The sequence below is a fragment of the Polypterus senegalus genome, chromosome 9, assembly GCF_016835505.1.
Source record: "Polypterus senegalus isolate Bchr_013 chromosome 9, ASM1683550v1, whole genome shotgun sequence".
In the NCBI taxonomy this organism is placed as follows: domain Eukaryota; kingdom Metazoa; phylum Chordata; class Cladistia; order Polypteriformes; family Polypteridae; genus Polypterus; species Polypterus senegalus.
The window spans coordinates 9,176,824-9,285,563 of NC_053162.1; the positions used below are offsets into that span (position 1 = coordinate 9,176,824).

General features: G+C 41.9%; 2 protein-coding genes and 1 non-coding gene across 6 annotated transcripts; 1 reads left to right on the plus strand and 2 right to left on the minus strand.

The window, feature by feature from the left end:
- Positions 1 to 18,309: 18,309 nt before the first annotated feature.
- Positions 18,310 to 28,184, plus strand: rpl35 (ribosomal protein L35). The gene is made up of 4 exons (XM_039762689.1): positions 18,310 to 18,398; positions 21,307 to 21,443; positions 22,707 to 22,788; positions 27,992 to 28,184. Exons 1-4 carry the CDS (start codon positions 18,396 to 18,398, stop codon positions 28,139 to 28,141), a joined length of 372 nt encoding a protein of 123 aa, XP_039618623.1. The 5' UTR covers positions 18,310 to 18,395; the 3' UTR covers positions 28,142 to 28,184.
- Positions 28,185 to 40,021: 11,837 nt separating this feature from the next.
- On the minus strand, positions 40,022 to 89,269 carry wdr38 (WD repeat domain 38). Of its 4 annotated transcripts, none has more exons than XM_039762437.1 (9): positions 89,033 to 89,269; positions 83,806 to 83,926; positions 67,978 to 68,094; positions 65,832 to 65,929; positions 58,735 to 58,815; positions 58,063 to 58,185; positions 49,440 to 49,589; positions 42,726 to 42,773; positions 40,022 to 40,258 (listed from the first exon to the last, which is right to left on the minus strand). In XM_039762437.1, exons 1-9 carry the CDS (start codon positions 89,087 to 89,089, stop codon positions 40,151 to 40,153), a joined length of 903 nt encoding a protein of 300 aa, XP_039618371.1. In that variant the 5' UTR covers positions 89,090 to 89,269; the 3' UTR covers positions 40,022 to 40,150. The 4 variants fall into 4 exon arrangements, with proteins under 4 accessions (XP_039618371.1, XP_039618372.1, XP_039618373.1 ...); XM_039762438.1 differs by having other exon boundaries at positions 40,022 to 40,255; positions 89,033 to 89,268; XM_039762439.1 differs by lacking the exon at positions 42,726 to 42,773 and having other exon boundaries at positions 40,022 to 40,255.
- On the minus strand, positions 82,123 to 82,285 carry LOC120536105. Its single transcript, XR_005635015.1, has one exon. It is a non-coding gene; the product is annotated as a U1 spliceosomal RNA (small nuclear RNA).
- Positions 89,270 to 108,740: the final 19,471 nt, after the last annotated feature.

Consider the following 108,740-nt stretch of genomic DNA (forward strand, 5'->3'; position numbering starts at 1 on the left):
AGTTGCAGGTGGTTCTCCCTGCCCCACAAGACAAAGTCCTCCACAAATTTCCTGTACTCAGACTTCTCTCCATCATTCATTCAGCCTATGATGGAAGAGTTATTTGAGAATTTCTGTAGGTGGCAAGCGCTGGTATTGTGCTGGAGGTCCATCATGTACAAGGTAAACAGGAAAGGGACACAGAACAGGTGGTCCAGTATTACACTCCACGATTTCTGACTCACAGTCCCTGAGCCTCACACACCACTCTTTGTTGGTCAGGGAGTCCGTGATCCAGGGGATTATGTATAGCCTTGAGCTTTTTCCCTAGTTGATAAAGCACAATGATGTTAAACCCACTGGAAAAACTGACTGTGGTGTCAGCCTTGTCCAAGTGGGAGTAGGCTCTGTGGAGAATGAAGATCAGAGCCACACCTATATATGTCTGATAGGCAAACTGCAGAGGATCAAGATGTTCTGAAAGCAGAGGTTTGAGATGTTTCAGAACCAGTCGCTCAAAGGTCTTCATGATGTGTGAAATAAGAGCAACTGGTCTGTAGTCCTTTGAGTCACTGAAATGCCCTTTCTTTGGCACTGGCACTAATATTCATCTGATTATTTTTTACTTTTTTTCCAAATGGCGTCTACTTTTCTTTGCTGTTATTTTACACTAGCTGTGTAAGCCTGTACTGTAAAAAGCCTGGGTTCCTAGAAACCATGGATTCTGGAACTTCAATCAATCAATAGCACTGGTTGTGCATTAGCGGCTAAGCTAGGTTCTCTTTCCTTGGCGGTTTCATTTTGCCAACGTGCTCGCCTCCGTTGTCTATCAGCGGCTAAGCGTGTTTCTCTCTCCTCTGAGGTTTCGTTTTACCGATGTGCTTGCCTCACTTGTGAATTAGTGGCTAACTGAGTTTCTCTTTTCTCGGAGGTTTCACTTTGGTGACATAATGGATTTCTTGGACCTTCATGCTGTAGCCTCACCCTTCTGGGCCTGACAGACAGACACACACACTTCCATGCATAGATATTTATATATGAATATCTCTCTCTACTGAGAGAGATCCACGTCATGATGAAGAGCATACATAAGAGCTTCATTGTACTTTATACACTTAACAATAAATCTGAAATGAACTGAATTGTATATTTAATAAAAGACTTGCCCTGTGGTGAGCTGGAGCCCTACCCGGGGTTTGTTTCCTGCCTTGTGCCCTGTGTTGGCAGGCATTGGCTCCAGCAGACCCCTGTGACCCTGTAGTTAGGATATAGCGGGTTGGATAATGGATGGATGGATGGATGGATGGATGGACTTAGGTTTTCATAAGCGCCAAGCCAACTGCACATCACACTTTCCATGGAGTATCGTGTGCACGCACGATAACAAAAAAAAAAAAAACTCTGAAAATGAAAACAGCAGTGGCTAATAGAGCAGACCAAAGCACCACAAACCAGTTATTGAATTTTTTTTATACGACAAGCGACTCTTGCTGAGGATATGGTAATAAAGGAAGTGAAGACAATATTTTTGAATGAGTAAACCAGGGGTACCCACACTTTTTTGGCTTGTGAGCTACTTTTAAAATGACCAGGTCAAAATGATCTACAGTACCGACATAAAAAATTATATATAAATATATATACTGAGTATCAGAGGAGGGTAGTAACTCAGCTGCAAGAGTCCTTACTTGAACCAGCAGCAGCAAGCACATCACACCCATCCTGCTCCGTCTTCACTGGCTCCCTGTGTCTTACAGAATTGAATATAAAATCCTACTAATAACCTACAGAGTTTTAAATAACCTCGCGCCAAGCTACATCAGTGACCTTCTCCATCACTATGTGCCTGCCTGCCCACTAAGGTCCTCTGATTCTGGTAATCTTGTTGTGCCCCACACTAACCTTCACTCCATGGGTGACAGCAGGGCCTTCAGCTGTATAGCGAGTGCCCAGTCTCTGGAATGACCTACCGAAATTAATCAGATCAGCTGACTCCATGAATTCTTTTAAAAAACAACTCAAAACTCATCTGTTCAGGAAGGCTTTTAGCTCTACTTGACTTTATTACCCTTCTCTCAGTTTACTTCCATGTCAAGATGCTAATGTAACCTGTGTGTGTGTGTTGGACCATCAATTATGTTGTCTGTTGGGCTTTTTTTTTCTCTAAATTCACTGTCATAATCTATATATATATATATAATTCACTAAGGCATGACACCCATGAAAAGCACGCCGGAAGGGGCGTGGATTCACTAAGCCACCAACAAGTAAGACACCTATGGCGCACGCAGGAAGGAGCCACGCCCACCAACTCCAAGACCATTGGATACGACGACAACTCGCAGAGCTACGCCCACCAACTCAGACGCGTCGACACAGAAAAAACGGCGTCATTTATATTCGTCTGTCGTAGAGGCCACATGCACCTCCAAGCCACGTTGACTGTTCATAGAGACATGTTTCTCGCGGAGGTGAATCGCCATATGCGGCGTGTAAAACAGTTTGCGAGGGGTATCCCATGGGATCCTTAAAATATTCCTTTACAACTGAGGTTAAAACACAATGAAGTAAGCAGTCTTTAAAAACCGACTTTTTGGTTACGACGCATGATCGCCTGCACCATAGCAAACTGTTTTACACGCTACATACAGCAATTCGCATCCGCGACAAACATGCGTCTTCTTCACTCACAATTATATGTTGCTCTCTCCAGAATTCCATCTTTTCATTCACTTTCTGTTGTATCCTCAAGCCCTCCCTTTTTAGACAACTGTGTCTTTCTAGAAGTGTTCAACCATCAATAAATAATTATGTGGCGTTTGTTATGCCGCGGGTTCACTATTGTGTTGTATTTTGCTCTCTCCAGAGTTCCATCTTTTCATTCACTTACTGTTGTATTCTCACACCAACCCGTTTTAGACATCCGTGTCTTTCCAGAAGTGTTTAGCATTCAATAAATAATTATGCATGAGATTGAGCGTGTGTCTACCCGGCGCAGACAAGCGTGGGTAAGCCGTTGAACCCCATTCAGGTTGCAAACCGTGGAATTCTCACTAAGTGCAACTCATACGCTCCCACTGATTACGTCCCTACCCTTTGTGCACACCCCCCTACCACCTCGCTACTACCGTGGTCGGGTGTCTTGGTGGATTATAAATAGAAAAGCAGCCAAAACCGCACAGAGCAATGAAACGTCTACGTGAGTCACAGGTGCATCTGGACTGTACAAAGACGACAACGACTGAAGTGACGAGATGGAGGTGGGCACATGAGCAGGCAGTGCATACTGAACGAGAAATCAGCACAGTAGCATGACGGAAGGAGCGGAATGGACGTCCTTCTCCTCTCCTCCCGTTCCACCCTCCGTGCCTGAGCGCCGTCCACCCCCATCTGTCCGTCTGGCAGCAGAAGGCGCAATGCCGGTCCGCCAGTTTTCAGTCACGAACGATTGTGCGTTAGTTCATTCCGTGCATTGTTACCATGTTGCTTTTCTTGCTGATTTATCACATTACCGATTTTTCAAATGTTAATTTTCTCCCTGTGCTTAAAAATCATTACTAAACTGGCCCGATTATGCGGCGTATGGTACGCGGCGGGTTTGCTAGTCTTCTTTATTTATTTATCTGGTTTGTACAATGCTATACACTGTATACACTACCGTTCTTTCTTATATTCTGTGTCTTGAGCATGGGAAAGGAGCTATATAAATAAAATGTATTATTATTATTATTATTATTATTTTATTATTACATTTACTTGAATAACATTTTTAAAAAATTGTACTTCTAAGAGTAGTTTTACTGCACCATACTTTTTACTTTTACTTGAGTACATTTGTGAAGAAGAAACGCTACTCTTACTCCGCTACATTGGGCAACACTCAACTCGTTACTTTTTTTCCATTAGATAAAGTCTGACAGACAATTTTCACTGTGCTCTGTGTAGCGGATGCTATCAATTCGCGCACACGCCTTCCATTGCGTCTCCAGCTCTGACGTGAAGTTTTGGATGTTCCCCAAATCAAGGCGCTGCAGCTTTGAGGACAGATGTTGCATTTTTCATTTGAAAGCATTAACTGAGCTAATCGTATTGACCATGATTTTCTCTTTTGCTTGCAGCTGTAAATTAAGCTCATTCAACATGTTGGTCAGATCGGAAAAAAAATGCCAAGTCTAGCAGCCATTGATCGTTATTAAGTTGCTTGTATTCTGCATTTTTAATGACGAGGAGAAACTCCTTTTTCTCCGGCCAGGGGTCTTGAAATCTCAGCAGGAATTTCTCCCCAGCCATCTGTCTCACTGAAGGCATCTTTTATTATCTCTCCATCTTGGAAGGACTTCTTATGCTTAATGATCGAGTGACTCACCCGGAACGATACTTCGGTGTGTCAGCCTTTGCTTTTGAATTCACCCGAGTGAAAAATGACTGCGATTTTAGTTCCCTCTCCTTTCTCTTTCTCAGATCGCTTTTTCGGAAGGAAGTCAGTTTCGTAGTTTTTATGAACAGTTCGAAAGTGCCTTTCCACATTTTCCTTCTTTGGAACAGCAATGATAGATTGACAGATCAGACAAACGCACTTCGATTGTGACATTGTCCATCTATCCAATTCCACATCCAGCCCATAAACAACACATTTTTTTTTAAATCCCTTCTTTAGTTGATATAAATTTGAAGGCTAACTAGATCACTTAGATAGCTAGAGTTTTGCAGTAGCTCGCTCGTTTGATTGTGCGTGCAGGATGACCAGTGTGTTAGAAGTAAAGAGATCTTAGACTGGCTGCCCTGTATGTCAGTCAAGTGGCAAATGCCATGGGGAGGACTAACATTTAAAAAAAACATTTATGAATGCAACGCGATCTACCTGCACTTCCTTTCCGATCTACCGGTCGATTGCGATTGACGCATTGGGCACCCCTGGAGTAAACTCACTGATAAGAATCAATTCATTAATACACAGGATGAACGTGCAGACTCTATGCAGACTCTGGTGCTGTGAGGCAGGAATGGCAGCTCTGCACTACCCTTCTGTCTACCTTAAAATATCTGTGCTAAACATATTGAGTTGCAACTTGATTAAACTTAGGTGAATTGGTGTTACCAAAATGCCCCTAGTGTGCATTGTCGAAGAAAATTATAAACAGACACCCCCCACTGGAATGCCCCAATTTAAGCAATAAAACACAGGCAGGACAAAGTGTCAATCATTATTGTTTATCTAAATCTTGCAAGAGGCAACAAGTTCATATCTTATTAGCAACATGTTGCAAAGAAAAAAGTATCCTCTGCGCTGTATTTATACAATTCATTGATTAGGCCACTACTCAAAAATTCATTACATAATCAGAAAACTTTTAACATGATTGGTTACACATAGTTGCTAATAGGACATGACAAACATTGATACCTTAAATGAGCACAATTTAACCCCATCCATTAGGTTGATTGATAGTCCTGTCAGCTTAGGGCAGCGATTCTCAACCTTTTTCTCCTTGTGAACCCCTTCAAAAAACTGGAATAAATTGGCAAACCCCCTGTGTAGTCATTACGATAGGTTTATCCTTGTATCTTGGATGTTTTGTTTCAATGTGTCTACGAAGAAGTGATGGTTTTAAACTGCTGTTGGTCAGGACTTCATTACAAATTACACAAAGCGGTTTAGGTTCTGACTCATCCCCGTTAAAATAAAAACCCATTTGTAAATAGTCGCTGTCATATTTTCGTTTCTTCTCTTTTGTCTTTCTATGTTCGCTTAATTTTTCCTTACTTTCAGTCCGGAGAGACGGTAGCTCACTACAACTTTCAGTATCGTCACCCTGTGTTGGTACCAAATCAGGGACTGAAGTAGAAGATGAAGCACTTGATTGCTCGTCCAGCTTTTTGTCAGACTTGATAAAACTACCTGTTTTTAACGATCGATCCTTAATAAAATTACGGAGTAATAATTTTTCACTTTCATGTTCGACATGCGCATGTTTAACTCTTTGAGGGCTGAAAATTTTTTTGCAGGAAACGCTGTTTTCTGAAAAGCTCACAAAGCAAAGGTTTCACATGTAAATGAACATAAAATGTCTGCTGCTGTCGGCTCCTGTTCAGCGTCTCTGGTGGTTGTGTACGGGCAGCACGATGGCTGGTAGGAATCCGTGGCGGGCCGGCTGCCTGGCCTGTCTTCGCGCGGCAGTGCTACGCAATCTGTTTTGTACCTCTTGCCATCATAAGTGGCGGTCCTCCCAGGTGAACGTTACCGTTGGCGCATTGGCTACACAAGCGTATTCAGCACCACGATCAGCTCGGGACCAATCAGCTGAAGCCGGTACCTCACTTTCGTTTTCAATCTCCATCTTCAGATCACTTGCATCAAAATAGGAGTCTGGGAAGTCAGAGTCCAATTTGGCGATAATACGCAAAACGTCGTCCACGGACTGTTTTGCTTTGTGCATTCGCTTTGGTCTCTCATCAGATGTTGATGTCATTTTAGAGGTTGTTTGCTCTTCGCTACTCACGAAGGCGCAGGGAATAGAGGTCAAATTAATGAAGCTAACTTTCCTTCTAGCAAACAGAGTTGAACTAAAACATAACAGCGAGTTTTGTCGTCGTTTACATCCTCTACCGCCGAATTTCAACAAAAGTCAACATCAGCCCTGAAAGAGTTAAGTAAAAAGTCTTTATCGTAATTTATTTACACACACTATGCACTAACAATTTATCTTATTAACTCTTTCAGGGCTGATGTTGACTTTTGTCAAAAGGAGGCGGTGTCGACGGTAATCAACTGTAAACTGTGACAAAACCAACTGTTATGTTTTAGTTGGACTCTTGTTGCTAGAAGGAAAGTTAGCTTCGTTGGTTTGACCGGGATTTCCTGCGCTTGTGTGAGTAGCAAGACGCAAAGAATGGCAAAAGTTGCACTGATATCCGGCGAGAGATCAAAGCGAATCTGTAAATCAATATTGTAGCGACCCGTGGTCGAGTCTTGAAGATTTTCAAGCCGATTTCGCCATGCACCTCTTCCAAGCTGTCGGCTAGCGGATTGCCAGCATTAGGCACGCAGCTGTACCCAGCTCTTTAAGTACGAGCCGTGTCCCATACACCGCACGACTACGAGCGTCTCGGCAGCACGCAGCTGTACCCAGCTTCTTAAGTAACGAGCACTCGTGTCCCATACACCGCACGACTCCGAGTGTCTCGGCATTAATTGCTTAGATGAAATCTTAGCAATGAATAACAGCTCTGTCCTGTTGTATCTCTTTATTCACAGATAGCCAGAAAGCAAAGCTCAAATTCATCCGCTTAACCACTGTCAAGGTCAACAACAAAACGACATTTCTTAACGGCGGTATCTATTTACATTTTTACAACCCCGACGGCGATATCCCAACCCACCCCACCGGGCTCGCACAAACACATATAACATTTACAACAGGAAAGACAATTACGAACTTAGTTAATCTTTACACACAATAACTTTCACATAAATTTCCCATAAATTCCCCACAACTATTTTACATAATTTACCCACAAGGCGTCACTCCGCCAGCTCGGACTGCCGGGTTGCTACACAGCCCCCAAGAGGGTTAGTGTCCCCACAACCCTAATTTTCACAAACAAAGTCTGATAAATGTCCTGGCCGGGCGGCGGACACGTTTGGGCCTGCCTGAGTCTTTATCACCCGTGCCAGGCTCAGTCCTGAGACTGTCAAGGTCTGTCTCGGCACCGAGGGTGGATGTTGGAGAGTTGCTTTGGTCCTCAAGTCTTTCTGGTGCTGGGGCCAATGGGTGGTATGGTGCCAAACGGTCTTTATGCAGCACCACCCGTCTGCCATGTCCAGGCATTCAGACTCGGAAAACCACGTCCGAAATTGCATTCAAAATTTCTCCAGGTCCCTGCCAATGGTGCGTCAGTTTTGGGGACAACCCCCGTTTCCTCTGGGGGCAAAACACCCACACTTTGTCCCCTTGCTTCAGGGTTGGACCATGCGCCCGAGTGTCATATGCCCGCTTCTGGCGGGCTCCAGCTCCCTCTAGGCCTCTCTGGCCAGTTGGTGTACAGTGTCCAGTCGCTCTTTCAATCGCCGGAGATAGTCCGCTTCGTGGACCGCCAGCAAGCTCAGGCTCAGGGGCGAGCCAAACACCAAGTCCACCGGCGCGATCTCCCTTCCGAACATCAGCCCCGCCGGTGTACACTGACTCGATTCCTGAACAGCCGTCCTATACGCCCACAAGACCAGAGGCAAATGTTGATCCCAGTCTCTCTGGTGTTGACTAGTGAGGATCGCAAGTTGGGCAGCCAAGGTGCGGTTAAACCGCTCGACCAGTCCATCGCTTTGCAGGTGAAGGGGGGTGGTCCGGGTCTTCTTCACCCCCATCCGCTGACACACCTCTTTAAACAACCGGCTCTCAAAGTTCCGCCCCTGGTCGCTGTGCAGTTCATTCGCACCAATCGAGTGAACATTTCGTCCAGCAGTTTTGAGCGGCTGTGGAGGCACTTTGATCTGGAATGGCGTATGCTCCGCCATTTGGTAAAATAGTCCATCGCCACTAAAACAAAACGATTTCCGGCCTCTGTGGTAGGGAAAGGACCCAGCACATCTACCCCAATCCTCTCCATGGGAGCCCCGACGAGATACTGTTGTAGTGGCGCGTGAGAGCGTTGACCAGGTCCTTTCTGCGCCGTGCAAACGTCACAGCAGTGGACGTGCATCTCCGCATCTTGTCGACATCCGGGCCAATAGAATCGCTGCCGCAGCCGACGCACTGTCTTTGCATTTCCAAAGTGCCCAGATCCAGCTGCTCCATGGACCCAATGGAGGACCATTGTCGTAAAGCCTGGGAACCAGAAGTTGCAAACGGTCAGTACCTCCCTTGGTGCCTGCCATCTTCTGTAAATCACACCATCGTGCAACTCCAGGCTGCCCCACTGCGAATGTAACAACTTGAGTTCCGGCCCCTGGGAAGATATGGTTTGCCAATCGGGCATTCCTGGGACTCCAGCCAACCCCTGACCTTCCCAGCACTTGGTCGTCTGGTTTGTAGCTGCCTTATCTGGTCGATGGTGAATGGTTCTCCTGCCCCATCAGTGTCCTCTAGCCCGGCTGCTGCTGACGAGGGTCCCATACCCCTTTCTTCTTGCCGGCTGCAATATCGGCAGTCATCGAGGACGCATGGCCGCCTGGAGAGGGCATCAGCATTTGCATGCTGCCGCCCTGGTCGATGTTGCACCTCGAAATCATACTCCTGAAGTATTTCTATCCACCTTGCCACCTGGCCCTCAGGTTGCCGGAAGTTTAACAGCCATGTAAGGCTAGCATGGTCAGTTCGAATCGTGAACTTAGTGCCCAAAAGGTAAGGCTTGAAGTGTCGCACTGCCAAGATCACTGCCAATAGTTCCCGCCGGGTAACACAGTAGTTTTTCTCCGCCGACTGAGGCTGCAACTATAGTAGGCCACCACTCTTTCTCCGGTCTCCCCTTTTGGGAGAGTACTGCGCTGACCCCCACATTACTGGCGTCCGTGTCCAAAATAAAGGGTTGGTTGGGGTCAGGGTATGCCAGGACAGGTGCACTGGTAAGAGCAGCTTTGAGTTGTTGGAAGGCATCGGCGCAGTCCTCCGTCCACTCGAACTGTTGGCCCTTACTCGTTAGCTGGTGCAAGGGGTTAGCAATAGTTGCAAAGTTTTTCACGAATCTTCGTAGTATGAGGCTAAGCCCAGAAAGCTCCGCAGCTCGGTGACGTTGGCTGGTGGGGCCAGTTGCTCACGGCAGTCACCTTTGTTGGGTCGGTAGCCACTCCACTTCGCTAACCACATGTCCCAGAAACTGAGTCTGTTGGGAGAGGAGGTTACATTTTGCGGGTTCAACCGCAACCCGGCGCTACTAATGGCCGTCAAGACTTCCCGTAAGTTGTGGATAGCCTGATCAAAGTCTCTGGCATGGATTAACAAATCGTCCAGATAGACCACACACCGGTTCGGGAATGTCTTTCAGCACCCTCTCCATCAGTCTTTCAAAAGTGGCGGTCGTTACACAGCCCAAACGGCATCACTTTGAATTGCCACAACCCTTGCCCTATGGTGAATGCGGTTTTGTGTCGGTCCTCTGGTGCTAGTTCCACTTGCCAATACCCACTGCGCAAGTCCAAGGTGCTGAACCAGCAGGATCCAGTCACATAATCCAGTGCATCATCGATGCGTGGCAGTGGGTACGAGTCTTTTCGAGTGACTTCGCTTAACCTTCGAAAGTCCACACAGGGGCGCCAACCCCCCGTTTTCTTCCGTACCATGACCATTGGTGCAGCCCAGGGGCTGTCCAAGGCTCAATGACGCCGTTGGCTGCCATCTCACAAATCATTTCCTCGGCAGCTTGACGCTTCGCAAGAGGCAATCGGTGGGGGCGCAAACGAATGGGAGCGGCATGGCCAGGGTCTATGTGATGTTTCACTAAATTCGTTCTAGTACAGTCCTCCTCTCGAGCCGCAAAACGTCCACATAGTCTCTCAAAAGTTGTTGAAGTTGCCCTGCTGTGTCGCGCTCAGATGTTCCCCACTTCGACGGCCCAATTCCTCTACAGCGCGACGGTCTCAGCTGATGGGTGGTCGCGTGAGGAAGACCGCTGGGAAGCACTGGTCTGAGCTGCAACATTCTCCTGAGGATCCCCTTGAGCCTCTGCATCTCCTGAGCAACGATCGGGAGCCGTGAGCCGCGGATTCAGGCAAATCCAAGCCAGCAGCCCTTCCAGGACGGTTCCGCCCGTTTGGAGCGCACAGTCTCATTACTTAAGCAAAGGACGGCCCTAGAGACATCAACACATGCTCCCCAGCGGCCAACAAGTCCAACCCGATAATGCACGGATCTTTTATATCTGCAAGCCAGAATTCGTGGTTGGTCTGGCTCGTCCCTACCATCACAGATAACAGTTTCTTTTCGGGCATTACTGTCCGCTCACCCGTAACCGCGTAGTTCGCTATGTGTGGGGTCCAGCCCTCGGAAGAAGACTAGCTGTTTCGGCAACACTCCTTTTCTCAGCAAACAAATAGTGGACCCCGTGTCCACTAAGGCACTGCATGGCCATCCATCAATAGTGCAGTCCAGGTATAGTCCAGTGGAAAATCCACAGCCCAACTTTGAAGCAGTCTTTGTTGAGGGGTGCTGAAAAACGGAGCGAGGGCCCCCTCACGGCCTCACCCCGATGTCGTTTCCCTGCGGTGATGCTGTACGAGGTAACGGACTTGGGGCGGGGCAATCCCTGGCAAAGTGTCCTGGCTCTCCACATCGAAAACAACAGTCCACTCGTTGTCTCTGTCGGGGGGTGGATGTTGATTGGGCGCGGCTGACCTCCACTACCTCAGACAGGTCCCCTTCCACCCTTCGTTCAACGGCTCTGGTTAATCGACTCGGTCGTGGTGTTCGTTTTGCCGGTGACTCCGCCTGTAGTACGTCTTCGACCCGCTCAGCCTCTCTCATTGCCTCGCTCAAATCTCGGGGTGATGATAGACAGACATGCTGGCGAAGACGTTCTGGTGTGAGGCCCGCAGGAAAGCATGAAGTCCGAGTTCTTCCCTCACTGTTGTCGAAGGTAGGATAACCTTTTCGTGTCAATACCCTGACGCCAGCGGCAAAGGCTCCTATACTCTCACCCTCATGCCGACGTCGGCTAGTCAGCTTGTCTCTGTTGCATTCTGCTGAAGTTCTTTGTCCAAAGCGACTGGTGAGAGCAGCTGTGAGAGCCTGAAGATCACGACACTCTTCTGATGTCAGATCAATGAGTACCTGTAGTGCGGGACCCTCCAAGGCAAGGGCCAAGTGTGTCGCAGCTTCTTCGCGGTTCCACTCATTGTGTATCGCGGCCAGGTCCACTTGTGCAAGGTAGGGTTCTAAGGACGTCAATCCGTTGTATCGCGGCAGCTTAGCAGGTGACCGAGAGAGAGGACCGCCGACTGGTAACCTGGGGTATCGCGGTGGCTGCCGACGACCCACTCTGGCCGTGCTTGGACGATCGCAACACTGTCCGGGGAACACTGGCACCATCAGGTCGGTCTGCCTCTTTTCTCCGCACAGCTCCGCTGATCAGGCGCTTTAACGTAACGCTGTTCTCTAAGATGGCACGCTCTACTTCTTCAAGACTCTGTTCCATGACGGCGTCTTCTAAACAGCCTGGTCTCCCACTTCTGACACCAATGTAGCGACCCGTGGTCGAGTCTTGAAGATTTTCAAGCCGATTTCGCCATGCACCTCTTCCAAGCTGTCGGCTAGCGGATTGCCAGCATTAGGCACGCAGCTGTACCCAGCTCTTTAAGTACGAGCCGTGTCCCATACACCGCACGACTATGAGCGTCTCGGCAGCACGCAGCTGTACCCAGCTTCTTAAGTAACGAGCACTCGTGTCCCATACACCGCACGACTCCGAGTGTCTCGGCATTAATTGCTTAGATGAAATCTTAGCAATGAATAACAGCTCTGTCCTGTTGTATCTCTTTATTCACAGATAGCCAGAAAGCAAAGCTCAAATTCATCCGCTTAACCACTGTCAAGGTCAACAACAAAACGACATTTCTTAACGGCGGTATCTATTTACATTTTACAACCCCGGACGGCGATATCCCAACCCACCCCACCGGGCTGCGCACAAACACATATAACATTTACAACAGGAAAGACAATTACGAACTTAGTTAATCTTTACACACAATAACTTTCACATAAATTTCCCATAAATTCCCCACAACTATTTTACATAATTTACCCACAAGGCGTCACTCCGCCAGCGCGGACTGCCGGGTTGCTACAATATTGTAGCGACCCGTGGTGGAGTCTTTAAAGATTTTAGAGCCGAACTCTGCCGTGCACCTCTCCCAAGCTGTCGGCTAGCGGATTGCCAGCGTTATGCACGCAGCTGCACCCAGCTCTTTAGATAACGAGCACTCGTGTCCCATACACCGCACGACTCCGAGTGTCTCGGCAATAATTGCTTAGATAGAATCTTAGCAATGATACAGCTCTGTCCTGTTGTATCTTTTTATTAACAGATAGCCAGTAAAACAAAGCTTAAAAATCATTGTATAGCCATTGTCAAGGTCATTTACAGAGCCATCTTTCTCATTTATGGTGACTATTTACAACAACAACAACCCCGGACGGCGATAACCCAACCCACCCCACTGATTGAGCACAAACACGTACAACAATTACAACAAGAAAGACAATTAGGTTATTAAGTTAATTTCGACACAACAATAAGCTTTACATAAATTACCCATAAATTCCCCACAAACTATTTACATAAATTACCCATACGGCGTCATTCCGCCAGCGCTTGCTGCCAGGTCGTTACAATATACTCTGTGGTCGACATTTTGCTTATTATCTCTGAACTGGACTATGACTTGTCAGACTCCGATTTTGACACAAGTGATCGAAAACGAATGTGAGGTGGTTCCAGCTTCAGCTGATTGGTCCCCAGCTATTCATGGTGCTGAACAGGTTCATGTAGCTGACACGCATATGGCAATGTTCACCAGGAGGACTGCCACTTAACAATGATAAGAGGTAGAAACCAGACTGTAATGTAATGCACTGCGACTGTGACCGCTGCTGCTGCCCTAGCCACACGAAAACAGCCTGGCAGCAAGCTTGACGCACATTCTGGGCAAACTGGCAGCCACAGCATGCAGCAACAGATGTTTTATGTTGATTTCTGTTTGAAACCATTGCTTTTCAGAAACTATGTTTTTTGGAAAGAAGATTCAGCCCTCAAAGAGTTAAAATCACTCGTGGTTCTTAAGTGCCTCATATGATTCAATTCGACTCTACTCTCCCTTGTCTGATTGCGGCATTTTTATATCGGCAGACGTTATTCTCGTTCTCTCGAGTGCATTCGGGGTTTTCGGTTAGCTGAATTGGAAGTTTCTGGATCATACGAGAATGTACACGCATCGCCAGCGGCGTAGTGTCTCATCGCGTTACGGATTGTTACGTGTTGCGACTCGACAATTTTACGAAATCTTCCGTCGTAATGCGTAAGGGACAGAGGTTATATTCATGAATTTGACATTTAATTGACTTGTTGACCCATTTTTATTATTGTATTATTAATAGTACCGTGAATATATTTGCCTACATTTAATATTCTGTTATATTTTTTACCTTTGGGATTTAAAGTTCCACCATTACAATATTTTTTTCGCGCACCCCTTTTATAAAGAATGCAAACCACCGGTTGGGAATCACTGGCTTAGGGTGTAAGTGACTTTTTTAGTGTATTATTTTTTTCTTATTTTATGAGACGTGAGTTTCCTTGCAGGTTTATTCTGTTTTGAATGAAAAGGACAAAGATCTCATTTTTTTATGATCCAGCTGGGTACAAAAACAGGAAACTTAGTACTAAGCAAAAGTATAGAAAAATTATTATGCCTTTACACTATGTGATAAGGCGCTATATAGGCGCCTGACCCGACACAGACTGACAACGGAACGCACATGTACAAACCAAAGAAAAAAATGTATTTTTCTTCTTCACCATGTGGGAAACGCCTTTCCCGTTTCCCACAGGTGCAACACAGTCCCACAAGCACACAAAAGCAAAACAGAAAGCACAACTAAAGTTTCTTCCTCCACTCCTCCCAGGCAGCTTCGTCCTACTCCTCCTCCCGACTCTGGCACCTAGAGTAGTGGCTGCAGGCCCCTCTTATAGAAAGTGCTCCAGGTGCTCGTTGACCTACTTCAGGCTGCATTTCCGGGTGTGGCTGCATCACAGCCCACACAGGCTCAGGAAGCCGTGCAGCACCCCCTGGTGGTGGCCACAGAGCCCAACAAGGATGAGCTCTGGTGTTCCACAATTGTGGCCTTGACGCAACTCAGGGGGGCTACCACCAAGTTTTCCGGGGGACGTAGTGTGCATCCCATGGCTGCTCCCCTGGATCCTGTGTCAAAGAGGCGTTCCGGCCGGGCACGTGCCCTGGCCATCCCACAACTATTTCCAGGATTCCTTGTTGTTAATTTAAGTGAGTTAATGTTCATGATGGATTGACGTGTGGGAAACAAAGATATTGAAATTAAACTAATTAAAATGCAGCACAATTCCATTTACAAAGTAAAAGTGCCACACATGTAGAAATATAGTATACTTAAAAAAAAAGTTTATTTTCTATTATGTTAAAATCCATTGAGGCAATCCTTGAGCGACTTTGGGCTATACAAGAAATAATTATTGTTATTGTTGTTATGCTTATTATTTTGTCTTTTTTAAAGTACGTGTGTTCCTTGTTTTTTGTGGGTGAAGCCTGGGAGCAGGGCCACCTTGACAGCACAACTCCTGAATCCTCCATATGGCTATTTAGGCCTGTTGAGAAGGCTCAGAAGCAGGAGATCACTTCATTTACTGTGGAGTTCTGTGAGTATTACTATTTCCATTTGGATTTACTGTTTTTGTGAAATTCTTTCCTTTTTTTAGGTGCATTTGCATATAATATTTGTAGCGTCCATTGTGAAAGCCCAGATCTGCCTGTCTGTCCGCATTAAACAACTCAACCCCGACGCCCGTCGACCAATTTGGTTGCGATGTATGAAATTTGTCGAGACAGTTTAATTTCTTTTCAGTTACCTTGGACAGATCACATTTTAAAATTTCAAATTAAAAAAATTTGGTCCATCTAAAAAAGGAGAAATGTTTTGTGTAACTTCAACTAGGAATTAGTTTGCTGTTTCAATTTTAACTTGAGAGTGGTTGTCTGAACTTGAATATTTTGTATATTTTCCTCTTTTGCTTATCTGACATCCCCTCAGATACCCAACAGTATTGATTTCTGTGCAAGCCCTAATCGTGAAATGTCACTGATTTCCACGCTATGCGCCATGCTAAGGAGATGTGGTCGCTCCTCCAAAACCCCCTCTTAAACGATGATACATTGGGATACATACATTTTTTTTTACCTCCTCTTTGCTGATTCAGCTGTTGGCTTGCTGCTGCTGTACTGCGTGATCTGCATGTCACGCAGCACTTTGAACGTTTAAAAGCCTGTACAACAGCTGTCCTTTTGTTTCACTGCCTTGTTTCGCGGGACGATAAAGTGTCTCCAAGAAAATCACGTCTCATCTCCTTCCAAGCCTTCCAAGATTTTGTTTTATAATAGAGAGATATATAAGATCAAATGAATTGAGCAATATTATTTGCAGATTATTATTGTAAAGAACAGACGTTATCACCCTGCAGCTACAAAAAGTTTGAACTAATGAACAACATAGGAAAGGCGCAGTTGCCCTAACTAACATAAACATAGGACGGGTTTAAAAATGGACTGTAGTTTTGGGAGGTAGGGGGCTTCATGTGCCTTAGACCCAACATCTCTGGTGCCCAGATTGACACGAACAATCGCAGCAAGCCCTGATCCTCCTGCCCATCATGTGCCATTTGTATTCCTGTTATAAAATAAATCAGCTCCTTTCCACGTTCTTACTTATTTGTATCATTTTAATGAATTATTTTGTTTTACTCAATATTAATAACTAGATGGGGGTCTTATTTCAGTTCCTTTCTCCTTTCATAGGTTAATATTGATACTGATTTTATGCTAGTATTGGTCATTTAGATATTGTTCAAGTTCTAGTCAGTGGATACTACTCTATTGGGTATACATTCAAAAATGTTATCTATACTAATAAAAGGCAAAGCCCTCACTGACTGACTCACTGACTGACTGACTCACTCACTCACTCACTTATCACTAATTCTCCAACTTCCCGTGTAGGTAGAAGGCTGAAATTTGGCAGGCTCATTCCTTACAGCTTACTTACAAAAGTTAAGCAGGTTTCTTTTCGAAATTCTACGTGTAACGGTCATAACTGGAACCTACTTATACATACATATATACGGCCATAGCCTGATGATGGTCAGGGATAGACTAGACCAGTGCTTCTCAAATAGTGGGGCGCGCGTGGCTCCGTCAAGGGGGGCGCGTTTGACCTCGGGGGACATGCTTTTTTATTTTTCTTTTAAATTTTTTTTGAATTTAGAATGCACTTTAAATCTTTTCTGTTACATTTAATAAAGCTATTCTTTGTTGTAAATTGGTCCATATTTCTTTCTTTTTTTATTCTCTTATACGTTAATAAGGATACAGTGTTATGCAGAGGTGTACTTATAACAATTTTATAGACAAATGATACTATTTATAGTCGCGCGGGGGCGCGAGATGTTTTCTTCTTCCTAGAGGGGGCATGACAGAAAATAATTGAGAAGCACTGGACTAGACAAACACGCAATGTAACTTGAACACAACACATCCTCCAAATACGAACCTGATTGAAAGAAATAATGATAATCAAATCCTTGATGACAGCAACACTCATAACAGTCACAAAACAAGTACATTGACAGTCATGTTACATTATTTTTAAAATGTTTCCTTTTCTTTAACATAACTTCTTTAACACACTACTTCTCCACTGCGAAGCGTGGGTATTTGGCTAGTTTTTAATAAAATCGAACAATTAGTCACAGATCCTCCAGCACTAACACACATGCCACTGTCACATCACTCGAATTGCAGTCTGCTGTGAATAAAAGCCATTGGCGCCACCACAAGCCTCTTTGGCCTCCATTTTTAACTCCATTGTAAAAATCGCATATTTAATGTCAGCTACTAACACATAGAACTGCGTTCTATTATCGTTATTACTTTTGAATGCAACTCATTGTTACAAAACTATTGTGTAAACAAAAATGTAATTAACTGACTCTTGGATGAATTAAATAAAAATGTGAAATGCTCCAACTTACATATCAGTCGCCGGACACACATTTTCTAACTTGATTGTTTTTTTTTTTGTAAAGTTTTAAAGTGATCAGTGTACGTGTATTTGTAAAATGGTAGCATTTTCTACTTTTATCGAGGAAATTAACAAATCTTTATGAAAATGTAAATATTAACGTTATCTTTATAATCTTCTTTCTAAACGTTTTATTATTTTTTATTTTAATTTCAATTGTTATTTATTTTGTAATATTTCTGCTATGGTGTCCAGCTTGTGTATCGTGATGTGCTTAATTTTGACTGACCTGTACAGAGCTATTTCAAAATACAGTACTATCATTATCATAACAAATCACATTCCCATTAAAAATGGTCAGTATCAGAAATTACGATGCATAAAATACTTGTGTCAGCATCAATTTTAAAAATACTAATATCGTCCATCCCTAGATAACCGTACAATTCAGTTTTTCCACCTTTCCCCGTTCGCTCACTGGAAAAGTCCAGCCGGGCACACTTCACCAATAGACAGAAGAACGGAAAATGAGAACCTGTCCTGGACGAATGGATCATTCCATTCCCCCCCTCTCAAACATGCGCATGTTGGATCGCTCCACGACCCGGTAGAGTTTCCCTCTGACCCTTCGCATTCCCTTTCCTGTGGCAGCCGAGTGCGAAAATGGTGAGCTTTTATGCTTTTCGGCTGTAATCCGTTGCAATCCTTTTTATTTACAGTTTGTTTGCGATATCTGAGCATTCATACACTTTCCCCCTTCTACAATAAGTGGAAATTGAATGTTATAACTGTGTTCCGAACCTGAATATAATACTTTATACGTGTTTTTCTATTTTCGGGGGAGGAGGGGTGTAATAGTGGCTGCCGAGTATCTCTGGTTTGCGAAATTGTGAGCACAGTTGGAAAAATGCACTTGTTATTTTGCGCTCGTTCTCCTGATCATCTTTTGCATTAACATTAGTCTGAAAATGAGTTAAATGAAGGAAGTTGAGATTCTGAAGTTCTTTTGTCTGTCTAGTTTTGTTTGGTAACAAACACGTTGCAATGTGCAGTTTAAAAAATCCGACACTGAACTAACCAAACAATGTGTTTCAACACATGATACATTTAAAAATAGTTTTGCATTCATTCCAACTCTGTAACCTGACTTGATGAATTTAATTTAGCTTATTCATACGGGATTTAGGATTATTTTAAGATCTTCCGGGTCTTGGCCCCGTTCACCAAAACGCCAGTCTGTTTGTCCAAGTTAAACTGATAGACGACAATGTTGAGATTTTAAGGCAAACAGGTAGTGCCTGCGTAGAAAATGTTGGTAAGGAAGAAACCTGGTCAAAACCGAGTGTGTTAAAGTGGGGGAAAAAACACATTTCAGAAAGCTTTACACTGTAAAAAATGATTTGTTGGACGTGCTCTAAAATTATGGCAACATATACTTAAGGCAATGTCAGTGGAGTATATTCAGCTACTTGTGTATTTAAGTATGTCAGTTTGTCTTGGAAAAAGCTAAAAAAAATAACATTGAAGAAATTATAAAATGGAATCCTCTTTCCGTTTATATTGATTTGTCCTAATTTAAAATAAAGATGTAGTTTTAACACATTAATCTTGCCATTACTCTTCAAAAATGTTATTTTTTTTTGCTTAATTTTCAATGTCAAGTTTGTCTGTGTTTATGTAATAAAAAACAGCAATCTATGTAGGCATATTGAGTGGGATTAGTATTCACCTAGCCATTTCCACCATGCCAACACGAACAGTTAATGAGGGAAATTTCCCCCATTTATTTTGAGCATTTTGTGTAACCTTGATGTGTAAAATTGTTGTACATGAGGCAAAGAAAAAATGCTTTTCTGATATAGGATGGACAATACATTTGCCTGAGCATTAAAAAAAAAAAACAAAACAAACTATTGTATATCATTGTCTACAAAGTCTTTTGTTTCTGTTCAAGTGTACAAAGGTGTGGGGATTCCATGGCCACAGTGCAACAAAAGGGGTGGATATTTAAACAATTATAGGAAAGTCAACTGCATAAAACTGATTTATTTTAAATTCAATCTGCTTAATTCAGCTATGTAAAGTGAAAATGGGGTCCCCATGTTTCGAGTGATTAATAAGTGCCCATTTCCAGTATCATTTACTTAAAATAGGTCAGTAAAGGCGGCAGTACTTGAGGCTGATTATGCTTCAGATAAAGGAAAGTAGTTTAATGGGTTTGTTTCAGCAATATTGTGAAGACGTGACGCCCAAGTGACTAGAAAAAGCTTTCATACTATAGCTTTAATATTAGTAATATTCAGTGGTAATATTGAATGTTATATTAACTTAAACTGGATAGAAAGAAAAACCCAGTTAGTTTTTTTTGGGGTGACAGAAATACGGGTGGTAGATACATATGGCTATTGATAAGTCTTATTTCAAATTTGTTTACTCAACTTGAAATTTGATTGTTTTGCAGTTAATCTCTTAATTTGTATTTTGTATACCTATAAAATGTGGCCCGGGCCAGAGTTGCATTGGAGATTATTGAGCAATTGGAGTGCCATTGATTTGACTTTTTTGCCTGTAGCACACCATGGAAAGTCTTCTGATGGAGTGCTTTATATTCTTTCATGTACTGTTGGTATTGAGTTGATCCTCCTGGCTGCCGGTTGTCCTCTTTTAGATAGTATTTTATTTTTCCCAAGGAAAAGTTTACAGCAAACAATAAGAACTCACGTCCTCAAATATATACCAGAATTACTAAAAAGAGGAAAACTTCTGACTTCTCTAAAGGTTGTCTTTTAAAGCTTTTCCCAGCATAAAATCCACCCTACGTGGATATAACCAAAACTACGTTATTTAAGTCTTTTGGAATAATTTTGGTCACATCACATTCATATTTGATTCATTTGGCTGTTTTTCCAGTCAGAGAAACTTGTAGTCACTTGTAGCAGCCTTCTCTGACACATTTTGTTTTTTAAGTTGGATTAGTATGGACAGAGTATAGGAGTGTATTGGTGAATTTAGCATCTTGGTGCCTTGGGTAAGTGTCTGCCAAATAATAAGCAGTTGTAAATTCTACAACAAGTATTTGGGTGTCCAAGTCAGTGACAACATGGACTGGACTCTTACTACAGAGGAAGTATATAAGAAAGGGCAAGGCAGACTCACCCCCCAGAAGACCACTCTTCTTTAATTTGGGTAGTGGGCATCTTTTGAATGTTCCACAACTCTGTGATGCCCTATCTTGCATAATCCAGTTTAGTTTAAGGTGCCGTCTTCTTGCTCCATTATTTGCTTGTTTGATTTTGTGTTTTATATTTGATAATGTGTGTGATGTGATTTAGTCTCTTGTGTTTGCAATTTCTACTATGCCAAAAGTTAGTTTTTTGAAAGACTCCAGAAAGGCGTTTTAGATAGAACATGACTTTACTCTGTGTACCCACCCTTGTGGTGTTGTAGTTTGCTTGCACTGCAGTGCCTCTTTATAAAATGCTGCTTACATCTGTGGCATCCAGCAACAAAACCAAATGTGAACCTTTCTCTTTTCAAATTTAAAGAACTGTCCCTTTTGTCATTTCTGGTTCAGGCAAAGATTAAGGCACGAGATTTGCGTGGTAAGAAGAAGGAGGAACTGCTGAAGCAGCTTGATGACTTGAAGATAGAGTTGTCTCAACTCCGTGTCGCCAAGGTGACTGGTGGAGCTGCATCCAAGCTTTCTAAAATGTAAGTACAAATGCACATTTAATGAGCGTTGGATTATTGTAATTATAAACATTTTAGATTACCTATAGACAATGGATACAGTGTTATTGATTTAATGAGGATGTTCCGTTGTACTTCACTTTACTTAATTTCATTCCCCAGCAAAATCAGTTGCTGTCTGTATTCAGTTTGCATATTCTCTCCAAGTGTGCTTGAGTGCTTTCTCTTGTTGTGATGGCCGTTCCAGTTCACCAAAGTGATTTAAATCATTATCTTGCTGATTTATTATATCATTTAAAAACCTTAATTTAAGTACTCCTCGCAGTATCATTTCCTCCATTTTTCCATCCAGGCTATATCGCAAAAAAAAAAAAAGTTAATAAAAAAAGGAAACAAATTTTGTGATAAATGTTTCATGGTGTGCAATGAAAAGACTGAATAAAACATGGCTGCATATACAGTATATACTGAGCTGAACAGTTTTCCTGATTATTTGAGATATCTAGAACAGTCAGGTAGGAAGCATTGGAACAGCTTACTGAACCATTTAGTATTTTATTTGATCGTTTCTCCTGTACAGTCATTTTATTTTGATTGATTCACTATTTATTCCTATGTCGGTTCAGAAGAAAAGGATAATTGGTCATACATAACTTATTGACTGTTTACATTTAATTGAAAATGCAATTGATTATGTTTGAATTAATTAAGAAGAACACTTTAGTTCACCATCTCTACTAGTTTCTGGGCTATTAGTTAACTAATGTGTTCGCCTGCCCATTGTCATCCCGTCTAGTACAGCTCTGCAAAGTCTTATTTGCTGCTTTCCTCATTTAAATTTTAGTAAGCAGAATGCTGAAGGACATACCCAGCTTGTAACATAAGGCATTTTAAGCCACAATGTACAAAATCTATCTATCTATCTATCTATCTATCTATCTATCTATCTATCTATCTATCTATCTATCTATCTATCTATCTATCTGAATCAGACGAATGAACTTTAAAAAAAAAAAATGTGTTTAGAATATATGAATAACTATTCGAGTAACTTTTTTGTGGTTCAAATATCTTTCTCGCCTGTTCTGGCATTTCTAAAACTTTGAGTAAAAAAAAAAAAAAAACTTTGAGTAGAAATGTGCAGCCTCTCTTAATGCAGAAAACCTGAACTTGTTTGATTTTATGACTTGAGGAAATTAGTTTTATCCTTTTGTTCTTATGCGATGAAGTGTTTCTTTACCTCTTGCATTATTTAAAATGTACTTTTTTTTTTTTCTTCTTCAGCCGTGTTGTTCGCAAGTCAATTGCCCGTGTTCTGACTGTCATTAACCAGACACAGAAAGAGAATCTGAGGAAGTTCTACAAAGTAAGTAGAAATATGATGTCTGTTTCCTACAACATGGACCCTGTTTATACTCGTTAACCTGACAATTTTCAATTAGTTTACTGTCCACTTAAGTGTGTTAAATTAGTAAATAAGTAGCAGGACCATTTTGAATTGTGCGGTTTTCTTTTTTTTGTTTATCTGTTTTGATGGTTCACAAAATGTCTTGCTGCTAAGATGCTGTAAATAGAGCACTGAACACTTAACATGATAAATAGCCTCAGAACAGTTTATTTGGATTGGTGGAGCATGATTGCTGAAATTTCAATTCATAATTCTCTAAGTGAGGTATTTGGATTAATTTTGCTTTTTATATTGAGTAAAGCGAAGTGTGTGATGTGAAACCATAACTTTGCAGGCATTGTTCTGTATGAACTATGTCTGGTACAGCGTGAATTAGGGCTGTTGCATTCATATTTGAAATTTATGTAAATAGTAAGAGATGATTAGTACAAAACTGATTGCTTTTATCTCAGGTTGCTTTTTTGTATGTAACTTGAATAGATAAAGGATTATCAGTCATTCTGGTGTCCTGTCAAGGGTTTGTTCCTGCCTTGTGCGTAATGCTAGCTGGGATACGCTCCAGCTCCCCAGGGTGACCCCGGTCTGGATTAATTGGGTTAGAAAATGACATGTCATCGGTCACTGCATTGTTCTACAAACATGTAGTTGTATTTGCCCAGAATTACTTCTAAAATCTGGTACTTGTAAAATCTTGTGATTATTTTTGTTGAAACTGACGCAAAAGGACTTGACAGAGCTAGTAAAAGTACATTCTGAAGATAAGCATATTTAATCTTAGAACATTTCAGGGGCATCAGCAGTCAAGATCATTTATTTTATAAACTTGTGAAGATTGGACAAATCTTGATATACTTGAAGCACATTGATTGAGCAAAATCATTCATGTTGAAAGTTCAGCAGTGCCTAAGAGGTGTAATTCTATTAAAAACTACAAAGTTGAAATTTTCACTCCATTTTTATATGAGATATAGAGCTATTGTATACGGAGGGAAAGTCCAAATAAAAGATTCTTTGAGCACATTACAAGCATAGGATTTCGACCCATGTGTCTGGAAGTGTATACCAGACAGTAGTTTTATATTTGTTACAAATATGATGCACTAAGATTGACAGTTGTGCACAGTCCTGGTTTTGGGGAGCTGTAATTATCTATCAGAAGACAAATATTAAGAAAACTGTTATTGACACTTTAGAATGCTTCAAGGTGCATTTAATAAAGAGAAATTTAAAGACACAAGTAACTATGTGGCAGTACACCCAAAATAGTGAGAAATCAAGGTGTGCCCCTGCTAATGTTCATTAGCCTTCACTGGAAACAATACCAAAGCTTTGCAGATGTTTGAAAAATCCAGTTCTTTTAAGATAGAGGCAGTACGTGTCCAACTTTTTTGTTAAGTACTTGTAAAGAAATACCTATCAAGCAGAATTTTTATCAGACAAGATGCATGTGTCCTATTTAAGAAAATAGTAACCGTGGTGTGAAACAGATGGTAGCTCAGCACTTAAGAATGCTTTATATGAATCAAGTATTGTATGTAATAGATGAACTTTTTTTTGCAAAGTGCTTGTACAATCTTTATGGGAACAAAAAAAATCAGCAGTTTTAGAAATGTCAGGCATGATAGAATGGGGGCGATAATAAGCCATAGAATTACATAAAGGTGTTTCATTAATTGTTAAGTATCATAAAGTAAGAAATTGATTGGAGAGAAAGTAAAGTAGTGGCCCTCCAGGAACTCTGTTTAAGACCCCAAGCTTTACCTCTCACTGTTGTTTGACTGCCAGTTAATGAAGGGTTGTGAATTTTAAAAATCAAAGTCAAGTAAAATTAAGGCATAAGAAACTCCATTAGCACTAGTAATTGGCTACTAGTTACAAAAGTAGCCAGGTGAAAAAGATGTAGCCCCATCTTGGATCTGAGCAGGGTGTGAAAAAAAGTTCTAATAACAACTCCCTAACAGCTGGCCAGATATCCACAGATACCTTTGTTCCGTCATAATAAAAGACAATAAGAAATAGAATATTTATTTAAAAAGTGCAGTTTTGGCTCATTGAAAAAGTCTTGTAGTCCTGCTGTAGAGGTAGCCCTGCTTCCCAGCTTGTACCCATGATCATTTCTTTTCTAACAAAAACTTGATATTCAGTTGGCCTTTTTTTTTTTTTTAATTAGAGGTTAAGAATTTATCAGATGGTCACATTCAAATGACTTTTAGTCTCAGCCTATGATTGTGCCCTATCGTATGTCAAAGTTTTTGGGTTTTTTTTTTTCCTTTGTGTGGCAGCAGTGTAGTGAATGTTTAACTAAAAATGTCAGGTTTCATGTTGTAGAGGGGTTTATTTGGTCTGCTTAAGCCGATGTCACATTATATCACTTGTAGTCGTGGGGTATGTCAAAGTATCCCACTGCAGTTGCTGATTGCACTGCTGGACCATGACAGTTTAAATGACGGAAAATTGCTGCCCGTGTTACATTTAGTGATCATGTGCCTACTGTCATGCCGCCTCTTTTTTGGACAGCCAATAGCGTGTTGCTTGACAGAGCTGGTGCTCTGTAAAAGGTTAAGAGGCGAGGCAGGTTCAGCAGCATTCTCGGCCCTTTTATTATTTTTTCCATTCTGTCAAGGTGTCTAAAAATGAGACATCATACAGACAAGCTTCTGTTTCGTTTGTGATGTCCAGAGGCCCGCCATGCTTCCTGATGGGGGCAGCACAGTAGCAATGCTGAGTTCAATTGCAGTCTCAAAGTTCTGTTTTAAAACAAAATGGGTGACATCAAAGATAAGTCTCCTCTTTTCAAGGTTGTAAACAATATTCCTTGTCACTAATTGGTGGATGACTCTCCTGCACACACAGCCCATCAGTAAGAATAAAGACAGCATCAAATCTTTGATTTTATCGTAGTGAGTTGCTGTGTATTAGGTGATCTGGAACACGTGGGGACTGAAAATTGCTAATGTGACACAGGTAATAGCTGGACTAAAATGTGAACATTGCAACGATTCTTAGGTATTAATAAACTGTTTATCTGAAATAAACAGTAACCTTTGACCTCGATAGCCTAACAAAGTGGCCTTGCCTGGATAATGTACAGGAAACCATATAAAAATACTGGTTTGTTTAATGGGGACAAGCAATGTGAATCCTGCCGTTAAAAATGCAGCACTGTTATTGTGCATTGCACTGTGGCGATTAACCTTTAGCTGTTTAGAAAAGTGTATGTAACCGAAGTCTGCAAATGCGCTAGAGATTTGGCCAAAGGCTGGGAGGCATAGTGAAGCTGGGCCAATTGCTAGAGGAGGTGCCCCTTAATATTGCTCATCCAGCTGTATTTACTGTCAGTAGGTGGTATCTTACACCACAGTGTGTTATTTAATTTACAATTTAAGCCCCCTTTAATAGACGCCAGTTGCATCATCTTAGCTTGTCTTGGGCAGTCGTGCTGCACTCCTGTGGTGCGACATCTCCTGTGTCTCCATCAGACTGGCATTTGACTCGCCCCAAACACAAATCAAAACGGTATGATTGCTGTCTCAAATTGTAGGGACAGGCTTTTGTGTTTGAGAGCCGACAACCTAGGAGTACTCGCTTATAGTGCAGCTGGAAGGAACAGCGTGCATTTTACACCACACAAAGAAAGCATAGGCAAGACTGACTTGTGTTTGTCGTATTAAAACAGAATGGAAACGTGCTGTGGGTTTGGTGTGGTAAGTCTACAGCTGATCTTGCCGCACCTGGAAAGCATTTGTATAGGCAGCCCCGCTGTCAAGGCACCATGTTCATTGGCTGTCAAAATATAAGAAGCAAACTTGAAACGGAGTTGAAAAGTCCTCACGTGTGAGATTTCTAGTTGGGTAACGACCTTTACAAGGCACAGAGATGTCGAGCAGCTGCAGTCGTATGACGTGCCCTCTGAGTAGAAATGCTGCCGTATTAAGGCGCATCCTGAATTGTTTTTACATGTTGTCCATTGACCTTTTGTTGTCCCTCTAACAAATTTAGTGAGAAGCAGGATAAGAACTGAGGAAGCATGTAAACACAGCTGTCTGTATGAGGCACTCCGCCATGCTGAGATTTCTTTTTAGATGATAACACACTGCCCTAAAATTCCATAGTTGTTTCCTTTCTCGCTACCCTGAATTTGACCTCTCCAAACTGAATTTCATATTTAAATGCTCAGTCCTGACCTTAACGTGCAGATTTAAATTGGCCACATTGCCTTCATCAATAATTGGCATCCACAGTTCATGTCAATCTGCACTTAGTTTCACTGCACTAAGTCTGCAGCGAGATCTCGAGAGACGTGAACTGCTTTACTGCGCAGATCCTTCCCTCTTCCCTGCAAGGAGCAATCTGTGCTTTACAAAGATAGAATGGTGGGCTTGTCGTTATGGAGATGCTGCAGCGTCTTGTCGTGACTGGAACGAAACCCTCCATTAAACCTGGAGATGAGTCAGACTGAGCCATTCTGTAAATTGACATGTGACTGGAGATAGTCGTCTGAACCTTTATAACCCATCTGATGAGAGTGTGCAGTAACTTGACGTTTCTGGCTTTTCTCACTTCGGTTTGATGACCTTCAAAGTGTTTGTTTTATTATTTGGCTGTATTCCCTACTAGAGCTCACTAACACCATTGCCGAGAACGGCCTGGGTGACTCCTCGCCTACCCTGAAGAGTGGTTAGCTGGCATCACTGTATACCTCAACTCTCAGGCCTTTGCTTTGCCCACGTGTTTGCTACCTTGTACCACTCTGTGGCATTGCAGGATTCTTCAGTTAACGCGTTGTCGGTGAACACCGACTGGTCCGGAGTGATTGGCACCAGCAGTCATGTAGCCGCAGTTCCTCAAAGCCGCCTCCTCGGGTCCATTCACTGATCTCTTCTGGGGTTAAGAAATAAACTTGGCATAGCACTGATCACATTTCAGTAGATTCAGTGTGAAGAGCTTCCTGCTAAAGTAACTCCTCCTGAGCAGTTTGCAGGCCGATGGCTTTTTATTAAACCTGCTGCTCAGATGGCACATCATGTCGCTCTTTAATTAAGAGAAATGCTGAAATTTCACTTTTAAAAAAAACAAAAACAAACTAGAAATAGTTAAATATGTGAGAATTCTAGATTTAGTATTTCAGTGGGCTTTAATGTTTTCTGTTCCTTTATTTTAGGGTAAGAAATATAAGCCATTGGACCTTAGGCCTAAGAAGACCCGTGCCATGCGTCGCAGGCTTACCAAGTACGAAGCCGGCTTAAGGACCAGGAAGCAGCAGAGAAAAGAGCGACTGTACTCGATTCGCAAGTTTGCTGTCAAGGCATAATTTTGTTATGTGTACTGAATAAATTTAAAGGAAAAAAACTTCATTTGTGGTGTTCTTGTTTAGGACCTTTTTATGAGCTGAAATGAGCTTTATGGCAATTTAAAGAGTTTCGCAATTTTTCAGTGCTGGTGTGAATGGAGTATCTTGCACTTTAATAAAATTGACGTTTCACTGTTAGTTGGTACTGTAAATGTCTTTGTCTGTTGAGTGCTTCCAACACCGGCAGTTCTTCACCTCCACCCCATCACGGTAGGACGACACTTTACATAAGACACAGAAAGCCGTTTGCTCACTTGGGACTTCGGTTCATTGAGCATCTCAAACTGCCGGACTTTGTATTGTCTTGTCTTGTTTATCGTTGATCTTTTTGTTTTTGGTTTTTTATAAGATTTTTTTTCTATATTAGTTATTGTGTTTGGGGAAAACCAAATGGGATTTGCATGTGTGGCGATACTTCAGAATCGGTTCACTTTATTTGCCAGTTACACTAATGTGTATTAGGAATTTGTCTTGACAGGAAATCCCCTAAGGGACATTTAGGTGTTCTAGCAGCTCACAGCAAAATTAAAGCAAGTACATTTAAATTAAATAACTAAAACACACCATAAAATACCAAAAATAGTGGCGTATTACCAATCCAGAGCGATAAACACAGTGCAGTGTTCACAGTATTATAATATGTGAGATGAATGTGGTACATAGGGTGACCAATAACCACAGAAAGTGTCTGGTGATGGATAAAGTACCAGTGGTGGTTAAAGCATCTATCTATTATATAGTGCCTTTCATATCTATCTATCTATCTATCTATCTATCTATCTATCTATCTATCGATCGTCTGATGTCCCATAGTGTGGGTCCAAACATACAAAGAGAACATGAAATATAAGAAGGTAAAATATGATGCAGCATACAAGGGCAATACAAAAAATAGAGATTCCAGGCAGTCTAGTGAGCAGGTGTACATAGATGTGGAGTAGAAGCTCAGACCTAATTAGCTAAAATAACTGGACGTGGAAAAACTGTTTCGGTCGACATATTGCTTTAATTTTCACTGCACAAAGATGTTTGCTGGATGGACGTCGTCTTAACCAGGGCATCTCCTGTTCTGTCGGATCAGCAATGATTTCCTTACCCCGGACTCGCAGAGGATTTCAGTGTGTGGTAAGTTACAGCCTACGATCATCTCACAGGCTTTGATGATGAGCTGCAGATCGGCCTGATCCTGAACAGAGGCAGCACCAAACCAGACAGCTGTAGATACGAGGTCAGAATGAACTCGATGGCCCAGTAGAACTGGACCAATATTACATGTGGGAGATTGAATTTCCTCAGCTGATGCAAAAAGAACAATGTTCGGAGGGCTTTCTTAGTAATGTATGTGATGTTATTTTCCCACTTAAGGTTTTGTGACGGCACAGTAAACAGAAACGAGTGATTCTGTCATCGTAACAGCTGCTCCATTTATAGCAAGTGATAGGTGAGCAGGTGACTCCTGAAATCTATGATCATCTCCTCTTGAGTTTTTTTTTGAATGTGATGGCTGCACCACCGTGTCAGATGTTCCACCTCTTGCCTGTATATGGACTCGTCATTGTTTGAAATGAGGCCTATCAGTGTGAGATGTCAACTGCAAATTTGAGCAGTTCAACAGACGGCTCACTGGCAGGGCTGTTGATCTTCAGGCCTGGAGGGCCGCAGTGGTTGCAGGTTTTCATTCAATCCCTTTTCCTAATCAGTGACGAGTTTTCACTGCTAATTAAGTTCTTCCCTTCATTTTAAAAGCCCTGCTTTAAGGATGCTGTCCTCTGAATTAATTCTTTTCTCCTTTAAATGAAAGCCAAACAGAAATGAGATATCAAACAAGCCAACAGATGACCAGCTAAATTGGGGCTTCAAACTCCAACCAATTTCACTCCAACTTCTTAATGAGAAGCCGATTCTTGCTGTTAATTAAACTCATTATTTAATTCCATGGCTTGTTGCTGCTTTGATTCTGCCACAGCAGACATTTCTAAAACTGTTGATGTTCTGTTTTTCAAAGAACACCATCAAAATGTTTTGGTGAGCTGAGAGATCAACCTTACTGTATTTTCAGATATTGTGTGATGAGCTGGTCATGTGGTGGCGTGTTTTGTGTCTCATTATTGTTTGGCTAAGGGGCCTGAGTCAAGTTAATTAAAACTAAGGCAAAATAAATTAATTGGCAGCAAAAACTGGTCACTAAATAAGAAGATGGTTAGAATGAAAACCTGCAGCCACTGCGGCCCTCCAGGACTGGAGTTTGACACCCGTGCACTAGAGCGTCTTCCCAGTAAGCCTGCTCCTCAGACTGGCGCCCTTCTCACCTCCCGTCCCGTTTTATACTTTGCTGTCTTTGAAGACAACGATCACCGCGGGCCTCGTCTGCTTTTACTCCTCACCCTTCCTCTTTTGATTACGTCACCAAAGCCAGACTGACCAATCAGATTCCTCTTAAGGGTCTGGACAGACAGACCTGGCTTTTGTAGTAGAAAGATGTACGCCCTGTTCATTATCAGTTTATTTGTGCCACAGTTCTACGTGTCATTCAGTGTGTTAATCTGTGAGTGGGGTCCCCGAAATAAAACAAAACGTATTGCTGTTCTAGGACCGTGAGGAATCTGAGCGTCTTTTGAACACCACAATAAAAATGTTCAGCTCTGGGTGCAGTGCTCCCCTCATGGACCCCGTGATCATCAGAGGTGACTGTGCAGAGGGTACAGACCTATAAATACCTGGGAGTGCAGCTGGATGATAAATTGGACTGGACTGCCAATACTGATGATCTGTGCAAGAGAGGACAGAGACAACTATACTTCATTAGAAGGTTGGCGTCCTTCAACATCTGTAATAAGATGCTGCAGATGTTCTACCAGACGGTTGTGGCGAGTGCTCTCTTCTACACGGTGGTGTGCTGGGGGGGCAGCATAAAGGAGAGGGACGCCTCACGCCTGGACAAACTGGTGAGGAAGGCAGGCTCTATTGTAGGCACAGAGCTGGCTAGTTTGACATCCGTGGCAGAGCGACAGGCGCTGAGCAGACTCCTGTCAATCATGGAGAATCCACTGCATCCACTGAACAGGATCATCTCCAGACAGAGGAGCAGCTTCAGCGACAGACTGCTGTCACCATCCTGCTCCACTGACAGACTGAGGAGACCCCACACTATGTGACTCTTCAACTCCACCTGGGGGGGTAAACGTTAACATTATACAAAGTTATTGTCTGTTATACCTTCATTGTTATCACTCTTTAATTTAATATTGTTCTTTATCAGTATGCTGCTGCTGGAGTATGGGAATTTCCCCTTGGGATTAATAAAGTATCTGTCTATCTATCTTATATAGTGCCTTTCATATCTATCTATCTATCTATCTATCTATCTATCTATCTATCTATCTACAGTGGTGTGAAAAACTATTTGCCCCCTTCCTGATTTCTTATTCTTTTGCATGTTTGTCACACAAAATGTTTCTGATCATCAAACACATGTAACCATTAGTCAAATATAACACAAGTAAACACAAAATGCAGTTTTTAAATGATGGTTTTTATTATTTAGGGAGAAAAAAAAAAATCCAAACCTACATGGCCCTGTGTGAAAAAGTAATTGCCCCTTGTTCAAAAATCACCTAACTGTGGTGTATCACACCCGAGTTCAATTTGCGTAGCCACCCCCAGGCCTGATTACTGCCACACCTTTTCAATCAAGAAATCACTTCAATAGGAGCTGCCTGACACAGAGAAGTAGACCAAAAGCACCTCAAAAGCTAGACATCATGCCAAGATCCAAAGAAATTCAGGAACAAATGAGAACAGAAGTAATTGAGATCTATCAGTCTGGTAAAGGTTACAAAGCCATTTCTAAAGCTTTGGGACTCCAGCGAACCACAGTGAGAGCCATTATCCACAAATGGCAAAAACATGGAACAGTGGTGAACCTTCCCAGGAGTAGCCGGCCGACCAAAATTACCCCAAGAGCACAGAGACGACTCATCCGAGAGGTCACAAAAGACCCCAGGACAACGTCTAAAGAACTGCAGGCCTCACTTGCCTCAATTAAGGTCAGTGTTCACGACTCCACCATAAGAAAGAGACTGGGCAAAAATGGCCTGCATGGCAGATTTCAAGACGCAAACCACTGTTAAGCTAAAAGAACATTAGGGCTCGTCTCAATTTTACTAAGAATCATCTCAATGATTGCCAAGACTTTTGGGAAAATACCTTGTGGACTGATGAGACAAAAGTTGAACTTTTTGGAAGGCAAATGTCCGTTACATCTGGCATAAAAGGAACACAGCATTTCAGAAAAAGAACATCATACCAACAGTAAAATATGGTGGTGGTAGTGTGATGGTCTGGGGTTGTTTTGCTGCTTCAGGACCTGGAAGGCTTGCTGTGATAGATGGAACCATGAATTCTATTGTCTACCAAAAAATCCTGAAGGAGAATGTCCGGCCATCTGTTCGTCAACTCAAGCTGAAGCGATCTTGGGTGCTGCAACAGGACAATGACCCAAAACACACCAGCAAATCCACCTCTGAATGGCTGAAGAAAAACAAAATGAAGACTTTGGAGTGGCCTAGTCAAAGTCCTGACCTGAATCCAATTGAGATGCTATGGCATGACCTTAAAAAGGCGGCTCATGCTAGAAAACCCTCAAATAAAGCTGAATTACAACAATTCTGCAAAGATGAGTGGGCCAAAATTCCTCCAGAGCGCTGTAAAAGACTCATTGCAAGTTATCGCAAACGCTTGACTGCAGTTATTGCTGCTAAGGGTGGCCCAACCAGTTATTAGGTTCAGGGGGCAATTACTTTTTCACACAGGGCCATGTAGGTTTGGATTTTTGTTTCTCCCTAAATAATAAAAACCATCATTTAAAAACTGCATTTTGTGTTTACTTGTGTTATATTTGACTAATGGTTAAATGTGTTTGATGATCAGAAACATTTTGTGTGACAAACATGCAAAAGAATAAGAAATCAGGAAGGGGGCAAATAGTTTTTCACACCACTGTACATATCTATCTATCTTAAGCAAGCTGCTGTTTCCCAGTTTCAATGTTTTTGGGGTCGATTTAGAATTTATAAAATGAAGTTTGGGAAATGTATATTAGAATGTACCGTGTTTATGTGAAGTATGGCACACGGAGATATCTTATTGTTTTTTTAACCTTTTCATCATCGCCCTGGTTTTCACTGGGCGTTCCGGTTATTTAATCCGTTATTTACTGAAGCGCGCCTCAGTGGGTGTGATGCCTCTCAGCGTTCGTGGTGTTTGCTCAGGTGTCTGTGCCGCCATTAAGGGAGCAAATGAAAAACGACAAACGTTCTAAGCCTTTAAAGGCATAGCAAATATATTTCCAAATTCTTACAAACGTAAAAGTTGCACTGCTGTGCTTTTCCAAATGAAGAGTAAAAAGAAGAAGAAGAAAACCAGCAGCTAATTAGAGGAGATCAGTTCAGCGGTAAAATGGCTCAACACCACTTGTAAAACTGCTAGGGAACAAAAACCTGCACCGGGACTGAAGAATGGGAGAGGGGGGGGCGCCAGGCCCACCGCCATCACTGTGTCCCACCCCTTAATCATTTGGAGAAGTGCTGCAGTTGTCATTTTCTTTTCATTCTCACTCAGACTTGTCATTGTCATTGTGCCTGAGGCTGACAATCCGTATGAGCCTGGCAGATGCGCGTCCATGTCCCCTGGTTGGTGTCTCGCTGATGTCACCGACTTATCGTGTGTTACTGCGGGATGAGGCGGGTCACATAACACCCTCGGAATGTGGCGGAAACGCGTTAGGAAATCCACATGACATAAATGTATAAGGAGTCCGCTGCCGAGGTGCTAAAACAAAGCAGAGGGGTTTCTGTTTCCGCGAACAAAAGAAGAGGTGGTACGTTTTAGGTTAGACTAAAATGATTAAGCACAGGAGGAAATTCAAACGTATACCGCAGCAGAAACATACAAATAATACAAGAATGCAGACGCACAAAACAAATAATAGAAACAATCGAGCAATAAATGAATATTGTACAGACAGTACAAAATGAGCTCATTCGGGAAAGCACCCGACTGAGAAAGACCATCAGAGACGCTTCTTAGCACAGCGTGGTGGAATGAGCCTGTGGCTAAAAGAGCTCAGAGACAGCGCCACCTGCTGGGGATTTTTCATGATTGCATCCAATTTTCATACCATCCATCCTCTTTTACCCAACAGCTTTCAGGGTGTCCAGGGTTCACAGTGAGATGGCGCAGGCTTTCTTGATGAGTTTACTCGGGTGTTGTGCTTCTCTTGAGCTCAGGTTGATTATTCCCCACCACACTGGCTCCTACAGTATGTACTGGCAGAACATTTCTAAGCAGCTTGCTGCAGACATCAGAAGACTCGAGTCTCCTTAGCAACTCCATTCTGCTTTGGCCCCTTCTTGTGCTGTCAGACCAGTCCAGTTTGTTCTGCACCACTTCCACTTCTTCCCCCGAAAGGTGTCCGGTCTCAAAAGGCTCCTTGGCACACCTCAAGTCCACCAGCAGTTCTTTCGTGTTGCTGAGGTTGAGCTGCAGGTTGTTGTTCCTGCACCACAAGACAAAGTCCTCCATGACTTTCCTGTACTGCCATGTTGTCTCCATTATCAATGCAGCCCAAAAAATGAAAATGTCTGTAGGTGTCAAGAGCTGGTATTGTGCTGGAAGTCTCAGGAAGGAGGACAGAACAGTACTCCGAGGGGCTCCAGTATTACACACCACCATTTCTGACCCAATTTGCAAGAATTACCAACAGGTAATCTTGCCTTAAAACACAAATTTGGGCTTCTCCTAGGTGAACTTTTTATGCCGTTTCATAATCTGGCTCTTTTTCCTCCATGCACCCTTATAATCCATCAGTTCAGCAGATTTGTAAATGTACCTTAATAAAAGGATAACTGTCTGTGTTTCCAACCAGTTGTTATGTCTGTCACTCCAACAGAAGGTGCATCACAGACATTTGTAGTAATGAAATTCATTGCATTCGTCACTCCAACAGATGACGCATCACAAACAGTAACACTGATTTTTACAAATTCCATGCTAAATGCCCAATAACAGATACATATGCATTGCATTTGTTATTCCAACAAATGGCACATCACAAACATTTGTAGTAATACAATTCATTACATTTTTCATTCCAACAGATGGTGCATCACAAACATTAACACTGCTTATGCAAATCCTATACCAAATGATATATAACATAGACATATGCATTGCAATTGTCTTTCCAACAGATGGCGCATCCCAAACATTTGTAATAATAAAATACAATGCATTTATTTCTCTTTCCAACAGATGGTGCAGTACAAACATTAACACTGCTACACCAATCCCATACCAACTGGCATATAACAGACCTATGCATTGCATTTGTCTTTCCAACAGATGGCACATCCCAATCATTTGTAGTAATAAAATACAATGCATTTCTCTTTCCAACAGATGGCACATCACAAGCATTGTCCCTGCTACACAAATCCAGTACCAAATGGCATAAAACAGTTATATGCATTGCATATATCTTTCCAACAAATGGCACATCACAAACATTTGTAGTAATACAATTCATTACATTTTTCATTCCAACAGGTGGTGCATCACAAACATTAACACTGCTTATGTAAATCCTATACCAAATGATATATAACATAGACATATGCATTGCAATTGTCTTTCCAACAGATGGCGCATCCCAAACATTTGTAATAATAAAATACAATGCATTTATTTCTCTTTCCAACAGATGGTGCAGTACAAACATTAACACTGCTACACCAATCCCATACCAACTGGCATATAACAGACCTATGCATTGCATTTCTCTTTCCAACAGATGGCACATCACAAGCATTGTCCCTGCTACACAAATCCAGTACCAAATGGCATAAAACAGTTATATGCCTTGCATATATCTTTCCAACAGATGGTGCATCCCAAATATTCGTAGTAAGAAAATGCATTGCATTTGTCATTCCAACAAATGGCACATCACAAGCAAAACTTTTGTACCTGCACGTGTCTGTTTATTTGCTTGCTAAAAATAACCAACTCTATTAAACGGGGTTTGACAGCTGACTCCCGATCATTTTCTCTGTTGAACCCGTGTCTTTTTACAACACATCTTTTTCATTGAGGTTACTGAAATACATTGACACCCTTAATATAATCAAAAAATCAATGAAACTGAAGTTTAATGATTACCTTTAAACATTTGCCCAGTACTCCCATTTACATATCCTTGCTAACATATGCAAATAATGCAATATATCTAACCAATCAATTCGTGATCTCTGAGAGATTTTCCAGTGAGAGTCGGGCTGTGGAGAACTTTTTAAGCCTGGCAAGAGCGAATGTCATAGATGGCGTTGAACAACAGAACACGATATTTGCCACATTGTAACACATTTTTTAATGTAAGCTCATTATGGAGATGATTATAGTTTGGATGAAATCAGCCTTCAGCAATGCAGTCAAGAGCTGCGGCCCTGCTGCTGTTTTGATCATTTCATTTTATTTTGCTTATTATTATTAGCGATGTGGTGGCCTATGGTTTTTTGCCAAACCATGTTTTTCAAAAGAATTAAAAATACAAACCTGCTCCTAAAGCAAATAAAGAAACAATGATGTTTCTTGTTAAGAGAACCTCTGAGAAGCTGAGGATGGTGCGTCCACATTTGGAAGACCACCCGTAGGTCGCCAGATGTTAAGACCAAACTTCTCTAGAATGTAAAAAATAATAGAAAAGAAGATAATCAGGTTAATGGGAACTGGACAGTTGCCTCAAGTCCAAGGGTTTGTAAGTCAGAGTTGGTATTGTTTATTGCCCCCCCACCATCCCAAAGTTTGCCACCCTATGTTCCTGGTTCCCCTAAAATGGTAGAGCTGGCCCGGCAAAGGCTGCATTATTGGATGATTCTAAACTTGTTCTGTATGTGCCAGTGTGCCCTGAGCAGGTTGGTTCCCGTTGATGAAGTAACCTCTTTCTTTCTGACAGTTCTTTATTGGTATAACTAATCTCACACATGCGTGTTACAGGACCACCTTACATTCTCTAGTCAAGGTATAGCCGTGGACAAAAGTTTTGAGAATGACACAAACATGAATTATCACAGAGTTTGCTGCCTCCATTTTCATGATGGCAATCTGAATCGACTCCAGAATGTTCCAAAGAGGGATCAGATGAATTGCAGTTAATTGCAAACTCCCACTTTGATTTTAAAATGAACTTCATCCCAAAAAAAACATTTCCATTGCTTTTGTGAAGGCTTCATTGCGCCCAAGAAGGTCCTGCTAGCACCAGGAGTGTCTCCTAAAGTTGGTTGAGTTGTGGGTACCACCAGTGCAGAGCTGGCTCAGGAATGGCTGGGCAGCAGGCAGGTGTGAGTGAGGTGAAGACTTTTGGAGGATGGCCTGGTGGGTGTCAAGAAGGGCAGTAAAGAAGCCAAGAAAAACCTCAGGAACAGACTGATATTCAGCAGAAGGGACAGGGATTGGACTGCTGGGGTTATTTTCCCTGATGAATCCCCTTTCCGATTGTTTGGGGCATCTGGAAAAAAGTAAAGGTGAGTGGCACTGCCATCAGTCCTGTGTCAGGCCAACAGTAAAGCATCCTGAGACCATTCATGTCAGCCAAGGCAGTGGGCTCACTCACTCACACAGCCATGAATAGAGAATGGGACCAAAACATCCTCCGAGAGCAGCTTCTCCCAACCATCCAAGAACAGCTTGGTGACCAACAATGAACAATCCAGCATGATGGAGCACCAGGCCATAAGCCAAAGGTGAGAATTAACTGGCTCGGGGAACAAAACATCGACATTTGGGGTCCATGACCAGGAAACTCCCCATTGAGAACTTGTGGTCAATCCTCAAGAGGCGGTGGGTGGACAAACAAAAACCCACCAATTCTGACAAACTCCAAGCATTGATTATACAAGAATGGGCAGCCATCAGTCAGGATTGGGCCCGGAAGTTGATGGACAGCCTATCAGGGTGAATTGCAGAGGTCTTGAAAAAGAAAGAAGGGCCAACACTGCAAATATGGAGGCTTTGCATAAACTTCATGCCATTGTCAATAAAAGCCTTTGAAAGTAACTCATGAAATGCTTGTAATTCTACTTCAGAACACCATAGAAACATCTGATGAAAAAGATCTAAAAACACCGAAGCAGCAAACTTTATGAAAACCAATACTTGGGTCATTCTCAAAAGGTTTGGCCACGACTGTACCGGGGTGACCAGAACTGCACACAACACTCCAGGTGTGGTCTCTCAGATGTTGACACCTCATGGTCTGTATTGGGAGACCCCAATAACGCAAAAAAGATGTCTAAAGACGCTTCAACCTAATTGAAATTCCTGCATCTCAAAAGCTCCAAGTGGCTACAAGAAGCTCAAGTTGAGAAGCAGCTTCATCACAGGGCACGTCCTTTCTCATGGACACAGACTGTCATGCAGTCCAGGGCCATTTGGGTAGTCTGTCATAATGCGCAGATTATTGGAGTGTGAAAAGCAACACCTGGGTCATTCTCCAAACTTTTGGCCACGACTGTGCTGTATGTAATATCCCACCCGGACGAGAGGGGGCACTATCACTAACACTGTCGTCTCCTTCTTTCTTCACAGTGCTGAGAAACCACCCGGCGGGGTCAGCTGACTCTGCCCCTTATGGTGCAGCCGCTATAAAACTCCAGGCCCGTCCCAAGGATGGAGGCAGTGGCGTAGCGTAGCCCCGGGCGGCACTTTTAGGGGGCGACAAAGAATTACTGTATATTCTAGTCTTTTAAATTGAAATACCTAAATAAGGGGGCGGCTGACACCCACGCTACGCCACTGGATGGAGGTGTCATTTCTGACTTGAGCGAACCACAGGATGGAGCTCCGCTAAAACTTCTGACCTTGGCTAAGCAGCCCAACATTACTTGTTTTTTGTGCTTTGTATCCTGCACTACGGGAGTTTCATGCCAAAGAGCGTTATTTTCTCTTTATTTCTTTTGTGTCCTTGGATATTAAACGGGGCAAACCGAGTGGCATCCCATGTTTTCTTGCTGCGTGACACTCTCACCACCTTACAGCTAATGTGTGGTGGGGGTATTGGTGCAAAAATGGCTGCCATCACATCATCCGGGTGGGTGCTGCCCATTAGTGGTGGTTAAAGTGGCCCCCTACTCGCAGAAGCGCTTTGAGTAGTGATAAAGGCACTATATCAATGTAAAGAATTATTATTAGTATTATTATAACTCTACCTAAACAGTGACCGTGCCAAGATTTGACCCCTAAATTCCCACGTATCACAGATGTGTGTGTCAGGTTAACTGGTGACACTTACATTCTCTTTGATCAGATTCATGTTGAAGAATATGAATTGTAGATTTGGAGAAGTATCATGGGGCGGCACGGTGACGCAGTGGTAGCGCTGCTGCCTCGCAGTTAGGAGAGTTAGGTTCACTTCCCGGGTCCTCCCTGCGTGGAGTTTGCATGTTCTCCCCGTGTCTGCGTGGGTTTCCTCCGGGTGCTCCGGTTTCCTCCCACAGTCCAAAGACATGCAGGTTAGGTGGATTGGTGATTCTAAATTGGCCCTAGTGTGTGCTTGGTGTGTGGGTGTGTTTGTGTGTGTCCTGCGGTGGGTTGGCACCCTGCCCAGGATTGATTCCTGCCTTGTGCCCTGTGTTGGTTGGGATTGGCTCCAGCAGAACCCCGTGACCCTGTGTTTGGATTCAGCGGGTTAGATAATGGATGGATGGATGGAAGTATCATGTTAACAGATGTGGGGCATATTCTTTAAGTTCTGTAATTAGTATCATAAAACGCAATTCAAAATATAGCAGAAAATAAGAAGCGGAATATTAACTTGATAAGTTGCAAGCTATTAGAGCAGAATTATCGGTGAGCAAAAAGGCACCAACTGCAAATGTTCTCTTGACTCAGTGAGGACAGGTCTGAGTGGTCGACGGCCTACTGCTGCTCAGCATCGTCCGCTTTACTGATTTCGTCCACCATGCCTGTGGTGAGAAGAGCTCCTTGAGGAGAAAATATGCATCCTTGTGCCATATCCATTTTCTGCTGAAACAAAAGAAAACATTTCAACATTTAGTGTTTGTTACGGAATATCGCTTAAGGAAATATCAGGTCTAATGGGGTCACGTCACTTTTCCTATACTCTCTTCACTCTCATTGGCTCTAAGGTCCACATTTACGTCAATCAAGCACACTAAAGCAAAATAATTATACCACCAATAAACATTAAAACCATTTCAAGGTGAAGGGAATAACATCAATTATCCCATTCCAATGGCACCTGTCATGGGCTAGGATGTGTTAGGCAGCAAGTGAACGGGCACCTCCTGAAGGTGATGTGCCTGAAGCAGGAATGCTCCGAATCTGACTTAAAGATCTGTTTCTCCTCCTCATTCATTGGTCAAGAATCTTGTCTTCAATTCAAACACACAGCATTATGGGAATGACATCTTACCTGTTTACATTCAATGCAGAGTTTTCAGTAAGTAACTACTAATAACACTTTACCAAAAAACGCACTCATATTGCATGTTTGATAAAGGATATCAGACATGTGGATGAAGTGACATGAGTTACATGCATTTTTTTTTCCTTTTTTCCTTGGATGTTTTCCATAAGGTTTTGTCATTGTCCAGGACTGGTCACCTATTGATCCTATGTATGAGAATAATCTTTCTTATGTCCTTCGCCCATGAAAACATGACATTAAAACATTTTCTTCGCCACCACTACAAAGTACATGGGGTAAGTAACATCTTTAGAAAATATAATTTTTCATTGGGCGGAGTACGTTTTTAAGTCTTAAAAGAGACTTTTTTTTTATTTTCTTGCTTTATAGTCATTTCAGGGTGTGTTCAGGCCAAAGTGTGTGTATATATGCATTTACTTACCGATCTAACCATTTATGTGTTTATTTATTTAACAAGTTCTTATAAAAAGTCAACTTTCCCCCTGGGGACAAATAAAGTTATATCTAACTATCCGATATACAATGTCTTTTGTATGTATCTGTCTAATACATAGTGCCTTCGTATCCATCTATCCAGTATATAGCACCTTACTACCTATCTAATAAATAGCGCCTTTCTATCTGTCTAATACACTGTATATAGTGCCATTCATATCTATCTATTTGTTGAATATATAGTGCCTTTCTATCTATCTATCTATCCATCCATCCAGTATATAGCACCTTTCTATTTCTCTGTCTCTCTATCCATCCAGTATATATTACCTTTCTATCTAGCTAATACATTGTATATAGTGTCATTCATATCTATCAATTTATTGAATATATAGCACCTTTCTATCAATCCAGTATATAGCACATTTCTATCTATCTAATATAGAGAGGCTTTCTATCTATCTATCTATCTATTACACACTGCCATTCATATATATCTATTTGTTGAATATATAGTGCCTTTCTATCTATCTGTCCATCCATCCATCCATACAGTGTACAGCACCTTTCTATCTATCTGTGTCTAAATCTATCTATCTATTCAGTATATAACGCCTTTCTATCTGCCTATCTAATATAGAGTGCATTTCTATCTGTCTATTTAATATAAAGTAAGCTGCCATTTCTATCTATCTAATACACTGTATATAGTGCCATTCATATCTATCCATTTATTGAATGTATAGCACCTTTCTATCTATCTATCTATCTATCTATCTATCTATCTATCTATCTATCTATCTATCTATCTATCTATCTAGTATATAGTGCCTTTCATATCTATGTCCCATAAAAGTATTATTTGTTAAAGCTGGTGTTGGGGGGGTTCTCTCTTATAATTTAAATTATTCGTTTTCAAGATTTTAGTTATTTTATAACTTAAATGTAAAAGTAAAATACAAACTGACTATTTTGTCACATATTTTCAACGTAGGTAACATTGTAATTACACTTACAATTTACATGTGTTGGTTATGAAGCTTATATAGGAGAGGCCCATTCAAAAACTGGCACTCTTTTTTAAATTTTTCATTTTTGTGTTTTAGATCCATTGAAGAAGCACAAAGTCATCCCTTAAATTTGTTATTGTCTCTTTTTTTTGTGTGTTTCAAGAAATGGCATTGTGAAAAGAAAACACAAAATCCTTCTTGTCGTTTCAGTTTTTAAAAACTAACCTAAACTGACCATCCTAGCTGGTGCTGTTATTATGCCACCAGCAAATGCTGCTAAGTATTAACTCTCAACACCATATTTAGGAAGGTGATGATCTGACAGATGAGGCTGCCTAGCAGAATATTGTATGTCTACTGATCTCTTTAACACTGCATGGGCTAACCCTGCTGCTATGAACTCCATCTACACTAATCTAAAGGCTCATTTAACAAGCCAACAATAGGGAAAGAATGGAGAGTGTGTAACCCATTTCTGTTCTTCAAAAATTGATGCAAAGTACTTTCTGAAACTTTTAAATGTTATACATTCATCTGAAAAGTAGCTATGCACAGATACACACTGAAGAGCAACAGAAAATGCAGTCTCTAAAAGTACCTGTAAAGTCTTCAGACAATTCCCATTTTCCATGTCCCATAAAAATACCTGAAATCACAGCAAAATATAACCTGTTAAGTAATATTCTATATTTATGTCTGGAGAGCTCATATTAACTACCAGAGTTAACAAAGTAGATGAACATTGACAAAGGTGAGATAATGCAGTAAAAAACCTTCTATCAGCATTACGGGCAAAAAACCCCCAAAAAACTACATCCCTCTGATGGCAAAACTCAACTCTCCATAAGGCACTTGAAGTAAAACATATTGTAAACAACAGCAAGCTTAGAGTTTCACAATCATTTGGAATTGAACTGCACAAGGCATGAATTATAATGCTGCACCCAAAGTATTGTTCTATTGATGCTAAAATGTTGACTTTGACATTACAGACCTCAGTACTGGGACCCAAATGGTTCATAAGCAAATGACAGAGAACTCCAAAATCTCCTCTGTTACTCCAGCCTCCCTTGACATTGCACTGGTCTACACACTGACTCCCTCTTGATAGCTGGGAAGCCCCGAATGCTTCAAAAGAATAAGACTGGGCCACGTGAAGTCAAGATGGTGTTGAAATGGGGTGGCCCTGTGAAATACACAATTCTGTGAAGCAATGGGCGTGAGGGAGTCACCTGGAAGGTTGCGATCAGGTCAAAGTAATAAGAGGAGGTGTCCCCTGTGAAGATCTGATTGTGTCAAAGCCTGTAGTTTCATTCCATAAAGTCAACAAAATGGATGTTTTTCCATAACTGTAATAGTGAGTGTCAAGAGAATGGAGGATGCAGAAGAAAGCTGACATTTGCTTTTGGAACTGGAAGTCCCAAAATGGCGGTACCATACCATTTTAACATTTGTACAGATGTACATAGACTGTAAATAAATATCTGAACATATATATATATATATATATATATATATACACACACATATATACATATACATACATTTATATACACACATACACAAACATATACTGTATCTATATATATCTCTTAAGGGAAGGACTGGGGGAAATGGCTTTTGAAGGGTGATATCTCCACGAAACTGCTATTTGGCTGCCCCCCTGGGGTGTAACGGCCCCTCAGGGCTATATGGGACTTGGTATTGGTCTGCTTAGTCCTGTTGGGTTCCAGGGATACACATACACATATAAATATATATATTATATATACACATATATATACACATATATATATACATATATATACACATTGATATTGGTGTATCAGACCATTTTCTTCTACTTTTTAATATAGAAATAATGATAAAAAACACTCATGAGAAGCATATTGTTAAAAAACGCTTCTTTGATTCGCAGCAGCTTTAAAACTTACAAACATTTTAAGCAATCAGTCCGTTTATAGTGCCAGCTATAATAGCGAGGATAATGTAAATAGTAAGGTGGAAAGATTTAATTCTAAAGTAAGAGCTGCTGTTGACATAGTTGCACCTGAAAAGACAGTGAAAAAATCTTCTAGCATTGTATACCATGGAAGACCCAAAGAGTGTCTGATTTAAAGAGAACATGCCGTAGAGCTGAGCGTCAATGGAGGAAGAGTAAACTTACTATCCACCACAAAATATTAAAAGTCAAAATAACAGAATACAATAACACTGTCCGTCTTGAGAGACGCTGCTATTTCTCCAAGATTATAAATAACAATGCTAGTAATCCCAGAGTCTTATTTTCAACAATTGATCGCCTACTAAACCCAGGTAGCTCAAAGGAATGCCTCCTAAGTGCTTCCAGTGAAACCTGTGAGGCTGTCGCTGTATTTTCAATCAAAAATTAATGATATTAGAAATAACATAGTATATCCCTCCAACACTAAGGATCCTCCTAAACCCCAGCATCCTGTTATAAACAAATTAAACTCTTTCACTAGGATAGATTTACCTGATTTAAAGAAAATAATCTCTCAATTAAAACCCTCCACCTGCGTCCTTGACCCGATACCAACAAGGTTTTTCAAAGAAGTATCAGGCGTGCTAATTGATAATGTTCTGGACATAGTAAATTCGTCACTAGATACTGGGGTCTTCCCAGACTGTCTTAAGACTGCTGTAGTTAAACCCCTACTTAAGAAACATAATCTCGACCCCTCAGCTCTTGAAAATTTTAGACCCATCTCTAACCTGCCTTTCTTAAGTAAAGTTCTGGAGAAGGCAGTCATTATGCAGTTAAATGACCACCTAAATAAACATGCTATTCTTGATAAATTTCAGTCGGGTTTTAGAACAAATCACAGCACAGAAACTGCACTTGTTAAAGTAGTAAATGACTTGCGGGTAAATGCAGACAGAGGCCATTTATCTGTTCTCATCCTCTTAGATCTGAGTGCTGCATTTGACACCATTGATCACAACATTCTTAGAAATCGCCTTAGTCAATGGGTGGGCCTCTCTGGCAGTCTTAAATTGTTTTGAACCCTACCTGCAGGGAGAAAATTTTTGTTAGTTGTGGGAATTACAACTCGAGACACATGATATCCGATATGGTGTTCCACAAGGCTCTATCCTGGGTCCGCTGTTATTCTCAATCTACATGCTTCCGTTAGGTCAGATTATCTCAGGGCACAACGTGAGCTACCACAGCTATGCTGATGACACACAGCTGTACTTATCAATAGCACCTGATGACCCGATTCTATTGATTCACTAACAGAATGTCTGACTTGTATCTCAGAATGGATGAATAGTAATTTTCTCAAGTTAAATAAAGAGAAAACTGAAATTTTAGTGATCAGCAATAATGGATACAATGAGGCTATTAGAAATAAACTGGATACATTAGGATTAAAAGTCAAGACGGAGGTAAAAAGCTTAGGGGTGATTGTTGACTGTAATCTGAATTTTAAATCACATATTAATCAGATCATTAGGACAGCATTTTTCACTTAAGAAACATAAGTAAAGTTAGACCTCTTATATCACTGAAAGATGCTGAGAAATTAGTTCACGCGTTTGTTTTCAGTCGACTAGATTACTGTAATGCACTCCTCTCAGGACTACCCAAAAAAGACATAAATCACTTGCAACTAGTGCAGAATGCAGCTGCTAGAATCCTAACTAGGAAAAGAAAATCGAACACATTTCTCCAGTTTTGATGTCACTACACTGGTTACCTGTGTCATTCAGGATTGACTTTAAAATTCTGCTTATGGTTTATAAAACCTTAAATAATCTCACCTCATCTTATATATCGGAATGTCTGACACCTTATATTCCAAATCGTAACCTCAGATCCTCAAATGAGTGTCTCCTTAGAATTCCAAGAACAAAACTTAAAAGAAGTGGTGAGGCGGCCTTCTGCTGCTATGCACCTAAAATCTGGAATAGCCTGCCAATAGGAATTCACCAGGCTGATACAGTAGAGCACTTTAAAACACTGCTGAAAACACATTACTTTAACATGGCCTTTTATAACTTCAATTTAATCTTAATTTAACTTAATCCTGATACTCTATATGTTCAATCTCCTCAAAATAACTATTCATGGTGGCTCTAAAATCGGTACTGACCCCTACTCTCTTTTCTGTTTCTTTTTCAAAGCTTCATGATGCTCCAACAATGATGGACGGATTAAAAGGCAGAAGTCTACGTGACCATCATCATCATCAAGCCCTTCCGTGAGAATCCTAAATCCAAAGAGGACTGTTTCATTTATGTTAGGTAGAATGCCCAGAGGGGACTGGGTGGTCTCATGGTCTGGAATCCCTACAGATTTTATTTTTTCTCCAGCCGCCTGGAGTTTTTGTTTTTCTGTCCCCTGGCCATTGAACCTTACTCTTATCCGATGTTAATGTTGATTTATTTTGTTTTATAATTGTGTCTTTCATTTTTCTATTCTTTAATATGTAAAGAACTTTGAGCTACTGTTTGTATGAAAATGTGCTATATAAATAAATGTTGTTGTTGTTGTTGATATATACACATATATACATATATATATACACATATATATATACATACATATATACATATATACAGTATACACATATATATACATATATACTGTATATATATATATATATATATATATATATTATTTATATATATATTGTCACATACGTGCACATAAGAGGTAGCTAAAGGGCTTGAGTAAGGGCAATTCTAAATCAGACTAGGATGTGGAAGAGTGCACTGACTCTTTTTCTCCTTTTCCTGCAGACTATTCATGGGAGATTCCACCTGGCCATCTTGACGTCATGTCCGACCTCCTTGAGCCTATGGTTGAAGACCCTTATGAGCCCAACCCCTTTGACCTCACTTACTGTCTTCCCCTTTAAAAGCCTCCACCTTTTCCCTATTCCCTCAGTTCTGTTTTGGACTCGGTTTTGTGCACAGCAGTGCTATCATTTACGTCAATTTGCAGCCAGGAAACCAAATATATGGGTGGCTGCACCAAACCTTGCTATGGCTCTTTGTGGAGTTTGTGACTATATATATATATATATATATATATATATATATATATATTGTGGACGCTGGCCCGGACACACACAGACGGACATTGTTATTCACCCAACACATGTTTATTTATATACAATATTTACAAAGTTTTACTTTAGTGCACTTCCCAGTGCCTCCTGCACCGTTCCCCCAACTGTCCAAGCCACACAGTTCTTGTGCCTTTCTCCTGGCCACCTCCAATCCTCTCTCCAGCTCTGTCCACTTCCACCCGACATCCACCATCGACTGAAGGGAGGCAGCCCCTTAAATAGGAACCCGGATGGGCTCCAGCTGCTTCCCGGCATTCCTCCTTAGCCACGCCCCAGTGTGGCGGAAGTGCCAGTTGCGCACCCGGAAGCCGTCCGGGTGTCCCCTGTTGTCTTCCCCCCAGCACTTCCTGGTGTGGCGGAAGTGCTGGGCTCCCGGGATATGGCCACGGGTCCCTACAGGGCTGGGCTTCCAAGCCCTTTCCCCGAGGCCCCCAACATAACCAGGGCGGACGCCCCCTCGCGGTCTGGAGGAGGCGCAAGCCCTCCGGTCCTCCTGGGCGTCCCAGCTGCCACTATATATATATATATATATATATATATATATATATATATATATATATATATATATACACACACATATATATATATACTCAGCAAAAAAAGAAACGTCCTCTGACTTTCAACTATTTTCAACACCATAAGACATAAACTAAAAATGTTTCACAATGTGTCCCTGAATGAAGGGAGGCTCAAAATCAAAAGTACCAGTCAGTATGTGGTGTGGCCACGAGCTGCTTGAAGTACTGCAGTGCATCTCCTCCTCATGGACTGGACCAGATTTGTCAGTTCTTGCTGTGAGATGTTACCCCACTCTTCCACCAAGGCACCTGCAAGTTCCTGGACATTTCTGGGGGGAATGGCCCTAGCCCTCACCCTGCGATCCAACTTTTTGCCACTCCTGTCTGGTCCAGCGAAGGTGGGTTTGTGCCCATAGGCGGCGTTGTTGCTGGTGATGTCTGGTAAGGAGCTGCCTTACAACAGGCCTACAAGCCCTCAGTCCAGCCTCTCTCAGCCTATTGCGGACAGTCTGAGCACTGATGGAGGGATTGTGTGTTCCTGGTGTGACTCGGGCAGTTGTTGTGGCCATCCTGTACCTGTCACGCAGTTGTGATATTCGGATGTACCGATCCTGTGCAGGTGTTGTTACACGTGGTATTCCACTGCGAGGATGATCAGCTGTCCTTCCTGTCTCCCTGTAGCGCTGTCTTAGGCGTCTCACAGTGCGGACATGGCAATTTATTCAGCAGTCCTCATGCCTCCCTGCAGCATGCCTAATGCACGTTCACGCAGATGAGCAGGGACCCTGGGCATCTTTCTTTGGGTGTTTTTCACAGTTGGTAGACAAGTCTCTTTAGTGTCCTGCGTTTTTAGAACTGTGACCTTAAATGGCAACTTTCTGTAAGCTGTTAAGGCCTTAACGACCATTCCACAGGTGCATGTTAATTAATTGATTATGGTTAATTGAACATGCATGGAAAACATTGTTTAAACCCTTTACAATGAAGATCTGTAAAGTTATTTGGATTTTTAAAACATTATTATTGAAATACACAGTCCTGAAAAAGGGACGTTTCTTTTTTTGCTGAGTATATATACCTGTATGTAATATATATATATATATATCTATATATATATATATATATATATATATATTATATATATACACTGTGGATAAATCAGCCCTAGACACACACAGGCACAGAGACACAAGTGCAAAATATACCCTTTTATTTTCGTTTAGCACACAATGCCCTCAACTCTCAAGATCAATCTTCTTCTGGCAGCACTCAGTAAAGAGTGCGATACAAAAGTTAAGTTGGATTTTACTGTAATTATTTTCAATGTAATTTATAATACAGCCTACAGTGCATGCTCCGAACCTCTCTCTCTAAATTTAAATCTCTCAATGAGAAGAAGTAAGTTTTTTGCTGATGATTAACAAAATATTTTTATGCACATGGAAGATATTTTTTCTTTTTTGTTTTTACAGTCTTTATGTTTCAAGTGATGGTAATGCCGTACAGAGTAAAAAAGGACCAATTTTTGGTTTTGATTTGGGAGTAGTAACAGATGTTAAATGGCACAACATTAATACACATTAAATATGGATGCTGTTTTTTCAAAACACTTTAACCTGATTATTTTCATTTTTTGGTACACACTTAAATAGACTGGACAAAGTATTGGACATCTTCACAGTAATGACATACCGGGTCATAATCTCCAGCTGAAGCCAGCAACATTCCATCTCTTGAGAAAGCCAGGCTCCTCACCCACCCGGTGTGACACTCTAATAAGAATATGATGGCTCCTTTGTGGGGATTCCAGACTCTAACTGTTCGGTCCCAGGACCCAGATGCCTTTAAATGAAAATATGTATTATCATTTTCATACTAGTTAGTTACATGATAATTGGACCTTAACTGCTTAACTCAATATTTGACAATAGAAAATGTAAAAATACACAGAATAATGTCCAACAAAAATTTTGAAAAGTCAAATAAAAACACAGCTGGCAAAGAAACTGAATATTGGAAGGTCCTGAACATGAGCAAAAAATGTTATGTGTGCACAAAAGGATGCTGCTATGGGGTGGTGAAACACTATACCTGTAGGTGAGTTATCGGCGGGCACCAGAAGATGACAAAAAAGCACACGTAGTACTAGCAAGCAATAACTTGTGATCAGGTGGCACTCTGTTGCCCATTAGATAGGGCAACTGGCACAAAAATGCTTTAGGGCACCTGTGCTGAAAATAACACAGTTGTCTTCATCTCATATTTATTGGGGGCCTGCCAGAGGGTAGAGAATATCTCTGAATTACAAATGTACTTCTAAGAATGGTGTGAATTATTCTCCCATGGAGACTAATAACAGCTGTCTGCTATGGGCTGAGTTTGGAACATGGATGTAATTTAGAGCAGGGGTCGCCAACTCCGGTCCTGGAGGACCTCTGTGGCTGCAGGTTTTTTTTACAGGGGTCATCACGTGGCACTCTGAGTCTGCGGCTACTCAGAAAACTGTGCTGCACTGTATGTTCTGACACCTTTCTCTCATGGCCAGAATTAAGTTTTTCAGCTATCTGTGGGATTGGATCAGATAGCAGCCTTCACTTCCCATAACATGATCAAATTTCAATTATTATAGCTCATTCTTAGTGAAGCACTAGGACTTCTAAGTGCTAGAAGTTCTCGCACCGGGCCTGACCGGGCCCCATGCAGCAAAAAGAAGCTGTGACAGACAACGCCCTTGTCCACCTCAGGTACCAGTCCAGACACTGGATAAAAGTCCAAGAGTTCTTTATTGAATAACAATAAACGTGCACAAAGCACCTTCCACTCGACACTATTCATAAACTAAATCAACACAATGAAAATACTCTCTCCTCCTCGCCCAGTTACACTTCGCCCCTCTACCTCCCAGCTCAACTCAGTCTCGGGGCTTTTTTTCAACCCGGGAGCACGTTGTTCCTTCCTGTCACGTGATCGTGCCCACGAGCCCCCCTGGTGGCCCCCAAGGTGTCCAGCAGGGCTGTGTATAAACACTACATAGTCCATGAGGCCCTGCTGGAACTCGGGGCACGATCATGCTGTCGGGAGAGCTCCTCCTGGCGGCCTGGGGGTGAGGGCCGGAGCTTGAAGCCGGCCATCCACCACAAAGCCTTCTCCCTTGAAAACATTATGAAAACTATGTTTATTTAACATGGGACAAGAAATTGAACCCTCGAGTCAAACGACCTTGAAAAGGGCTTCAGCATGAGAGCGATGCTGCGCTCCCTGTACCTACCTCAGTCCCTTATGCGCAGTGACCATGTTAAGGGTCATTTGTCCAACCTTGGTGGTGCAGTGAGGTGTTTTTCTGAGACAGAGTTAAAAAAAACTACATTTCTCAGATAGCGAAACTCAACTCTTCATAAGGCACTTGAAGTAATACATATTGCAAATAACAGCAAGCTTGGAGTTTTACTGTCATTTGGAGTTTAACTGTACAAGATAAAAAGTACAATGGTGCACCCAAAATAGTGTTGTATCGGTACAAAAATGTTGACTTTGATATTTCAGATCTCAGTACTGGGACCAAAATGGTTATTCTCCCCTCGCACTCCAGCCTCCCTCAACATTGCACTGCTCTACACACTGCTTCTCTCTTGATCGATGGTAAGTCCTGAACGCTTCGAAACAATAAGCGTGGGCCTGTGAAATACAGATTCTGTGAAGCTATGGGGGTTAGCGGGACACCTGGAAGGTCTCGATCATATTAAAGTCAGTCACGTGCAGTGGGGTTCATGGCTGGTGAGGCACCAACTCATTCGGAGTCAGATTTACAAATATATGAACCCAAAAGAGTAGCTTATTCACTATTCAACTGGCACATGGACTACTGGTTATGTTTCATATCTCATCAACATTCTTTACACACACATAGACAGGTAAGGCGCATATTTGGCTAAGAAAGAACGTTACATTGATAGTGGCGAGAGAGAGAGAGACAGAGCGCATTTGCTCCTCACCCTCCATGTGTTCTAAATTTGCCGTTGCAATTCCACGATTCATACTCAGTCAATACAAATGAAAGAACAGAGCAGTGTACAAAAAAAAGTTTACTATCTCTCATGTTCTTTTTCTAGCTAGTCCAGTTAGGTAAATTGGAGAAATATGTTGTCTGTGTAGCCCGAGTCAATCTGGGTTATATTATAATTCTTGCATGTAGAGGAGTTTGGTCGGGGTTCTTGACCTTTCACACGTGAGCTTTATAAGCACACTGAACCGACTGAACACGGAAATTGAAGACCGCAGTGTTCATCTTCAAGACCTTCAAAACCGATTTTCATTTCTTCTGGATTTGCATTCAGCCACAATTGAAGACGAAAAAGAAAGAGAGAGATTAAAAAAAGGAACGGTCAGCCTTTGCAGATTATTATAATAATGATGTGACAGCAATTCAATTAAATGACGAAAACATGGACTTTGTGATGCTCCTTTCAAGCTGGGGGCGAATACAGTTCTCCCTGATCCTAAGGATGCTCTCCATTAGTTAGTACAGTTTGGAAGGGAAGTCTTTCCCACAATTTGCATTGTGTACAGATTACTGCTTACCAAGTTGAGAAAGATTATTTTCAAAAATTGAAATGAATAAAAAACTCATCTGAGATCTTCCACGTCACAAGAGCATCTAACCAACCTGGCTTTAATCAGCCTTGAAAAAGAACGTAAAAAATGAAGTAGTACAATTGTTTTCTGAGAGGAGATCTAATTTGAGGAAACAAACTTAAACAAATATTTAATTTGAATAAAGTGTTTATTTCTTATTTAATATTCCTTTCTCTATCATATTCATGTGCCTTTTTACCATTCACTTTGACAGCATCTCACCTTAGGGGGCATACAATGAAGGAGTTTGCCCCGGGCATCTGCTAGCCTCTGCATGCCACTGAAAGAACTGCCATTTTGGAGATGCTCTGGACCAGTCATCTAAAACATCACAATTTGCTTCTGGTCAAGGTAGCTCAGATCCTTACGCTTGCTCATGTTTCCTGCTTCCAACACAACACCTTCAAGAACTGACTGTTCACTTGCTGCATAATATATGCCACCCCTTGACAGGTGCCATTGTAAAGTAATAATAAATGGTATTCATTTTGCCTGGCAGTGCTTTTAATGTCGGGGATGACTGTCGTATGTATAAATAGATAGAGGAGGCGGAGTGACAGGGGGTAGAGAAAGAGAAAGAGTAGAGAGGGAGAAAGAGAAAGGGGGAGAGAGAGAGAGTGAGATAGAGGGGAGGGAGAGAAAGGGGGGAATGAGAGAGGGCGAGAAAGAGAGAGAGAGACAGAGAGAGAGGGGGAGTGAGGGGGAGGAACAGAGAGAGATAGAGGGAGAGAGAGAGAATGAGAGAAAGCGGGAGAGAGAGAGAGTGCTATCAAGAGCTGTTTGGATGAGGTGGGCAAACGTGGCAGCTTCACCACCAGAGAAGGCGAGAAACTGCATATCATTGCCCATAAGGCCAGCTGTCTATTAGATTTCCCTTCATTTCATTCTGATATTTTTATAAGCTCCCTTAGCTCAACCTTCTCTTACTTTTTGATAAATAAACAACTATTTTCACCATATATGACCATTTTATTCATTTTATTTCAGGGTAGGACTGTTCCCTTTCTCAATATACACCTAAATGGTGCCCCAAAATAGGCATACAAATGTAAGATTTTATTAAAACAGTAGGTTGCAGTTAAACTTTAAAAAATGTACAAAGTACTCATCAGTACAATTGTATCATGGGTATGGTGGCACTGTGGTAGTGCTGCTGCCTCGCAGTAAGGAGTCCAGGGTTTGCATCCTGGGTCCTCCCTGTGTGGAGTTAGCATGTTCTCCCAGTGTCTGTGTGGGTTTTCTCCAGGTGCTCCGGTTTCCTCCCACGGTCCAAAGACATGCAGGTTCGGTAAACTGTCGATCCTAAATTGGCCCTGACTGCAAAACGTATGTGTCTTCGCCCTGTAAACCTTATAAAGGAGTTTATACCTGGCTTGCGCAAAGTGCTAACTGGGATAGACTTGAGCACCCACTGTGTCCTGTTCAGGACTAAGCAGGTTAGAAAATAACTGCCTGACTGACCATTGTATCATAATGAGCAAGCAGTGGCATAAATCCTACAGTAATGCTTGTGGTAGTACAGAGGAACTGGCAGTGTAAATATCACATCCTACATGCAGACGTTCTTGTTTTTTTTTTTCTAGCTTACACAACATTCTTTAGATTTCATTACAAGTAAAAGCCAATAGCATGGAGACCAAGTTTAGAATGGGAAGCATTCTTAGGGAAAACATGCTGCCAATAATAAGACAGAGAAAAAAATGTCAGGAAGTGTTTTGGCAAGGTGTCCAAAAAGTCAAGCCACCCACTGGATGTCACGCAGCGGTTTACTTTCAGTTGTGATTCTGCATCACTTTTTAAATTTTGCAGTCTCTTTGGTGATCTCAGATGCAAATGTCATACTTGAGGAGTGACTCTTTCAGCAGTTGCTATGTCACACTACACTCCAGGACATGACTGTACTTTAGAGTGTTTTGAAGTGAAAACTGATATGGGAGCTCTGTTATACCAATGATCTTGTTCCACTGTAATACAGGGCTATTCAAAATGAAAGAGCAGATTTCAAAAATTGATTTCAAACAAACGGTATAAGACAGAAACACATTCTGCACATCACTGGAGAGAGGAAAGTTCAAAGTTTAAAAGCCCGCCTAAAAGTTCTAGTGAATGCCACCGAGTGCTGTTTCTCGTTTATAGTATAGTAGCATTTTCACTTGGAGGTCCGGTGTTACCTGAACAGCACCATTCCAGGATGATGGATTGGAAGAGGGGAACAACACGATCCTGTACATCGTCTATGGCCTCCCAGGTCTCCAGATCTTACTCCCTGCGATTTTGATCTATGGGTGTATATTAAAGAAAGAGTGTTTGTTCCACCTATGCCTTCTAATGTTCAAGATTTGTGACACTGAATTGAGGATGCTGTGGATTCAGTATCTAGGGACCAGTTGACTCGTGTGTGGCAAGAAATGGTCTCTTGTTTTGATGTTTGTCACGCTACACATGATGCTCATGTTGAGTGCATGGCATGAAACCTCAAGAACCATAGGACCAAACTTCTATCCAGTGATGTGCAGAATGGGTTTCTGTCTTATACGGTTTGTTTCAAATAAATGTTTGAAATCTGCTCTTTCATTTTGAATAGCCGTGTACTTTGCTACACCTGCACATTAAAATAACCTTCAAATATTCCATATTTGTGATATTAATTGATATTTGTGATGCAGCTTTAGGAGAAGGAGGAGGAGGAGGACCACTCTGACTGGTCACTGATAACTGTCTTTCTCTGCTGATTGTCCAGGTATGAGTCAGCAGATGTGTTTGCTTGAGTGTACCCCAGTGAACTATTTAAATACTTTAAAGGGATGGATCCTGCTTTGTGTGTGTTAATTATGAACTACTGTAACAGGTGATCTTTCCTTGGGCTGTGTTGGCCTTTCAGTTTTGTCCCTAACTATACTTCCAACTTGGCACCCCGTCCCCATCCTATCCACCCATGGAGAGGACAAAAGGCAGCCATCTTAACCATTCACATCGAAGGAGAACTCGGTTGTTTCAGGTGATTAATTGGGCTTCTTACTGCAAGTGTTAACAGGACAGTTTCATTTTAGTCCCTCTAAAACAGGCTCCAATTTTTTTGTGACACGGTAACTAAAAAAATATGAAAAATAAATGTTCATATTGGCCTGCTTTTAAAATAAATAATGTAGATGTTAATTATATTAATTATTGACTTTTTTTGTATACTAGAGTTGAGCTTTGGAAATTTTGATCTGATATAAAGTCATATTTATTAAATAAAACAAAACGTGTGATATCAAAATAAAAATAAAATGAGGGTTGCAGATACAACATTTCTACTATTTAGCCTTCATAAGTAGCCTAAATGACAGGATTGCTGGTTATGTCATAATGGTCCAAAGAACCCAATCTTGCAAAGCCCTTGTGATGAGACAATGACAAAATATATATATATATATATATATATATATATATATATATATATATATATATATATATATATATATATATATATACTGCTCAAAAAAATATATGAGCACTTTTTAATGAGAGTATAACATCAGGTCAGTGACACTTGTGGGCTATTGATCTGGTCAGTTAAGTAGCAGAGGGGCTTGTTCATCAGTTTTAGCTGCTTTGGTGCACTAGAGGGGCAACACTGAGACGACCCCCAAAACAAGAATGAATGGTTTAGCAGCTGGAGGGAAGCCACTGACATTTTTCCCTTCTCATCTCTTTTTTCACTCGTTTTGCATTTGGCTAAGGTCAGTGTCACTACTGGTAGCATGAGACGACAGCTGGACCCTGCAGAACTGGCACAGGTAATACAACTTTTCCATGAGGGCACATCAATACGTGGCATTGCCAGAAGGTTTACTGTGTCTCCCAGCACAGTCTCAAGGGCATGGCAGAGATTCCAGGAGACAGACAGGCAGTTTCTCTAGGAGAGCTGGACAGGGCCCCTCGTGGAAGGTCCTTAACCGATCAGCAGGACCCACTGGTATCTGCTCCTTTGGGCAAAGATGAACAGGTTGAGCACTGGCAGAGCCTACCAAATGACCTCCAGCAGGCAGGCCACTGGTGTGAATGTCTCTGACCAAACAATCTGAAACAGACTTCATGAAGGTGGCCCAAAGGCCTGATGTTCCCTAGTGGGCCCTGTGCTCACTGCCCGCCCGGCACCGTGGAGCTTGACTGGCATTCGCCATAGAATACCAGAATTTGCATGTCCACCACTGGTGCCCTGTGCTTTTTACAGATGACAGCACATGTGACAGACATGAAAGGATGTGGAGAAGCCATGGAGAACGTTATGCTGCCTGTAACATCGTTCAGCATGACCAGTTTGGTGGTGGGTCAGTGATGGTATATCTGGGGAGGCTTATCCATGGAGGGACACACAGACCTCTACAGGCTAGACAACGGCACCTTGACTGCCATTAGCTATCGGGATGAAATCCTTGGACCCATTGTCAGACCCTATGCTGGTGCAGTGGGTCCTGGGGTCCTCCTGGTGCACGACAATGCCCGGCCTCATGTGGCGAGAGGATGAAGACATTGATACCACTGACTGGCCCCACGCTCACTCGCCTGACCTCAATCCAATAGAACACCTCTTGGTGGGACATTATGTTTCGGTCCATCCGACACCTCAGCCTGTCCAGGAGCTCAGTGATGCCCTGGTCCAGATCTGGGAGGAGATTACCCAGGGCACCCTCCATCGTCTCATTAGAACATTGTCAGGCATGCATACAAGCACATGGGTGGGGGGCATACAAACTACTGAGTACGATTTGTAGTTGCTGCAATGACATTTCAGCCAAATGGACTCGCCTGGCTGCCTGACGCATCATTTTTTTCCCTTTGATTTTCGGGGTGTCTTTGAATTCAGCCCTCTGTAGGTTGATCATTTTCATTTCCTTCAAATGATATGGCAGCCATCCTTTCATTCCTAACACATTAACCAGTCCATATCAGTATAGATAAAATTCATTTGTTAGATATATGGTAAATATATGATGTCAGCTAATACACACGTCTATATCATTTGTATGTTGAATCAAAAAAATTTGGATGTGACCATCAGTAGTCTTTGCACTTACTAACTTACTAACCTATAACATTTCAGCAATCATTTACAGCTCTGATGCTGATCTTTCTGATCATAAAATAGGTGCTTATGATAGCAACTGACACGAAGAATTTACAATTAATTATAGAATTACAGTATTTGAGGGTTCCTTTAGAGGGCATCTTTCTCTTAAACCAATTTGGCTCAAAAACTAATCAGCACATCATCATCTCATAACAGTCTTAAGTTTCGAGTTTGGTGATTTTCTGTCCAGCCGTTTTAGCTCTAGACTGTCCTCAAGAAGTACACACTAAGACACAAAGTCACACACACACACTCATCATCGAGATATCAATATTTTCAGTATCAGGGGAAATTAAACTGTCGAAATCTGTCGGAAACAGGAGACTGGAATTTTTGACAAATCTAAAGCTTTCTCTGCTCCCCCATAGACGGCAGGTTATGGTGTGGAAGGGCACAAAGCAAAAATACTTCAGAAGGAAAGACATATTTCCAAACTTCATGTATAAAAGGCAAAACCCCATTTTCATGAGAACTAAAATATCTTGTCACAGATTTAACTTATTCATGCTAGAAGTGTATTAAATTATGAACCTGCTTAGGCATTTCTCACTTCCTTCACTCACTTACCAGCAAGCCTGTTGTTGAGAAGCAAACACAGCTGACGTTGCCTGTGTGTCCACTTAATGTTTTTTCTTTCTCTTCCGCTTCATAATTCCACACTTTAATTGTATAGTCCCAGGATCCGGTTGCCTGTAATTCATTGAAATTCAAATTTATACAGAATTATGAGTTAAAGACAGTGTTTATCTTTTAATAATCACAATTAATAACTATGGAAGAGCTATTTTAAAAAAATGAATGGCTGGAGCAGGACACAATGGTTCTTTTTTACTCTGTAGGTAAAACCTGAACCGGAAATATCGCTGAACAAAAAAATGGGGTCTTAATTAAAAACCTTGTCCGATGCCACTCAGAAAAGAAATGATAGAGTTTGTAATAGTAAGGTATAACTGAACCTACAAGAAATGTTAACTTTACTATAAATAAATATAACAGGCTGACTGTCAAATCCTGTTTAGAGTTTACAGTTTAGGTGCACTGAGTAATTCAGCACCCTTTCAAGAAAGTGACATTCATAACTATAAAGAGATGTGATTTTTTGCTGTTATCTAACAGTTTACATGTGTTTCTTTTTTGAGAAGTGCTATTGTGAGTTATATTTTTCAAAAAATAACAGAAATGCATAAAAGCAACTTTACTTGTAATAAAATAAAAACAATCATGCAGTTCAGTACCTACCAGATACTGTGAGTTTACTGAAAATGAGCTGCTCTGAATTGCACTTTGATGTCCAGAAAATATTCGAATAACTGTCCCATTCTGTAAGGAAAATAAATGAGGCATATGGCTGAATCACACATCTATGAGAGTATCTTTAATACCTTCAAAAAGTTGTGGACACTAGCTATGTTAAGATTCAGTTAGAGATTATTCTGTAACTATCTCTCGTATTGTATGTGTTGTAAACTAGGAGTTCCAAAGCACAAGAGTCCAAAAAAATTCCAAAAATGCCCACTGGCAGAGGGTGAGAATTTGCCATAAAGCCCCAGCTGGTAATGACAGCAAACACAGGATCTTAGTAAAATAAAAATTTAAATCATAAAAAATGCTCTGCCTCACTATAAAGCTCCGAAGAGCAGAAAAGACCTAAAGGAGCTGGCAGCAAGGCAATCTAAGGTGAACAAAATCCCAATAAACGTACCCAAAAACAAAGTCAAAAACTAGCAGAGGTTCATAAATCCAGTAAACACTAAAGCAGAAGCATAGAAAGAGCACAATAACTCACCAGCTCCTTAGCACATTCAAAATGAACTGACAAGAACTATGGGTGACCCTCCAGATATGGAGGGCGGAGTGAAGCTCCTGGTGGTGATTGACAGGTTGCCCCACCCCTTGGAGGGAACGCCCACAAAACACAAGACACATAACAAAGACAACTCATACACTTAGAAATCAAACAATACCCCAAACTAACAAAATGCATAAGTAATATTGAATCTCGAATATAATTCACACTATTAACTATACAAAAGAATCAAACATTAACAGAGATGATTTGAACTCCAGCCATTGGAGGAACCCTGTCCGAAATATAACAGTATGGATGAAGCTGCCACTGGGAGTCACTCCCACTGTGCACACAAACTTGCTTGCTGTTCAAAGAAAGCAACCATATGAGCCAGTCAACAACAACAACAGTTATTTCTATAGCACAGTTTCATACAAATTATGGCGCTCAAAGTGCTTTACAAGATGAAGAAAGAAAAAAGAAAAATATAAAAATAAAATTAGGGAATATTAATTAACAAAGAATAAAGTAAGGTCCGATGGCCAGGAAGGGCAGAAAAAACAAAACAAAGCAAAACTCCAAAGGGCTGGAGAAAAAAAAAACCAAAAAACTGGAGGTTCTGAGGCCAGGAGACCATCCAGCCCCCACTAGGCATTCTACCTAACATAAATGATCTCAATCAGTCCTCATGGTTTTCAGGCTTCACTTGGAAGAACTAGATGATGACAAAGTAGACAGAACTCCTGCCAGCACATGGGACAAATCGGAATTTTAATTGAGGGGGTTCTTTTGCAGAGAAGGCTCACTCTACATGTGCTATATTGCATATCATGCTCTTACCTGCCAGCATTCCAACTAGACCCAATTTGTTCAACTCGTGAATTCTCATTTGTGTTATGAGAGCCAGGTCCCATTCCAGAATCAACCCTAGGTATCACATGTACAGTATACACAAACAGGGTTGAGTAGTTAATTCCTACCTATGAATTGCTCTTTACAAATGAAGAACGTTAGATGACATCACATTTTCTATTTAAAAGAAGGAAAGCTCCTTTGATTTTTTTGTGCGTGCATCTTATCAGTAGTCTGTGAGGATTCTATTTTTTGATTCCTCTGTTGCATTCAGTACCATCCAGCCATCCCTGTTAAGGGGTCCGCTCAGAAATATGCAGGTGGATGAGCCTGTGGTGTCCTGGATGATGGACTATCTGTTGGGCAGACCGCAGTTTGTGAGGCTCAAGGACTGTGAGGGCACCACTGGAGCAGCACAAGGAACAGGCCTGTCTGCTTTACTCTTCACTCCATACAACTCACATCTCTCTATTATAATAAAAAAATCTTGGAGAGAGACGAGACGTGACTAACTCAGAGAGACACTTTCACATTCCGCATGACGAGACTTTGTGCCAAGAGATTTAACCACGCCCGGGGCTGGAAATGAAAGACAAAGAGTAGATGACAAAGTAGAATGTCGTAAAGAATTCAAAAGCTGCGCGATACACATGCAGAACAGGTTAGAGATAATGAAAGTACTAAAATTTGAAAGTCTCAAAAAAATGATAGTAAAGATCGCATTAGCGCAAACAAACGGAAATTATTACTAGGTGGAACAGCAAAAAGAGATTGAATATATTATTTGGATTTAAACTTTAAGTCGTAAACTTGTAGATCGTCTAATTCGTGTTGCCATCAATAAATAGTAGTGTTTTCCTAATGAAGAGGCGTATCCGTGAGAATTAAAAGATTTGTTGTTTGGTGAAAGTGAAATCCCGCAAGAGAAAATTTCAAGCCCCACGAGACAAGACCTTATGCAAAGAGATATGGAAAAGTCCTGCCCACAACCACACACATGGTTCAATCATTTCTCATTTGTGTGAATGCTATTGTCAGTCACAGTTCATGTAGACAGAAAGAAACTATATTCACTCATGGGCAGTTATACGTTGTGAATCACGATGCAATTCCAAACAGGGAACCAAAATTCAACGAGATATTGACGAAAAGGTAATTGCGAAAAGAGATTAAATATATGGACATTAGTGATATGACAGAAGTATGTAGATATTGTTCAGCTTTAACCTAAGTCAGAGACTTGTAGATCGTCTAATTCATGTTGCCATCAGGGAAAAGTAGTGTTTCTTCCCAATGAAGAGGCGTATCTGCGAGAATTAAAAGATTTGTTGTTCAGTGAAAGTGAAATCCACATACGTGAGTGGCAGAGATGGTGCGTAGCACAGGCAGTGGGGTTTGCGAGTGAAGCCCCCTAGTCTCTACATATATAAAATCCAACGTCTGTCTGTCTGTTTGTCCATTTTTCACGAGAGAACTACTTCACGGATTTAGATTGGCTTTTTTTGTATAATTTGCTTGAACATTCCAGTTTTGCAACCTCTCTCATTGCGCTAAGTATCATAGTTCACTTGCGGTACTGATATATTTGCGCGAGTCTGAGATAGATGCAGCGGGCTGAGGGGAGGGAGGGCAGATTTCTTTTTTCATTTGAATCTTATTGCTTAAAAGGAGCAATTAAAAATTGAAATACAACTGTTTAAGCCTAAAATCTATATATATATAATTCACTAAGGCAAGACACCCATGGAAAACATGCTGGAAGGGGCGTGGATTCACTAAGCTGCCGACAAGTAAGACACCTATGGCGCACACAGGGAGGAGCCACGCCCACCAACTCCAAGACCATTGGATACGACGACAACTCGCAGAGCCATGCCCACGAATTTGGACGGGACGACACAGAAAGAACAGCGTCATTTATATTCGTCTGTTGTGGAGGCCTCATGTACCTCTGAGCCACCTTGACTGTTCATAGAGGCATGTTTCTCGTGGAGGTGAGTCGCCATATGCAGCGTGTGAAACGGTTTGCGAGGGGTATCTCATGGAATCCTTAAAACAATCGTTTACAACTGAGGTTAAAACACAATGAAGTAAGCAGTCTTTAAAAAACGACTTTTTGGTTAAGACGCACGACCTCGTGCACCATAGCAAACTGTTTTACACGCTACATACAGCAATTCGCATCCGCGACAAACATGCGTCTTCTTCACTCACGGACAATTATATGTTGCTCTCTCCAGAGTTCCATCTTTTCATTCACTTTCTGTTCTATCCTCAAACCCTCCCTTTTTAGACAACTGTGTCTTTCCAGCAGTGTTCAACCATCAATAAATAATTATGCGGTGTTTGTTATGCCGCGGGTTCACTATTGTGTTGTATTTTGCTTTCTCCAGAGTTCCATCTTTTCATTCACTTACTGTTGTATTCTCACACCAACCCGTTTTAGACAACCGTGTCTTTCCAGAAGTGTTTAGCATTCAATAAATAATTATGCATGAGATTGATCGTGTGTCTACCCGGCGCAGAGAGGCATGGGTAAGCCATTGAACCCCATTTGGGCTGCAAACCGTGGAATTCCCACTAAGTGCGACTCATACGCTCCCACTGTTTTCGTCCCTATTCTTTGTACACACCCCCTTCCCACCTCGCTACTACCGTGGTTGGGTGTCTTGGTGGATTATATATAGAAAAGCAGCCAACGACTCAAGTGATGAGTTGGAGGTGGGCACATGAGCGGGCAGTGCATACTGAACGAGAAATGAGCAGACTAGCATGACAGAGAGAGCTGAATGGACGTCCTTCTCTCCTCCCGTTCCACACTCCGCAACTGAATGCCGTGCACCCCCATCCCTCCGTCTGGCAGGAGAAGGCGTGAAGGCGGTCCGCCAGTTTTCAGTCACGGACGATTGTGTGTTGGTTTGTTCCGTGCATTATTACAAAGTTGCTTTTCTTGCTGATTTATTACATTTCCGATTTTTCAAATGTTAATTTTCTCCCTGTGCTTAAAAATCATTAAAAAGCCGGCCTGATTATGCGGCGTATGGTACGCCGCGGGTTGGCTAGTAAGAAATAAAGGTTCAACATCCAAAACGAGTGACACAATAAAAATGAAGCAGAAGTGTCACATAAGCAATAAGGACTTCTTATTAAGCAATTGGGTTGGAACAAAAACCTGCAGCCACTGCGGCCCTCCAGGAATGACTTTGCCCACCCCTGACTTAAAGGATTTAGATCGGGCTTTTTTCTAGAATTTGCTTGAACATTCCGGTTGATTTTGCAACTTCTCTCATCGCGCTAAGAATCATAGTTCGCTTGCAGGAGAGATATATTCACGCTAATCCGAGACAGAGGCTGTGGGCAGAGGGGAAGGGGGAAGTGTAACGTCAGGAGTGGGGAGCCAGGCAGGGCCCTCCTCGCTGTCCTGTTTCACTGCTATGTGGACGAAGCCACGGGGGATGGCCAGTTATAAATATAAAAAAGGTAATTTCTCTTGTAGAAATTCTTAGATGATTCTGCAGCTATGGGGTGTACTGATAAGGGGGATGACACAAAGGAGAGGAGTCTGGTGGAGAACTTTGATTCTCGGTGCAAAAAGAACTGTCTGCAACTTCACATCATCAAAACCAATGAACTGCTTATTGAGTTTTGCTGCCTCTATGTCTGGTCATTATTCAGAGAGTGGATGTGAAGGTTGGTGCACTCCTACAAGTACTTGGGGTCCACATCAATGACAGGTTAGATTGGTCTCAGAACACAGGGGAGCTATAGAAGAAAGGACAGAGCAGGCTTCTACGCCTTGGTGTATTGGACTGGTAACATCACTTCAATAGATGCACTAACAAGCTAATTAAAAGGGCAGGCTCAGTTATGGGATGCACTCCGGACCCCCTGGAGGTCGTAGCAAAGAAAGAATTAAAACAAAACTGATTGCCATTATGAACAATGCTGCAAATCCTCTCTCTGACACACTCACATCGAGGACTTTCAACCAATGAATTCTTCAGCAGATGTGCATCAAGAAACACTACAGGGGCTCCTTTATATCAACAACTTTACACCTAAAAGTGACTGTGACAACCAAGTCAGATATTTTCTTTCTGTTTACAATTCTCTTCCTTTTTAGTCATTATTTATCTTTTCTTTCTTTTACAATTTTCTTCCCTTTTATCCATTCTGGTGTGTGTTCAGAACATAATGTGTGAGTTGTGATGGGTGGCCGGGATGACCCTATGATGGAAGGAATGGGGAAGAGGACATATCCAGGGCAATACCTCCCCTGGAACACGAGAGGGCAACCCCCCTGGATTACATCGGACAACAGGTTTAAAGTTTAAAAGATTAACACTGCTGGACATTTGATCTCTTTAAGGGGAGACGTAGGGGTGGCCAGCACGGTCACCAGATTTAAGCCCATGGGATTTTTTCTTTTGGGGATACCTAAAGGAAAAGTTTTTCAAACATTGTCCTTAACCTCTTGAGGGTGTGAAGGAAAGTATCAGACAGGAAGTCGATGCCATTCTGCCTGAGATGACCTGGAGAACTTCTGGGAACGTTTTCAGTAATGTATTGCCAACGGCGGTGCCATTTGTCTGATATGATTTTGAAAACCCATTAAAACAAAACTGTTCTTTCTATGTACTTTTCAGAAATATATATGTTACCGGCAAAGTTTGAAATCCGGCATTGTACAGAATGCCTAAAACTAGCCAGCAAAGTATGAAACACATCTCCGATTCGTTTCGAATATCAAGTAGCAAGGCACGTGACTTTTAACGTGTGCCTCAGGCATAGAATTTGTCCTTTGCGTTTTGTTTGGGACTGTCATATTACGCAATTTTACTTAAATTTGTTCAACAAAAAAATTTGTTTTTTTTACTGTGCTCCATGAAGGTGATTCATGCAATATATTGGCAGTTGTAATGAGTGTGACAGAGGATGGTTTCTAGCGACTTGGAACTTCTGAAGGAATTTTAAAACAAGTATATGTGAGATCACAATTCACTTTATGCCCTAAGAACTTGCTTAGAATTGAACATATTCCTGACCATGAAATTCCTCTCCGGCAGCTGCAATTGCTCAGTCCAGTGGAAGCGGCCAAGGATTCGTCAAATGTATGTATAAAACAAAGTAGCAAAATATGAAATGTCTTTGCGTGAAAAATGTAATGAAATGTAATTCAAAATGTCATTCAAGCCTACCATGTTGCAACAAGTAGGTTAATTATAATTTCTTATTTTTTATATGAAAATTTTGTTTCCCTTAATAAGAAAGGCATAAATTTTGTACAGCTTTCATTTTTCTTTACGTATTTTGAATACATTTTTTTTAACGGCACTCTCATTATTTTTTCAGAATAACATTTGTATTTTTGAGGAATGCACGTCATTTATATAATAGCCTTATCAGGACCTTTTTTCATATTTTGCCTAAATAGCATTTGTCATTCTATAGAATGCCTAGGGAAAGTGTGTAGTAATTCTCATATTTCATACATTGCCTAAAAATGCCGGGCATTATATACAATGCCTAGGTATTCTATAGAATGCCGGCTTTTCATATATTGCCGGTAACATATACAATTTGTTTTTAGAAAGCTTCATTCATTTGTAATCAAAATGTGGGAGATCTTTATGCCTCACTGTGTACAAAGACAGCTGATATATTTCTGTAGTGATAAATGTAACTTAGCCCGTACTTGTGTGTCCCATAGGATAGCACGTTTATCCCAGCCTCCAGAGAGGATGTGTTTGGAATCTGGGCTGAAACAGACAGTCTCCACACCTCTCTGATGACCTAGGAGGAAGAGCAAAAGAAAATGAACAAATAGCCCAAAAGACTTTGCATTGAAACTGACAGCAAAATAAGGAAGTTTGATTTTGATCTTCAAAAGCTTAGGTTCAGGTAAGCTGAAACTTACATGTGTATATTTTGATAAACCCCCCTATTCGCTTTGCTCGCCAACACCGGATGGGCGCTACGCGCTAGCCATTTCACGGATCTGCCACTCGCGTTTTGGGAAGCGGATGTACAATTTAAACAGATTGTTATTTTCATGGCAATTTTTACATATGCATAATACACCTAACTATTTTACATTACAGCGAGTAATTAACCATAGTAAAAAATAGTAAAACATAATAAATTGAAAGAAAATTATGCTTCATGTTGTGTTAGAGGTATTCACTGAGTTATATGTTTGCGTTCCGTTTGGTTTTGAAATTAACACGCAAATACTTTTTAAACTTACACTTTTACTGTACAACTTCAGTAAAAACAATTTTTTGAATTAATTATCGTCAGTATCACATTGAATTTTGATTCTGTGTTTGGACTTACATCGTGACAATGCAACGTATAACTGCCCATGAGTGAATATCGCTTCTTTCTCTCTAATAAATAAACCGACTTTTTCAAATGTTTTGTCAGAGCAAAAGCTATTTTAATGGGAAACTGTAAACGTTTTAATACGAATGGCACATCAAGATCTCCTTTGGTGTCTAATGTTATCTGCGGAAGAAGTACTATATTATCTTTCTTGTCGCCTGTTAAAATTTTACATGTTAGAATTGTTCGACCAAAACTAATCTTATCCTATTGCGTAGCCCATCACTCAGACATAAATTACGCAATAACATTACGATACATCCTTCTTTCAACAGTAATTCGACCACTGGAAGACCGGACAGTGTTAATGGTTGTAGATTGTAGATGCCACACGGGCTGGACGGGCATCCCAGCCAGGAGAGGGAACAGATCTGGAAGGAAGGACCGGAAGGGGTGGACATACAGCTCATTAAAAAGAGAAAAAGTTGCTGGAGGTTTTTTATTCCCCCAACACACTAGATGGCAGCAGCCCTGGAGGTTGGTGCATAGTAGGAAGCCAGCAGGGCATGCTGGGATATGTACTCCGGCACAGCAGCCCTGCTGGGGTCACTGGGTGTCACGAGAGGGTGCTGTAGGGAGACAAGCTCCCTATTATGGACTTCAATGCGACCCGGAAGTACTTTCATCGGGCAGTCACCCTGGCACTGGAAGTACTCCCAAGTCTGTAATAAAAGAGATCACATTCCCTTATTCGAACAAGTCAGAGCTGGGAGGTAGTGGAGCAACAACTGAGTGGAGGAGGGCAGTGCGATAGGGAGAAAAAGAGATCTATTGTGAGAGAGACCCATATTTGCTTGTGCTTATGTCACATTTGGAAATAGTTAAAATGAAATCCTTTGATTATTAGAACCCAGGACTGTACAAGTGTATTTGTGTTAGGGTTTGGGGCTCACTGATGCCCTGGGTTTATCACAACTGGCATAGTCGGCAGGATTTTCTGCCCATCTGTTTAAATTTAGTTGTGATACTTTACTTTATTGGACAGCTTATTATTAAATGGGGTTGTGACCATGTTGGCACCCCAAATTTTGCAGTTCCTCAGTGAGTTTCATATTTCACAACTGGAATAAGCAGGCTTGAAAAAAAGAACATTTTGTGAGCATACATTAAATTTAGATTTTATTGCCCTAGTTTTTTCCATAAAAGTAACAATAGCTTGGGAGAGAATTATGTCAAAATAATACAAGAAACAGGACAAATGAGAGGAGACCTTTCAGTCCATCAAGTATGTTGGTTTAGCTAATAGGTCAGTGGTCCCAATATCTTATCGAAATACATTTTAAAAATTGTCAAGGTTTCCACTAAATGATTTCGGCAGTCTGTTCCAGATTTTCTCGACTCTTTGTGTTAAGAATTGTTTCTCGGTTTCAGTCATAAATGCATGTCCCCTTAATTTACACTGGTGTTCTCTCGAGTACCCATGTAGCCTAATTAGTGTGTAGTTTTACAAGACTGACCTTGGAGCAAATGGAGACACTCTGCTGTTGCTGTTCGCCACACCCTCACTGTGCAGTCATGAGAGCCACTGGCAAAGATGGCATCGTCAGGAGAAAAACAACAGGTTTTCACTGGACCTATGAAATAAATTAACAATCACTGTCTGGGCACAGTCTGACATCTGAAATGTCTTTTTACAAAAAGTGCACTAAAAATAACTTCACAGTGTATTTACTGTTTATGCAATCAATTCTCAAAACATAAAATGAAATTTTTCTTTTTTAACAACAGTCCAGGTTTTGCCTCCTAAGTTTCTGAAGAATGGCTTCACTGTTAACCTTCTGTCATGAATTTACTTAGAAAATTTGAAATGAGAATAGAAAAAAATATATATCTGTTTAAAAAGTGAAGTCAATCTAATGTCTGCTGTTTTTTTCAAAGTGAATCTATCAGTTAACCTTTTTGCTGGAAAGCTCTGTTGGGGTCTGTCTTCTATAGTTCCATAATATACATCTTAAATATAAACGTCTACACGTGGAAGAGTGTGTGTATGTCTGTCTGTCCGTCCAGCCCAGGTGGCGGTGGAGTGGGGGTAAGGGCTCTTCATCCCACCACCTGGGGAAAGTGGTGGGGGTGTCATCATCACGGACAGCCTGACTGTTGGTAGGAAAGGAGTGGTTGTGATAACCTCATCTTCACGTTACATCTCATTCATTTCACGTTGCATGCATCGTGTCAACAAAACACTCTGTGCTCTAATATTTTATAAGTTTTTCTCCATATAGTCCTTTTCAGTTTTCTTTTGTTTTATGTGTTTTCATTTTACTCTGATGTATATGCATTTTATTTTCCCCTTTTGTGTCTTTAAATTTTTCTCCTTCATCTTTGATTAGATTTAAATCATGTCAAGGCGGCCCCAAGTTAACAAGTCGGAAGAAGAAAGAAGTGCGAGGCTACAGTACGAAGCTGAATGAAAGTGACTCTGTCACCAAAGTGAAACCGCCAAGAAAAGACAAACTTGCTTAGCCGCTAATACACAAGAGAGGCGAGGACATCAGCAAAACGAAACCTCAGAGGAGAGAGAAACTCACTTAGCTGCTGATAGAAAAGGGAGGAGAGCACATCGACAAAACAAAACCTCTGAGGAGAGAGAAACTCGCTTAGCTGCTGATAGACAACGAAGGCGAGCACATCGGCAAAACAAAATCACTGAGGAAAGAGAACCTTTCTTAGTCACTAATACAAAGTGAGGCGAGCACATCGGCAAAATAAAACTTCGGAAGAGAGAGAAACTCGCTTAGCTGCTGATAGAAAAGGGAGGAGAGGAAATTGAAACTGTCTTAGCTACTGATAGAAAAGGGAGGAGAGCATGTCGGCAAAATGAAACCTCCAAGGAGAGAGAAACTCGCTCAGCTGCTAATAGACAACAGAGGTGAGCACGTCGGCAAAACGAAACCTCCGAGGAGAAACTTGCTTAGCTGCTCATAGAAAAGGGAGGAGAGCATGTCGGCAAAACGAAACCTCTGAGGAAAGAGAAACTCACTTCGCTGCTGATAGACAACAGAGGCAAGCATGTCAGCAAAACAAAATCACTGAGGACACAGAACCTTGCTTAGTCGCTAATACACAAGTGAGGCGAGCACATCGGCAAAATGAAACATCAGAAGAGAGAGAAACTCGCTTAGCTGCTGATAGAAAAGGGAGAACAGCACGTCAGCAAAACGAATCCTCCTAGGAGAGAGATGCCCAGAGTAGTTCCTTTCAATTACCTGACATCTCTGCATTCCAATTTTTTTTTCCTGATAATTTCAATAGTTTCTAGGAGTCCCGGCTTTTTACAGCATGGGCTTACACAGCTAGTTAGTTTATAAAGAGCACTTTGGCTCTGTCTTTTAAAATATGGTCTTAACCTTTAGCCAAGAACTGTCTCCAACGATGCAACCTTTAGTTGAAAATATGCATTGCAGTTCTGCCATTTATCAAACAGCTCTCGCTTGATTCTTAGGTTCAACTATACAGAGGCTAGCACCTGATCTTAACATTTTACTAAGAATCTAACTTGGCCAAAAGTGTCAGGCTGCACATCTCCGGCAGCAGACCCCTCTACAGGGCCCTATGACATCATTCAGGGGGGTCTACGACTGGAGGTGGAAGCGACACATGTTTGAAAGGTCTGCTTTGTGTTTGAAGTGAAAGTGAAGTGCATGTCCAACACCCTCACATCATATATACATAAAGTTTACTTAACTGATACATTTACATTGACCTACAAGTCACAACTTTATCCTACAGCATGTATTTCAACTACTTTGTGTCTAATTGCATTTTTATTATTCTAGTTGTAGAGCTACCAGTTTAAGTTACTCTCTTTATACTCTATTGGTGGTCCTAATCATGGCTGTCAAGGCTATGTGTGTGTCCTTAGATGGCTGAGTAAGTCAGTCCTCGAGCCACAGATCTCGGGTCAGCGAGGACATAGGATTAAATTTGGGAGTAGCTTTCATAAATTTGCCTTCTCCTCCACCCTCTTTGTTTCAAATTGAAGTGTGTGATAAAGTGAGGTCCGTGGCTGATTGTCTTTTTAAATAAATAATCGCCACACTCACGACTTTAAGGAGGGGGTGTGGCAGCATGGTAGGAGCTGTCCACGGGCACGATGCGGGCGTTTCTGCAGTTAAGTGTACAGGTGCGGAGTTGCCCGTGGCCATAATTGATGGTGGAAGCTGCTAATCGCCACACCTGTGCCACGTACCCATATAAAAAGGAGAAACTTGAGTGCGGAAAAGGGGAGGAAAAAAAAGAGAGAGAGAGAGACTGAAGTTAAAGAGAGAAGAAGGCAGAAGGTACTAAGAACCTGTGTGGGAGTGAGAGAACAAAACAGAGAGCCGCTTCGATGGAGATTGCAGGCAGTTTGAAGGACAGCCCCGGAAAACATTGTTTTGCCAACATTCAGGGGTAGTAAGAAGCGGTCGCTCCAGCTGAGCGGTTCAGAGGAGCTGGAGTGACCAGAGGCGTGGACAACTTGCTGTGTAAGGCCGAGAGGGCAGCAGGAGTCGAGGAGGGTTGGGAGGGAGAGCCCCAGTGTGAGCACCCTTGTCGCTGGGGACCCGAGTCTTGGTCTGGTGAGGGAGCCGTACATCGCCAGGGGACGGAAGGCAACCGGACCAAAGGAAATAGGGCGACTCCCCTGTTGCGAGGCCCTTCTGGGAGAAGCAGGTGAGCCACCAGTTAAAAGGAGAAGGCACCCATTTTTTTAAAAGAGACAGCATCCCAACCTGTTGATTTTAAGTATTTATTGGATTTTTAACTTCCACTTTTCACCTCGTTATAAGGATTACTTATTTATGGATGTTTGGAAGTTTTGGACACTGTTTGGTTTTTGTTTTTAATACAAGCACTTGCACTTTGCACCTTCCCCTTGCTCCATGTGTGATTTGTCCTCATCTGGCAGCTCATTCGGTTACGTTATCGACGGTGTCCGGTTCAAGAGGCTCCAGAGTGGGAAGAAGGCTCATTGTAGCAGGACCTGCACCATCACAAAGTGCTTCTCGATGACTCCTCCATGATCAGAGAGGGTGTTCTATATGAAGGGTCTCCCAGCTTGTAATGTGGCCTTTTAGCATCTTGAAGCTGCTACTTCTGAGCACAATGTATTCTCTGACCTTGGCACAGCTGGGAGTTGAAGACTTGTCTGAAGATTCACAAGGGGGTTTTAGCTTTAATCACAGCCATTTTTTCCATGGTGAGGACTCTGAAATTGGTACAGCAGTTGTCAGATCAGAATAAAACACTACTAAAATAAAAAGCCGAATTTACTCAGTAAATTTATGTGCATCTATTTTCAACAAGTCTGAAGGCCTCGGAAAATCACTGTTGAACATTTATTCTAATACTTGGCTTTTCAACAGAGCTGCCAAGAAGTGCACTGACCAGAACGAAAAAAGTATTAAATTTGACCCAGCCATCTGTCAATTTCATAAGCCACAAGACAGAATAAATGTCAGCTTACTGGCTGAAGTATTTATTCAGTTTAACTCAGACCTGAAATTAAGTTCTAAAGCAGACTTGATGACTTCAAGTCACCCACTAATTACAACAAAAAAGTTATCTTGTTGACACACTGGTTAATGCTGCTGCTTCACAACTCCAAGACTAAGATTTAATCATGGCCCGGTCACTTTCTTGAGCTGCGTCTAAATTGACTATTTTTTTTCCTTGGGTAGTCTACAACGGGGGTTCTCAAAATCGGTACCTGGGGGCCCACTGTGGCTTCAGGTTTTTGCTTCAACCAGATTCATAATCAGTGACAACTGATAACATAGATCTTAATTAATTAGCTGGTATTTTTTTTCTCTTCTCTTATTCTATACTAGCTGTACCCCATGGCTTCGCCCACGTAGTAATGAAACAGGACAAACGTTAAAAATCAATAGACGTTGGCACTGTATCCGATTGTGTTCAGTTCTGATGGGAGAGTGTCCCCCTTCTATGTTAATTAATGTTGACTTATTTTATTTTCTTACTGTGTCTCTTATTTTTCTATTCTTCATTATGTAAAGCACTTTGAGCTACATTTTTTTGTATGAAAATGTGCTATATAAATAAATGTTGTTGTTGTTGTTGATGTGGGGAGAAAAGCACATGGCCATGATATTTCTGGCAATCAGCAGCTACCCTCTAAAACACATGTAGCTCTGATCTCTCTCTTAAAAATGTCAAACGTTACTCGTGTAGATGATAATGTCTGTTGAACAAACAGGTATCGCTAGCTAAGTGGAGGCGAGGTGCACTCCAACATGTGGCGATACGCAGACCAACTCGAGCAGAGACTGGCGAGTGAATGAGGATGGCCACGCCCTCCCTGCTCTCGGCCCGCAGCCACTCTGTTGGATTTGCATTAATACTCTGGTAGTTAGCGCGATGAGAGAAGTCGCAAAATCAACCGGAAAGTTCAGTTTGAGAAAACAACCGGATCTAAATCCGTTAAGTAATTCTCTTGTGAAAAGCGGACAGACATACAGACAGAACACGCTTGAACCACGGAATTTTTAAAACTGTTTCTTAGTGAGCACCTATGGGCCAAGGATAATCTACATTACAAATTTCAAGTCCCAAGTCCTCGTGGTTCGGGAGATTTTGTGATGCGCGAGTCAGTGGTATTTGGCTTTTATATTTTATATATATATATATATATATATATATATATATATATATATATATATATATATATATATGTATATTGTGGAGGATTGCCGGCTTTCCATGCCGGTCTGCACCCCCAGGCCGCCAGGAGGAGCTCTCCCGACAGCAGGATCGTGCCCCGAGGTCCAGCAGGGCCTTATGGACCTTGTAGTGTATATACAGACCTGCTGGATACCTTGGGGGCCACCAGGAGTCGCTGTGGGGGGGCTTATGGGCTCTTTTGAGCCCTATGACCCGGGAGTACGTCATGGTCACGTGATAGGAAGGAATGACGTGCTCCCAGGTTGAAGAAAAGGACTGTTTGCCCTGACCCGGAAGGAATAAGGAACTATGGACTGTTGGGACAGGAACACCTCTGGGTCAGGGGCTATAAAAGGACGGTGCCTCAGTCCAGACACTGAGCTGAGCTGGGAGGTAGAGGAGCAAGTGTCTGGGCGAGGAGGAGAGTTTGTTTAAAAGAGTATTGTTATTGTTTATTGTATTTAATATATGAGTAGTGTGGAGGGTGCTTGGTGCACTGTGAAAGAAAATAAAAAGGTCGTGGACTTTTACCTGGTGTCTGGAGTTGTACCTGAGGGTTCAAGGGTGCACTACTGCCCCCTACTGCCACAATATATAAAATGTTAATTTGGGTCTTGATCTTTGTTTGTCCGCGAATGAATTAGAAGAAGCACTAGATGGCAGTAGAGAGACAGCTAAAACATAGGCATTGCATTAAGAATCTCCTCCAGGCTTATACTACTGAAGACTGTAGTACGCCAGTCACACCTCAAAACACAGACATTCAAACTAAACAAATTGTTGTGCTTTAAATTAACTAAAGAGATCTTCATTTAGATCTTGATCTTTGTCCGCGAATTCCACGCATGCGTAGACCACCTTCCAGTTTAGTACGTTTTCTGTCCCCCCTGGCCATTGGACCATACTCTTATTCGATGTTAATTATTGTTGATTTATTTTGTTTTTCTTATTGTGTCTTTTATTTTTCTATTCTTTATTATGTAAAGCACTTTGAGCTACTGTTTGTATGAAAATGTGCTATATAAATAAATGCTGTTGTTGTTGTTACTCACGGATGTCAACAATGTGCCAGAATAATGAAAGGGGTGGTGGACGGTGTTACGCTGATTACCTCCTGAAGCCTGGTTAGAGAATGAGATTTCCGAAGATAAAGGTACGTGTCTACATAACATATGAATGAAAGAAAGACAGTGGGTAAAATGAATGACTACGTAACAGCACGTTCCAGAAACTATTATTGTTACATTGTATCCGGCGAGTGCTGCGCGTCTCACAGTTGTACCGTGGCTTGCTCACATGTCAGTGAAGTGATCTCTATTTATGCTTTAAAGAGCCTGGATACCTCTGTGTCCCCCTTTTATAACCATTGCTCCGTGTATATTGCCTCACTCTTTGGATTGCCACAAAGCAACCTGCGAGATTGGAGAAAGGTTGAGAAGACATCGATAGAGTCCTGAAAACGAGACGAACTGTGAACGGACAGAAACAGAAATGCTCCTACACCACCACATAATTACGATTTGGACAGTGATTCCGAGTGGGCCGTTCCTATCGAATCAATATCCAAGGGTTTTCTTTTTTAATTTTGTTTCCCTAAAAAATCATAATGCTGTGCGACGAAGGGCCCAGTTCACGACTGGCAGCCATGTTTAAACAGGTAGCCCTTCACAGGCAACTTTAACACGCGCAACGTAGTTGGGCGCACATGGCTAGTATATATATATATATTAAGAAAGCACAGAGGCATGATTTTACATTTATAAGACTTTTAGAAAAAGTTCTGCTTTTGCTATAGATTTAAATGCTTAACTCTCTTTTGCTGATTTCCTTCAATTTTGCCCATTCTCTGTGCAGCTTTCCTCCTTTGTTGTACTTTAATAATGACAATTGAAAAGGAGCACAGCAGACACCCAGGCAAACAACACTGAATATTCAAAGGCTGCAACTACTTTAGCGTTAGGTCCACTAATTAGTAAAAAATGGATTAATTAAACAATTAGAACACCTCGAAAAACAGAATGGACTTCAAGATGAAAATATTAAAAAGAAAAAAAAAACATTATTCCCATATAACTGCTTAGTACATTTTAAAATATCCTCTTTAATAAAACCCCTGTGTGCATCCAGGTGTCCGTGTGTGTGTGTCTTCTGGTGAAGTGCGCATGCGCGGGGCCACAAGGCTCGTGTTCAGTCTTTAACTGTGCATTCCCTGTGTGTGCAGAGAGAGAGAGAGAGACACACACAGGTGCGTGCGCACGAGAGACAGACAGACAGACAGACAGACACGCAGGCCCGCCCGAGAGACAGACACACCCACACACACACACACACACACAGGCAGGCCCGCACGAGAGACTCACACACACATACAGAGACAGGTCCGCATGGGGGTCAGACACACACACACACACAGGCGCACGCGTGCATTGTTGCAATGTTACTTTTCTTGGTTGTTTATTAGATTATGGATTTTTCAAATGTTAATTTTTTCCCCTGTGCTTAAAACTCATTAAAAAAAAGGTGTTTTTTAGCGAGCGGGTCATAAGGCTATAGTGTAAACCCTTGCAGTGTTAGTTTTCTCTGTTGTTCAAGGTTTTTTTAGTGTTAGTCAATGTTTTTACATTTAGTTTACTATTACTATGTGCATTCAATGGTATAATTATATTTATGCTTAAAATCTTAAAAAATATATATATTTACATACAGTTCATATGATCTGGAACGGATTAATTGTATTTACATACAATCCTATGGTGGAAATTACTTTGGTTCCACTGTATTACTGTCTGACAAAATTACAGGCATTTTACAAAAATACAAACCATTATTACTGAGAGAGAAAATAAAAGGCACACAATACAGTGACGCATATAGGTCCCTTGCCATTTAATATAGACTGTTCATACAAATGTTTATGCACTACTGTTCTAGCGCCCGTTACTGTAACGGGCTTAATGTCTAGTATATATATACTCAGCAAAAAAAGAAACGTCCCTTTTTCAGGACTTTGTATTTCAACAATAATGTTTTAAAAATCCAAATAACTTTACAGATCTTCATTGTAAAGGGTTTAAACAATGTTTTCCATGCATGTTCAATTAACCATAATCAATTAATTAACATTCACCTGTGGAATGGTCGTTAAGGCCTTAACAGCTTACAGAAAGTTGCCATTTAAGGTCACAGTTCTAAAAACGCAGGACACTAAAGAGACTTGTCTACCGACTGTGAAAAACACCCAAAGAAAGATGCCCAGGGTCCCTGCTCATCTGCGTGAACGTGCATTAGGCATGCTGCAGGGAGGCATGAGGACTGCTGAATAAATTGCCATGTCCGCACTGTGAGACGCCTAAGACAGCGCTACAGGGAGACAGGAAGGACAGCTGATCATCCTCGCAGTGGAAGACCACGTGTAACAACACCTGCACAGGATCGGTACATCCGAATATCACACCTGCGTGACAGGTACAGGATGGCCACAACAACTGCCCGAGTCACACCAGGAACACACAATCCCTCCATCAGTGCTCAGACTGTCCACAATAGGCTGAGAGAGGCTGGACTGAGGGCTTGTAGGCCTGTTGTAAGGCAGGTCCTTACCAGACATCACCAGCAACAACGCCGCCTATGGGCACAAACCCACCTTCGCTGGACCAGACAGGAGTGGCAAAAAGTGCTCTTCACTGATGAGTCACGGTTTTGTCTCACCAGGGGTGATGGACGGATTCGTGTTTATCGTCGAAGGAATGCGCGTTACACCGAGGCCTGTACCCTGGAGCGGGATCGATTTGGATCGATGGCTAGGGCCATTCCCCCCAGAAATGTCCAGAAACTTGCAGGTGCCTTGGTGGAAGAGTGGGGTAACATCTCACAGCAAGAACTGACAAATCTGGTCCAGTCCATGAGGAGGAGATGCGCTGCAGTACTTCAAGCAGCTGGTGGCCACACCACATACTGACTGGTACTTTTGATTTTGAGCCTCCCTTCATTCAGGGACACATTGTGAAACATTTTTAGTTTATGTCTTATGGTGTTGACTCTTTTAGTGTTCATACAAATATTTACACATTAAGTTTACTGAAAGTAAAAACAGTTGAAAGTCAGAGGACGTTTCTTTTTTTGCTGAGTATATATATATATATATTTTTTACCAAACTTAGTTTTCTAATTTCTATATTGTTCCCAAAACAGAATTCGAGAAATAAGCAGGGCTCCAAATAAAAACAGAAGCTGGTTGGAACAAAAACCTGCTGCCGACCAGGACCGACGTTGAGAGCCCCTGGTCTACAGGACGGTAGTGAGACCAGCTGTGTTATATGGGCTGGAGACAGAGCTGGAGGTGGCAGAGTTAAAGATGCTAAGATCTGCATTGGGTGTGACAAGGATGGACAGGATTAGAAATGAGGACATTAGAGGGTCAGCTCAAGTTGGACGGTTGGGAGACAAAGTTTGCGTTGGTTTGGACATGTGCAGAGGAGAGACGTTGGCCATATTGAGAGAAGGGTACTAAGGATAGAGCTGCCAGGTAAGAGGAAGAGATCAAGGCCTAAGAGAAGGTTTATGGATGTGGTGAGAGAGAACATGCAGGTGATGGGTGTGACAGAACAAGATGTAGAGGACAGGAAGATATGGAAGAAGATGATCCGCTGTCGCAAGTGGCAACCCCTAATGGACATCAAACACATGTATATTTAAGTGTGCATGTGGCAGAGTGGGACCTGATCCATGCTTGGTTCCTACCTTGTGCCTGACATGGTTGGGAATACATACAGCTCTTCTGAACTGGTTTAAATGAGTCTGGGAAACTGATGGATGGCTCATCTCTGGCTGTCTGCTGAAAGCAACGGAATCTGGGCACAAGACCCGTCCACTGCCTGGTTGTGTAGCACATAACCACACATCCAATTTAACTGAAGGGATTTTATTTTTTGGTTTATTGTCTATTCAGGAACCTAAATCAAGACACAAATGAAGCATGTGGTATAACCTGTATACCTAATATGCACATCCTTGGGGATTTGGGAGAATGCACAGACAGAGAGAACATTCATACTCCACACAACAAGCATTACAATAACAGTTCAACCTTTATTTACATAGACAGATATTTCTGCTAATCAATCCACAATACTTTGCTTTCCTGTCTATTTTAAACAAATCTTATGTGTACTCATTATGTAATCAGTAATTTGTAAAGGTTTTATTTGCATTTCACCTGAGAACTTGCCACGGTGCTCTGTGTCTTCATTCATACAAAAATAAACTCACAACCTCTTGCTGGCACTGACCCAATGAATTTTATCTCATTTCATTTCTCTTTTAGGTAGTTTGCATTTCCTTCTAAGGAGCGATCGCTTTAGCCGTACTGGAATGGTGACCATGTGAGTGAGACAGGCGTGCCCTTTTTATAGGCTCCCATGCCTATATGCAATATAAACTGCTCAAAAAAAATTAAAGGACCACTTTGAAAACACATCAGATCTCAATGGGGAAAAATATCCTGCTGGCTCTCTCTACTGCTATGGACTGATATGGTAATGTATTAGGAACGAAAGGATGAAAATGAAAATGATCAACCTACAGAGGGCTGAACTCAAAGACGCCATGAAAATCAAAGGGAAAAAATAATGCAGCAGACAGGCAGGCGAGTCCATTTTGACGAAATTTCATTGCAGCAACTCCAAATTGTATGCCCTCTACCCCACGTGCATGTATGTAGGCCTGACAATGTCCTAATGAGACAACGGATGATGTCCTGGGGATCTCCACCCAGATCTAGACCAGGACATCACTGAGCTCCTGGACAGGCTTAGGTGTCAGATGGACCGAAACGTAATGTCCCACCCAGGGGTGCTCTATTGGATTGAGGTCAGACATCAATTCCTTCATCCTCTCGCCATCATGAAGCCGGGCACTGTCGTGCACCAGGAGGAGCCCAGGAGCCACTGCACCAGCATAGGGTCTGACAATGGGTCCAAGGATTTGGGATAATGTCAGTCAAGGTACCATTGTCTAGCCTGTAGAGGTCTGTGTGTCCCTCCATGGATATGCCTCGCCAGACCATCACTGACCCACCAACAAACCGGTCATGCTGAATGATGTTACAGGCAGCATAACGTTCTCCACGGCTTCTCCAGACCCTCTCACGTCTGTCACATGTGCTCAGGGTGAACCTGCTCTCATCTGTGAAAAGCACAGGGCGCCAACGGTGGACCTGCCAATTCTGGTATTCTATGCCAATCAAGCTCCACAGTGCCAGGCAGTGAGCACAGGGCCCACTAGAGGATGTCAGGCCCACAGGCCACCTTCATGAAGTCTGTTTCTGATTGTTTGGTCAGAGACATTCACACCAGTGGCCTGCCTGCTGGAGGTCATTTTGTAGGCTCTGCCAGTGCTCATCCTGTTACTCCTTGCCCAAAGGAGCAGATACCGGTGGGTCCTGCTGATGGGTTAAGGACCTTCTACGAGGGGCCCTGTCCAGCTCTCCTAGAGTAACTGCCTGTCTGTCTCCTGGAATCTCTGCCAAGTCCTTGAGACTGTGCTGGAGACACAAAAAACCTTCTGGCAATTGCACGTGGTATTGATGTGCCTGCCATCCTGGAGAATTTGGACTACCTGTGCCAGCTCTGTAGGGTCCAGGTATCGCCTCATGCTACCAGTAGTGACACTGACTGTAGCCAAATGCAAAACTACTGACAAAAAAGATGAGGAGGGAAAAATGTCAGTGGCCTCCACCTGTTAAACCATTCATTTCTGTTTTGGGGGTCATCTTATTGTTGCCCCTCTAGTGCTGAAACTGATTAACAAGCCCTTCTGCTACCTAACTGACCAGATCAATAGCCCAGAAGTTTCATTGACTTGATGCTATGCTCGGATTCAAAAGTGGTCTTTTCATTTTTTTGAGAAGTATATATATACTATACTGTATATATATATATATATATATATATATATAGTATTTAAAAATGAGGAAAAGCAGAACAGTTGAGACTTTGTAGGGCATTGAAGAGCTTGATAGACAACACCATTTACATCACCTTTTGAGACGGATCAAGTTTAGCTGCATCTTAATAAGCCCATTACAGTTTATAGTGCAAAAGAAACTGTCAGTTCAGAGGTAAGGACTGAACTAACAATTCTGTGGTTTACTGTCAAGTATCCTGCTCAACTTGGGGTCACACCACTCAAATAACATTGCGATCCTCACCTTTCTGTTACAGACTGCTGAATTTCCCACTTGGGACAAATAAAATATTATCTGTCATTGGAGTCATGCCCCCCACACCTTGTGAAAGCTCAGCATTTGTCCTCAAGCCTTTAAAAAGAAATTAGATTAGATTCACTCAAAAAAGGCCCCGAATATTCTGTTGTAACTCCTATTAGAAAGAAACAATCTGAACCAAGAAAATCCAATCTATACCTTGACGTACTGTAGGTGTAATCGATTGCATAACATGCGATGCTGGAAGTGGTTTCTGTTTTCTGCCAGACACATTTTGACGCAATGCTCCATGTTCCTGAACGTATCAGCAAGCATCTTGGGGAGAATAGCAGCAATTTCACGTTGGATGTTTTCCTCCAAAGCTTCCATAATGCAAGGCTTGTTCCGATAGACTTTTCCTTTGAGTAGACCCCAAAGGAAGAGGTCTGGTGGTGTTAGATCTGGTGACCATGGTGGCCAAAGCCCATTTGAAATTACCCTGTTGCCAAATAAAGACTTTCTACCATGCTCCTTGCCGATGTGTGACATGTTGATCCATCTTGCTGGAAGCAACCTTCCGTTAACTCACAATCATCCAGTTGATTCTGACATCCCTTAAATGAATTGGTGACAGAATAGGTTTGCACCGTTGTTTTGACCTACTCTAGACTTTTGTTTTTATATTCTAATTTGGTGTTTATCTTAATTGAGTCCTGCCCTAATTAACCACTTAAGTGGCTTATTAATTAACTCACCTGGGTTATGGGTGGGGTGTAGGTTTATAAATTAAGCTTTGGGTTTTGAGAGAGAGAGAGAGAGAGAGAGAGAGAGTGTGAGTGTGTGTGTGTGTGTGTGTGTGTGTGTGTGTGTGTGTGTGTGTGTGTGTGTGTGTGTGCGGCGTGCGTGTGCGTGTGCGAGCAAGCGCGAGCGTGAGTGTGAGTGAGTAGAAGGACAGAGCAAGGTATGGAGAGTTAGGGTTGGATGGTCTGGCTTTGGGTTTTTGGTTGCTTATTAAAGAAATGTAATTGTTAGCTAGTCATCTAAGTAATAAATGCAGATAGTCTGTATTTAGCTGTAAACTTTGTGAAGTCAGACAGCTATGTTAGTGTGGCTCTCCTGCCTTGCTTGTTTTGTGTATTTTTTCCATATTTTGTGTGTTGTGTTTTTTTGACAATAAATGGAGTCTGTTTTTATTTAGTTGGTTTAGTTTTATTTGTGTTTTGTCTCTCTCACTCTCTCTCTCACTTGTGTGCGGCCTAGTTATATATCCCTAGACTTTTTGGTAGGCCGTAACAGCCGTGAACATGCGCTGCTCAATACTGTACACCACCATCCTAATGAGAAGTCCAGTGACTGAGTGAAGGGGTACAGGTGGTATGCACCCAGAAGTTGCAAACGTTACCTCATCGCTCCGACGCAGGGGCATCCAGGCTTGTTTGAAGCTCCATATACTAAGGAGCACATTGCACCTTGTTTCGTTCAGATTGCTTCATCTTAGTGAGAGGTTATTACAGAATATTCGGGGTCTCTTTCGAGTGACTCTCCCTGTATTATTTACACTTTAAAAGATTTTAGGTTGTCGTCCCTGCATAAAGTGTAGTGCTGTGGTGCTCTAAAGGTATGCCATATAAAGTTCCATACCCACGCTTCCTCCAAAATGTTGAAGAGGTACCCTAAATAAGCAAATGTTGTTCTTCACAGATTGGTACATAAATAATAATAATAATATTTAATAATGAATCAGGGGAGAGCGCAAATGCAGTCCCCCACTACCACAAATCATGCAGTTGAGTTTCCCGCATTTGGGGAAATTGCAGGGTCAGCACAACCGGAGTGCAATGGATGAGCCTCACCCTGGGAGAACCACCTTAGTGATCATGGTATCTCCCCTGCCAGGTAAGATATCTATTATAAAATACAGTGGGTATGGAAAGTATTCAGACCCCCTTCAATTTTTCACTCTTTGTTATATTGCAGCCATTTGCTAAAATCATTTAAATTATTTTTTCCCTCATTAATGTACACACAGCACCCCATATTGACAGACAAAAAAAAAAGAATTTTTGAAATTGTTGCAGATTTATTAAAAAAGAAAAACTGAACTATCACATGGTCCTAAGTATTCAGACCCTTTGCTCAGTATTTAGTAGAAGCCCCCTTTTGAGCTAATACAGCCAGGAGTCTTCTTGGGAAAGATGCACCAAGTTTTTCACACCTGGATTTGGGGATCCTCTGCCATTCCTCCTTGCAGATCCTCTCCAGTTCTGTCAGGTTGGATGGTAAACGTTGGTGGACAGCCATTTTTAGGTCTCTCCAGAGATGCTCAATTGGGTTTAAGTCAGAACTCTGTCTTGGTCTCATCAGACCAGAGAATCTTATTTCTCACCATCTCAGAGTCCTTCAGGTGTCTTTTAGCAAACTCCAAGATAGAACTTTTTGGCCTTAATTCTAAGTATGTGTGGAGACAACCAGGCACTGCTCATCACTTGTCCAATACAGTCCCCACAGTGAAGCATGGCGGTGGCAGCATCATGCTGTGGGGGTGTTTTTCAGCTGCAGGGACAGGACGACTGGTTGCAATCGAGGGATTGATGAATGCGGCCAAGTACAGGGATATCCTGGACAAAAACCTTCTCCAGAGTGCTAAGGACCTCAGACTGGGCCGAAGGTTTACCTTCCAACAAGACAATGACCCTAAGCACACATCTAAAATAACGAAGGAGTGGCTTCACAACAATTCTGTGACTGTTCTTGAATGGCCCAGCCAGAGCCCTGACTTAAACCCAATTGAGCATCTCTGGAGAGACCTAAAAATGGCTGTCCACCAACGTTTACCATCCAACCTGACAGAACTGGAGAGGATCTGCAAGGAGGAATGGCAGAGGATCCCCAAATCTTCTTTCCCAAGAAGACTCCTGGCTGTATTAGCTCAAAAGGGGGCTTCTACTAAATACTGAGCAAAGGGTCTGAATACTTAGGACCAGGTGATATTTCAGTTGTTCTTTTTTAATACATCTGCAACAATTTCAAAAATTCTTTTTTTGTCTGTCAATATGGGGTGCTGTGTGTACATTAATGAGGGAGAAAATTAATTTAAATGATTTTAGCAAATGGCTGCAATATAACAAAGAGTGAAAAATTGAAGGGGGTCTGAATACTTTCCGTACCCACTGTATACTTATTTAACTTACTGCCTACTGTCACTCTGTACTTTGGGTAAGTGGCCCACCTAAACAGGCCAGGAATGAGTATATCTGGATGTGTGTAGGCATATAGCTTAAAATGGATTGGTGTCTCATCTATGGTTGGTCCTTGCACCTACTGCTGACAGAGAGAGGCTCCAATTCCTAGCAAACCAACATTTTGAAAACAGAATGATGGACTATTTCCAGGGGAAAAGGCTAAAAGAAGATGGCTCTCAAACCTGTGTGTCCAGATGCTTTGGTCAAGAGTTCACCAGAGATGACACTCCACACAAACAAACGACAGTCATCGGAGCAGGTGAGCAGAATCTGACAGTCAGATGAGAAGACACAACAGTTGATCTGTGGGAGGGAGAGAGACATAGAGAAACAAGAAACTATAAGACACGACCATCAAACGTCTTCACAAATACATATCGGATGGCACAAAATTTCTTACAGTTAAATGAAAATACAACAGAGGTTATTATTTTTGGTCCTACCACTTCTTGGCAGCATTGATTCATAATAACACTAAGGTATCATCTTCGAGTCGTCACTAAGTTTTGAAAAACAAATCTCCACGGTAGTAAAGTCCAGTTTTTACCAAGTAAAGTAAAATCCTTTCTTTCACAGAAGGATTTAGAAACAAGTGCACAGGCCTGCATTTGTATATAAAATGATAGGCCTGTCGGGCATCAGTGCTACTTAAATATTTGGAAACAGTCATTCATGCCTTTATTACATCTCGCCTAGATTATTGTAATCTACATATACTGTATAAAAGCCAAATTCCACTGACTCACTCGTCACGAACTCTCCCGAACCATGAGGACTTGGGACTTGAAATTTGGAATGTAGGTTACCCTTGGCCCATATGTGCTCGCTAAGAAAGGTTTTAAACATTTTGTGGTCCAAGCATGAAATTTCTTATAGTTTTTTAGAGCTATTCACTCAATTTCTTTCTAAAATAAATTTCTTTAAAGTAAATTAAAAATACTTTCGTTGTTCTGAAGAATACAAGTTTTGTTTTGATATTTTCCAGTTTCCACAAAGTGTTTATAATTAGCCATTTATTATTCTTTTAAAAATAATTTAGTTAGGTTATTCCAAGGTATATTAATAAAGCCAATTTATTATTTTTTGGAGGATTTTGATTTTCATACTTTTTTATTTTATTCTTTTTCAAACTTTCTTAATGAATTCTTCTATTAAGTTTATACCTCTTTAAATAAACCCATAAAAACTATTGACCGAGGATTCAAGGATTTTTATTGATGAAGTAACAGTCCCTCACCGCGTGGTGTGGATGAGCAGAGACGGCGCGTGCCTGTTCTCCTCGCTGGCCTACCTTATGCATGGCCCGCTTCTCTGGCCGCTCAAATGTGGGTTGACATTGTTAGCCACGTCTCTAATAACTGGAGGAGGCTCAAGTTGTACACCATGACGCGGACCGGCAACCCCTACCGCACCAAGCCTCAGTTCTTCTCTGAAATGTACAGACCCACAACCTATGACTGTTTAAGTCTTCAATACTTCAAAACAGCTTATGTTTGAGTCAACCATTTCAAGAAATAATTAGTAACCGATTTTGTTTCGTTTATGTGCTAAATCTTGTCTTATGACCTTTACAGGACATATACTGTCACTCTGTATATTTTAGAACAGATTTTTCCTGTTTCTATCCCATAGCGAAGCACAGGTATTCAGCTAGTTCCTTATATGTGGGTCTGCCAAATTCTGCTCTGTCGTGCCTTCAGCTGGTTCAAAACACTGCAGCTAGATTCTTAATAGGGTGAGAAAAAAGGATCATATCTCCCCCATTTTAGCCTCTATCTCCACTTGGTGCCGGTGAGGTGTCACATTGGTTTTAAAACTGTGTTGTTTGCTTTCAAAGCCTTACATGGTCTCACTCCAAAATACATCTGCGGCCCCCTTCACCCTTATGTGGCACTAAGAGCATTGAGGTCATCTGGATGACTACTCCTTGTTGCTCCAAGATCTTGTCTGAAGTCGAGGGGAGACCGAGCTTTCTCAGTTGTTGCTCCTTGGCTTTGGAATGACCTGCCTTTTCAAATCAGGTCCTCATCCTCTATTGAGGTTTTTAAAAGATGGCCTAAGACCTACTTGTTTTCCTCCGCCTTTCACTGTACATAGTCAGATTGTGGTGGCTGTTACAATTGGTTGTTTTATTAATGTGCTTCTGCACGATTATTTGCCTTGTGTTTATTTTAATGCTTCTTTGTACAGCACTTTGGTGCAACTTCTGTTGTTTTAAATGTGCTTTTGTAAATAAATAATCACATCTAATCTAATCTAAAAATGTTGTAGATGGATCCTATCCATTCATCCATTATCCAACCCGCTACATCCTAACTACAGGGTCACGGGGGTCTGCTGGAGCCAATCCCAGCCAACACAAGGCGCAAGGCAGGAAATAAACCCCGGGCAGGGCGCCAACCCACCCCAGGGCACACACACACACACACACCAAGCACACATTAGGGACAATTTAGAATCGCCAGTGCACCTAACCTGCATGTCTTTGGACTGTGGGAGGAAACCCACACAGACACGGGGAGAACATACAAACTCCATGCAGGGAGGACCCGGGAAGCGAACCCAGGTTTCCTAACTGTGTGGCAGGAGCGCTACCCACTGTGCCACCGTGCCGCCCCTATCCTATCATATTTTATTGAAAGGTTTCCTCTCACAGTCCAACATTAATTTTATTTTAATTTTTTTTATTACTATTTAATTTAATATTGTTTCTTTGTATCAGTATACTGCTGCTGGATTATGTGAATTTCTTGGGATTAATAAAGTATCTATCTATCTAAAGACAGGCCAGTAAGGTGATTTGGCATTCCTGATTCATCCCTTGTGTGTTTATGTCTTCACCCTGCGATAGCCAGGGATTATTGCATCCTTGCACCTTACAGTGGTGTGAAAAACTATTTGACCCCTTCCTGATTTCTTATTCTTTTGCATGTTTGTCACACAAAATGTTTCTGATCATCAAACACATTTAACCATTAGTCAAATATAACACAAGTAAACACAAAATGCAGTTTTTAAATGATGTTTTTTTATTATTTAGGGAGAAAAAAAAATCCAAACCTACATGGTCCTGTGTGAAAAAGTAATTGCCCCCTGAACCTAATGACTGGTTGGGCCACCCTCAGCAGCAATAACTGCAATCAAGCGTTTGCGATAACTTGCAATGAGTCTTTTACAGCGCTCTGGAGGAATTTTGAATTTTATTGTTGTAAATCAGCTTTATTTGAGGGTTTTCTAGCATGAACCGCCTTTTTAAGGTCATGCCATAGCATCTCAATTGGATTCAGGTCAGGACTTTGACTAGGCCACTCCAAAGTCTTCATTTTGTTTTTCTTCAGCCATTCAGCGGTGGATTTGCTGGTGTGTTTTGGGTCATTGTCCTGTTGCAGCACCCAAGATCGCTTCAGCTTGAGTTGACGAACAGATGGCCGGACGAACAGATGGCCGGAATTTTTTGATAGACAGCAGAATTCATGGTTCCATCTATCACAGCAAGCCTTCCAGGTCCTGAAGCAGCAAAACAACCCCAGACCATCACACTACCACCACCATATTTTACTGTTGGTATGATGTTCTTTTTCTGAAATGCTGTTTTCCTTTTACGCCAGATGTAACGGGACATTTGCCTTCCAAAAAGTTCAACTTTTGTCTCATCGGTCCACAAGGTATTTTCCCAAAAGTCTTGGCAATCATTGAGATGTTTCTTAGCAAAATTCAGACGAGCCCTAATGTTCTTTTGCTTAACAGTGGTTTGCGTCTTGGAAATCTGCCATGCAGGCCGTTTTTGCCCAGTCTCTTTCTTATGGTGGAGTCATGAACACTGACCTTAATTGAGGCAAGTGAGGCCTGCAGTTCTTTAGACGTTGTCCTGGGGTCTTTTGTGACCTTTCGGATGAGTCGTCTCTGCGCTCTTGGGGTAATTTTGGTCGGCTGGCCACTCCTGGGAAGGTTCACCACTGTTCCATGTTTTTGCCATTTGTGGATAATGGCTCTCACTGTGGTTCGCTGGAGTCCCAAAGCTTTAGAAATGGCTTTATAACCTTTACCAGACTGATAGATCTCAATTACTTCTGTTCTCATTTGTTCCTGAATTTCTTTGGATCTTGGCATGATGTCTAGCTTTTGAGGTGCTTTTGGTCTACTTCTCTGTGTCAGGCAGCTCCTATTTAAGTGATTTCTTGATTGAAACAGGTGTGGCAGTAATCAGGCCTGGGGTGGCTACGGAAATTGAACTCAGGTGTGATACACCACAGTTAGGTGATTTTTTAACAAGGGGGCAATTACTTTTTCACACAGGGCCATGTAGGTTTGGATTTTTTTCCTCCCTAAATAATAAAAACCATCATTTAAAAACTGCATTTTGTGTTTACTTGTGTTATATTTGACTAATGGTTAAATGTGTTTGATGATCAGAAACATTTTGTGTGACAAACATGCAAAAGAATAAGAAATCAGGAAGGGGGCAAATAGTTTTTCACACCACTGTATGCTTTCTCCAGCATTGCCCACAGCCCTTGCTCAGGATAAAGCGGGTTTAGATGATGGATATTTTTGGCCAAAGATAAAACTATATTTTATTCTTTTTTTTTTTTTTTTTATAAAATATCCAAAATTGGCATTAGTTTATAATTGGGAAGCAATTTCTGGAGATAATTAACATTGGAAAAATCTAGACAAACACTGGCTTTTCAGCCCAACAAAGCTTACCAGTCCTATCCACTTAATTCTTACAAAATAAAATCAAATCAAGTTTTGAAAGTTCCTAAAGTCGGACCGTCAACCACACTACTTGGTAAATATATACCATGTGTCTGAGGCTCACTGTGTGAAAACAAAACTTCCTAATGGGTCACATAATCCCAGGAGATTTGGGATGTTTATTTCTGGAGTGTGTAGAAAAAATACACAAAGCAACAAGGAGAAGCTGCAAAGTTTGCACAGACCAGCATTTGTATATAAAATGATAGGCCTGTCGGCATCAGTGTTACTAAAATATTTAAACATTATATATGTATTTTTAGTGACCCAGCTAAGGTGTAACTCCAAGTAAATCAGTTATACCACAAACTTCTCGCACCACTTCCTATTCTTCTTAATGGATTTAGGATGAAATAACCTTTTTTATCTTATAATAAAAATCTTAACAAAACATAACCACCTGCAAGCTATTTCAAGTAAGCGTCTCTTCAGGTGTCCGTACGACGGAATAACACACAGTGTGAGCGTATTTATATTCACCTGGAGGGGACAGCTGCCCGTGCACCACATGCCAAACTCTGTCAAAAGTTTGTTTGAAATGAGATCCGGTCTCTTACAGATTGATCAAACCTGCACGCACACACCCAACTCCAACGCAGGGTTAGGAGGTCAATCCCGAGCCCCGCATTCCCGTCCGGACGGGTCACTTACCTCGCCCTTGTGCCTTGAGAAGTGCTTTACGGCCGTTTTGTGGTAATCTGCCTTCATCGCGGTGGCGGGGGCAGCGGCTGCAGGGACGACGACTAGGACTGCCGCATGAAAGCCTCTCGATTACCGCCAAACACTGGGCGTTGCCATGGAGACCAGGCAGCGGCGATTTCTCTGATTTCCTGGACGCGCCGAGTTGAGTTGAGTGAGTGAAAGTTCGCGAAGCCACCGCACTCGGGTAAGCTGAATGGCGTTAAGAGCAAAACAATAACAAAACCAAAAAAAAAACGACCGAACTCGTAGAGCGGTTTATAAAGTTTTCATTGACTTGTACAAAACTGCAAACACGATTACAAGAGTTCGTGCGGCGCGGTGCGGTGCTTCAATTTTGCACCCTCCAACATACCTGAATATGTTAACCTATTTAAATAGAACATTAAAATAACGTATAGAGAAAAATTAAGATCAACTTTGCATAGATGTATTCATATATAGAGAAACAGCAATAATCTTCACATATAATTATTTATAAGCATCAACTAGACAAGAATATAGTATAGACGCACCGATAAGCCGTGTTCTGATTATTAGTTTAATATAATTACGCTGCGAAAATGTTTTCTGCGCAGAGCAAGAACGCATTCGGATTGATAACAAAACGAAATTATAAATTGTAAAGGTGTTATTTATCTTCCTAGAGATTTATCATCGGTGTAATGTTTATTTTTGTTATTGCCTCATAAATTTCAACTGCTGTGTCTGATGCCGTCAAAGAAGGACAGTCTGAAAATTATTTTGAAGCATTTGTGGATAAAAATAAAAGAATTTTACTTTTTTCATTCATGAGTGATATTTTTTCAGAACCCTGCTGCATACACACGAATTCTACTGAGCCTTTTGGCCAATAATACCGCCCTCAAACATGTGCCGTCCGGGGCGGACCGCCCGCTCCTAGCTACGCCACTGCTACGACTCCGGCAAATTTAGCATTTCAGACTAAAACTACCGATCATAAGAGACTTCGGCACAGGACTCTATCGATGTCATTTACAGACGGGCCATCGTAGTGGTAAGCAGTTGTCCCAGACATTTTCTTCAGTTGAACCCAGGCTTCCCAGTGCTTCAAATCTCAGCGAAACGCAGAACGGTCTCATTTTCGCTAAAAAAAAAGTTGAAGCGGAGTGTTTGTGCCAACTCTATGAGGCGAGCTTTTAGGATTTACATTAATGTCAATTTATTTATAGAATCCATTTAAAACATCAGCCATGCTCTAGCCAAAGTGCTTTACACAGAATATAAATAAGTATAAAATATAATACAACCAAAAGTAAATTGAAACAAACCGCTGACTAAGGGGCAAGCCATCTGGGCCCATGGTTCTTGAGAGTGATACTCCAATTTGCTGTGAACCCCGCAGTCTCAATGAGATTGCACAGCTGATGAACCAGCTGAGGGTTGGGAAGGCTGCAGGTATCTGTGGTATCCTGGGGTGAATTTCTTCAGGCTGGTGGTAAGGTTGTCCACCTGGCATCGCAAGCAATCTTTGCTTCATCAACCCAACTCACTGGAAATGGGACTTGTCATCCCCATCTGGAAAGGGAAGGATGATTGCCTGGATTGTGACAACTACCATACAGGGGGATAAACACTGCTCTCGTTGCCAGGTAAGATCCTCACTAGGGTCATCCTCAATAGGATCTGTGGTCACTTGCTCACCTACCAGCGACCGGAGAAGTCTGGTTTTATTCCTAAGAAGTCTACCATCGACCACCTCCTGGCACTGAGGGTTCTCATGGAGTGCAAATGTGAATATCAGCAGAGTTTCTTTGCAGCCTTTCTTGACTTCTGTAAAATGTTCGATTCAGTTGATTGAGCTGCCCTGTGAGACATCCTGAGACTTAGTGGGATCCCCTTAAAGTTGCTAGATATCAGGACTGGCTTGTACACTGGTACTGTGAGTAATGTGCAGAGTGGAGGCAGAACCTCTGCTTGTTCCCAGTTGATTCTGGGGTTCATCAGCGGTGTGTTCTGCTCCTACTCTGTTCAATGCTTCTATGGACTGGGTGTTGGACAATGGTTGTGGGGTCCAGCGGCTGTGGGGGATCTGTTGATGATGAAAGATTCACTGATCTTGACTTTGCTGGTGGTGCTGTGATTTTCACAGAGTCAATGGAGGCTCTGATTGGGGCTGTCGAGAGACTGAGCGAGGAGTTGGAGTGTCTGGGCTTGCGAGTGTCCTGATAAAAAACAAGATCCAGACCTTTAATGACCTCTTGGGCACAGCCATCAGCAGTGTGTCTGTCTGTGGAGAGAGTGTTAACCTCATCGAGAGGTTTACTTACCTTGGCAGTGACATTCACGTCTCTGGTGACTGTTCCTGTGAAGTCAGTAGACAGATTGGGATAGCATGGGGGGTCATGAGGTCACTGGAAAGGGGTGTGTGGCGCTCCTGATATCTATGCAAAAGGACGAAGGTCCAAGTATTTAGAGTCCTGGTGCTTCCTGTCTTGCTATATGGTTGCGAGACATGGACGCTATCCAATGACCTGAGATGAAGACTGGAAACCTTTGGTACTGTGTCTTTCCGGAAAATCCTTGGGTACCATTGGTTTGACTTTGTGTTGCTCATGGAGTCCCGAATTGAGGCTCATGACCTGCATTCTGAGGGAGCATCAGTTACAGCCCTATGGCCATGTGGCGCGATTCCCAGAGGGTGATCCGGCTCACAGGATCCTCATTGTTGAGGGCCTGAGTGGGTGGACCAGGCCAAGGGGACACCCATGTAACTCCTGACTGCGGAAGATAGAAGGTCATTTCCAGAGGGTGGGACTGGACCGCATATCTTTCTTGGGAGTTGCCAACCAGGATCCCAAGCTGTTTAGTTGTGTGGTGGGTCATAAAATCAACAAGATTGTTCAAGCAAATTATAGAAAAGATTATTGAGGTCCATCTCAGAGCAAACACACACACCAGAGCCAAATTATGGACAGGCTCCAGCAGACCCCTGTGACTGCCTGTTTAGGACTAAGTGGGCTAGAAAATGATGGACTGATTGATTATTGAAGTTTCACGTAGGCTAGCTGTAAATGGAAAAACATTCAAATGAATGATGTTTCATTCTAAATATATTTAAAAGAAAATAGTTATAAAAAATGTAAGACACTATTAACGTTTATGAACGAAATTAAAATTATAATTCAAATTATTTATCTTAGGCTAGCCATAATCTAAAAAAATGAAAGCATATTTCAATGCTTGTGGTAATTGTAAAGGATAACATTTCAGTAACTTTTTATTTAGATTAGGTTAGATAAACTTTGTGAATCCCATGGAGAAATGCATGCAGCAGCAGAAACATAAAAAAACAAGGATACAGATGCACTGGACAAATAATACAGTGAATCAATCAATCAAAAAATAAATATATGTTGTGCAAATATTTCAAAATGAACTTAGTAAGTACATCAGGCAGAAAAGACCCCAAAGGCTTCTTAGCACACCATGGTGGGATGAGCCAGTGGCTAAAAATGCCCCAAGAGAGCACCTCCTGGAGGGGATTTTTCATGATGGCATCCAATTTTACCACCTCCCTCTTTTCCACAACAGCTTCCAGTGTTCGGGACGTGATTTCCTGATAGGTTGGTTCAGGCGTTGTGCGTCTTTTGAGCTCAGGTTACTTCCCTGGGAGGCTCTAGCATAGAACAGCACACTGGCTACTATGGACTGATAGAACATTTCTATTACATGAATAATTTTATGAAACCTTAAAATGTATTAAACATTTAGTGCTTTAACAATAAATAATAACAGTTTTACCTATGGTAGGTACAATTAAAATACAGTAAAAATTAAAAGATAAGAAATATATCTCCTTTGGTAGATACAAACAATACAATACAATACAATTTATTTTTGTGTAGCCCAAAATCACACAAGGAGTGGCACAATGGGCTTTAACAGGTCCTGCCTTTTGACAGCCCCCCAGCCTTGACTCTAAGAAGACAAACCCTTTGTGATAAGGATGACTCTGAGACTTCATAAAGGTTTGGGGGAGCCACCCGTTTATTGCATCCCGGCTGCAAATGGTTCTGAGAATAATTATAAACAGATCTTAACAGATCGGAGTCCACAATTGAACTGAACTCGTTGATTTAAGATAGGGGCAACCGGAAATGACATCATCGGCACCACCAGAGCCAGAAGTGACATCATCAATAATGCCAGAACCAGGCGGGATTTCCCTTTAAGGGATTGAGAGAGACAATTAGTGCACCTCGCCGCCCCCTGGTCAGGCATCGAATTACAATTATTCAGGCACTTTAGTTGTCTCCTATTCATATGTGTGTGACACCTTGTGGGGAAAAAAATTAAAGAAACCTTGGGAAAGGCAGTTCAAAGAGAGACCCCTTTCCAGGTAGGCTGGGTGTGCAGTGGGTGTCAAAAAAAAAGGGGGTCAATACAATACACAGAACAGAACACAAGTCATCATCAAACTGTAGATGATGTGTTGTAACTAAACATGGGAGCTGGTGAAAAGGCAATCACTTTAGCATTGTTATTGCCTTTTCAACATGACAGCACTCATGATAGCAATCTAGGCAAGAATATTTTTCAATAAAGTGTTCAATGGATACAATACTTTAATTACCCCTACTGAAAAATAAAGTTTATTGACGAAAAGTGACGAAAGTAATAAAGGTGAAATAGTCTTAGATTAGCCTAAGCCTGTTGTTTTTATGAACAGTGGTTATCCAGAACTCGATGATGATTGCCAAGAGGGCCCCGAAACTGCAGGTCCTCCACTGTGTTTTTGTGTGTTCACCCTTTAATGGAATGGCGCCTTATCCAATGAGGGATCCTGCGTGGCTTGGATTGGCTCCAGCTGCCCTACAACCCTTCCCTGGATAAGTCTGCTGGTGTCTCACTGACTTGTACTGGGGATCTGTTTGCCTTCAGTAGAGGCTATTGGATGTGAAAAAGACAAAAATACACAAACTATACAAGTTAGAACATCAGAACAATCAGGACGAGAACAGGCCATTCAGCCCAACAAAGCTCACCAGTTGTATTCACTTAATTGTTCTGAAAAAACATCAAGTCAAGTTTTGAAAGTCCTTAAAGTTTTCACGTTGATGTAACCGGGGTGAAAAAGAGGAAAACATACAAAATATACAAGCTGGTGTTACCAATGTCAAGGTAAAATTGAAACAGTAAACTACTCTGAGGTTGAAGTTGTACGGAATGTCTCTCTGTTTTAGATGAACTCAAAAATTTGCCAATGCTTTTCAATGGGAGATTTTGGAATTTTAAAGCTACGTTCAGTGCTATGTGTTCAAGATATCTCAATGAAAACTGAACTGTCTTCACCAATTTCTTTGAATCATAGGTGTGCCACATTTGAACAAATTGCAATAACATCCAACTGTAGACCAAGCGCACCATACGTTACTGCAGGTCTACGCCAGCATTTATAGGACAGACGAAAAGGTTAGGGGTTAGTATGGTTAGCGTGTAGGATAAATGGTTAAGGTTAGCGGTTAGTTTTGTTAAGGATTAGGGTTTGGTGTGTTTAGTGTGTCAATCAGTTGATTTGTGATGACCTTTAAATGTTTATTACCAAACTGCTGATCTAGGCATGCTGTGATATCAGTTCCATCCTGAAATTGCTGCCCTAGACCTGCAGTGATGTATGGTGGTGTGGCTGTGCAGGTTGATAAATGTGCAAAGTTGGGGGGTGGGGGGCTGAGTTTTATTTCAGGTGGACAGACAGATAGACACGGGCTATCGCAATAGGTACGTCTCGCATTATATGTGAAAGCACTTAAAAAGTCTGAATTAGCTCAAGTTGCTCTAATTTGTGGTGGTCATACGAAATCTAATGATTTACTTCATGAGGTAGTAGTTGTGGCATCTGGGTTTGGACTTCAGAGGATTAGGGCCTAATCTTTGTATCCAGCAGGGGGTGTTAGTTCCCTGGGAATGAGTTCTTTTGTAATTGCGGCGTGTTACATAACTGGAAACTACTGTATATAGATATGATATAAAAAGGCGATACCCCCTCCCTTAGTGATACAGCAGTAAGAAATCACATAGGAGAAATAACTTAGCTTTGTTTAATGTCGGCTTATGCTGCATAACAGACTAACGAAGCCAATGGCAAAACCCAGTTTGGGAGTGGGGCCCTGATGTGTAGAGTCTGCCATTTTTGCCATTGCAGTGGAAGGATTTTCAGGATCGGATGACGTTATCTCCAATCCGTCTGTCGGCTTCAAAGGTGTGCCGGGCAACGTGCCAAGGCTTTTGTACTTTTTTCTCACGCACAGGGCCTCCACTTAGGTGAATCATGCAATTCCAAACAAGGCAAAAGAGGTTATAGTTTCATGCTGACTTTGGCAGACAAAAAATAATATACAACGGTCCTCAGTCTGATTGCTCGTTTCCCAGTTTTCTCTATCTCAAAAGTTAAAGTCAAAGTGAACTTTATTGTCATCTCAACCATATACAAGTATACAGATAGACGAAATTGCGAAGCTCAGGATCCACAGTGTAACAACATGATGTGATGTGCAAATAATAAATTAAAAATAGAATTCAAATTAAAAATTAAAAATTAAAACACAAACAAGACAAGACATTGTGCAAAGATAGGACAAAGAAGTAGCAGCAATATTGATGTGTAAGACATATAATGTAATAAATAATAAATAATAGATATAGATAATACAGAGATTATCAGTGTATGATAATAGTTGTTTAAGACGTGTGTAAACAATGACAGGTCAGAATGTTTCACAGTAGAAAGATATCAAGAGTGTCAAAATCCTTAAAGGTCAGTATGAGATTTTCAGTTCTTTTCTACATGCACACTCATCTTTGCAGGGCAGTGGTTTTCATGTATAAAAGTTCTGTTTTTAAAGGTGGTTGAGGCTGTGTGGAGGGTCCCAGGGGGCAGCCTGGTGTTAAGGAGTCTAACAGCTTGGGGGTAAAAACTCTCCTGCAGCCTGGCAGATTTGGCTTTTGCTGCAATATCTTCTCTTGGATGGCAGAAGTGTGAAAAGTCCATGTGAGGGGTGTAAGGGGTCCTGCACAATGCTGCAGGCCTTGCGGACACTGCGTTTGTAAAATATGTCCTGTAGTGAAGGGAGAGGCACCCCAATAATGTTCTCTGCTGTCTTCACTATCCTTTGCAGGCACTTGCAGTCAGATTTGTTGCAGTTGCCATACCAGACAGTGATGCAGCTGGTCAGAACACTCTCAATGGTACCTCTGTAGAACATGGTGAGGATGGAAGGGGGAAGACGTGCTCACTTCAGCTGCCTCAGGAAGTGTAGTCTCTGCTGGGCTTTCTTGATTAGCGATGAGGTGTTATGTGTCCACGTAAGTTCCTCAGTTATGTGCACACCGAGGAACTTGGTACTCCTAACAATCTCCACATCTAAACCGTTGATGCTGGGCAGGATGTGGGCAGGACATGATTTTCTGAAGTCCACGATTATCTCTTTTGTCTTGTCAACATTGAGAGATAGATTGTTGTCTTCACACCATGCGGACAGCCATTTAACCTCATCTGTGTATGCTCTTTCATCATCCCTGCTTATCAGTCCCAGCACCGTCGTATCATCCGCAAACTTGATGATGTGGTTGGTGTTGTGCGTGGCTGTGCAGTCGTGAGTCAGCAGAGTTAACAGTGTGGACTAAGCACACAGCCCTGCGGTGCTCCAGTGCTCAGTGTGATGATGCTGGAAGTGTTGCAGCCCATCCGAACTGACTGGGGCCTCTCTGTCAAGAAGTCCAGGATCCAATTGCAGAGGGTGGTGTTCAGGCCCAACCTGCTCAGTTTTACAACCAGCTTTGGAGGGATGATTGTGTTGAAGGCAGAGCTAAAGTCTATGAATAGCATCCTGACATATGTGTCTTTTTTATCCAGATGTCTCAGGGAGAGGTGAAGGGCAGAGCATATGGCATCATCAGTTGACCTGTTTGAGAGGCATGCAAACTGAAGAGGGTCAAGGGAGGCAGGGAGATTAGTCTTTATGTTTGACATGACTAACCTTTCGAAGCACTTCATTATGATTGCCGTGAGTGCAACTGGTCGGTAGTCATTCAGGCATGTCACTGATGACTTCTTCGGCACTGGTATGATGGTGGTCGACTTGAAGCATGCTGGGACTGACGACTGGCTCAGAGATGTGTTGAAGATGTCTGTGAGGACACCAGCCAGTTGACTGGCACATTCTTTGAGCACACGACCAGGTATGTTGTCAGGTCCTGCAGCCTTGCGTGGATTGACTCTGGATAGAGTCCTCCTCACATCTGTTATGGAGTGACAGAGTGCTTGGTCAGTGGAGGGAGATGTTGCTTTTCTCGCAGGCTTTTTGTTCTGCGCTTCAAACCGTGCAAAGAAGTTGTTCAGCTCATCCGGAAGGGAGGCATCACCATCACTGCTGTGTGGGTTGGGCTTGTAGTTTGTAATTGCCTGAACACCCTGCCACATACGACGTGTGTCTCTGGTGCTGCTGAATTGTTTGTTGATCTTCTGCGCGTATGCCCACTTCGCTCTCCTTATAGTACAAGACTTGTCTTATATTATTATTCTTGCCTAGCAGTTCTATATGATAAGCCCTTGTGCTAAATCTGGCTCTGTGTCAACTGTGCATGTGAGTGTAGAAAGGCAGATTTATAAAACGCAGGCACGCGACAATGGCAGGCATCAACCCCGTGAGTGAGGGAGAGCGCAGTCCGAGGTGAGGTGAGGCTCGTCGCTGCCGCACCTTGCATTTCCCTGCTATATTTGAACAGGAAATGCGCAAATTTAGATGGTGTGCATAGCAGTTTATGTACAGTGCCCATTCATCTACCTTACTTGGCGGCCAGCCTCTTGGCTATTGCTTAGCTACTGATTGATCGAGCAAGGAGCAGGAACTGATACATACATGCGGTACATTGTTTACCATTTTTTATGTTATAAACTAGGGGGCTTTGCCCCCTGCTTGCTTCTCTCGCCAACCCCTGGGCGGACGCTACGCGTTAGCCTCTTTGCGCCTATGGGGAAGTGGATGTACAATTTAAACTGATTTTTAATTTAATGGTAATTGTTACATATGCATAATAGAACTAACTGTTTTACATTATAGCCAGTAATTAACCATATTAAAAAATAGTAAAACGTAATAAATTGAAAGAAAATTATGTTTCATGTCGCGTATATGTTATATGTTGCGTTATATGTTTTTGTTCTGTTTGGCTTTGAAGTTAACATGCAAATACTTTTTAAACTTACATTTTTAGGGTAAAACTTCAGTAAAAGCAATATTTGAAATTAACTTTTTGTTAATATTGCATTGATTTTTGATTCCGGGTTTGGACTTGCATCCTGACAACTCAACGTATAACTGCCCGTGAGTGAATATCGTTTCTTTCTCTCTAATAAATAAACCGACTTTTTCAAGTGTTTGTCCCTGTGATTTGTTAATTGTCATAGCAAAAGCTATTCTAAACGGGACACTGTAAACATTTTAATATGAATGGCATATCACGGCCTCCTGTGGTGTCTAATGTTATCCCCTGAAGATGTACTACATTACTTTTCTTGTTGCCTGTTAAAATTTTACATGTCAGAATCGTTCGGCCAATTTTGAATACAACTAATCTTATCCTATTGCATAGCCCATCACTCAGACATAAATTACGCAATAACATTACAATACATCCCTCTTTCAACAGCAATTCAGTCGGTGGAAGACCGGACATTGTTAATGGTTATAGATATTCTATGGGATATTGTAAATTGACGTTTTCATCTTCCACACCATCACCACCAATTGTTTCAGCATAGTCTATTGATACCCATTTAACTGATTTGCCCGTGTAACTGATCGACAGTTATCACGTTAATTCGTTTGTCTTCAGCGTTTCTCAGTGCTAGGATTGCCCGTGTACTAATTTGTTCTGTTGATAACCCTTCGGGATGAAATTCTTCAATAAGATTTGGACGTAATACGTCTTCTTTTATTGGGAACTTAAAGTGAGGAAAACGTAAAAATTTACAAGAGCTGAGAGCGCAGGAACTGTGTCTGACAAAAGCACTCACTCCAATGAGAGGTGAGAGGACCGTGGGCGTGGGCCATTAACCGTAAATGGTTGAGAGGAGGGCGGGACTTGAAATAATCTCTTGGCAATAGTCTCAATATTTTCTTTTATAGTAGATATTTTCACAAAGCACAGTGACATACTAAACTTATGCTCTTTTTGCAATCTTCTGCACCCAGAGCTTGATCATTTTCTCGATAATGTACTAGAATAATAGCGGTAAGCCCCTGAAAGATCTGCATGCCTGTCATACGTGATTTAACCCTTGATCATTGCACGGAAGCACCGGGGGAAAACTACTCTTTGATTTTATATTTTGGGAAGGTTATCATGAAACTTCAAAGGGGACTATGCCATCCATTCTTCAATTTTTTTTTTTAATCCAGGTAAGACTGTGAAGAAAAACATCACAGAGGTGCTAAGACTCTGATATCTGCAATTCCTAAAAATACCCTTGGGGAGAAGTACTTAGTACTTATCATTTTGGGGAATGGTTTCTCAAACATTTTAACAAGTGTGTGTGTGGAGTGTCCCCTCTTGATCATTTTTCCATGTGGATGCTCCATCGTGGATCTTGGTGAAAAGGTCCTTTCCTGTCACAGGCCCTTAGAGGGGCACCTAAAATGCCCTGATGGTAGACCTGCCTGTGATTTCTTGAAACAATGAGATCAATCAGAGATAAAATGAAACTGAATCATTTTTTCAAAGAAGTATTGGGCGTGCTAATTGATAGTATTCTTGACATAGTAAACTCATCATTAGATATGGGGGTCTTCCCAGACTGTTTTAAGACTGCTGTAGTTAAACCTCTGCTCAAGAAAAATAATCTTGACTCCTCTGCTTTTGAAACTTTAGACCTACTTCTAACTTGCCTTTCTTAAGTAAAATTCTAGAGAAGGCAGTCATTATGCAGCTTAATGATCACCTCAATAAACATGCTATTCTTGATAAGTTTCAGTTGGGTTTCAGAACAAATCACAGTACAGAAACTGCACTTGTTAAAGTAGTAAATGACTTGCGGGTGAATGCAGACATAGGCCGTTTATCTGTCCTCATCCTCTTAGATCTGAGTGCTGCATTCGATTTCATTGATCACAATATTCTTAGAATTCGCATTAGTCAATGGGTGGGCCTCTCTGGCAGTATCTTAAATTGGTTTGAATCCTACCTGGCAGGTAGAAAATTCTTTGTAAGTTGTGGTAATTTTACTTTAAAGACACATGATATTCTATATGGTCTTCCACAAGGCTCTATCCTGAGTCTGCTGCTCTTTTTGATTTACATGCTTCAGTTAGGTCAGATTATCTTGGGGCACAATGTGATCTACCACAGCTATGCTGATGACACACATCTGCATTTATCAACAGCACCTGACGACCCCGACTCTTTTGATTCACTGACACAATGTCTTACTTGTGTTTCTGAATGGATGAATAGTAATTTTCTCAAACTAAATAAAGAGAAAACAGAAATTTTAGTGATTGGAAAAATGAATATAATGAGGTTATTAGAAATAAACTTGATGCATTAGGATTAAAAGTCAAAACGGAGGTAAGGAATTTAGGGGTAACTATTGACTCTGACCTAAGTTTTAAATCACATATTAATCAGATTACTAGGACAGCATTTTTCCACTTAAGAAATATCGCAAAAGTTAGACCCCTTAAAACATTGCAAGATGCTGAGAAATTAATCCACACTTTTGTTTTCAACCGTCTAGATTACTGTAACGCTTTCCTCTCAGGACTACCCAAAAAAGACATCAATTGATTACAACGAGTGCAGAATGCAGCTGCTAGAATCCTAACTAGGAAAAGAAAATCCGAGCACATCTCTCCAGTTTTGAGGTCACTACACTGGTTACTTGTGTCATTTAGAATTGACTTTAAAATACTGCTTATAGTTTACAAAGCCTTAAATCATCTGCTCCATCATACTGCATATCTCAGAGTGCTTTACACCTTACACTCCAAATCGTAACCGCAGATCTTCAAATGAGCTAAACTTGTGATTGTGAGGCGGCCTTCTGCTGTTATGCACCTAAAATCTGGAATAGCTTACTGATAGGAATTTGCCAGGCTAATACAGTGGAGCACTTTAAAACACTGCTAAAAACACATTACTTTAACATGGCTTTCTCATAACTTCATCTTAGTTTAATCCTGATGCTCTGTATATTTAATTAATTATATGAGTATTCACGGTGGCTCCAAAATCCGTACTAATCCCTACTCTCTCTTCTGTTCTTTTTCCGGTTTTCTGGGGTGGTGACCAGCGCCATCACCACCTGATCAAAGCACTGTGATGTCCCTACATTGATGGATTAAAGGCCAGAAGTCCACATGACCGTCATCATCAAGTTCTTTCATGAGAACCCTGAATACCATGAGGACTGATTGAGGTCATTGATGTTAGGTAGAATGCCTAGAGGGGGCTGGGTGGTCTCATGGCTTCAGAACCCCTACAGATTTTGTTTTTTTTTCTCCAGCCGTCTGGAGTTTTTTTTTTTTTTTTTTCTTTTTCATTATTCTATTTCATTATAGATTTAGGTTCCTTTTACAACTTCCTCAGCCTAAAACTATGGGCCTTAGAGTGCTTTACAGAACACAAAAATAAACTTTTCCAAGGTTCCCCCTGTGTCTACTGTCACTGGCTGCAGGGAGAAGACAGCAACTGAACTGAACACATTAAGAAGGGACAAACTCTGTGAAACAATCTGAGAACACATTCTGGGCACTCTGATTCCAGTCCTTTGACTCTTAATCTGTCATCTGCCAATTTGTTCTTCTAGGACAGTGTCCAGACCACTTCGGGCTTCTCCTGTCAAACAGCCAAACTTCCACAGAGACAAAGTTCTTTCCTCCCGTCACCATAAAGACACTCAAAATATTAAGCCCACAGATTTGCTTATTCCCAAATAAAAGTTCCAAATCTATAAAATGTTCCTTTAGAAATATAAAACTGTAGAGTGTTATACACTAGGGGGCGTACTGCCACCTCAACCCGACACAAACAGGCGTAGAACTCAAGTTCAAAGCACATGTGATTTTGTTTTATTTTCCTTTGTGGGCAACGTCTTCCCCGTCCCCTACAAGTATAACACAGTCCCAAAAAGCACACAGCACTTTAATTCTCTCTCTTTTCTTTTCTTTCTTTCTTTCTTTCTTTCTTTCTTTCTTTCTATCTATCTATCTATCTATCTATCTATCATATAGAGCCTTTCATATCTATCTATCTATCTATCTATCTATCTATCTATCTATCTATCTATCTATCTATCTATCTATCTATCTATCTATCTATCTATCTATTCTACTGTGCCTTTCACATCTATCTATTATATAGTACGTCTTCCCCGTCCCCCACAAGTATAACACTGTCCCAAAAAGCACACAGCACTTTAATTCACTCTCTTTTCTTTCTTTTTTCTTTCTTTCTTATATTGCCTTTCACATCTGTCTATCTACAGTGCCTTTCACATCTATCTATCTATCTATCTATCTATCTATCTATCTATCTATCTATCTATCTATCTATCTATAGTGTCTTTCACATCTATTATAAAGTACGTCTTCCCCGTCCCGCACAAGTATAACACTGTCCCAAAAAGCACACAGCACTTTAATTCTCTTTCTTTCTTTCTTATATTGCATTTCACATCTATCTATCTATCTATCTATCTATCTATCTATCTATCTATCTATCTATCTATCTATCTATCTATCTGCAGTGCCTTTCACATCTATCTATTATATAGTGCCTTTCATATCTATCTATCTATTATATAGTGTCTTGCATGTTTAAAAGGTGAACAGTCATGTAAAGTAAATGAGATTTCTTCAACTTGTAATTTCCAAAGACTTTGTGATATTTTATTTGGCCACAAGGGGGTGTCTGATCCCATCAAATGTATTGTAGGTAATCAGTTTTTAATCTCGTCTGGTAGACACGTTCATCTTTCTCAGACCCCTCTTAAATAGTTCCTTGTGATTTATTTAGAGAGCACTGCTGTTTGAAATTTCAAATATGCATAATTTCTGTGACGCAGTGTACACATTGGGTAGCGCTGTTGCCTCATGGATCCCATGTCCTCAGTTTGAATTCCATACAATTCTCCTTGTGGCTTTGTGGGTTTTCCTCCAGGTACTCCTGTCCACAGCATGCGTGGTGCAGCCACTGGTGACTCCAGGTTAGACCCTGGCCTGCGTGTGGGTGGGTCCTGTTATGGACTGGCACCTGTTCTGCCTGCTGCTGCGTTAGGCTTCAGGTCTGGAGTGGGTTCCAGTGTGAAGAACGCATGTTTTACTTTTAAAAATTTGGTGCTTTCTGCCTAATTCATGGCACCCCTTGACTGACACCATTGGAACGAGATGGCCAGGCCCCGGTTATTACTAGCTGGTGTTTGATGGTGACATCCCCCACTAGTGGACATTACTGAAAGTGTTTGGAACTACGTGCTTTGATCTGTTTAGTGCAGGGGTCCTCAATCACGGTCCTGGAGAGCCGCAGTGGCTGCAGGTTTTTGCTCCAACCCAGTTGCTTAATAAAAAGCACTTATTGCTAAAGTAACACTTCTGCTTCACTTTAGTGATTTTGAGCCCTTATTGCTTCATTTTGTCTTAAACAGCTATTTTAATTGCTCCTTATTATCAATAACATGCAAATGACAAGAGAGAGCAGCATTTCTCCATTTTGCTTATTTACATTTACACCTGTGTGTATTTATCTGCACTATTGGGTTTAATGAAATACTTGGAAGAAAAATGAAGAGAAAAACGTGAAGGACTGAGAATTACTCGTCCATTTTAGCCTTCAAATCATTTGCATGATAGAAAGGGAAAGAAAATCTAGGATATGAGAATGACCTGACATAGCAGAGTTAATTTAATTTCATAGCTTGTTACTGCTTTATTGGCAAGAATTGCTTTCTAATTAAGCAACCAGGTCAGAACAAAAACCTGCAGCCACTGCTGCTCTCCAGGACTGGGATTGAGGACCCCTGGTTTAGTGTTTGGTTCTCGCAGTTCACGACAAAGCTATAATTATATAACATTACCAGAAATGGTGATAACTAATGAAGAACGAACCCTAGGAGTTTGCATCGCTGTGAGTTCGGTGAAAGTGCAGAAATGTTTGGGAACTCCACAAAATGTATTGAAGTCAATGGGGAAGGAGGAACTGAACTAGGTTTGAGTGGCTTATAATGGCACAGTGGTCTGTTAAGAGTCACTGAGAGCCAGGAAGGCATCTGCCATTTATGCTGGATTGATTATTGTGATTATTGTGTCCTAAAATGTGACCTGAGCTGTGAGGCAGCAGTGCTAACCACTGAGCCGTTTGTATCTCAAACAATAAAAGGCGCAGACGGAAAGACTACCACAAACAAAATACAACAGATGGCCACAGACTAGCAATAAGTGAATAAAATTGAAATCATTGCACACACAGAGTTCCAATTTGTAGGCACACATTGGCAGTGTACCCTATGGGTGTGTGCATGAGCACGCCAGCCCAGGGACACTGCCACCTACTGTATCAGTTCTGGATGACTCTCTCCGCTTGCCTATCCATCGTTAAAAAGTCAATCAGCCGTCCTTGTTTCTCTGCAAGAAGGTTAAGCACTTAAAAAGCTGAATAGAAGACTTGACGCCCACCAAATAGTTCTATAAGAAATGAAGCAAAGTGACAGTGATGTCACCTGTCCGTCTCTGGTGCTGATCGGCACATGGAAATGGAGCTAATACACCCAGAGTTCCCCTGACAGCTTCCCTTTTATACTTTTTTTTCCAAATGTTTTTACAGCCAGGGATGTCCGGTCCACTGGCCTGAAGTCTTTTAAAGTTTTTAGAGATTTGCGGAATTGCTGTCGCCTGTTTCAATAACTTTGGAGCCTTTTGCTGTTTTAATGACAAACTAAGAATCAGGGGCCGAGCTGCTCTGCAGAAGATGTCAAGAGCCTTCCACTAAGATGGACTGGGGTCAGATTTATAAACGCAAAACGAGGCTCAAAGTGTGCATACGCGGCATTCCATACAAAAACCGGGATGTATATAAGAGCACTTGATGGGGGGAACGTGCGTTCTGTATGCAATATTTTGAAGAAACTGGGAAATGACGACATCCCTAATCAAGTAGGGAGATGCAGCCAAATCCAATAAATGATGACTCAAGCATGTAATAATAATTCATTATGACTGAGCCGTTATTTTAATGTGCGTTGGCAGCTTTCCACGCAAAAGTCGGGATTTATAAAAAAAAATCTTGGTGGAGGGGAGTGGGGGGACAAGCAAAAAGCTCTGACCTATGGAGAAACTGGGAAATGGTGACACCTTTGCAGCTAAACCAGATAAATGATGACTCACCAATCTATCCATCCATTTTCCAACCTGCTGAATCCGAACACAGGGTCACGGGGGTCTGCTGGAGCCAATCCCAGCCAACACATTGCACAAGGCAGGAATCCAGTCCCGGGCAGGGTGTCAACCCACCGCAGGACACCAGTCTATCCAGTATAAAATAAATCACTAATTTCTGTGTGTCTGGTCCATCTGAGCAATCTAATGGGTCAGTTTGGTTTTGGTAAGGCAATAATGAAATAGGAAGTGTGAGACACACAATGAGGAGTAAAGACACAAGAGCCAAGCTGAGAGAGTCGCCTTCAAAGTATAAAACCGGACAGAAGGTGAGAAAGGCGCCTCGAAAATAATGACAGAGTCTAAGTAGGAGGCTTTACGGGAACGCGCTTGAGAAATGGTGCGCCCGTGAAGAGACACACATGAACGCAAATGAAATGTGCTGAAGGTACATGAGATAGCAGAGAGATGTTTTTAGACCATCCTGTTACCCTCTTCGACAGATACTGTGGCTGGTATAATAATAATACTAATCACTGAGCCGTCATTGTAATGAATATGATGCACAGGCTGTATTTTGTTCCCTTTTAAGAGGACCAATGCTGCGTATTTGCACTGTCAGCTTTTTATCGCCACCTGTTGTCATGTCTAACGATTATAAACAACAAAGCAGCAAAAGCACAGACGTAATTCACTCTCCGCGTAAAGAAAGTGATACATTTCGTGGCCAACAGCTCATTCATTATGGAGGATTATTTGTCCGAAAAACCTATAAAACATCACCCTGGATAGAAGTGGAAAAAGATAAAGAGGGGGAAGAAGAAGAAGATTTGATGTCACTTCCATCTCTGGGACCTTTGATGACGTCACTTCTGGCTTCCGACACCTTCGATGATGCCATTTCCAGGTCCGGCGCCTTCGATGACGTCACTTCCGATTCCAGTGCCTTCGATGACATCACTTCCATCTCTGGGACCTTCGATGACGTCACTTCTGGCTTATGGCACCTTCCATGATGCCATTTCAAGGTCCGGTGCCTTCGATGACGTCACTTCCATATCTGGGACTTTCGATGACGTCACTTCCGATTCCAGCGCCTTCGATGACATCACTTCCGATTCTGCCACATCCGATGACATCAATTCCGTCTCTGGGACCCTCAATGACGTCACTTCCGATTCTAGTGCCTTTGATGACATCACTTCCGTCTCTGGGACCCTCGATGATGTCACTTCCGATTCCGCTACATCCAATGACGTCACTTCCGGTGCTGGCATTTCTGCTGACAAGAATCAGTTCAGTTGTGGACTCTGATCTGTAAAGATCTGTGATTTACTTTCAACCTTTTTGCAGCCAGGACATAATAGACGGGTGGCTTACCCCAATCCATCTTGATGTCTCTGGGTAATATTTGTGACAAGATGTATTGCATTTTGCTTAGAAGCTGCGCGTTTGTGGTGCATCTCATTTTGAGACCACCTTTTAATCAAGCCAAAACGAATTGTGATCAAATGACCAATTAGCATCAAAAGGTGGGGCAAGGGGGCGTCAACGGTTAAAAGCGCTGGCAGGTGAAGTGAGTACCATGGGTTGATTATCTCGTTCCAGTTGCACCTGTCAAGGGCTGGCATATATTAGGCAGCAAGTGAACAGTCAGAGGATGTGTTAGAAGGGCAAGCGTAAGGATCTGAGCGACTTTGACAAAATCGTGGTGGTGAGACAACTGGGTCAGAGCATCTCCAAAAAAAGCAGGTCTTGTGAGGTTTTCCCGGTATGTAGTGGTTAGTACCTACCAAACGTGGTCCAAGGAAGGACAATCCAGTGAACCGGGTCACAGGCACCCAAGGCTCATTGATGCATGTGGTGGTTGAAGGTCTAGCCTACCTGGTCTGAGTCCACAGATCTACTGTAGTACATACTGATGAACAACATAATGATGGCCATGAGAGAAAGGAGTCAGGACACACAGTGCATCACATCTTTGCTGGGTAGCTGCAGACTGGTGAAAATACCCATGCTGACTCCTTTCCACCATTGAAATTACCTACAACAGATGCAAGAGAGTCGGAACTGGACCATGGAGCAGTAGAAGAAGGTGGCCTGGTCTGATGAATCACGTTAGATCACGCCAACAGCAGGGTGTATGTGCGCCATTTACCTAGGGAAGAGATGGCAGCAGGTTGCACTATAGGAAGAAGACAAGCTGGCAGAGGCAAGTGTGGTGCTCGGGGCAATGTTCTGCTGGGGATCCTTGGTTCCTGACATTCATGTGGATGTTATTTTGACATATACCACCTACATAAAGATTGTTTCAGAACACTGTGAAGCCCTGGGGCGCATACAGTCACCCTAACCCTGACACACACAGGTAAGACACAGATTTTAGTCCACACAGCACACGGTTTACTTACAAGTGGACTTTACAGCACCAAGGTAAAAAATCAACACAGTCCCTTTGCCGGGTCCTCCAGACAGGCTTTGTCCTCTTCTTCCCGACTCTGGCAGTTGGATGCTGGCGGCTGGCCCCCATTTTATAGGGTACCTGAAAAGACTCCAGGTGCCCAACGAGCTTGTTCTGGTAGCACTTCCAGATATGGCGGAAGTGTTGCCAAATAGGGCCCTGTAAATGTCCATAGTGCCACTGGAAACCAAGAGGGATGCCCTCTGTTGGTCCGGGGATAAAAACTGTCCTGGAAGTACTCTCTTCCCAGGTTCTTCCGTAATCAGGGTGTCCCAGCTGGGTAAGGGCCAAGACCGTTCACCACACCACTGTGAAAGCAGCGCTATATAGCGCTCGACCCGGCACAGACTGACACAAAGGCACATGTAAAATCCAAGCACACTTTTATTTTTCTTCAGCTGGAGGGCACGTCTTCCCCGTGAATCCCCCCAGCCACAACACAGTCCCAGAAGCACTTGATACACACAACACAATCCTTCCTCTGGCACCACCACTCCCCCCAGGCAACCTCATCCTCTTCCTCCCGATTCTGGCCCTGAGTGGTAGTTGCCGGCCCCCTTTATAGTCCACCTGCTTCTGATTGCACTTCCGGGCGGGACTGCAGAGTTGTCCAAGCCGGCTCAGGGACCCATGCAGCACCCCCTGGCGGCCACCCCAGATCCCAACAGGGCTGTGGAGAACTCTGAGGCACCATCCTCAGCCAGGGAGGCTGCCACCAAGCGTCCTGGGGGATGTATTGAGCAGTCCATGATTGCTCCCCCGGAACATGTGCAGAAGGGGAAGACAAGAAAAATAAAAGCATGCGTGG

Coding starts and splice junctions, on each gene's coding strand:
- rpl35 (XM_039762689.1), top strand. Junction 21,444..22,706: donor GCATCCAAGCTTTCTAAAAT/GTAAGTACAAAT, acceptor TTTCTTCTTCAG/CCGTGTTGTTCGCAAGTCAA. Junction 22,789..27,991: donor ATCTGAGGAAGTTCTACAAA/GTAAGTAGAAAT, acceptor CCTTTATTTTAG/GGTAAGAAATATAAGCCATT.
- wdr38 (XM_039762437.1), bottom strand. CDS start 89,089: ATGAAGGCAGATTACCACAAAACGGCCGTAAAGCACTTCTCAAGGCAC. Junction 58,186..58,734: donor CAGTAAACTCACAGTATCTG/GTAGGTACTGAA, acceptor AATGAATTACAG/GCAACCGGATCCTGGGACTA. Junction 40,259..42,725: donor ATTGTCTGAAGACTTTACAG/GTACTTTTAGAG, acceptor CTTTTGTTTCAG/CAGAAAATGGATATGGCACA.